Below are 123,874 nucleotides of genomic sequence, written 5' to 3' on the forward strand. Positions count from 1 at the left end.
TTGCTTTTAACAAATTATACTCCACACTTAGAAGCGAGGCATAAAATTGGAGTTAGGTATATAATAAGCATGTGATAATAATGAATAAATTATAGTTTTCCAACCAAATGTTAAATAATTATAAACCTTTAACGCAATCTATTACTATAATCCTGAAAAGTTTGGGATATTAAAAAACAACAAAAAATGTGAGATATTTGTTTAAATATTTTAGTCTAACTTTTAACTAACCTTTGTTATTTTCAAAATAAATTAGTTTTATTGAATACTTAATTCATTAAACCTCTTTTAATTCACATTCACAACCAAGCTTCTCCAGAGTGTCTGATACTTTCATCGTAGATTGGGCCATTATTAGTTGGGCCTTAGCCCTACTCTTTAGAGTTCGGGCCATTATTATCTGGGCCTTAACCTTACTCTTTAGAGGGCAATTGCTTCCTGCACCATATCACTGCACCCGATCTTAGCGGAAAAGACGAAACTGTCCTTAAAAAAAAATTTCGAAATATGTGTTCCGGATATTTTTTTCCAGAACGAAATTTTATATTACGGATTTTTTTATCTGAAATTGATTTTTTATTTTTGTTTCCGGATTTTTATTTCCGAAACACAATTATTTCTTTTCCAGATTTTTTTTTTTGGAATGTATTATTTTTCAATTCCGGATTTTTTTGTCCGAAATAGAATTTTAATTTTGGTTTCCGGATTTTTATTTCTGAAACTCAATAATTACTTCCAGATTTATTTTTCCGGAATATATTATTTTCAATTCCAGATTTTTATTTCCGGAATTAAGGGTATTTTTGGAAATTAAAAAAATATGTTGGGTGCAGGTTAAAAATGATTGGGTGCAGGGAGCATTTGCCTCTTTAGAGTTCGAGCCATCATTATTTGGGCCTTAGCCCTACTCTTTAGAGTTCGAACCATCATTATTTGGGCCTTAGCCCTACTCTTTAGAGTTCGGGTCTTTAGAGTTCGGGCCATTGTTAGTTGGGCTTTAACCTTAATTACATATATCACTTCAGACTGTTTCTTCCTGCACCTCCATATCTTCTTCTGTCACCTCCATATACAACATGAAAATATATTTTTATCCTTCTTGTGTCACCCCCATAGACTAGTCTCTGGAATATATAATCCAGAACACATTTGAAAAAAGACTTTCGGATTACATAATTCGAAAGCTAAACCAAACTTCCGGATTATATAATTCAGAAAGTAATCATGCATCTGAAAAGAGGCTTCCGGATTACATAATCCAGAAGCTAATTATAAATTTGAAAAATGAAATGTAATCCAGAATATTATAGAGGGACATTTTCAGAAATTCGAAAATATATGAAGGTGAGAGAAGAAATTATGGAGGTGCAGGAAGAAATAATCATCACTTCATCTTGTTACTTTGGCCCTCCATATCCAATATAATAAACTTTCTTATACTTTTACATTTTGAAACTTTTCATAAAAAAAGTATTTATCTTATCTCACAATAAAATTTTCAAATCAGAGATCAAATTTTCATTACCATTGAATACAAAGGGCAACAAAAATGTGTGAAAGAAATTGGCCGTAAAATTTTTACAGCTCAAAATTGCATCAAAATATGAATTTTGCTATAAAAATGCATTATTTTTTTTTTGTCTAAAATTGCAAAGAAATACAAATTTCCCCCGAAGTTATAATGGAATATATATTTTCACCCTAAGATTCAACGAGTAGTTAAATCTAAAAAGTTTAAGAAAAATAATCCCAAAATTCATCACAATTATTTTTTTAGTGAGAAAATTTCCCAATCACAAAATTCTAGCTTTTTCCTTTACTTCACAAATTTTGTGATTTGGCAAATTAATATAATTAACTATATGAATAAAAACGTATTAGGATAATTTGTAGTATGCCTCTTTGTGATTTAATTTACAACTATAAAACTTAAATTTAGTATAGCTATTATGGAAGCTTCTTGTGAAAGTAAAAAAGGCACAATCAATACGCACAAAATACTCACTCAAAACCTATAATAAATATCCAAAAAAATTTGTTAATATTGAACTTTAAGTTTTTGAATATTTTTGAAATTTCACAAATTATTAAATGTGACACAACAATGTCATGTATCTTGATGGATATGAAACCGGAAAATTCATTTTTCTTTACTTTAATTTTTTAAGATCTCACATTAACTAGACATAATATTAACTTAAAATGAGTAAGTGAAACAAATTTAACGTTACAGACTTGTGTTTATGAGAATGATTTGAATTTAAACTCACTTTCTGGTTTGGTATGGTAGCAGAGTCTATTCTACCAAAAAAATTTGTCTTCATTGAACCATCACAAATATCTAGTCTCATCAACAAAATGTTAATGTTTTGATGTAAGAAAATGTTGAAATTTCTACATTGAATAAAGATAAAATTAAATATAATATATAAATGAGAGATGACTTTTAAATTGATTATGTGAAGTCAGATTTTTTTTAAAGAAGTTTGAGAAAAGATATAAATGCATTGTAATAAGAATTTTTATTTACTTCATGATGTTTTTAAGAGAAACTTTAGTGAGATACAGATTAAATAGATCATAGATTGCCTTCATTCATCTTTTGTTTCAGTTTTGGAAATAAGAAAAATTGTATCAAAAGTTGGTGAAAATCTTGATTACTTTAATAAATTTCTATTAGCCAAAAAGGGAGAGAAGATGATCACAGACAAAAATGCATTCTAAAACAATTTAATATAGTCTTTTTATTAGATTGTTCTTTTTAAAATATATTTCCCTAAATAATTTTACGTTGCACATATAAGTGTTGTTATTAGCTAATTTAATCTTTTTAAAAAAATAGACCATCACATTAAATTATTTTAAAAAATTAAGATTACATTAAACCTTTAAAAAAACATTAAAATAATGATATCAAACTTTTTAAAATTGAAATGCAATTGTTTTTTTTTTTTAAGTTAAGCCTATTTTAAATGAAGTGTAGATAAATTATATCTTATAAACTCAATTAAAAGTTAGATAAATCGAAGCTTCAAAATGGTTGATAAATTATTTATCAACAAATTCTTCAAAACCAATTAAACACGATTTATAATAGAATGAAAAATTATTTCTGAAGTAATATTGACCATAAGATTATTAGGTTTTAGAAGACTCAATTAGTATCTAATTAATTAATAATAAAAATTCTTGAATTGTGTCCACAAAATTAGCATCTGCACTTGAATAGACTAATACCCAAACCCTAATATGATGCAAATGTCTCCCACAAACCCTAAAACCATTAATGCTTAGTTTTATTATTCACCCAAACACATGATCATTAATTCCTTTTGTTCCTCACACCACCTTGTTTGGTAGGATTTAAAAAATTATACTTATAAATATATTTATTTATTTTTTTTAAAACAAGGAATTAGGAGAATGGGACCTACACCCATGTGTCTTTTGGAAAGGAGACATGAGGGAAAAATTGGGTGTAAATTTTTCGAATTTATAAGTAGATTTTAAATTTTTTTATAAAAATAGATTATGTTTAAGAAATACAATTTTAAAATAAAAAGTGGTGTTTTTAAAATATGATTTCTATATAAAAATTATGTAACTTTTTTAATGAAGTTGTTTTACTGCACACGAGTTGGTAGCTTGGTATGAGGAGGGGTTCGAGATCTCACATTGACTAGACATTATGATGAATATTTATAGATATTTTATAGGGTTGAGTTAGACTCAAAGTCCACTTTTTAATGTGATATCAAAATCATTTTGAGCATAAACAATTGTTGATCCTACATCCTTTTATAGAGTTGAGTTAAATTCAAAGTTCAATTCTTAATATAGTATAAGAGTTATTTCAAACATATTCTAATTGATTTCACATATTCTAATTGATTTCACTAAGATTGAGTTATACTTATTTATTTGGTTGCTTCAATACACAATAACAAAAAAATTATAGAATATAAATATTATTTTGAAAATTTTGAGTTAAACTAATTTAAAGATTTCTCTATAAAATCATTTTATTTAGTATTAGTGAAATACGACGACAATAATATATATATATATATATATATATATATATACCTATTTCATTTCAATTTTAAAATTTAATATTCATTCTAATTTTATATATTAAAAAAATATGCGTCTTATATAATTAAACTAGAGTACGTTATTTTCACAATTTTTTATTACTCCTCTTTCCAAGTCTTTGTTAATTAGCACATCCATTCTTTCATAAATTTGTGCATTGATTCTTAATTTTGCTTGGTTTTGATTATTTTAGTTATTTTTTTCACATGCAGTTCTTTAAAACAATGAATTATTCTCGTGAATGGGAAATAACAAGACATTGAATGTTTTTTCATGTGCAAAATTGCATAATGACATTGGAACTAGAAGCAACAAAATAAAAAAAATTAAAATGTCAAACCCTATATAAGGGGTAGGTGTGGATAAGAGGGTTAAATGTAATTGTGTTATTAAAAGTTGAATTTTAAGCTTAATTTAATCTTAGTTTATAAAATAAAAAACTACATCTAATTATATACTATAAAATATTTTAATTTTTAATTAATGTGAAATTAAACTAGTTTGAAAAACAAAGTTGTTCTGACTTTGCTTCATACACATAATTTATCATGAAATGGACAATTCTGAGATGCTTAAACTTTCTCATGTTCTAGAACTCCCTTTTTTCCAGCCACAACTAAATACAAGAACAAATATAACTTTTCCATGGTGACAAAACCTTATAAAAAAGTTACATGGGCATGGAGAATATTTTGAAGTTAAAAGTAAAACTAAAAAATTTGAGAAAGATGAGGCACATCATTGTTTCCTGAACAAGATAAAGTTGGTCTGGACTTTGTGTTGGAATTGTTTAATTGTTTGTGTCTTTACTAAGAACATTATTATGAAGAATATTTCAATAATATAACTGGTTCAAACCACAACAATCCAAATAGCTTGGAGTACCTGCAAACTTAATAAAGCATATCACAAAAAAAGGGACCACGTATACATGCATGCCAACACAAATACCCTAATCTTTTCTCATGCTTATAGATACAATAAATATAGTCTTATATAGTTTAGAATCGATGTCAATCACATTATTCAGAAATCGACATCAATCACATTATTCAGGAATCGATGTCAATCACAATCACAGTTTATATATATTTTTCTTTTATAAGAAAATCATTAAATAGAAATCAATTTTAAAGATAAAAAATAATTAGTTGTTATATTGACTAAGTTATATACTATTTTAGAGATTAAAAAATTATTAGTGTCAAAATTAGTTTATATTATTGATATATAGTTTCTAAATTAAATAATTAGTAGTTAAAACTTTGATTGTTAATTAAATACCAATTTAAAAACTGTTTATCAATAATAGAAACTAATTTAGAAACTAATTTTTGTTACTCTCTAAAATAATATATAATTTAGTCAATATAACAACTAATTATTTTTAGTCTCTAAATTTTATTTTTATTTAATGATTTTCTAATAATGTTCGGCGTATGTAAGAATAAAATCGCGACAAAACTTCAAAACAAACAATACTTCAGATGCGATGAATGATCTAACAATATTATCTCAACAAATTTGAGATAAGAATACTTGTCTAGAGAGAAGAAAGATTAGTGAGAGATTGGAAAATGTTGAAGGGTTTGCATGATTGGTTCATTGTGTTTGCATGCAATAATGTAATGGACAAAGATCCTTGTATATTGTTTCCACAATTTGTTGCTTGAGACAGGGATTGTTCCACACTTTATCTATCTGTCTCGCTATATATATATATCGTTAATTGGATTATAACAACTTTGGTGGAAGAACAGCTCAGTGTGGTTTTGTATGTTTGTTTAATTAGATGTTTGATTATTTTCTTCAGTTTCAAAGTTTCAGCATTCGAAGTGGAAAAAAATAGAGTTGAAAACCAGACTCCTTCTGACACCACCTCAGAATTTTTGCATGGTACTTTATTGACTTTTTTCTCTTCTTTTGAAACATTATATGTAGTTTATTATAGTACACTATCAAATTTGCGTGATTCCAGGAGATTTAGAACAATTATCATTGTAATACAGAAATATAAATCTGGGCTTATTCTTCAATTAGTTATAGTTTTAAACAGTGAATCTTAGTTAGGGTGTTTTTACAAAGACTTTCATTATCAAAATCAATAAACTTTTACACATATGTACGGAGATCGAACATCAATTACAGATTTTGATGTGTGATTTCCAACAATTTTTTTATGTCCAGATGGTCCAATAACGATTTGATAAAAGATGATCTGATCAAGTCAATAAACAATTCGTTAGAATAGATTTAAAATGACTATGTTAGAGATTTCATCTTGACTAGAGATTAGAGTGTTTCATTGTATACAAGTGGGTGCAAATCTCAACCCTATGAGCCGGTCTTATGGATTGAGTTAGGCTTAAAATCCACTTTGTAACATGGTATCAGAGTCAGGTAGGTTCGAGCTTATCCTAGTGAGTATTTATTGGGTTTATTAGGCCACCACCCCTATGAGCCGATTTTATGGGGTTGAGTTAGGCTTAAAGTCCATTTTGTAACAGACTCTGATACTACATTAAAAAAAGTGAATTATAAAATTTGCACTTACTTATATTATGAAATATTTTAATCTTTAATGATGATTTTTAACAAATTAATTTAAACTTAAAATTAGAATGACTCCATAATCCTATTTTTTCTCTATACTTATTTCTAGATTTAACAAGATGTATATATAGTGATAGTATAACACAGACAAAGAAAGTATGAAATGGCCCCATATGATAAGCCAAATCAATTCATTTTGTCTAAAGTACTTAGAATTACTTTAATAATTGGGAGAGGCAAGAATACGACACAAGTTGCATCTAATCAAATCAATGTCCTCCTCATTTTCGAGGTTTGCAACTTGCTAATTAAAGAGTGTTTTTGAGAAAGATTTATCTTAGTTTTCTCATTGAGATCTTTTATAGAATAATTTATTCAATTGTAAATTAATAATGCATGAAATGGAATTGATTTGATATTATTTGTTATATATATGGGCACTATGCTATATATTTAAAGGACTGCAGAATTAATAGTTATTTCATTGTTTATTTGAAAATAAATAATATTAATATAAACATTGTTAATTGTTAAAACGTACTTTCCTACACACTTGTTAAAAATATTATAAACAAAATCTTATTAAACGAGCTTTAAGAAATTCTTATTTAATGAATTTCCACACAATCCCTGTGTTACCTAACACACAATTGAAAACTCAATAATCGTTTTTACATAATCACGTTTGTTTAAAATATTGTCGTGTTAAATTGTTAAAAATAAACGAGGAGGAGGGAATCTATTGCTTAAAGTGAGACGATTTCAAATTCGACACAATTGGTTAAAACATAATAATTTTATATAGTTCATTCATCCTATCAACTGTGATTTTTTTAATTTAATAACATTTTAAAAATATATGATAAAAAAATTAATGTAATACATAATATATATATATATATATATATATATATATATATTATATTGAAGATGCAACACGACTTAAGATTAAGAAATTTCATAATATATAAATGAATACAAACCTCACCTCATGAGTTGGTTTTATGGGGTTGAGTTAGGCTTAAAGTTCACTTCATAACATAATATCATAGTCATTTTAAGTTTATCGTAACGAGCATTTGTTGGACTTATGAGACTACCCACTATCAAACTATTATCGGACCACCATAATATGTTATCAACTATATATTTATTAATTATCTATGTGATATAAAGTATATTAGTTGTTGTGGAAAAAAACATTGAAAAAAAAAAACAAGTTTTCATAAAATATTTTAAAAAATTAAAACCACATTAAATATTAAATTTAGAAGCTTAAAAAAGTATTACTTTGTTAGATATTATTTTAAAAGAAAACTTTATTAAATTTTAAAATGAGAACTTAATATATATTAAGAACCAAAAACATAGGAGGAATTAAAAGACTTATTCCTACTCAAATACATCTTCTAGGTATAATTGTAATGTGATATTAATGGTTGGTGTTGCATGGCCTTAAGTTATAACTTGTTTGTTTATAAATGTGAATAGGAATTAAAAATATTAAGATTTTTTTTTAATATTCTTAAAAGAATCTGTTTTAGAGGGTTAGAAGTAAAAAAATGATCATTGTAATTAAAAAAAATATATTAAGAATATTTTAAATGAAAAAAAAAAGTATAGTGAATATATATAGTTAAGAAACATTTGTGTTGTGTTGATATATTATTTTCTTGAAATGGATGTTTCTGGTCCAATGTCGGAACAAACGTTAATCCCCATAACACAGAGGTGCCGCCAAACCGCACCGCACCGCTTCACAATTTGTTTGGATCCTTTTAAAATCAATATTTATTTTAAATAAAATTCAAAAATATTTTAATTAATAGAAAAAAACTAAGAAAATAACTTTTCATACTCATGTTAAGGTGAGTAATGATACTTTTTAGAATTATTTTTATTTTCTAAAAAAAATTATTAATTAAAAAGTGATTCGTGCAATTATGTTATGGCCATTCTGTTTTATATGGACACCCAAATGTACAAACTAATTCCCTCTATGTTTCTTCCATTTTCATGCTAGTGAAAAGGAAAATAATGAGTTCATTGAAGTAAAATTTGTGAGTATATTATTTTAAATTATAAATAAATATATTTTTCATCTTAAAATATCTCTTTTTACCAATTAAATGTAAGATTTATATATTAAAGATTTTTTTTTTAAAAAGTCTTAAAAGATTATAAGAAAATCTTAAACCCTGAAAAAATAAATTAGAAGTTACATGATATGTAATAGATGGGAATGAAAATTGCATATTCATCAAAAATTCTTTTTGGGAATTGTATCTTCTTCACTTTATGTTATTCTCTGCTGCACTCTGATTTTCTGAACTTTGCCAGTATTCTCCAAGCAACACATTATTTAATCATTAAATATAAATAATAACTTTTTCTCTAACATTATAATACAAAACTAAAATGTGATATAACTTTATAATGGCGATAAACATCATCAATGCATGATAAAATCTCTAGTGTGAGTAATGATTGCCTTAAAAAAATATAATCATGAGTAGATTTAAACAAATAAGTGTAAAAAATATAATATAAATGAAAATTAAACTGATTCACTATTTATTATTTATTTTTTTCGTAAAAATGTCTAACCAAAAAATAATGTATTTTTTTACGTTAAAAAAATGTATTAATGAATTAATGTTTATATAAATAATAATTAAATAACTTGTTTGAGTTGTCTTGTGTGCTGGTCATAGAATTTATCTTTATTCATAAAATCTTGATTCGATCTTCTGAGATAGTAACACATAAATGTTTTAAGTTGTTGTATTATTCTAAACATTTAAAATAAACAATATCAGTATCAAAATATTCAATGTTTAACATGTTTTGAGTTGTTGTATTTCCAAACATTTAAAAATAAATAATATCAGTATCAAAATATTCAATGGCTAACATGTAAGTTCGTGAAAATATTATCATGATTAATTATATATTTAAATTAATTAATTTTATTTTGTTTTTTAAATGACTTCTTAATGACAAAATTCATTATTATGAAGACATTTTTTAATAACACATAAATAATCAGCACAACTATATCAATGTGATATATTATGAGTTAAGAGTTTTTACGCGAAGTTGCACACGTTAAATATGATTTTTTTTATGAATATTCAAAAGTAATAACACATTCATAATTCAAGTTATTGAGATATTCAACATGTTTTTTTTTACATCAAATATAATTGGTAATGCATATATAAATAAAATAAAATTAATAATCGCAGTATTTCATTACTCATAAATTATAATTACTTTTAAAATCATTGTTTTTGATTTTTTACTATTGAATAATTTGAATATGCTGCAAGAAGGTCGTTGAAGTAGGAAGCAGCAACGGATATCTTGAAACCATGGACTAACCGTTAAAAAATAAAAAATAAAAAATAATTAAATTCCCTTATTTATTTATTATTATTATAATTATTTTATTAAAATGATTCTCACCGAGCCCACGTGGCAACTACCAAGCAACCGAACAGAACAGGCTGTGACTGAGTGGTGGTGACGGTGACTCATCCTTTGTGGGGCCCACTTTGCATTCTTCTTGGTCCTCACCCTATAACCGTTACGATTTTGCCTCTTTTTTTGAATCAAACATTAACAACAAATCTACCAATTTTTTTTAAATTTAAATAATAATTAAAATAGCTTCAACAAACAAACGCATCTTATAAATTTAAATAAATTATCACTGCGTCCAGTAAAATCTCTACAGTGACCGATTTTAAAATTCGTAAAGTTCTCTCTGTTAACATGCACGCGTGGCATAAAAAATCGAAACGAACCGTTTCGCGGCTCAAGAACATGGTGCCGTTTGTACTTTTGCATTATTGAAAAAGTTGCTAAGCCCATGCTATAGTATTGACTTCTCCACCCTTTCTTCGCACACTTTTCACTAACTTCAATTTTTTTTCTCTTTATTTATTTCACTTTGCTGCATGATTCTAAGCATTGATATTGGTGATGTTGGTTTATGTTAATTAATTTATTAATTTGGGTCAAAGCTTATAAAAATATGAAATTAATCATCATGATAAATAATAAACTACAATATTTTAAAATATAGTATTTAAAAATAAATACTTGCATTAAGAGTGGTCAAAGAAATAATAATAATACAACATGATTCTAATTAACCAAGGGATTATGATTGGTTAATTAAAGATTAGAGAAAGATTAATAGCGAAATCGATTAATTTAATAAACGAGTAGGAGGAAAACACCAAGAGAAAGAAAGACGAGAGAAGAAAGAGGTTGGAGAAGGCGAAAGGCAAAGGGGATTTTCAAGGCTCGTGAGAAATCTGAGAGGGCTTTTCATCGTTCCACTCTTTCTCCCTCTCTCTTTCTCTGTGTTCGTTCGTTCGTTTGTTTCCACTGGAACCCTAGCGAGCGTCGTTTATGTGATGACTTTCTTCTTGTCTAACACGCAATCGTTCCAGCGACACTGAACTTCCGCCGCAGAGGATGGCCGCAGAGTCGCCGCCGGATAACGTTGTGTTCAATTTAGCTAAGTTAGGGTTTCAGTTCGGAGATCTCTCGGCTTCTAAACACTCAACTAATTAATTAATTAACCGATTGTTCTTTCTGCCTTGAAACCACGTGACCGTTACCGGCTGGCGGATCCCTGATTGTTGCGGAACTGCGATGATGCCGAGGGGAGGACAGTGCTTCGAGAAGCTTCGGCGGTTCGCTCGGACGGTTTTCTTCGTGGCGGCATTGCTGGCGTCGCTACTTGTGACGTCGCTGCCTGTGCTCGTCGCGGTTGTCGACGTGCTCGTCCCTTGCGTTCTCGTTTCCAGCTTCACCTGTGTCAAGTGCTACGGCTTCACGGAGCATTTGCGTCGTTACGCTTTCAAGAGCTCCTTGACGGATATTCCTCTCGTTTCCGTCATACGATCCTTCGTCATTATCTGTATGATTCGTTATTCCTCGCCTTTTTACTTGCATCGTGTATCACGTGGATCACTCGTTGTGCTTCTGATGTATGCGGAACCATGTGTTCGTTACTTTGCTTTATTTTACCTTGATATTTCTGCTCGGTTGTTTTTTTGGAAACCATTTCTCGTACTCGATGAAACAGATATCGGATTCTGTTGAGCGCGTTGATGAGAAATATATTTTTTTGACTTAAATTATGAAGCAGAACTATATCATTTCTTGAACCGTTTGGTTGGAATTTATCACTGAATGATTTATTGTATTTTTCTCAATATGTATTCTGTCTGTAGAATCTGTATGAGGAGCACTAGTTGTGACGTCTCTTTCTGCTTGTTAACTAGCGTGGCTTTATATATTCAAAGGTTTGGTTCTCATATTGTGTCTTTTTTTTTTTGTTTAAATGAATGCAGGTGTTTATTCCATTTGTGATGGTCCGGCTCTTTCACATGGTCCTTATCTTGGAACTGTGACTCTGTCTTCCTTTATCTCAATTGTCCTCCTATCCGTCAAAGCTTGTGTTTTCTCTGTAAATTCTCAGATTGAAGCGGAAGCTACTATTTCCCCTACAAGGCAGAGACTCCATTTAAAAAAGTCATGGGGAATGCCTGTCTTATTTCTCTCGTCAGTTGTGTTTGCTCTCGGCCACACTGTGGTTGCTTACAGAACCAGCTGCAGGGCTAGGAGGAAGCTCATGTTTCATAGAGTTGACCCCGAAGCGGTAAGTTTCCAACGGTTTTCCGGCCAATGGAATAACATAGTGGTATTGTTTCTTTCATTTAACCCTTTGGAATTAGGTGGTGGCAACATATTCTTCCTTCTGCTCTAAAGAAAAGATTTCTGAAATCATGAAGCTTAAATTGATAACTTTGATGATACACTTGGTAATTTTTTTAGATTATGTCTGTCTAATTAAGCAGGTTCTTTCGTGCAAGAATGTTTTCTCTGGTTATCAGAAGGTCCCTCGATCTCCTGTTCCCTCCGAAGGGAGAACCCCAAAAAGTGACGGTGAAATGAAAAGGAAGCCTTTTGGAACGGCTCGTGATGAAGAACTGCCACTCAGATTACTTGCAGATTCAGAGAGCTTATTTATCCCCTGCCAAGGTCTTACTCTCCATTACAAGCTCAGCATGCCTGGTTCACCACCACTTAGCATGTCCTCAACATTTTGCTCCACTTCATCAGTGGCTGTGGGGTTGTCAAAGCTTAATAGGCATTTAACGTGTATATCTCCAAAAGCCCATCGGCAACTCTACCGGAGCTATAGCAATCAATTCTATGGATCATCTCTACATGCTCCTCTTTTAGATGTTCCAGTAAACTCTCCACATCTTAATGAAGAAATCCCTGTTTTGCATCTAGATGAAATTCGTGAAGATGAGAACACAATTAAATTAGAGTCTTTGTCTTTGGAACAAAATGTAGAGGACATTGGTCAAGTAGGTATTATTTTGATACATGGGTTTGGTGGAGGCGTCTTCTCTTGGCGACATGTAATGGGGCCTCTAGCCCGGCAGAGTAATTGCACAGTTGCTGCATTTGATAGGCCTGGTTGGGGATTGACTTCAAGACTGAGCCGGGAGGACTGGGAGAAAAAAGAATTGCCTAATCCTTACAAACTTGAAAGTCAGGTGAATACTATGAATTGAATCCTTAACATGAGTTGTTGGAGAAGTTATTCAGTATTTTATTTTTCTAGTTTTATGTACCAGTTCCTTTTGAAGTAGATACTGAAGCTTTCAATTTATACATGTTACGATTTAAGCACTCAAGTAGAGCCTCACCCTAAGAAACTAGTGTATTAAGCACTCGTGACTAAGTATCACTTGGTTTTTTTACCATGCCCAGTCTGGTACTTGTCATTGTCCCCTCCTTTAAAGAACTGAGGTAGCTTTAGTCTACCTGTTTGTATTCGATATATTATTATACCTTAATCTAATCCACAGGTGACCTTTTCGAGAGATCAAATTTCAATAAAAGCACCAATTGTTATTACCTTAATACATGAGAGGCCAACCCAAAAAGACTAATTCATTAGTCGGGAGAGTAACATGATTTAAGTACCTAAAGACTACTTTAGTTTGTAATCTTGATTTATCTTATAACATATCTGATTGATTTGTGTGTTTCCAGGTTGATCTCCTTTTGTCTTTCTGTTCTGAGATTGGATTTTCTTCAGTTGTTATGATTGGTCATGATGACGGAGGGTTGCTTGCTCTGTTGGCTGCACAGAGAGTTCAAACATCAATGAATTCTTTCAACGTGAGTATTTTTTCATGCTTTCTTACGTTAGTTAGTATCTTAATCAGGCTATCAGTGTAATTAGCTGCATTGTACCACTGAGCTTTTATTTAGACCGGTAAAGCAGGACTAAACGAAGTTTGTTGATGTGTATTGTAATTGCAAAAATTCCTTTAAATTTTCCAGCCAAACAGCCAGGGGGATTAAGAAAAAGTTAATAAATGTGATTTCTTTTGTAGTCAATAATTTATTTTTGACATGATGTGTCTGATCACAATATACTATAAAAATTGCATATATCACGTTACGTCTATTGTGTCTCATGTTGCTAATTATGCAATAGAACGACCAAGACAGATAAAAAACTGGATTACATTGTAAAAGGGTTTTGATAGGTAGGTTGGTCTATATTTCTTTATGTATTGGAAGGTTTGACTTTTATTTGATCATGCTACATTCCATAAAGTTGTCTGATCAAGCTAATCCGTATTGTTTAAGGCTATATTTTGTGTGGTTAATGTGCATTTGATTAAGTTGGTTAAGCTTGTTTTTGTGTGATTCAGGTTACAGTGAAAGGGGTTGTATTGTTAAATGTTAATTTATCAAGGGAAGTAGTTCCTTCCTTTGCTAAAATCCTTCTGCATACATCACTTGGAAAGAAACATTTGGTTCGTCCCCTACTAAGAACAGAAATCACCCACGTTGTGAATCGGCGTTCATGGTATGATGCTACCAAACTGACAACGGAAGTTTTGACTCTTTATAAGGTGCGTCTGTACCTTAAACTACATGTATAGGAGCTCTTCTTTCCTTTTGTAAGTTTCGAACTGCAGAAATAATTGTGTACAATGTAAAATTATCACTTGATGTCTTTTCTTAACATGCTTTTTTAACATTCTTTCGTCTGTACCTTAAACTACATGCGTAGGAGATGCTCTTCCTTTTTCAAATTTCAAACTGCTGAAATAATTAGTTTTGTAGAATGTAAAGTTATTACTTGATGTAGATAAAGGATGTATCATTGAACTCTCACGAACTTCACTTTCAAAATGGAACTTATAGTCCATGCTTTGTCTACATTTTTTAGCATATTGGATACAGTTATTGTTTTTTATTATATTGTTACTTTTACATACGTTATTACATTTTCTTCTTATGACGTGTTTGCTCATTGACTATCATTCTAGCTTACGAACCTTTTTATGTGATGATCTATTTGGCCCTCGTTGTTCCTTGTGCTTTAATTATCAACTCTGGAGAAATACTTTATTGACTTGTGTTATTCGTGACTGTTCTTAAATACGTTTAGGCTCCGCTATATGTTGAAGGATGGGATGAAGCGCTTCACGAGATTGGTAAATTGTCATCGGAAACCATCCTCTCTACAAAAAATGCAGACTTATTGCTACAAGCTGTAGAAGACATTCCAGTGTTGGTCATAGCCGGCGCTGAAGATTCACTCGTCTCAATGAAATATTGTCAAGCAATGGCCTCCAAATTTTTAAATTCTGTAAGTAGGTGTGCAATGGAAGGAGGAGAAAGATACTTTTTCTCATTTCCATAGCATTTATGATGACACATGATTAGTTGTTCGTTTTCTAAGTTGGCTAATATTTGTGTCTGATTGAACGTGCAGAGACTGGTTGCAATATCCGGATGTGGTCATCTACCCCACGAGGAGTGTCCAATGGCGTTGCTTGCGGCTATATCACCCTTCATTAATAAACTTTTCTCTGTATATAACTCGCAAAGCCAATAGGTTTGAAGTTTTTATATATAGGTTCATCTATTATTGTAGGGCGTTTTGTTGTCTTTCTCCTTGCTGTTATTTTCTTCTTTCTAAGCAAATATTACTTCCAAGGGAAAGAGTTTTTTTTCTCTTGGGTGTTTTTGATGTGTCAGCTTTAGGTGTTTTAGGTGTCGATATTTATGCTCATTTGAGTTTGCTTGTCATTTCCCCTTAAAGAAAGGGGGAACACGAGTAGTAGATATCATTTGTAAATTTAATTTATAATGTTGCTTCAATTTTTCCACCTCCTCAATACCTTCAAACCCCCCTCTATTTATCAGCCATTGATTCAAAAATATTATTATTTAAGTTTAATAGAAAAATTGTTTTTAATTAAAATTTTTGAAATCGTAAATGTTTGAATATTATTTATATTTATATTTAATAACTTTTTATATATGACAATATGTAATCATTTGTATTCTTTTAATAGGTATATTTGACTATAAAATTGTTATCATTTTTATTTTCTGTTCATATTATATATTGTACTGTATTTTATTTAATATTAGTTACATGCACATTTTATGATCAATTATGCTTTAACTTATTAAAATTTACTATATTTTTATAATTTTCACATACATCTTTTTGTAATTACTAATATTAAAATTTTATTTTTAATATATGTTATACAATTTTATTGTAATTTTTCATGTTTCAACAATTCAAATTCAATTCATAGGCCGTATTTAAAATATTATTTTAATTACATATTATTAAAATGTATAAATGTATAAATGTATAAATTAATAAATTATTCTTTTTTTAATTATTTTTAAATATAAAGACAATTTTATAATCTTATTTTTTTTATTAATTAAAAATTATTTATAATCATCACATCACTTAGTTACACACTTTTATTAACTTATATTTTTTCCACAAACCAATTCAAATTTACTCCATAACTAAAACACAAAACATTAAAGTCCATAATTAAAACACAACATTAAAGTGTAGAGAGATAAAATTTGAATGCTAAGAAAATAAGCATTTTGTAAAGGAAAGTTAGTTTAAAGAAAAAACTCTTTAGAAATAATAACTGCTTGAAGGATGTTCCCAATGACTTCATCCTATCTACAGTGAACTTCAATCACAATACATGAAAGAATATGAATGAAAAATTTAGATAGTTATTCTGCTTATAAAGTGAGTAGCCTCAATTTAAGTTGAGAATTTAATAGGTTTAAATATTTTTTAAAAATGATTTCAAAAGCTTAATAATCATCTATGTAAAATAAAATCATACTCTTGTCGAATATATATTTGTATTTTTTATAACACAAATATAAATATTCATAAATGATGATCACTGTTAACGAGAATGATGATAGTGGGTAACAGAAAAATTGCAGAGTGGGATTGAAACGAGAAAATGTGGAGAAGGAGCTTGCAAATGCAGTTATTGCCCACACCTCACTCACGCTCTCCGTGCTCACACGATTAGTCAAAGTCAACTCAACCCCTGTACTTTTAACGGTACGGAACGAAGTGCAGCGACGTCGTTTTCATTTTTCATTCTCTCCTTGCCCCCACTCTCACTCACAAACCAAACATGCAAAACCCATTTCCATTTCTTGCTTTTAACAAACTCTGAACTCTCAAACGCTTATTGTGTTGTGCATGTTTGCTTCAAGTGGAAGAAGCGCTCACTCAAGTTAAGAGCTTTTTTTTGGTATACAAAACGTCACCACTTCTTAACCGCTCTCTCTTTTTTTTCAACTTCTTTCTCAAAAATCCTTTTTTCAATCCCCAAGTTTCTCTTCTCACTATTTTCCGCGTACCCTTTTGTTAACTCTTCATCTGCCATCTTCACACTATGCTATTTTTTTTGTGTGGTTTATTGCTTTAAATAGTTTGTGATTTTATTTACTATGTCTCAGGTTTTTGCATTTGTGAACAGAAGATGTCACGGCCACCGTCATCACCGGCAAATGTTGGAGAAGTGATAGATTTTAAGTGGGGCAAGAAGAGGGGAATCGGTGTGAAGAACAGGGACACTCACTACTATGAGTCCTTTGTTTACGAGGGTGTGGAGTATTTTCTACATGATTGTGTCTACTTGTTCACTACAGGGCATGTTGAAACTTCCATTGGCAAGCTTGTCAAGATATACCAGAAACCAACTCGTGAAAAGATGATCAAAGTCATTTGGTTTTTCCGGCCCATGGAAATTCGTAACTTCCTGGGGAAGTATCAGCCCTGTTGGAATGAGTTGTTTTTGGCTTCTGGTGAGGGGAAAGGTCTTTCCAATATTAACTACCTGGTAATTTCATTAATTGGTTTCTTGAATTCCTGATACTATGGGGTGTTATTTGCTTAGTTGGTTATAGCTTAAGATTGAGTTGGTGTGAATGTTTATATTCTGGAGATGTTATTTTAGTAAAATGTGGGGTTTAAGGGGTCCAAATGTTGAGGTGATAGCATGTAATGGGGGACTTATTTGTTTGAAGTTAATGTGTATTGTTAGTTTATTTTGGTTGGTTGAAAATGGTTCTTGATCAATCTTTGGTCAATGGCTGAAATGAGCACTCTGCACCATGACTTGGTTGGTTATAATTTTTAAAAAGGCTACCAAAGTAAAAGTTTGTTATGATATGGGAAACTAGTGTACTAGAAATCAATTCTTTCATTAGAGATGGCTATTATGAAAATATAATGCTAGTTTTCAAAGGAACTTGAGAGGGGAAGAGAGGTTGAAAGCATGTACATTGGCCGACAGCCATGCTAAAGCTAGACTCCCTTTAGAAGTTTTGAAATGCTAATTGGTTTGGTTTGCTTTATTTCACTGTTATAAAATTTTAGGAAGAGCTAATATATCTTTTTCTTTTACATGGTACTTTTGCAGTATAAAACGTTTGATATAGTTGAAAATTGAGTATTTGTCATTTTACAGAAGTTTGTTGATGCATTTTCCTTCATTTAAAATTTTGTTTTTCAGGAATCAATTATTGGAAAATGCACTGTTGTTTGCACTTCAAAGGACAAGAGAAATCCCAAGCCATCAGAAATGGAGTTAAAGAAGGCAGACTACTTTTTCAATTGCACGTTTGATGTTATAAGGCGTGTAATCATTGATAAATTTACCGATGAGATTGATGGAGTTAAAGGTCATTATCCTTGTCTTGTATTTTTTTGCCTGCTATCTTCATTAAAATTAAACTGTACACAGAACATGTTGAAACTATTCAGCCTGGTGATCTGGAGCAACTACTCCCCTTAGCTCACTGTATTACTTTTCTGCAGTGGAACAGTTCTTTAACAGGAGAAGGGTTGATAAAACCAGTAACCATCTGCATGTTGGGACAAATATTAGACCCGAAATTGTGGCTAAGACTTGTATTGTCTCACATTGTCAAGTTAACAATAAAGCTGAAGGGAGAACTTCTGAGAATATTTTTCCAAAGCAATCATCAGTTTCCTATCCATATAAAAAGAGGAAGATTATGGAAGAGAAGGCAAACATTGGTCGAAGTAGCAAAACTCCTGATGAAGAGGAAATTGATGAGAAGAATGTAGAAATCAAACAAGAAGAAAAGTTAAAAACAGACCAAAATGTTATTAATGTAATTGAAAGACCTGATGCAGTAAGTCTATGAATTTCCATGTCAGGTGTCATGTACTCATATTTGAAGTTGATTAATCCTAGATGGGGGTGAAGAAATCAGATCAGCTACAACTTAATCTACTGTTTTGGTGTCTTTAGAAAATTAACTTTACAAATTTCAAACATATGAAAGGTTTATTAACACAATGATATATTTATGATTTGAAGCTTTTTTCCCCATCTATTCTTTGACTACAATGATAGGAGTCTTTAAAATGTACAATGCTGCCTCTTTCACTAGATATAAATTATTTAACTTGAGATCTTGACTTCTGAAGCAATATAATGAAATTGGGATTGAGAACCTTGGTGGTAACAAGAGCAAGTATTCATATATGTAACCTTTAGATGTGATTTCAAATATGATCTCAGTCATAGTTATAATCCTTTGTGAACCCTTGATTTCATTGTTGCAGGGAAAAAGAAGGTGGTTTAAGAACATGGTGAGTGTTTTTATTTCTTTATATTGATTGTAAATTTGTGGTTTAAGTTTTGATCATTTTCAAGGTTTGAGTTTATGTACAAAATGGGTTCTTCCTTGTTTGGGCCTATGAAGAACAGTCATGTCATGAACCTTTTAACACTGCTAATATCTGAAATTAGGACACCGGGACAATACAGGTATATGCAACATATCTAGTGATAGGGACATTTTTATGAGAGTAAGAAAATTAAATCTAGACTATACAACCTCACATGAATGGTCAAGATTCAAGTCTTGTGACTTAAAAAACTCACATGAATTAGTTGTTTTAATCTTGATCATTTATGATGATTAATATTTATTCCTCTCACTCACATAAAAAAAACACTTTGACTAAATATGCTCCCTACGAATATTCACCTATTTTTGGATAGTATGTCTGACAAAAGAATATTAAGAGGCATTATTTATGCTAACGAGTCACACAAAAAGAGGTGAGAGAGATTATTTTTTAATATCGTGTTGTTATTTAAGCTTACTTTTTCAAAAGTATGTCAATTTAAAAGTGTCACTGAAGTGTTTGAGTTACATTAAATGTCCTTAAATGTGGTAGGTGCTGTCACATTAGTTCCTGAAATTAAGAAATTTTAATATGATCACTTTAATGAATCAGACAATTCTATTTTTGAATTGTTACAAAAGAAGTTTCTTTTATAATGGAACAAATGAATGAAGTTCCTGTTTATTAATCATTGTAAAGATTCCTGTTCTTATCTGTATCGAATCATATATATATAGTACAGATATAATATTGTTATGATTAATTTGCTGTTAATATCATTTGTAGCCTTGGGATGAAAGACTGCGGAGAGCTCAAGAGTTGAATACCTTGGTTTTACTGAATAATCTGGATCCATCCTACACATCATATGAAGTGGAGGTATATGGGATCCAACTTTTCAAATTCTCTAGTTGCTTTTTAACTTTCTACTGAAGAGAGTTTGTTTCTATTTTTACTTGGCTACTCTATTTGTGCATTGAACATTTAAAGATTACAAGCTAATAAGATTATGATCCAGATGTACGGAAACTTTAACTTCAGTAGAGACATGAACAGTAGATTTGTATGCAATGTGACAAATTTTTCCTCAATTGTTCAGGATCTTATTTGGTGTGCTCTCAAAGCAAAGGTTGAGGCAAGGATGATAGAATGGATCCCGAGTTCGAGTACATACTACGGTATTTTACCTTTTAAAGTCGCCCAACAGTCCCATTTTAATTTTTGTGTGGCTCTTTCATTGGTATAATGAGACCTGACAATTCAGTGGGACATGTAAATGTTGTGATTTTTTAGATCCTCCATTTATTGTGTTTTCTCATCTACTGACAGGTAGAGCATTTGTTATTTTTAAAACAAAAGGTGAAGCTGAATCTGCAATATCCGAGTTAAACAGAAGATGCCTTAGTCTTGGAGAAGGGAGGTATTGCATCTGTTTTGTTTTTCATGTTGAATTACTCTTCTAAGTTTCATGATTAGTTTCTGTGATAATTTCTTCTATTTAAGAACTTTGATGGCATCAAGGTAATCTAACACCTCCAATCTCGTGAAAGATTATATTATGAGGTTGAATATTTAGCAAACAGGAAACTCTGCCCACTAGCTGCATTATTTTTAAGCAATCCCGGAAGGTGCTGCACATACTTGAATGTTTATTCAAATTACTGATAGTAAAGATGAAAAATCAATGTTGATATGTCATGCTAGAGTCTTAAGCTTGCAGCTGAAGGGCTTTAATATCCAGTTTGTGCAATAATCATTATTTCTATGTCAAATAATCCCAAATGCCTCTCTCCATATTAACCATCTTCATTCATTTCTCTCTCATTTTGTGTAATTGATTCCAGATGTTTAAACTGAGAAAAATGGAATATGACATCTTCCCAATTATACCTTTAAGTTCATATTCCCCAGATCTTGCTAAAATTGCAAGGCATATATTCTCTTGCTCTTAGCGAAAACCCCTTTGTTTCCAAAGTGGGTCTTCAAAGTCATTTTGTCGTGCATAATATGTACTGTTCATAGCTTTTCTACAGGATTGTCAGTGCCATGAAGGGAACTCTCTGTGAGCCTGACCATAAGAGAAAATTCAGTGGCCATTTGGTCATTGACAGACCTGCGCTTCAAAGGCAAAACCAGGAGATGGTAGCCTTACTCGCCCAATTCACTGACTACCTTTACACCCCACATATTAGAAAATATGATTTAAATTGTGTCTTTCCTTCTTTTACAGAGAAATGCAGTATCAACATCACATTGCTCTCAGCCCAATACAATAGAGTACCATATGGCTATTGAATGGTTACTGCATTATGCCAAGTTTAATGCTTGCTGGAATGCTCTACATCAGGTGGAGCATTTTGAAGAATTGTTCTTTCCTTGTTGGCAATGCATCGCTTACTATCTTATGCCTATGGCCCTGGTTGGTTTAACATAATTTGTTTGCCTTGCAGAGACAAATGAAGGAGATACAAGATGTGAAGAACAAGCTTAAAATGGATAAGAATTTTTCTGTCTAGTCATTGTCAAATCATACTCCAAAGAATTTGTTTTCCAACCTATTAGTAGCAATCTAACACAATTCTAAGGAACCTGTTTAGGTTATGTTTCCACTCCAATGCCTGTGTCAGGTTTTGCTCTTACTGAACACATTGTATTTTGAACAACTTGGTGTGAATACATGCAGAATTTCCTTTCAATCAACCCTTTATTGTTCTTGTCTGGGAAAGAGAATGGAAGGGATTGAAAATTTCCCCTTCAATACAGTATTTCACATTTCCTCAAATATATTCCCCATTATATCTAACCTAATTTCTCTTTAGCAAAACATTTACAATTCAATCTTTTTCATGCAATCGAATTAGTCAAATCATGGTTTATTTCCTTCAAATTTCTTTATCACTAAAGTGAATTGGTTGAATGAAGACAATTGTAGGAAAATGATTATCTTTACAAATTAGTTAGTATGTATTAATAATGCATGGGAATCTATATCTATCTATACATATAGATATAGATAGATATAGATTCTCATGCATTATCTTGAGGGAGCACAAACAGGTGTCACAACCTCAAATTTTTGGAAAAAAAAAACTAAAAAAAAAATTTACCCAAAGAAAAAAATAGAAGTTTTAATTGTCTGCATGCCTTATTGAAAAACATTTTTAATACATCTTTAATCTGCACCAACGTATTTCAATATATATATATATATATGATGCTTACCCATTCAAACTGTCAGGTTTTAATATTTTTATTTTTAATTTTTATGTATTTTGGTTCTATTTTATTATCATATTTCTAATTTTAAAATAACAAAAAAATCTTTTACAATTAGACAAATAATTTTATTTATTTTAAATTAGTTAGCACTTTTCAGACTATTGTTTGCATTTGTCAGACATATTATCCATTTCGTGTGTTTGTAATTAATAAAGTGTAATGAAAGAATTATAAATTGTAATTATAAAAATTATTAATAGATTATAAAATAAAATTTCAAGCAGAATATTTGATTATATATATATATATATATATATAGATATTTGACGTTTCATGACAGTATATTTATATCATAAATTTTATGGATCTAACCATGTCAATAGAAAAATCGTTCAAAATATGATTTCATATGTGACAATTTATCTCATCATTAATGACGAATTATCCCACTTATAAAGAATAATCCTCTTTGTATATAGGTACTCCAATCACTCTTTATATCATTAAACTCAAAATTAAATTATATTCTTTTATAAAATTTAAATAAAAACACATAAGATTTAATTATAAAAAACAATAAAAACCCTAGCCGGTGTGTGCTTCCGACGAAGGATGGAGGTTGTTTTGGCGTCGTCGTCTGTTGACGGCGGAATAGGGTGCTGGGACCTTCACACCGGCGCGGAGCAGCTCCGCTACAAATCTTGCTTATCCCCTTCTCACGGCCTTATCTCCGTCGGTTCTCGCTTCATCGCCTCCTCTCAGCTTCGAGAAACTTCAGCAACATCTGGTTCTGTTCTCTTCTGGTCCTGGTCCAAGGTTGTTCCCTTTTCTTCTTCTTCTTATTTAACATTTTCTTATATAATGACATTGTCACTTGCATGATGCGTGTGCAGCCTCAAGTTGAAGTGAAGAGCTTTCCCGCTGAACCTATTAAGCCCCTTGCTTCTAATCACCCGGGAACCTTCGTTGTTGGTGGAGCTTCGTCTGGTGATATTTACTTGTGGGAAGTAAGTTTTTTTTTTTTTTTTGTGAACCATTATTTTTTTCAACGGTTATGGCGTCGCCATGGCGGAAAGCGGTGGCAGATTTTCTGGTCACCGCCACACCATGACGGTGGCGATGCGGGTTTTCCATGGCGGCCGCTTTTCGCATCACGGGATGCTAACAGAGCGGCAGTGCAAGGTTCCATGAGAGTGGACAGCGGTGGCGCGCAGTTCCGATGACGGTGTGTGTGGCGCCGCGCAGTTCTGATGACGGTGTGTGCCGCGGCGCGCAGTTCCGGTGACTGTGTGTGCGGCGGCGGTGATTCTGTGTGAGTGAGGAACCCTAATAATATTTTATACTAAACACATAATAACTGCAGAAAATCCTAAATTAAAATATTTTAAGTTAACTTAATAATATTTTATACACAACACAGTAACCTAGTAATATTATGATCATATTATTATAATTAGAATGCTTCCGCCATAACCCGTTATAACTTCCGATGTAACTTGATAAAGGATTTTTACGGTCTCCGATATGATCTATTATCTGATATTATAACACTGATTGGGATTACTTTACCCTTACTTAAGAGAAATCAAATATAGTCTAAACATGTACTGAAGTGTTTGTGGTGTTAGGTTGTGGAGAATTATGAATTGAAAGTGGGGACTTGATTTATGTCTGTTTCTGTTTACTGTACCGTGCTAAGTTGCTTGCATTGATTGTAAGGTTGAAACCGGTAGATTGCTTAAGAAGTGGCGTGCACATTTTAGGGCGGTTACTTGTCTGGTTTTTTCTGAAGATGACTCGTTGTTGATATCTGGTTCTGAAGATGGAACCGTAAGAGTTTGGTCTCTCTTCATGTACTTTTCACTCCCTTTTTCTATTTTTCTTTCTGTTGCAGTAGTGATTTTTCCATTTAGGATAGTGTACAGCTTGGGTGCTAGCAGTACTAACTATTGTAGTATCTGCTGCTCTTCATTTCGTGGTTCAGGATATTCGACGAGTTCAGAGGGCAGCAGGCAAATAATCTTTATGAGTATAGTTTTTCAGGACACACCCTGCGTGTGACTGATGTTGTTATTGGTAATGGAGGGTGCAATGCAATTATTGTGTCAGCTTCAGAGGATCGAACTTGCAAGGTTTGTTTTACTGTCTTTGTGTGGTGGTGGTGTAGTAGAAAAATAGATAATCAATGAAGTACGTTCACTCAAGAATTATATTTACTATTGCCTGCTTCAATTGTCTATCTCTAGAATTTTGTAAATTCTAATAGTTTATGTTTAGCCAGACGACTCATAAATGAATAATATTTTTAATATGGGTGGAAGTCAGCTGTTAATAGTTTTTTTGTTGACAATGGCATTGTTGTTGAAATCACAAATTTGGTCATGGATCACATGGCTTGTGTTATTTTCGTGCTCCCTGTAATCTAGATACACATGAAAGATGCAATTTGGTCTGAACAGTGGGTTTGCAGAATCTTGGACATACATAGGATCTGTGTAGTTGTGCGATCCTGCCGTGCATATGAAAGACTCATTTTCTTGAAAAATAAAAACCAACCCTCACCTTAGTAATTTTGTTTATAGAGTTTGATACTTAGTCTCAATTAATCTTATATTTTGAGATAGTTTATGTATATGTTTGAAGGTTTGTAATCAACTTAATTGGATTGTAATTTGTTCTTCTGTTAGGTATGGAGCTTATCTAGGGGAACACTACTAAGAAATATAGTATTCCCTTCAGTTATTGATTCCATTGCATTGGATCCAGCTGAGCACGTCTTTTATGCTGGCAGTAGAGATGGAAAGATATATATTGCTGCACTTAACACTGAAAGCGTTGCTACTAATAATTGTGGGATGCATATCATTTCTTCTTTGTGTTTATTTTAAAAAGTATAGACTTGTTGATGATGTCTTATCACTTAATGTTAGTTTTGCAAATATGCATCAGTGTTTTGATTGTAATTATCTCTTTGAATTGCATATATATTTTGTAAGCTTGAATAATTTAGTTGCACGCATTGATTGTTTTGTGCTCCTGTATAGCTCGTCGTGTATGATAGTTGCTATTTGCCAATTGCAATAATATTGATCTTAGAGAGCAACAACTTGGGACTTGAGAGCAGTTAGTTTTTGTTTAAGAATTTATGGATAACTATAAGTGAATATCTAGTTCCCACAGAATTTTATTGTTAGCTAGCTATGATGAATTCAAAGAAACATTTATTCCCCTTACTGATTACAATAGATGATGAATTTGAGATCGTTTATGTTGAAATTCATAGTTTGTACACCCAGCTGATTCCAATTTATTAGTTCAACCCATTTCAAAAAAGGATTGATTGTTCTTCGGTGGTTATCCTTTTCTCTTACTACATGAAATTATAGCTTTTGAACAAAACATCAATCCATGTTTGATCTGAGTTTGAATAAAAAATGGTAACTATTTAGTAATTGTTTCTAGGCTTCTAGCTAGGATTGTCAATTGTGCACTATACTGCCGTTGTGGCATGTCAATGCTATTGCCTGTTCCATTGAACCCATTGCATCATGGCTTGCTATTGCACATGAAGCTGCATAAGGCACGACCCTCTATCACAGCCATTCATGGTATTAGCAGGGGCAATGTTCATTCATGATTGAATTGAAAACTCCTGTTTGTCCCCTCAACACTGGGTTATTTTAATTTTTAATTTAGACGAAAATTTTGAGACTCTGCTCTTTTATTTGAGATTAATAATTGAAATATTTTGATTACTAGAATTTATGCAGTAAAGAAGTAAATGAACCTTGCTTTATACATTCTTTATAATTTAATTTTAGTTTATTCTGTAGCATATCATATTCCTCTTTGCTAGTGGTCATGTTATCAGAATAAAAAGTTGGTTTAAGCTATGCAGTGCCATTTAACTACTTTTGTTTCTCGATGTAACAGCAAGACAGTTACTTGCTTAGCATATGGCATGAGTGAGAATTTGTTAATATCCGGGTCAGAGGATGGAATGGTTCGTGTTTGGAATGCAAGAACTCGTAACATTGTCCGCATGTTCAAACATGCTAAAGGTATTATATAAACAGTGAAATATGACCAGCTGCTTTGTAGAAAGAGTTTTGATTGCATCTATGTTTAGTAATGCATATTTGTCATGAAATTTTTTCCAATGAATTTCTGCTTTTTCAATGGTCAAACTTGTTTTCATTTGCAAAATTAGAATATAGTGAACACTGGTAATTTATTTGTGATATGGTAAAGCAACTAACATACCTCATGTATGATACCAATGTTTTCTGTATGCAGAGGAGCTTTTACTTAATTATAAGAAACACTGGTGCCCAGTTGTTTTACTTATCTAGTGGGACTTAGACAGTATTCTTATTATATATTCGACTCCTATTTATATCTGCTGCTATTGGGCCTTTATTTTTGCTTAATGCCTTTGATATGCGATGCATTGTTATTTAACTTGGATAATACGCTATTATTTTCTCTCTCAATATGGTCTGCATGATAAGCTTTTTACACACTTGGTTATTGTTCAAGGTTTTTTTCCTCAGAAGTCATATCTAATGACTAAACCACCTTCATGAGGTGGTAGTATCGATTACATGCATGTTTTCAAATTGAGTCTGCTAAAATTTAATGTTAATTATTGTGGATGCTGCAGGGCCTGTAAACAATATTCTGGTTGTTAGACGAGAAAACTCTACTAATCACATATCTTCTAATGTACAAACATCATCAAGAAAGCAAGGGGCTAATTTACCCCCTCCATTGGAAAAATATGCAAATTCAATAGATGAAGACTCTGATATGAGCATTATGGTCAGTCTTGGGGGTGGAAGCAGTTCTGTGGTTCCTTCATACATCAGTTCTAGTCTGATATCTAATTACATTAAGGAACTTCAGGTTTGTTTATATGATTACTCCTCTTATTAAAGGATGGTCATTACCTGATTTTGATTGTGATTAACGTTTGTTTTTGTTGTTAACCTATGTCTCAGCATCAAGGGTCATCTGCTGCTTCTGAAATTGAGACAGAGAAACTAAAACATGATCACCAAAGGTCAATGCAAATGACTAACCAATGGAAGAAAATGTATGAAAACTTAAATAAATTTTGTATACAAGAACTGTTGGATGGCACTCAAGCTACAACCTTAGATGAAAATCACAATTAAGACATTTTTTTCTTGTCATTCACTTTTCAATTTGTAGGTAGAATTTGCAGATCTCTAGCATCATTACATTTCCTTATGCCAGTTTTCAATCTATAACTACTTAGAAAAAAGTTTTGGCATAGATTAATGACTTTAGAACTTGGCCAATCTTTCATGACTATTGTTATTATGGTTTAATAGGTTTGTTGAGATTAAAGAAAGACATAACCTTCTAAATTAGTTTCATTATAACAAAAATAGTTTTCATTATTTGATTACATAATGGAAATTAATTTTAGTAAAGGATAATGATAAAATCATATTTTTGTGGTAGAAAGAACTAAAATGGGTTGTCAATAGTAATACCCAAATTTGTTAATATTAATATTCTTTATGAACAAAAGTATTCTCATCTACACTATAAGTTGAGATAAGAGTCTCGTAACTAAGAAAAATCTTTATAAACATTATTCACCTAACCTGAAAATCTCACGTCAATATCACGTCTCTCATCTCACTAATCATTAAAACAATGTTAACAAAAAGAACCACATTAATTCTCCTTATTAGTTTTTTTTTTTTAAATAAAAGTTTTCATTATAGTAGAGTGTATTAATAACATTTTTAATAATAAAAAAATTATTTATTTTTGTCTTTTTTAAAAAACATACTTAGCCATTAAATATGTATGGTCACGGCATGGTCTCCTAGGACTCTCCTTTATTATGGTCCTAAAATTTTTCAATAGAATCTCCATGAAGTGAAAATTAAGAACCCACAAATTGTTATATACATAAAATAGAGGTGATTATTATATACATAAAATAGCATCTTCTGTCACAATTTCTTCACCAAGTTGCATAACACAGCCAATAACACCCTTTCATGTTGTTTCATTTCATCAATTTCAGGGTTTATTGTGCCACGTTAGTTCCTCCACAACACACATTTTCAAAACCATCTTCATCACACAATCAAGAGGTCCAATCCATTCTCAATTTTGTTTATAAAACTTTCATTTATACTAATAACAAATGGTATTTGATATTTGACGAGACAGTATAACTGAGATGTCAAGTTAGTGATGTATAATATGAAATTTTTTATTTAAAAACTTGTATTAACAAAAACGAAAAATGATACTTGATATTTGAGGAGTCAGCATAAATGAGATGTATAACTGAGGTCAAGTTAGTGATATATAATATGAGAATTTTTATTTAAAAACTCATATTAACAAAAACGTAAGTAGATTATAAATAAACAATATTTTTTAATTTAATAATTTTTTTTTGTTTCAAAACAATATTTTCCAATACTCAATTTTTTTAATTCTCTTCCCACGTTCATCAACAAAAGAAATCTGAAGTTTGGGAATATTCTTTGTCAACCTCGTGTGGTTGATTATTTATTTGGACTATGGAAAAGTGACAAAGGTTTGGTGAGTGGTAAACCTTGAACTACGATGATTTTCTATTTGTTTGTATTTTGAAATTAGTGAAGAAAATTGAAGTGTTCTGGAGAAATAATAGCCCTGTAAACTCTGATTTTGATAGATACAGAGTTCTCAGCCAATTAAAACTGTTCTATGTCTGTGCCATTCATCCACCAACACTTTCTTTAAATTAAATTAGATTGAAAATTCACTTATTAATAGATTGAACATTAATATAATAAATATAAACATTTTAATAATATATAATTGTATACAAATTTTATTTTAAAAACACTACAAGAAAATCATGAAATTAAAACAATTTTTAGAGACTAAAATAATTAGTTACAATAGAAACTAAAATAAATCCATTTTAGAAACTAAAAAAAAAAAATAGTTTCTATTATTTTATATTATGGTTAAATACTTTCTAAATTGGTATCTAATTAACAACTAAGGTTTTAACTACCAATTATTTAGTTTCTAAATTTGGTAGCAAAAACATTGGTGGTTAATTAGATACCAATTTAAAAACTATTTAACAATAATAGAAAATAATAGAAACTAATTTAGAAATCAATTTTTTTTTTAATTTTTAAAATAGTCTTTAATTTAGTTACTACTCCAATTAATTATTTTAGTTTTTACAAATTGGTTTATATTTCTAGTGAAACTAATCTTTTAACATTGAATTTAGTTTAAAAATCACTTATTCTGAACATTGATATAATAAATATAAACATTTTAATAGATGTATTTTGTATTCTTGTTTGCTTCTTCAGTTTTATTTATTAAGTGTTATTATATGTTGTCTTATTTAAAATTTGTTGATTACTACTTTCATGTGCTCATACTCAAAATAAATTTGACAGTTACATACAAATGTTTTTATATTTCATTCTATCTATGATTGTGATCTTTTTGTCATTTTTGTCGATTTCATGGCTATTATTTCCTGTTATCATTTTCACATCTAAATTTTACTTTATCTAACTATTTTCATTTCTTATTAAGACCTTTCGTAATGACAGATGTGATTTTAAATAAAAAAAAGTTTTAATTCATTTTTTAATATTTTATTTATTATTTTCATATATATAAATGGCTTGCCCCTTGAAATGGAGTTGTTTGTGATTGTGGACAAAGAAAATTGGTTTGTTTTTGAAAGGAAAAAGTGAGATTTTGAATGATATGCTTAATAAAGTAGAGACACATTTTATAAAATTGCATACACCACTTTGTCTTACCCTTTAAATTGTACAACTAATTAAGGGATGATAACTTATTTACCAAACAATGATGTCATAAAGTTCTTCACACCATCCTAATGTTAGGTTCATTCTTACTTCCTTATACGCATTCTAAACTTTTTCTTTTTTATTTTTTTTTCACTTTTTACAAAATTCCACCTGGTGAAACAAAAATTAAAATTGATTTAATATCATTTTTAATTTGTAATTCTTGAGAAGTGAAATTTATAAACTTTAAGCCTAATTCAACCTAATAAAATTGGTCCAAAATGTAAGGTTCACACTCATTGCCAACTCGTGTGTGAGACTATATATTTATAGATAGTGTCTAATAACAGGTGGTCAGACCAACAAACTCTCGCTATAGGTCCTAAATCCTAAACTTTAACTCAATCTTATAAATTTAACTAGTACGATAAGATTTGCACTCACTTATTTACTATAAAATGTTTCACATTAACACTGACTTCACACTTTTAAACATTTTGTTTTTGCCGACAATGTTTCATCGTGTGGAAAACGACATTTCATGTTTTAGAGGCATGTCTTGTTGAAGTTATTAGAAGTGATATTTGTTAATAAAATAGTAATGCACTTAAATTAATTATTTTAGTTTTTTCACTCAAGTATTTATTTGTTAATTTTTAACAATAAATAGAAAAACAAATAGATATATAAGCAGAAAACAAGATAATTTAGGCAAGGTAAATAATAGATAAAATAATATTATAAAAATATGATATAATCACTTCATCTCTATTATTAGTATGTTTATTAAACTTTATTAGCAGACAAAACAAGTTAATTATTTGTTAAACTTATGTTTGGATAAATTCAGTAAACATAAAAAAAATGATGTGAACCCATTAATTAAACTTTCTAATTAAGAAACGACAGAATAAGTTTCAATAAACAGTAATTTAAAAATAATAAACAGTGATTTCCTAATATGATAATTTGTATAAGATTGTGATTTTGATTTTGTTTGTGACTGTATGTTATTAAATAGCACTGTATTTGAGTGATTCAAAGTATCTGAGAAAAATATCTCAATAGCACTTTTTTTTTATCTTGCCTTATAATGGTAGTTTTAGTATATAGAATTAACAAATATACTTATCTTAATTTTTTTCAAAGTGATATTCCTAATCATAAATTGGTGGTAAGATATTCGGTGGTATTACTGAGATCGATTTAATTGGTATTTTCTTTTATGGTTCGTATTTTGGATTGGACTCATATATGTAGTCATCGTATTCTAATTGAGTTTTTGAAATAAAAGCGTAAGAACTCAATGGGGATCCACGCTTTCTTTGACGAATGCAAGTGGATTCTTTGAGTTCTTAAAAAATCATTTTTTTTTCATATAAACGACTACTTATTGTTATAATAATTAATAAAGATATATTGTTTTGATAAGTTCAATATATTAAAGAAAGATATTTTATATATATTTTTCTCTCGTAACCTATTGAGACGTTTTTAAGAATAAAATTGTGACGGAGTTCGAACTTCAAAGTATGAAATATCTCGAATATCGTGATTGAATCTAATAATATTATTTTTAAGGATAAAAAGGTACCATGTTATTTCAATAGATTTGAGATCAAAATAATATTTAAATTATCTTCTATTTATTTAATAAAAGTAAAATTAATTATTATTTTTTATCCGGTCTAGAATAGTTCATATAATTTTTTATACTTTATATTTTATTTTTTAATGTATGTATCTAAAAATATTAACATGGATAGTATTTTTTTCAAGGAAATTAACATGTGTATAGTGTTACCGGAGATTTTACAGTAGATTTTAAAAACATATAAATGTAATAAATTCAATTCAATCAAATTACTAAAATAAAATAAAAATTAAAAATATTTTCTATAAATTTTTCTCACTTTTTGTTATATAAATAAATCATATTAAACTTTGGTAAGTTTAAACTTATCATTTGTTAAAAATAAAGTTGAAGTTTGTTATATTTAATTGTTGTATGCCTTTTTATAAGTATATATATGATTTGACATGAATTTTTTTTTAGTGCAAATTTATTTAAATAATATATCTTATTATGAGACATTTACCAGTGAACTAATTGTAATATTGATCTAAATAGGTTTATAATTTTCTTATATGGGTATATAAATTATGTATTGTGTATAAATATAAATATTATTTGCAATATATTCAAAAACTTCTAAGCATATTAGTTGAAGAAATAAAATAATATTTTTTATTAATTTGACTAATGAAATTCAATTTTTCAAGAAATATATCTTTTCTACTTGTGGAAATAAGTAAAAAATATATTTACAAATCAATGGGGAATTAAAAAAAATATCTAAAGGAGCAATTATTCATGGACATTTGAATAAAAAGTATAAGCTACTAACTTGAACTTGAGTAAATATCTCCAAAAAGTTGTTTACAAATTTGGTAATAAATAATTTCTTTTAATATAAATATACAAAAAGTCTTGTAAGTAATTATGAAGATATTTTTAGTGTTTTCAAAGTTTAATGTCATTTTAGATGTTTGAAGACGTTTTAAAAAAATTAAATAATATTAAACTTCGAAAATACTAAAAATATGTTTAATGAAAATTACTGAATAGTTATTTATAAATAAAAATATTATTCTATTTAATAAAAATATTATTTTACGTATACTTTTTTAAGATGCTTATAATCAAATTTATTTGCATGAATTTTAATTGAATTAGATTTAAAAAGATTATCTTTTACTATTTATTTTTTCAGTGATAGTAATGGAAATTAAAATCAAACTTCACTTTACTTTTGATAAGTTAAAATATTTAATTTTGAATTTAATGAAGTATTAATGAGTCCTTGATATTTTGTTTAAAACGTAAATGAATTTAATAACTTTGTGGCTTTTAATAATAACTAGTATTTTAAATGTTAAAGAAAATGTGATTTAAATTGATGTGAGTGAAGTGGTGATTTTCAATACCACTAAGCTTGGTGGCCACTAAGGTCCCAGTTTTAAATGGATTATAAAAAATATATAGTTTATATAAATGATTAACTTAAAATTATAAAAAGTTATTTTAAAATAAAAATAGATTATTATAAGGTTTTATGTGTAATTACTAGTATCTCATTATGATTATTATATAAAAAATCTTAAAAAAAAAACTACAAAAGAATGTACATTCTACTACTCGCAACCAATATAAATTGTGAGAACCTCAATTATTATAAATAATCAAATATTTAAACCCAATTTTACACTTCGATAAAATTTACATAAATTTAACGAGTAATATAAATATCCAAACTAACTCATGTAAAAAAATTCAATACAATAATAAATAACCAAAAAAAATATGTGAATTAATTTTTTATTATTAAAATTAGAGAGTTAAATGTAAAGAAAAACATGTTAATTTCAAAACGTAGACGAACTTAAATAAAATAATGTAGAAATATGAAGAATACAGGTGTGTATGAAATCAAAACTAATATATTTTTCTTAAATTAAAATATTAGGATTAGAAAAAAAATTTAACTATACTTATCAATTAAAAATTAAAATATTTTTAATATATAAACGGATAAAATTTTTATTTTATAAATTATTTTTATAAAATCGATTAGGTCTAAAATCAAATCATTATTATTAATTTATTTTATATTATATAAATAAGTGTAAATTTTAACTTATAATAATTTTTTTTACAAGATAGGTTTAAATGGTAAATTACTTAAATTTGTAAATATCTAAATAACAGAATTTAATGAAAAATGAATCCCGTTGAATATTCCAACTTCGTGGGAATAAGCCGTTAGTTATGCCGGAACACATGTACATAAGACAAATGCTTAAAACGTGGGAAACGAAGTTAAACAGTGAGAACGTTAACAATATGGGACTAGTTTTAAGGAAAATTTTAAGATTCCATGCACTTTGGGTAGAGCCAAACAAGTATAAATTTCAGTATATTTTTTTTTCTATTTAGTATTGGTACTGACAAAAATACCGTATAATTTTTAAAATATAATTATATAAATTAATAATAAAGATTTATGTGTATAAGTATATTTTAATTTGTTTTTTATTTTGTAATCATAATAAAAAATTACACAATAAATTTAAATTTTTAAAATTTAATGTATTTTTTACTTATAAAATTGTATTAGAATTATGTTAAAATTGTCAGAAGAAATTAGACACTTTAAAAATATCCGAAGGAACTGATTTGAAATTATTGGGTTGAGAATTTTTTGCTTATTGGGTTGAGAATTTTTTGAAATTGATTTTTTCGTAATTAAAGGTTGAGATTCATTTAAAGACTATGAAGAGGTTAAATGAATTTGATTCTTTATCAATTGAAAAATATTATTAAATGATTTCTTCATGAATTTAAAAATCAACAAAAAAAAAATAATTTAGAAGGAAACTAGGATGGTCCAAGACACAAGGTCAACAAGGCCTTAATCCGAGGAATTTTTTTCTTATCTTTTTATTAAATTATTAATGATACATTTTATGTGATATATATTTATTAGTACGACACTATAGTTTTAAGAAATTAATATACGTCTCATTATAAATAATTTAAATGTAATAAGATTAATAAATTATTTTGCATCTACTTTTCATAAACCAGACTATTTATATTAGTATAAAATTTAAATTTAACAAATGAATTTAAGATTCATATGTAAAAAATAATATTTTTTATAAAAGTGTTGACAATAAAACCATAAAATTTTAAATAAAAATCACTTTTGTGATGATCATTTTGTATACCTGAATGATAAATTAATTTACATTTTTATCTGAAAGTAGTAGTATCACAGGTTGAGAACAAACTGAAATAATATTATATTAATCTCAATTATAGTAAATAAAATATTTTACGGAGTTTGTGAAAAAAATAATGGTTATAATTACATGTAACACTCCACATCATAAATAAATACGTATGTTTAGTATTAAATATATTTAAATATTATAAACTCCAAAATAAATATATATAAATATGTAAATACTTCTGATTTTCTCTACCTCTATTACTTTGTAAATTCATGTTTATTGTTTTACTGAAATATGATAATAACATAGATTTGAAAAAACAATGAAGGAAAAAGTAAGTTAATATTTTAATTAAACATATAATATAATTTATATATAAAGATTTTTAAAGTAATAATTATCTGTATTACTATTCTTTCTTTAACCTGTTTTATTATTGTTCATTTTGTATTTACATCAAGAAATTAATTATGATTTTTTTAATATATTGTAATAGTTATGTATTTTTTTTAAATTGTTGTGCTAATAAGATCTTATTTGACCATATTACTATTAGATCATAATTAATATATGTACAAAGATTAACATTAATATTATCTATTTTTTTATATAATTTATTTTACTTTAGTATATATTATCTTAATTTATTCTTTTCATAAGAAAATGATCAATATCTAATACCAAAAAAATCTTCTGTTGGACCTTTATTGATATAGAATATAGGTTACTTTTAATATCTTTTAGCCATAGTGAATTAAGACACATAAATATAACCATTAATTACTTTAATTACTCTTCCAAAATTATGGCAGAAACTTTAATTACTTTTACTGTGCAAGAGGTGGCACAAATGCAAAACCCTATTAAATTTGGTTTGTGTGATTCATTGCCAACCCACAATGAATTTTAATATTCTCAAATGTTCAAAGAATCACAACACACAAACCTTAAAATCAAAAGTTTGTTTATTAATATTTAATATTAAATAATTATTTATTATAATATCAAATTTATTATTTAGAGTACAAAATCAATTCATTTTTTCTTTTAAATTGATAATGGAAATACATAGTGCAAAACCTGTCTCCTTTCTTTACAATCTTTCATAATTTTATTTCCAAACAAATTACTTTTGGAGATATACATTTATTAAATATAAATAAATTTTATATTATAGAATTAGATGGGAATATTAATTTTATATAATAATTTTATAAGATGGAATTAGATTTGAAAATTAATTTTAAATAAAATTATTATTTTTTCACTATTTTTCTTGATAAATTTAATTCCTTCACTATTATTTCTTTCACTTTTATATATATACTAAAAGTAACAGTAAGAAAAAGTTGAAAAGGAGACAGTGATTTGAGCCAACAACATGCTTCATCAAATAGCACTAACAACTCTTCTTTCTGTATAAATAATACAACAAAAGTTGATAATGGAGTGTAATTATGTACAGAGTGAAAGCTTTTTACCTTAGAAAAAGATTTGTAACAATGAAAAAATTGTACTAAAAGATTCTTTTTCAAAAAGTTCGTATATAAAACTATAATACCTTTCAATTAGAATATGATTATATTTGCAAAATTTAAAACTACAAAACTTAAATAAGATTTTAAATCTTTTTAAAAAACTTTTATTTAAAAAAATATATTTTTATCAGTAACTAAATAGAATATTAATTATAATATACGTGCACAACTCACACAAAAATTAAATAAAATATCACATAATAAAATTGTATCTAAATGCTTAATAAATAAAAGTGTCTTATTTATGACAACAAATGTGGTGGCACCATGACAATCCTTTAAATATGTTTAATAATTATATATATATATATATATATATTATTACTCATCTTGTAATAAATAAGTTTTAGTATATTGTTATATTATTATGAAGAAATATTTGTCCTTTAACATATATCCATTTTTTTCTTGCTTAAATCTAGTGCACTTTTTTTTTCTTCTAAATTTCATATAAAATATTATTATACGTTATATTTAATCATAGTAATTATGGTGGGACTCAAAAGACTATATTGTAATTAAAATAACTAATTAAATCATTAAATACTAAATAGATATACAGTAATCAATTTATCATGTTTTATAAAATATTTTTTTAACTATTCTATATTTTGTTTGCTACTGTGATTTTATAATAGTTTGGACTAAATTATAATCATAATTAATTTTTCAATTTTGATGTCATCAATTTGATTCCTTAACTTTTTAAAAAAATATTAAGGTTATTCCTTTAACCTTTTAAAATAGTTTAAAATGTTCTCTTTTTTGTGGATAATTAACTAATTTTTTTTGGGGAAGTTTAAAACACCTAAACTTTATTTAATTCCTCACGTAACATTATTTACGTTTTTTATTTTTTCAATATCATCCTTTTACTTTTATTTCTTACACCTTTGTTTGTTTTTATTATTTTATTTATTATTATTTCAAAAGTAAAAAAATAAAAAAATTAATAAATTAAAAAAATTGATAATTTTAATTTTAAATACACTAAAAATAAATATTTTTAATGAATGAGTAAAAAAATAAATTTTTTATAAATTAAAAATGTTTAATTTAAAATGTGTGTTAGATAAAAAAGTAAAAACAAAAGGGTAGAAAAAATAAAAGTGTAAATATTACTACATAAAGAATTAAGATAAGATGAATAAATCATTAAAAGTAAAAAATAAATATAAATGAGAAATATGAAACAATACATCAATACACCTTAATTTTTGCTCTTTCCAATCTTAATTTTTTTCTATAATTAACAGTACACATTTTTATACTTTTAAATATCTCCTCAGTAAAGCATAAAATTTTAAATATATTGATAAATTATTAATATATGTATTTATAAATTTTGTATTCAACATAAAAGAATAATAAAAGATCATAAAAATGTAACATTTCAATTCATTATTAAAAAGTTAATACAATTTTCATAATAATAGCTTAAATCAATGACATAACAAATTAAGAGTGATGATTCCTTAAACAAAAAAAACCTACCCTACACAACTGTAAGAATTTTTCACATAAAGCATTAAAGAAAAAAGTTATTAATTTTGTCATTCCATATAGTAATAACTGTATCTTTTTCAGAAAGAAAAACACAGACATTTATAGTGAACACATCTTCCAACAAAATTTAGAAAATTGTATTTAGAAAAATGATACATTAACAACTTGCTCCATTATACAATCATCTTTTGTATGAAATAATAACAATACTCTTTTTTATATCATCAGATTGTATAGTGGAGCATACCCTTTTTTATATCATCAGATTGTATAGTGGAGCAGTGTGTCAATATATCATTATTCTTTCTAATTGATGATATAAAAAAAGTATTGTTGTTCCAGTAAAATATGGATAAAAGAATAATGATATATTAACACACTGCTCCACTATACAACCTGATGATATGAAAAAGGGTATTGTTGTTATTTCATAAAAAAAATATTAGAACAAGCTTTCAATGTATCATTTTTCAATTAGAAATTGTATAGTGAATATTTGTGAATATATATCATTGATAATTTCAAGATTTTATATAATCACATTACAATTTTTAATATTATTATTTTTAATATTTTTTTAATATTATTTAATTATAATTTTTTTTTATTATATATTTATTTTTTAATTCATGGTAGAGTTGTATAAAACTCTAAAAAATATTAAAGTATCATTTTCTCTTGGAGAAACTACCTTCTTCTCTCTTCTTCTTCAACCTAACACTTCCTCACTCTTCATGATACAAAGTTCAACTTCACCATCTCAAAAAACTTCGATGCACTTTTTGAGTGTGAAATGCTTTCAGATTTGTAAAACAGTAGTTTTTTTTGTGACAGTGGGGACCAGTTAGGATTCTCCTTCTCAACAACGTGGACTTTGCTTCTCTCTCGTCTCATTACTCTTCTGCCGTAATAAAAGCACCAAAACTCAAACGCAAAACCAATTCCAACACTTGCTTCGCTCTTCTCCTCGTGGCCACGTCAACAACTCCCGCTACGTACAGTTTCATCTCTCTTTTTCTTCTTCTTCTTCGTTCTTATCGTTTTTGCATTGAGTATTAACTATGCATCATTCGTATATATGCATTCGTTTTTCAATCTGCATGTGCCTTTTTGTTGTTCAAACGGCGTCAGTTGGTTTGTGTATGAATTCTGCATGTACTTGTAAATGTGATGAGTTTGGCTTCTTTTTTGTGTAGGAATTCTGATTTCTTGTTTAACTGTTTTTTTTTTTCTTGTCTTGAACACGAGTATCGTGTTATTTATACCACTTTCGGTTATGTTTTGTTATTGATCGAACAGAACTTCCAGAAACTGAAAACGAATGTTAAATTGGAGTCATACATTTCCGTGTTTTTCAGTATTTTTTTTTTTAATTTCTTTTGACTGTTCCAGTGATGGTCATGTGCCCTGTTTCCAGTCAAATTGGTTGGTGAAAGAAGCCTAAACCAATAGAGAGAACCTTAAGTGATTGTATTTGTATTGTTTTTGACTTTCACGTTTTTTCTATGCCTTTGGATGCTTGAGAATTTTTAATGGTTTTGACTCATATCAGAGTGTGGATGCAGAGATGGAAAGCTTAAAAGCACCTTTCAAGGGTGTTAAAAACGACCTTCGAGGAAGAGCTCTGCACTATAAAGATGATTGGACAACTGGTCTCTACTCAGGAGCAGGGTAAGTTTGTTCTATATCAGTTCATCATTAAGCAGACTTTTAAGAAAAATGGTACTCTTTAATGAAAACTCTCTTTTTGTTGACAGAATATTAGCCCCAACTACCTATATTTTCTTTGCTTCTGCTCTTCCAGTTATTGCCTTTGGCGAGCAGCTAAGCAGAGACACAGGTTTTTTTTTTATCTTCTTCTCTTATCTGGTGTTTGTCTTAACATATATGTGTATACAAAAGATGTTTTCCAACGTAACACACTTCGTTTATAGAAGGATTAACTTGCCAGATACTTCTTTCTTTTCGGATTAGTTATCTCCACCAACTTGCTTTTTAAAAGAAGTGTTTTACTATAAGAAAATAAAAATTCTACATTAATAAATCTCATGATTTTATTTAGAAGTATTTTAGCGAAGTACATCTTTCGTATTTCATAAGAAAGTTGAATGAAATGCTTCTTCTATACTACGAATGAGTGTGTTTCATACATTCAGCACAAGCTTTTTGTACCCCTCACGCATTCACTATATATGAGTGAGCATGAGAAGGAATGGTTTCAAGTTAAATGTATGAATGAAAAATTAGAGATTAGTTCTTCTGTCTCATTCGAACTATCTTTATTAGTGAAAAACTTGACAGTGAGATTGAACAAGTTGTTATTTGTCTATAGATGGAAGCTTGAGTACGGTAGAAACGCTGGCTTCTACAGCTATTTGTGGAATTATACACTCAATTTTGGGTGGCCAGCCTCTCTTAATAGTAGGAGTTGCTGAACCCACTATCATTATGTACACCTATTTGTACAACTTTGCCAAAGATAAGGATTCCTTGGGACGAGAACTCTTTCTAGCTTGGGCAGGATGGTAAGAAAAACACTTTCTATAAGACCCAAGTTTGTTGTGAAATCAATGTCTAATTGATATAATTAACATCCCAGGGTTTGTGTATGGACTGCTCTCTTGCTGTTTCTTCTAGCAATATTCAATGCTGGAAATATCATCAATAAATTTACAAGGATCGCTGGTGAGCTTTTTGGCATGTTGATCACAGTCTTGTTCCTTCAAGAGGCTATAAAGGTCAGTTTGTGGTATATTAGTCTAGGTATCAACTATCAAATTAAACATGATTTGGCATAATACATGGGAAAAGGACTTTGATACAAGTTTTTGCAAGTTCAGGGAATTGTAAGTGAGTTCAAAGTTCCTAAAGAGGGAGACCCAATATCGGAAAAGTACCATTTTCATTGGCTGTATGCAAATGGATTGCTGGGCATTATTTTCACCTTTGGCCTTCTCTATACGTCTTTAAAGAGCAGAAAAGCAAGGTCATGGTTATATGGCACAGGTTTGTTAAGTGAACTTCAAGTGATTTGAGCCATAGCATGGTTGAAGTGGGGAATCTGACATTGTTTGTTTATTGAACAGGGTGGTTTAGAAGTTTCGTTGCAGACTATGGGGTGCCTTTAATGGTGGTGGTGTGGACAGCACTATCATTCATAGTACCGAGTAAAGTGCCTTCTGGAGTTCCCAGAAGGCTCACCTCTCCTCTTGTTTGGGACTCTACATCTTTACATCACTGGACAGTAATCAATGTAATCAGTAATATTGCATATAGTCACAGCACTTCTTACTTTAGTAGTTTTGGAGATTACTTATACAGCATTTTCTGCAGGATATGGGGAAGGTTTCTCCTTCTTATATTTTTGCTGCTTTTATTCCCGCCTTAATGATAGCGGGGCTTTACTTCTTTGACCATAGTGTTGCTTCCCAGTTGGCACAACAGAAGGAATTCAATCTCAAGAAACCTTCTGCATACCACTATGACATATTGTTGCTAGGACTAACGGTATATCTCTCTCTTGTACTTGTCTGTTTAATGGTCATTTACACCAGTGATCCGAGTGGAATTGATGATTTTCCTTGGATAAATAATTTCAGACTTTGCTTTGTGGATTAATTGGCTTACCACCTTCAAATGGAGTTCTTCCTCAATCTCCTATGCACACCAAGAGCCTGGCTGTTCTCAAGAAACAGGTGGAAAGGATAAATGAGTATTAGTAGTGACTATCTTGATTGAATGGCTTACTTGATATGGTGTTTTTTTATTTATTTCAATGGCAGTTGATCCGAAGAAAGATGGTTAAAAGTGCCAAGGAAAGCATAAATCAGAAAGCTAGCAATTCTGAAATCTATGGGAAGATGCAAGCAGTGTTCATAGAAATGGATAACTGTCCAGATGTAAGCATATACTCCCTTAATCCTCTTGCCCCTGTCCAATTAAGTGAATTGATACATAGCTTACTTTTCTTTTGGTCGTGAATTTGACTGCTTGCAGAATCATTCAGTCGTCAAAGAACTAGAGGATTTGAAAGAGGTTGTCTTAAACGGTGAAGACAAAGGAGTTGACAACAAGAGTAACTTTGATCCTGAGAAACACATTGATGCATATTTGCCTGTCAGAGTAAAGGAGCAGAGAGTGAGCAATCTTTTACAATCAATCCTTATAGGAGCATCCATCTTTGGCATGCCTGTCATAAAACAGATACCAACTTCAGTTCTGTGGGGATATTTTGCTTACATGGCCATTGATAGTCTTCCAGGAAATCAATTCTGGGAAAGGTTGCTACTCCTTTTTGTAAGACCTAGTAGGTGGTACAAGTAAGTAAAAGTTACTATTCTTTCACCATTTTTACCAAAGCATGAAATTTCCACTGTCAATATTCTCATTCAATTAATTCTATTTCCAACACCAACCTATATATAATTTTTGGCAGGTTGTTGGAGGGGGATCATGCTTCCTTTGTTGAGTCAGTACCTCACAAATACATAGTAGCCTTCACAATCTTCCAATTTGTGTATTTCTTGGTTTGCTTTGGAGTGACATGGATTCCCATAGCTGGAATACTGTTCCCCTTGCCTTTCTTTTTCCTGATCACACTGAGGCAGCATATACTCCCCAAGCTGTTCAAGCCTCACCATCTTAGGGAACTAGACGCAGCTGAATATGAAGAAATAGTTGCTGCTCCAGGACTAACTTTCAATAGGTCCTTCAGGGTAATGATGCCATACTCAATATTATCACCATTTCTTCTTAATTCTCCTTTACATTGCACTGTGGGATACGAAAGAGCTTGTTTACTCTTAACAGGAGATGGAATCACCAGGAGTTGGATCAGTAGAAATAGTTAATGCTGAAATATTAGATGAGTTAACTACAAATAGAGGGGAGTTGAAGGTCAGAACTGTCAGCTTCACTGAGGAAAGAAATCACCAGGTGACAGCAATTCCACTGTTACTGATTCTAATTCAACTGTTAGTTTCCCTTTTTATGTTCTTTCTCTCATGTGAGTATTTTTTTTGATGGTTTGAATGCTGAGGATTTACAGATACACCCTGATGAAAATGGATCCCAGGCACAGATTGTTAGTGATGGAAGGTGATGAATCGATAGTATAATGGTAAATGCATAATCCCTGAAGAAGGGATCTGATCTGACATTGATGCACCTCTACTCTAGAAGAAAAACAGATGGTGATAGCAATATATAGATTAAGATAGAGTATTAGAATCTAGAAATTTTCAAGCTGCATCTATTAGGAGGCTAAGCTTTCATGGCTCTGGAACTTGTAAGAAAAAGGTGCTGATACATTGATACCATTTGGGATGTTTTTTTGCTATTAGCACTGTCAAAAGAAACTTTATGCTAGAAAAATTACCCAATTACTTTGGCACTTAAATTTTTGGAAAAGTTTACTTTTCCACCCAAAATTAATATTAAAATTAAAAAATAAATTAAATATAATTAAAATATTAATTTATTGGGTGTGCTGTTAAGTAAATGTTTTTCTTTGTTAAAACTATATTTTTAGTCTTTCTGGTATGGTTGCTGTCTATATAATTTGGACATCATAAAAACTCTAAGTACTGAAATAATTGTGACTGCAAAACAAAATGCGATAATATATTAAATATTAATTTAGAACATGATAGCTTTACACCTTCCTATTTTATACCATGCTTTGATAAATTATATATAATATTTTTATTTCAATTTTTTTTATGTTTATTATCATATAAATAAAACATTTTATTATTAAAGCAAATTATCAAAAAATTGATAGCTGTCAAAGGGTTATTTTTCTGTTAATTCATGTCAAAGTTATTATATATATATATATATATATATATATAATCAATAAAACACTAGATAATTAATTTTTAAGTAAAATAAAGTCTACCACCAGCAAGACGTAAAATAATTAAATAAGATGTGAAATAAAAATATTTAAATAATATAAAATAATTAAATAAGAATATGTTATAAAATAGTTATAAAATAAACAATTGAAGTAGGGAGAAAATAATTCAGTTCATCTTGGTTTCATTCTTTTTTTTGGAGTGATTTTGAAAACATGTGAGGTTTGGTGCGAAATTGAAAACGAAATCGAAATTGGAATTGGAGAAACGCTTCATATTCAATTGCCAACGATGCCGGAGTTTCAGTGGAACGGTGTTGACTGGCAAACGCTTTCGCGATTTTCGGCGAACAGAAAACAGCAAACGATGAACAGCGGTGAGGTTTGTTCATCTTTAAACGTGTAAACACGAAGCTGATCGGAACAGTTTCGGAGACGAGATTAATCGGTGTTGTTTCGTTGTTCTTCGTTGAAGCATTGAAGCAATTTTGAGGGAGGCAGAATTATTTCATTCAGTGCAATTTTCTCGGCGTAATTATTCATTGGAGAAACGGTGCGGTGTTGAATTGCGAACGGAAGTGGCATTCTCCGGCAAATTTCTGGCGAAGCATTGGAGAAGATGACCGGAATAGATCTTGAATTCGAAATCGTTCAACAGTGATGTTGATCGGGTTTAATTTGATGAAGCAAAGCAGTGGCGAATGTGAATCGCGATTTGAAAGGCGCTGAAGAATTGTTTATGCGTGATTGATAGGTGCAATTCATACATGTGAAGAATCAGATGAATTCGACATTACACTGTGAGTCCGTAAGTTTAATTCATTTGGTGTTGTTGATGTTGTTTGGGAAAAAATTCTGATTAGAATCAATTATTGTATTTTCTGGAAATTAAAATTTCTTTTGAAGCTTTTTAACAAACAACTTATATGCTTTTGTTTGGTATATTCTGTGTGCATAGCAATTGAAGTTGTATTGCACTTAATCTATTTGACGGTGCAGCTTAATATCAGTAAAAGAGTGAAATCCAGTGAAGTATTTTTTCTTTTCATCGAACAGTTTCAGTGCATTAATTTGAATCAAGCAGCTCAGGGAAATTTAAACAGAACTCGGTCAAGGTGCAGAATTCATTGCAAATTCTGGAATTGCTATAATTAATTTGCGTGTGAAAATTGAGAAATTAGTTTTTCAAGAAGATAACGTGGTGATTGATTAGTGAAACTTGGTGAATACGTGATTTGACTATTTGATGCAGTGATTCAATTTCTCAACAATTTTAGTGGAAAAGGTTGAGCGTGAGAATTGGTGTACTCAAGCATGAAAAAGTGATATGAGAGAGATATACTTGATTGGTGAGAATTGGAGTGCAGAGAAGTTCATTGAAAAATCTACTAAATTTCATTCCTATAAATTCTACTAGTGGGACCCACACCATTTACATTTCTTTGGTTTTAGTTTGTTGGAGCTGCCACGGTGCTGTGCAAACGATGGGTGCAAATTAGCTTTAATTTCTAAAGGAATTTCTGGTAACTGTCGTGAATTGGTAAAAAGAAATTCAATTAGCAAATTGATAGTTCTAGTGGGGTCCAACAGATTATGGCTATTCATTGTATGTATGAATTGGTAATGATTTTTGGTTCTAAGTGCAGAAATTGCATCATTTGGTTAAAGAAAATCATTTTTTAGTTTCTGTTTTTTTAATTCAATTCAATTTAGTGTCATTTTCTAGGTAATTCTTTTCAAGTGATTATTTTCTTTATAATTTTTAGTTTCTTGTTTTAATTTTTGGATAATTTTTGAGTTTGTTTCATTTCTAATATATTGAATTTAGGTTTCTTAATTTTTGATTTTTTATTTATTTTAAGTATTATTGACCTTTTGAGATGAAAATTATTTTTTTAGTGTAATATTTGAAAAATGTTGACTAACATTATTAGGTAGCATCTTGGAAAAGAAAAATATAAAGTTAAGGATGACTACTCTCTAGATAACAAACAAGTAGAGGTTCAAAAGGAGGAGTGATAGACAATTGAGAGGGAGATTTGACAAGCTACAGAGATCAAACATCAAATTTTTTGTTTTTCATATTATCATGAAACCTTTGTTTGTGTTAAAAATTTAACTCTTGTTTATTTTATTTTTGTTTGGGAAAATGCTTTCAAAGCAATCTCATTAAGAACTTTGTGATAGCAAGTGATTAGTCCTGTGAAAATGTGTCAAGAGACTCAAAGTGTCAGTTGCATTTTCACTTAGAAATTTCATTTAGATTTTCTTGTTTTACTTTACTTTCTTCTTGCTAATTTATTGTTTTTCTTTTATTAGGTCTTCGTGATATCTAGGGTGTATCTCTCAATTTTTGTAGTTAATATATTTTTTATCCTAAGGAAGCCTTGCACACACACAACTTGGAAAAATTGTTGAGTTTCTTTTAAGGGTGATTGATTAAGTCTATTTGAGAAATCTTTGGTTAGGAAAGACATTGATACTGAAGTGATCCAAGTGACTCCCCCGCCTTTCCTCTAAGTGAACTAACTTAGAGAAACCATGACTCTTTAACCTTGATAGGAACTTCCAAATTAAAAAAAACTATTTGTGAAATTTATTTATAACTCTTATTGAATAAATTTTTGTGTGAAAATAATTTCTTTTTAGTTTAAAATGAGTGATCATATGTATTCATCAAGGTGTTCAAGGTAGTAATAAGGAACCACTGGTAGAGTGTGGTTGGAGAGAGAAACTTAGGTTTTTGAAATAAAATTTAGACAAATGATACCAAAAGATACATAGAAAATTGGATGATTTTAGAAATGAAATTAAAAAAGATATGAAGGACATGTTGATCCAAATGGTTATCAACCTAAATAAGGGCAATGGATAAGAAGAAGAAGAAGAACCTAGGCGTCGTAAAAGAAATCCTAACTTTGATGAGCACTCTAAGAGTAAGTTTTTGTATCAGTTCCACAAACTTCAACTAAGAGATAGAACTCTAAAAAAACACAAGAATAAATGGAGTTACTTATGTTGAGTGCATGAATAAGGAAATGAGTTAGAAAAAACATGAATAAGAGAATGATCTAGAAATATGGGATAGGGTTAAATTTTTACCTTTTGATAACTTGAATGATTTGGTTTGTTTATGTGTTAGGATAAAACAACAACTAAAGAATAAAATAGTTTATAATTAACATTTTTTTACCATATATACTTTAAAATAAGAAATACTGTTAACATAGAAATATCACGTTAAAGAAAACTTAATCAATCAAACAAAATATTTTCTTCTTAATACATTGTTGAAAATTATAATTTTTATAAGAGTGTCAGACTCGATATTAAATGTTAGAAAGTTGTAGGGACTATTTTAAATTTAAAGAAACAGGAGTGTGAAAGGAAGAGTAAATGGTACAAATAGCAATTCCTAAATAAATCTATTGGACTCATTAGTAGTCATACAAAATTAATCAAAGACAAATTCTTTCTACACCTTCACAGTTTCTTCTTACACCCCATATTTCAAAAAATATTCCATTCCAAATTTTACAATTTAAAATACAAATTTATATTTTAAATTCAACAATCTAAAATATATAAATTCTGGTTTGTATTTCAAATTAATAAATTTAATAGATTATGAATTCTACAAATTTGAATACAAGATTTATATTTTGAATTCTAAAGTTCAGAATATATTATATTCAAAATTTCAATATATTCTGGATTTTAGAATTCGAAATATAAATTTTGTATTCAATTCATATTACATTAAATTCATTAATATGTAAAATTCGAAATATAATTTTTTTCAGCTTAAACAATGAAAGTGAGAGGTTGTTGCAACTGTGGTACGGTGGTGGTAGTAGAAGTGGCGAGTTACTATGACAATGAAAGTTCAATGAGAATAAAATTATCATATATTCTTGTATTATTAGTCTTATATTATTTCCTAAAAAAAATCAATTAAGTTTTAAAACTAAGTGAAATAATTTATGTAGATTTTATATTTTGTTATAATAATTAGTGTATTGGTTAAAACAAATAGTTAAACATAAAAATATTAAAAGAGTAATAAAAAATTAACTAAATCTTGCATTGTCAATTTTTAAATTATAATATTGATCAAATTAACGAAATAATTATTATAATTAATACAATAATTAAAATAAACGGTATAATATAAAAAAAAGAGAACGACAAAGAACAAATTTATTTAAAACGAGTTACTTGAAAAGTTAATAAATATTTAAAATTTTAAAATATAAAAAATAAATAAAAAATTATGATAACAACATGTTTATGTTGTCATTTGTTGAAACTTTAAACTTCTTCGATAAGTTACAGAATTTCTATAAATAAACCTCCACTTAGATTTCAAATTCCTTGCAATAATTCAAACCAAACTATTACATGCATTAAATATAAAAACAATCATCTTCAAGTTAAATATGTAATTAACTCAAATTAAAAAAGTACATATACCATTTCAATCCAATTAATTATAGGTAGATTAGATAATAAATTTTATAAAAACATTTTTATTTTGATTTCAAATTTATTTAACATCATCACATTTAATATATTCTCTTAAATGTGAATCACTTCAGGACGGTCCAACTCTTATACAAACATAAAATACATAAGATACTTTATCTCAATACTTACATATCTATTATAGATTTTCTTCATAGTTTTATTTTTTAAAAATATTTTAGTGAATTGGAGAAAAAAGAAAGAATATATAATCAGATATTTACTTTAATTTTTAAACAATATGAAATTATATTAAACATAAAGGATATTTTCGATCGATGATGTTTGGTCGTAACCAATATACATTATATTCTAATTTCAAATTTCAAATTTATTGAAATAGTAGTATTATAATTAATCATGACTTTAAGATATTATTATAGATATTTTTGGATTTGAATATCTTTAACTAACTAAGTTGCATTTGTTGAGTCGAAACAAGATAGATGCGATCATAAGTTAAAACACATGCAAGCATGTTAATTGTTGCCTCGCATTTGAACAGAGAAGCAATTATTCTCTAACCTGTTCCTTAATCACTTTCATTATCTTCTTCATTATGATTCTACTCAAAGAACAAAAAAGAAATAACATTTTTGAAGGGTGCAGATTCAAATTAAAAATGTTACTCTCACATGGGTTGCCCAAGATAGGATCTGATGCAGATTTTAAACTAAGTGCCATTGCTCTGCAACTCTGAATAATTGAGACAGATCTTGGACCCAATCCACCTTCCTAGAACCAACAACATCGACACAAAACATTATCAAATTCAAACCCATGTGCTACAACCATGTTTAAATGGACATCCACTTTTCATTTTCTTTGTTTTTTTCTCCATTTTCTCTTCAAATTCTTCGTGCTTTTCAAAAAAGATAATCACCAATCAAATTAACAGACACTGCACTTCGCATTAAGGACAAAATTCTATGAATTCTGATAAGGCGGTGAAACAAACAAACAAATCCACACAGAGATCACCAAAACAAACCTAAGGAACAAAAATTATTATTACTGTGTTATAACACGAAATTCGGAGTCAGAATGATCGGTGGATGACTTAACTGTCTTTCGATAAAAATCAACATCCATGTCATATTGCGAGATAAAGACGTTAATTCTAATTAAAAGATAATACAACGGGATTAATAGTTATTGGGTCTGGTTTAACCACTATAACAGAATAAGACCTATCAAAATAGTATAAACAAAAGGAGATTCTCATAGTGAAAGGTAATGTTATTCTGAATCTTGAACTGAATCACTGAAATTGACTGTAGCTGACTTGAACGTTAAAGTGTCTTTGCAGTACCTCCTCACTCAAATATCCTAAAAGAATGTGATGGGAAAAAACACAAGTGGAAGCAACACACATAATTACGAATCAACTACGGAAAATAAACAACACAGGATTTAACGTAGTTCGGTCGCCAACTGCAACCTACATCACACGGACAACTATTAGATTTTCATTCTGTCTCGTTGCACACTAGTTACAAGTACAATAATTAAACTAACTCACTAAATATGATGTCTAGTCAGTCTAACCCAATTGATTATAACTTCATATCTAACGGAATTATCGGAATTGAAAAGAATACAGAAGAAATTCTATAGAAAATATTCAATTTTGGATAATTTTATTTATACGTATATTGATTTTTTTTTATTTATACAATTACGACAATTTTCACTTCAACTAATTTTATTTAAGCAGAAAAATCTTATTGTGAAAAGTTATTAAAGTAATATGAGTATAAGATTTTAAAAATAGGTAATGATTTAGAGTCACCGACAGTATATGTTCTGGATTGAAAGAGCATGTGGTTTTTAATTGCTTTGTCTCACCTTCTGCCTAGAACTGCTGCATAAATGTTCTACTTCTCTAAAACAATTCCTTGCAACTGTAAAACCATGTCTTTCCAAATGACACGTGTCCACATTATCAAACTTCCCTTCATAATATTCCTTTCTTTGGATTGTGGAAACGTTGCTGCCTCTGATAATTGTTGCTTCTGAATTATGTAAATGAACTGCATGTGCAGCTACAAGTGTTGTGTTAATCTTATTTCTGAAACCTGGTGAAAAAACCTTATCTTCTCTTCTTTGAATTAGCTTTTTCCTTTTATTTCATTATGCATGCAATTGTATATGAGTGATAATATATATAGAGAAATAATTTTTATTAAAATAGATTATATTGAACTATTTTAAAATCTATTTTAATAAAAGTTTGATGGATTTATGTTGAAAATTTCATCGACTAGATTTCATAGTATATAAGGGAATACAAACCTCACCTCATAAGTCGATTTTATGAAATTGAGTTAGATTTAAAGTTCATTTCTTAAAATGGTATCAGAGTCATCTTCGAGTCTATTTTAATGGTTGTTTGTTGGATGTATCAAGTTACCCGTTTTCAAGTCATTATCGAATCACCCATAATATATTGTCCCACGCTCAATGTGAGGGAATGTGTTGGAGATTCACATCGACTATATTTCATAATATATAAGTGAGTGCAAATCTCACGTCATAAATCTATTTTATGAAGTTGAATTAGATTTAAAATCCATTCTTAATAATTTATCAAATTATCTATTATCGAATAATTTATTATATAATTTTATTTACGAATTAACAGATCTTGACATAATACTATTTAAAATCTCACATAATATATAATAGATGCAAACTTAATATTATAAATTAATTTTATAAAATTGAAATCCACTTCTATTCTAAATATAGTGAAGTTAATTCTAACTAAGAATGCTATCAGCTTTTCAATTGTAACTAGAATAAACCATGTGGTTTGTATTGAACAAAAGTGCATTAAATGAGGTTTAATATAAAAAGATTACTAATGACCATTTTTTTACTCTTGACACGTGTGAGATTTGTTTAGCAATATTGGCATGTCTTCTTGGAGACAAAGCTATCTGTCTTGGAAAAATGAAATCCTAAAAGGTTTTGGTTGAACAATAGGATAGTTCCAGTGGCATTAATGTAGTTCCATCTCAACTCAGTGGCTTTTTCCTGCAATCATTCGAATAAAACCGAGTGCTCCCTCTCGGATCTCAACCTCAAACCACTTTCTTCTCTCTCTCTCTGTTTTCTCATATTTCAAGAAAATGCAGAACCTCAAACTGCAACTACTCTTGCTCCTCTCAGTTTCAACCTTTCAGGCTGTTTTCTCCTTCACAAATGGTTAGTTCTTATTATCTTCACTTTAATTTCTTTCTTCATTCTTACATCAATGTTACAACTTTGAACCAACCACCATTTACTAATGTAGCATGATAAGATCCAACCATTCAATGCAACTTCTATAGTCATATTCTCCAATGCTCACTGTCATTCAGATTTGTAACTTAAGTTATTGTTGGAGATTTTACATATTATGACATTTTATAGAATATAAATAAGTGCAAACTTGATTTTTATAAACTGATTTTATAAAGTTGAGTTAAACAAATCTCATATTATAAACTGATTTGATTTAATGAGGTTGAAATATGTTAAATTTAACTTTTTTGACGGTTATGAAATAAGTTACACTAGTTTCTTCACTGAACACAGTGCATCAATAATTTGTATGCTGTTGTTTATATGTTTTGAACTAAGAAACCTTCAAGTTTTTTTAAATGATACAAGTTTTTGGTCATATCTTAAGCCCTTCTGTTATCATACTATTAGCATGCAGCAGAATTAACCTTCAAATTTTCGTTCTTCTAAAACAATTTCCTGTTCCTAGCTAGTTAACAAAGTATCAGTTCAGTCCTATCACACTTTTCAATTTTTATATATAAATTAATTTATATATAGATCTAATTTTTCACGCTACACTCATAAATGGTTACTTTTTGTTTAAGAAACTCTACAGAACTCATCTACCTGATGAATTCTCTAATTTTAATGCAGTCGTTTGAATATTCAGAAAATTTATAAAAGAAAAAGTATAAATACATATAGTTTGTCACACTTATTTATCTCTAGCCAAACCAACAAGTCTTATGGGTTTCGTAATTAATTCAATATTTTAATTACTCATTTTTTTCTATATTGATAGAATAATTTTTACCTCTGCACCGTTAACCGACTTCTAAAAAACATGTTTTTTTTTGCATTAAAAAATTGTATAAGGAAAAGTTCTTACTAAATGGACCATCAATTTTATGCATCTTTATTTACATAATCTTACTAAGATAATTAATATATATATATATATATATATATATATATATATAATTGATGTGGCGATAAAGATCTGATAATAAAAATACCGACAAATTGTAAGGATTTACGAAAGCCTGAAAATCTTTTCACATGGCTTAGTCATGTTTTCACGTGGTCACCTGCACTTGTTTCTTGCACATGGAACACGACAAAAAGTGGTTTTGAAAACAAAAAAATTGTTTGATTTGTTTTTAGAGTGACACACCAAGTGTTTGTGAAATTTCAGGGTTGTTGCCAAATGGGAACTTCGAGAGGGGCCCAAAGGCATCAGAAATGAAGGGTTCGGTGGTGATTGGGCAGAATGCGATTCCCAACTGGACGATAACGGGGTTGGTTGAATACATAAAATCAGGACAGAAACAGGGTGACATGTTGCTGGTTGTGCCTGAGGGTGACTATGCAGTGAGACTTGGCAATGAAGCTTCCATCAAGCAGAAGGTGAAGCTGAATGAGGGGTTTTTCTACGCCATCACGTTCGGTGCTGCTAGAACCTGTGCACAAGAGGAGAAACTTAATGTCTCTGTGGTTCCAACCACTGAGAAGAGGGACTGGGGAATCATCCCCATTCAGACCATGTATGGCAGCAATGGTTGGGAGTCTTTCACTTGTGGCTTCAGAGCAGATTTCCCAGAAGCTGAAATTGTCATCCATAACCCTGGCAAAGAAGAGGACCCTGCTTGTGGTCCACTCATCGATTCAGTTGCCCTCAAGGTTTTGGACCCACCCAAAAGAACCAGAGGTAAATACCAATACTCCATGACTTACCACCATAGTCTATATATTACTGATATAGCACAGACACTCAAATACTGACACGAACACTAATATAGAGATATGTATAATCTCAAACACTACACTGACACTACTATTGATATAGCACAAACACAAATGATACTGATACGACATGAACACTAATATAAAGATACGTATAATCTCAAACAGTGACACTGACACTAATACGACACGGACACTAACACAAAAATACCTATAATCTTTATAATATAGGATACTTTATCGATATGTGTCATACTAGTGTCGTATAAGTGTGAGTGTCTGACACGTATATTAAACACGAACACACACAATGTAAGAGGTGTGTCTGAGCTTCTTACTTTTCCCTAATACCACCATAGTCTTTGTAGTACAGATACTTACTGATATAGCACAGACACTCAAATGGATACTGACACGAGACGAACATTAATAGAGATATGTATAATCTTAAACACTGACACTGACACTAATACGACACGGATACTGATACAAATATACGTATAATCTCTATAATATAGGACACTTCACCGATATGTGTCATACTAGTGTCGTATAAGTGTCGGTGTCCGATACGTATATCCGACACAAACACACGCGTTTATGAGCTTCATGATTTTTCCTAACTTTATTTGTGTGCATTTTGTATTATGCAACAAGTTTTAAAAAGTGGGTGTTGAACATGGTGCAGCTAATTTGCTGAAAAATGGAAACTTCGAAGAAGGGCCATATCTGTTCCCAAACTCGTCTTGGGGGGCATTGATCCCACCCCACATTGAGGATGCTCACAGTCCCTTACCAGGGTGGATAGTGGAGTCTCTCAAGGCTGTGAAGTACATTGATTCAGATCACTTTGCAGTGCCTGAGGGAAAAAGAGCCATTGAACTTGTTGCAGGGAAAGAGAGTGCCCTTGCACAGGTCGTGATCACCACAATTGGAAGGGTCTATGACCTCACTTTCGCTGTGGGTGATGCCAACAATGCATGTGAAGGTTCCATGATCGTGGAAGCATTTGCAGGCGCAGAAACTGTCCAAATTCCATATCAATCTAAGGGCAAAGGAGGTTCTGTGAGAGGGAAACTTCGGTTCAAGGCTGTTGCAACACGAACACGTCTCAGGTTCCTAAGCACATTTTACACCATGAAGAGTGATAACTCTGGTTCTCTGTGTGGACCTGTGATAGATGATGTAAAATTGCTGAGTGTTCGTTATCCCAGACGTGCTTGATCATGAGATTCCACAGCAAATACAATGAAAACAGGTGCTTGATTGTTGCAGTTGAGCATATATAGTAGATGATTCTGGTAATAATATATAGAAGAGTGAGCATTGATGAGTGAGTGAGTGAGTTTACCATGTATCTATTTTTCCATCAAAATCAAATGCACTGCTGAGTCAGAGAGAGTTCTTCCATTAATGCAACTCAAATTCAACATCACTCTTCCCTATACTAATTTAAAGGAATCAATTTTTACAACAAAATATTGATTTTTTTTTTGTATGATTAGTTCCTTTTATTGTAACATTTTTTACAAGAGAGTTAACTGGTTTAAAATAAAATAAAAAATTAATATTTAAATATGACATGTTTTAATATTTACACTAAAAAATCATTAAAAATAAAAAATAAGAGGATCGAACCATTTTTTCGGACTCTTTTTTAAATTTGAAAAATGTTGGTTGATCGTGTATTTCATTCTAGTTCGATAATTCAGAGTATCATTTTTCTAGTTGATACCTTTCAATTCCATATTCGAAGTTGCAATTGAATCGATTCAATACATTTTTAAATGTAAACATTGGTATTATATTTTTAAAAAATAATTAGTCACTATATTGATTAAATTATATATTAATTTAAAAATTATAAAATTATTTATATATAAAATAATTTATATTATTAATAAAAATTTATAAAATAAATTTAAATTGTTATCTAAATTAGTTACTTAAATTTTTAGTTATTAATTTAGAATTAGTTTTTAAAACACTGATAGAGACTAATTTAAAATATAAGATAGTGACTAAAATCTTAATAACTAATAATTAAATAATAATTTAAAAATTGTTTTATATTTAAATTATTTTAAAGATTAAAAATTTAATTGATAAAATAGTTTTTAGTATAGTCAAATAATAATTAATTATTTTATTTCTAAAATCAATTTTTATTTAATAATTTTTTTAATATACACACAAATATCAATATATAAAGTTTGCTGAAAAGAAATTATACATATTTTTTTAATAACACATTCTTACAATTTATTTTCTCTATTTCCCTGTTCCATTCTAGTCATATTACGGTTTAGGCATTAAAATGGTTTTGTTTATCATAATAAATGAAAAATATATATATTTACAAATTTGGATAAGTTGTGGATTGTTAACATGGCTTCATTTGATACGATTTCATACTTAATACATCAATTGTTTATTTCATATATTGTTACACACAAATTTTAATAATACTTAGTTTAATTTATTAGAATTAAGACTACATCATTTTCTTATTTCATATACTGTTATACATAAATTTTAAATAAATTGTTGCTTAATTTAACTTATTAAATTTATACATTCATCTTTAATAAACTCAAATATTATCGTAAAATAAATTAACCACAATTTAATTAAATCCTAATTAAAATCATGTTTAGTCAACATGATTTTTTTGTGAAAATTTTAAATTAAAGTCAACTTATTATGATACGACTTTAATATTTTACTCTATTGAAGTTAAAGTTGATGTTATATTGTATTAGTACGACATCTTCTAAACAAAATCATACTAATAAGGCAACTTATCTAAACTCTCTGAATAAATTTTATTCTGTCCATTAAAATATATTATTAAAAATATTAAAAAAATCTAAAAAGTTATTGCATAATTGCATAAAATATATTAAAGTGTATGACTTAAGATAACATAACTTTTTTTAATTAATTTCCATGTCGTGAAACTAATTTGATAAACATATGACAATCTTTAAAATTTGATGCTTTAGTGATCAAATAAAAAACAAAACACTTTCAAGAACCTAAAATGATATATATCTTTTTTTTAATCACTTTTAATTTTACACTAAAAAAATTATTAAATAAAAACTAATTTTAAAAATCAAAATAGTTATTTACTATTTGATTAAATTAAACATCATTTTATAAATTAAAAAATTTATTGGTATTTAAAATAATCTCTATTATTAAAAAAAAATTATAAAATGATTTCTAAATTAGTATTTAACAATTAACTATCAAAATTTTAACGACTAATATTTTAAATTTTAAATTAATTTCTATTAATTTTTTAGGCACAATTTAAAATCTAGAATATTATTCATTAAAACACTTAAGTTACAAATACTAATTTAGAAACCATTTTATAAATTTTTTTAATAATAAAAATCACTTTAAACCTGAATAATTTTTTAATCTTTAAATTAGTATATAATTTAATTAATATAGTGACTAATTATTTTTTATTTCTAAATTTAATGTTTTTTTTACTGTGATAATTGATTTTTTTTATATAGACTAGGATAAATCTTGTGTATATTTGTTACCACCTACAAATATTCTACTAGACTTGGACATGGTTATTAAATAAAGAAATGGATTTTGTAATTTTCATATTTACCTTTTTTCCATACTAAAATAAAAAAAAAGAATTAATTTGGTAAGAATAGTTGTGAGAGAAAGCCAAAATTAAGAAGGTTTGATTAGAGATTTGTTTGACTGGCACGTGCGATGGGGGTGGCTCACGTGGCAATGTTGGCCTCTTCTTGAGGTTTGGAAGAGCATTGGTGCGATTCACATTGAAAGTGTGAAGGAGCATTTCTGCAGTAGCTGTTGTGAACGAGAACGACGTTTTCTATAGCCACCATTTCCTCAGATCGATAACCCTAATCATGTTCCGGAGATTCCTCTCTTCTTCCAACCTCAAATCCCTGCACACGGCGCTCTCTTCTCCCCGTCTCCGATTCGCCGCCCCTCCCCTCACCCGCCACCTCACCGCTCAATCAGGTATTCGCTCTCTCCCTTTATTTTCCCGATTCAATTGCACGCTTCTGTTTTTCTTCAATTCAATTTCATTTCGCTTGTTCTTATTCCAATCAGGCGCTTCTTCCGTCAGAAAGCGCGTCGAAGATGTCGTGCCAATTGCCACCGGCCACGACCGAGAGGAGATTCAGGCCGATCTCGAGGTATTTTGGATTTTTCCCTTGCAATCGACGATATCAATCGAATCTGTTCATATAACATGTCAGAAGAAGATTTGGATTGATTGTGCCTGTTTGAAGAGATTTCTTTATTGAATATCCTGATTTTTTTTTTTCAATTTTAGTCTGCTTTTTTACATTTCAATGGATTTATTTTTTGTTTATTTTTTGTTTAGGGGAGGGATATTCTTAAAATCAACCATCCTGAAGGTCCTTTCGGCACAAAGGTTAGTGTTATTGCCTTAAAAATATGCGTGCGTTTAATGTTTTGTATTGAGTTATTTAACTTTCTATCGGATGTGTAATGTGCAGTCTAATTACTTAAGAGCGCATTATAAGTACCCTATCGCTGTCTTGTTGTCCTTTTGTTTCATAGACCAGAATTATATTTTAATCTAACATTATTGTTTAAAACAAAATATTTTGATTGGCTTAATCTGTACAGAATAAAGTCATTAGCACAGTTTTGGATTATATAATCAAATTGTAAAAATATGTAGAACGCTGAAGTGATAAAATGACTGTTGGGCTTGGGAGCGTTACTAATTACTATAATGTATACTGAATTTAATGTAGAAGCAATTCTCTAAAGCTGTTGCTCTGACAGGATTTGTGAAGGGCAAAATATGTATACACGCATACTGAGTTTAGTGTAGGAGCTATCATCTGTACTTGGTTTTAAGATAAAGATTAAAGAATAAGCATGATGCTAGAAAATCGAGGGGATCTATAGCTTGTTGAGCTTTTACCCAACCACAATTTGAGAGTTTCCTGACATTAAACAAAACAGACTTAAACTACAGGTATAGTTGTCGCTATGCAACTTGAATTTGAACTGAGGAAATCCTCTTCATTATCTCGTATCAAGGGATCTGATGTCCTAGCCATTTCTTTTTTCCCTTCTTCCTTCTTCCCTTTTGTAAGTGGAAATATTGATTTGTGTGTGTCCTTTTAATAAGTTCCGTTGATTCATGTTGCCCGATATATAACTGTTTTGAAGTGTGTTTGATATATGACTTCTCTGTTGTTTGTTTTGGTAGGAAGCACCTGCTATTGTTAAATCTTACTATGACAGAAGGATAGTTGGATGCCCAGGAGATGAAGGTGGTAAGTGTTCGTTGTCTTTCTCTATGAATCTGTGTGCATGCCTTTTCATAATCTGATGAAAAAAATACTAGATCTTGGTATCATTGTGAGGTGAAAATTCCCCCTTTTCTGCAGAAGATGAGCATGATGTGGTATGGTTTTGGCTGGAGAAAGGCAAGCCTTATGAATGTCCAGTGTGCACACAGTATTTTGAGGTAAGTTGGGAATCACATTTAGAATTTGTTGATACCATTGTGACTTACCATGGTATATTTTGAGTTAGATGTCAAGATATGTGATTATGTAGATTGAAAATATTCGAATTGTTTGGATGCTCCCATTAGATCTGTGTGTCATCACACACTATGGGTCCCTTTCATTTGTTACCCAATATTATGAATTTCCCTGACAGACTAAACTAAGATTATCTGACAATTATTTGCTTGGTTTTTGCAGTTATAGCATGCTATACTGTCTTGTGTGTATGTGTGATTCCTATTTTAGCAAAAAAGGACATTTTAAATTGATGGGGAATCTAACACGTTTAAATTTCACAATTTATTGCGTATGAGTGTCAATCCGGTTTAACCTAAAAAAAGTGAAAAGTCAGAAGAACAAGCCTTTTGGCTCCAGAAGCAATGAAGTAGGGCGTACTTAATTTAGGTTAAAATTAAAATTTTATTCATGTTGGATGGGAAATTTTACAGGAACTGATTTGTTATTTCCTGTTAGTGTCACCACTCATCAAGGCTTCATTTAGCTGGTATTATGTTTGATTTAGAGAAACTGTATGTTGTTTGCCTACATCATAACTACATGCATAGAAGATGCTCTACGAACTATAATTTCTCTTCTGGTTGGATTTATCGTCACTGCTTCTGGATATGGTTATGAAGTTGGTGCAGTCCAGCATGCTTACAGTTTTTTGGTTTATGAACTACAACTTGAGAATTCCAGTAAACTGGACACTGAATAATCTTAAATTGTACTCGTGTCACAAACCTAAAATTCTAGTTGGATTACAACATGTTTGTTACTTTGATGGTTGCATTACTGCCCATTAAAACTAATTATTTGTTTTTTCTTCACAGCTCCAAGTGGTCGGACCTGGTGGTGATCCTTATGGACATGGCGATCATCATTGATTTCATCTTACAATTTTCTTACAGAAATAAAATTTGCAAAGAGAAGGGAGAAAATTTCATCTCTCAAAATTACGAGGCCTTGTTTTGATTGGTCTATACCTTGCAGTTTTGCGACTTTAGAATAGAAGTTTTGTCAGTATTTACTAGACTCATGCTGGTCATTTCATTGAGCTATCAAATCCTGCAAGGATTTTTTTGACTCTGCCAAATAATTGATAGCAACACTGATTCTTTGGCGATTCTTGAATGTGTAGAGCCTTCAACTATTTTTTGCACCCCTAAACCACTAAAGGGAGTAAGGGACTACCAATTTGATCCAATTGAGTCATTTTTTTTGTTCCTTTTTTGTTAAATTATGCCTAACCCCCTGTGCTGTGTGTTTTACTTAACATTTTAAGTTATATTTCCATAAGAGTAATACTTAAATGGCGATTATTTTTTTTGTTAATCACCAAGATCCTTTCTGAAGAAAATAAAGCATGGTGTATTATAGATGATACTTTTGTTTCTTAATCAAAGGGTTAAGAGTACAAAAGTAATATTTGTTGTTAGAAATTAGTTGTTGGTTTTCAGTCAGGGAAATCATCATTTTCAAAATGTATCGTTTTTTGACTTAATGTGTGTATATAAATAGTAAACCTGGTCATATAATGCAGTCAGTTTTTTAAGAAGAAAGTAATTAATTTTATGAAAACTGTTTTAATTAAATAGTTTTGAAGTATAATTAGATTGTCGATTCTTTTCACCTTGTTATTTTAAGAAGCTGCAACAAAAACATACGATTATTTTAAGAAATAAGGTATTATTTGGTGTAAAAAGCATAAAGGATCCAGCATGTGCATATAAAAATATTAGTATGACATAGCATGTTATTAGTATAACATTGGTAGATAAAAAGTTGTAAAATATATTAGTGTAGATAAAAGGGAGCTGCTTTCTTAGGAATATTTACCAGAGTCATGGGATGATAGAAAGTTTAAAGAGGTAAAATATTTTGTCCATTTGAAATATTGTAGTAAAAAAAAAAGGTTTTTGGTTATTGAAATAATTCAGTTTTAAGTAACTATGTTATTAATGTAAAATATATACTATTTTTTTAAACTGAAAATGATGATTAGTTGAAACATGTAAATTATTAATTTAAAGTATTTGATAAAATTAAGTGCTGAGTTAATTGCTAAAAATGTAAAAAAATATATTATAAGTCATTAATGTATTCCTAGTTTTAGATAAAAATTTATTTTAAATAGTTATAAGTTTAATACTTTTAGTTAATGGTTATAAAAAGGTGTCTTAGTTATTCTTTAACTCTTATTTTGTTTGGTTAAAAGATAAAATATTTTATTGAAAATAAAAAGAGTTAAACATCTTAAAAATTAAAATAAACCATTAGATATAAAAAAAAAAAGACAGTGAAAAACTATAAATTCAAACACTGCTTCAAATATTATGTAAGAAAAATGTCACAAGATAATGGGATAAACCCATTACTAAATGTCTTACTCTAGTAAAATTAGTAAAAATAAACTATAAACTAACTAAAACGAGTTTATAAGTGTAATTACAATAATAGGTTTTATTATTTCATCATCACAACATAAGATAATCCAACATGGTTTAGTTAAATTTAAATTAGTAACCATTTACTTAAGATAATCCAAAAGCATAACATTTAATGATTATGAGAGGACAAAACATGAAGTGCAATATATCAAAATGGCTTATCATTTGTATTTGACTTTTAATGATGAACTCAAACTTCCTTTTTAACTTTTAAACAAGTTTTGTCTTTTAATTATATTGGTCCACACTAACATCAAACCATATCTTGAAATCTGCATAGCAATCTAAATCTACTTTTTTAGCCAAACTAATAATGACATATTTACACTTTCAAGGAAAAGGATTTATTCACAGAACAATTTAAGAAATACTCTAATCCCTATATAAAAAAAAGTTTTTAAATTCAGTAAGATGAGAAAAATTTCGCAATATCTAATATTAAAAATCATCCATGAGAAAAAAAAAACTTAACAAATATAACAAATTCATTTTTTACTGGATAAATATATCATAATACCAACAATTGATTTTATAGACCTTAATTATTTTTTTTTACTTTTTTTCTAATGTATACTCTACTTGTTCATGTCCATTAAATAAGCATGCATATATAAATAATATTAAATAATTATGTTTATAATTAATTATAATATATTTTGTTATAGTTTAGAATAGAAATATGGTTGAGGTCTAATAGTGTAATTATTATTTTATATAAGAGTTGAAGCACTCTTAAATGTTTATGTTTTTTTTTAATTTATAATTTTTTAATGATTAAAAAATATCATCATTTAATATTCACACAATTTTTCTTAATTGTATGTAAAAAATTGTTACCTAATGCAATTTCTTTTCACACTTACAATATAATTTTGTTATCTAAGAATAATATAATTAAGATAATATCACCTTTATTATTCAATACACTCTAAGAAAATCATTAAATAGAAACTAATTCTAAAAGTAAAAAATAATTAATTGGTATAGTGATTAGAGTAACAAAATTATTGATTTCTAAATTAGTTTATTATTGATAAATAGTTTCTAAATTGATATCTAATTAGTTACCAAAGTTTTTAAATAGATACTAATTTAAAAACTATTTATAATAATAAAAACAAATCTAGAAACCAATAATTTTTTTAGTCTTTAAAATAGTTTTTAATTTAATCACTATAGCATCTAATTATTTTTGTCTCTAAAATTAATTTCTATTTAGTGATTTTCTTATAATTTGAGATTAAATATGAATATATATTAGAGTAATCTCAGTTTTAAAGGCAGAAAATTAAAGGTGTTGTGTTTCTATAATTTTTGAAACAATCTTTTGCTACATGTTTGAGATTTCACACCAAGATATGCCAAAAGTAATATGAATAGGAAAGGCTGCAAGGCGTGGTGCAGGTTGTGCTTTTCCATATAATTTTTTTATAAATGTTTAGAATGTTGAAGTCATTAAGTCAATCATATATAAAGGTAAGTTCTTTCTCACATATCATTCTATATTACAATAAAGTTAACAAGACAATAATAAATAAATAAATTTCCATATTAAAATGAGTATAGGAAAAAGTAGCATCTTTTCCCACCAAGTTAAGCATGGTTTCAATATATAAAATCCTCCATTGTTGTTCTAATACATGAAAATGTTTGGTTTATTCTCATCCAAAAACTTTTGAATGACAAAAAGTGAAGCTAGAATCTAGCATGCCTAGTCAATAGGCCATAGATAAGGCCTTCCCCTCTTGGTTTAGATCATGATCTTTGTTTTCATAAGTCAAAATAAATAAATAAATATAAGTATTTTAAAAATATTTCAACCTTATTATAAAAAAAATAAGTCATAAAGAATCCTCATAACATTTTAATATATTGACTTTTTATATTGGTACTCCTAAAAATCCAAATGATAATGATAAAGCTAATTAGTAATACAAAAGGGATGTTTAAATTAAAAAACTAACATTAAAATCTTTATAAGGTGAAATTATATATTTGTGGTTGGTTTGATAGTGATCTGATAGCAAGTGGTTTGTCCAACAAATTTTAATTAAGATAGATTTTAAATAACTATGATATCATATTAAAACATAGATGTTAAGTCTAATTTAACCTTATAAAATCGACATATAAAATGATGTTTATAATTTTATATTGTGAAATATGATTGTTTCTAGCCGAAATCCAATACTTATGAAAGTTTTGAAAATGGTTAAGTTTTTTTTTTTTTTTTAAGGTGAATGCAGAATTTGGCATTGAATCTCACTTAAATTAACTTATACTCTCTTGAGAAGACATTGGTGTGTGTAGAATTTGTGGTTTGGGTTAAATTTTTTATAAAAAAAAATCATGTTTTTGTTGATGAAGCAAAGAATTTTGGTATGTGCATGCCAGCTTGTAGCAAATGAGATCTGGAAAAAATAGAGTAAAGATTTAAGATTTAGAAGTTTTTCAATTGTGTACTCAATTATGTTCCCTTTACTGAAAAGCTTTACCTATTTTGAGCCTCCCAATCTTAAAGATGAGAGTACTTTAATCTCCAATAACAAGCTAGTGCCAACACCATCTCTTGTCTCCTCATAACACAAACGCTCCTCCTTCTACTATTCTTTTTTTAATGCATTTTCAACTCTTTCTCTTTTTCACAAAAAAAAAAAATTCACTCTTATATATTTTTATTTCGAGGTTAATTTCAATTTAACAAGAAGGAAAACTTCATCACAAAACAAGACTAATACCTTAAATTTTAATAATCATCCGTCATCACTTGAACAGTGGAATAAGACTTTAAGTATAACAAAATTCTCCCTTTGAGAATTTAACTATGCTAAGTCAAACTCAAAGTTATTTCGGTTTAATTGGAATAATTTCATGTCAATTGATTCACACGAGATTCACACGAGTGGTGGTAAATTAATGAAATTTTCCTTATCCGTCTCTAATTTATTTATATAAAATGTATAATTTAAAAAAAAAATAGTAATGCATATTTGTTTTTGACAAGGAAGTGAGCCTTTTTTTATTATATTATTTAGATTTTCAATCAAGAGGTGCAAAAGCAAAATAGTTTTCGTGGAATTCCTAAAGAAATATCTTTATTACTAAAGCACACAAGTTTAAAGCCACAGCAGTTAAAAGAAACAAAAAAAAGTGCTAAACATTTTTATTGTTGGATCGTGTGTTAGGACAAAAGTAGTGAATGAATGAGAACTATAAACATTCATTCACTTTTTTAAGTCCAAACTTGCCTATGTTATAAAGGATAACTCACGTGTTATAGTTCTAACTATTAATTTATGATGAAAATCTCACATCGACTAGAGATTAGAATATTTATAGTATATACGTGGGTGCAAACCTCAGTTTAAAAGTCGATTTTATAAGATTAAGTTAGACTTAGTTTACTTCTTAATATGGTATCAGAGTCATTTTGAGTTTATCTTAACGAATGTTTGTTGATCTTATCAGGTCACCCGACTGTTATTTCATATATATATATATATGCAAATCTCACTTAAAAGTCAATTTTATAAGATTGAATTAGACTTCTTAATAAGTTATGTAGTGTTTTGATTACTAGACTAACAATCTTCATCATATATCATGAAAGTTTTGACACTAGGTAAAAGAATTTGGTCCATGACTCACGAGTTTTCCATAGCTTGATGACATCTCCCATCTTGAACTTTTCAGGTTAGTTCAAAGTCTCCATCAATGCAAGCAATGAATGGTGGTAAAAGTAGATAGTGGACAGAAGGAAGATTTCCAAGTAAGCTTGCATAAAAGTTGAATTTTATAGGGGGACACACATAGTGGTGCACAATGAATGTACTCATTATAACCTATGCATGGTCATCTACCTCAGTAAACCTCAAGTTTATCTTCTTCAGCCTCTGATGTATGTTAGGTGCACCTTTCACTTTGCAATTAATATCATATTACTGTTGTTTTGAGAATCAAAGCTGCAAATATTTGCACAACTTATAGAGATGGAGAAACGAGAAAGTCATATCATATACCAATAAAATAAGATGATGAGTGAGATGTAATTGGAGTCCACTAAGACCCTAGCTAACTGACAAAACAAAACATATGCAAAAGTAAAAATTATGCTTATAGTTCATCACATTGAGACTTAATAAACAATGGGCTTACCTCTGTTATGTTTCCTAAGATTCCTTTTGGGGAAGATCATGACTTTAACTTCTGTATTTTGATATTTTAAATGTCTGCTAAACAGATGAAGTTTTTGTTAAGAGTGAACTTTAAGCCTAACTCAACTTCATAAAATCGACTTATAAGATGAGGTTATAAGGTGATGTAGGATCTTACACCGGCTACTAACTCGTCATGTGTGGAAATATATGTTATGCATGATCTGATAACGATCCGATAGTGATTGACAAGATAAATCCAATAAGCTCTCGCTACGATAGACTTTAAATGGTTCTGATACCATGTTAAGGAGTGGACAACCTAACTCAACTCCATAAAACAAGCTTATAAGGTGAGGTTTGCATTCACTTATAAGGTGATGTGGGATTCCAACAGTTTTAGAAGGTTATTTTTCACCTAAATGGGTAAAAGAGAAGCTTTGTTACCATTATTATTTATCATTATGCTTTAGACCAGGTTTATAGCCTTTAGACTTGTTTTTTTTCATGTGTATAGATAAATAAAACTCTTCTTTGGGTGGGGTTAGAACAACTTTGATTAGTGGCAAGCAAGAAAACAACAAAAAAAAAGGAAGGTTAGAACGAAAAGCTTACTTACTTTTTGTTGTCAATTCTAATTTGAAATCCCTGCTAAGTTCCATAGATTAATTATCATATCCCGGGTACAAGAAAGAAGAGGCAAATACCAATAAACTTCAGTTCCTTTTACAAGTGCAGTTCTTGGTGATTTCCATTTTTTTTCTTGAGTTCCTTCTAGTGGGAAAAAATTGAAAGAACTTTAATTTGAGGTTAATGGTTATCCATCAATCATGCAGAAAATCATAAACAAATGAATGTGAAAAGATTTGTTTTTACAAACTAAGGTTATTCTTCATTGTTTCAGTGATATTTCTTTTGTGGTTATTTTTTGGCCATTTCTCACTCTATGTGAGAGTGAAGAGCTCTCTCTTGTAGTTGTGCAGCTTAGAAATGGATGATTGTGTTATTCTATGCTTTGATTCTCTGTGCTCATAAAGGTTTCCTTCTTTTGTCCTTGTCTTTGTCTCTCACCTTTTCATGGATACCCTTCTAGACTGTTGCAGCATCACTATATATACATTGCAATGCATATTCACACGTTTCATTCCAACTCTACCATACCCTTTTGGGTGTAAAGGGGCATCACCATCCTACATTTTCTTCATATTCATTGCAGTTGTAGTAGCTGGGGTGCTTCTGCTTCACCAATTTCTTCAAACAGTAAAATGAGTCATGCAATGGGCTCTGGTTTGTTCTTTTTCTCCACTTCATAGTCCTTTATCCTTCCTTGCATCTACTATGAATTAGTCTTTACATTTCTATCACTTGATTATAGGAATTTCTCTGTTCTGTTTTTATCTGTTATGTAAACCATTTGGTATACCATTTTCCTCTGGTTTCCTGCATTACTCACTATCTCCAAACTGAATATGCCATTGACTACTATGTTTTCTTTCTTGAAATTGCAGGCAGTAGAACCACTCTAAGAACTTTTGAGTTTGGAAAGACATATGTAGTGAGACCCAAAGGAAAACACCAAGCCACTATAATTTGGTTGCATGGTCTTGGTGACAATGGTTTGAGGTATGGATGCCATCATAGGCCATTCTAATGTTGTCACAACAATTACTTGTTCATTGTCCTATATTTGCTTTTCTTCCTGGTGGATCCTTTCACTTCTCTTTTCCTTTCTACCTCTCATTATAATCTTTAATGTTATCTGATGAGTGTTAATATGTTGACAACCTTGTACCAGATTACAATTCACACAACTGTACCAGATTAAAGCTGTCAAAAGAAACTATTTTTGTTGAAATGCAGCAATTTTGTATTGACATTTGGACTCTGGTGTAGGATTATTGACATATGAGCACTCTTTTTAATATTATACCTTTTTCTTCACCCAACCTCTCTTTTTCCTTTTCTCTTTCACTATTCTCTCTAGTGGCACATGTGAATGAATTATTTCATGTTGAATTTTCACACAATTCAACACGTGAAATGTTTTTGCCTATTTCTATATATAGACTCTAAATATGTGGGTCATGAATCATAATTAATATTGGTTGACATCATGAGTACTAAGATAGACACAAATTTTTCACATGACCATGTCTCATGAAAATGCAACATTAGAATATTCATTGCTGAATCCCCACTCCCATCCTCCACCTTCACAATCTCAACTTCCATCAAGCTCTCAAGGAGTTTAAAGGCTGGATCCAGCTTTCACTTCTTTCCAATCTAAAACCTTTGTACTATTCTTTTTCTTTTTTGACAAGATAATGTATTACATGAATCAAAACTGGTACATTCTAGTAATGCTCCTTACAGTGTTTACTATGTTCACTCAAAACACCATTGAGTTTGAACATTTCAAAACAGTGTCATGCTAAAGTGGGGGAAGTTTTAAACTTCCTGTGTTACACATTCCTTTTCCATACATGGTTGAGTGCTTTATTCTAATAATGTTATCAAGGAAACCATTGGCTCCTAATGGATGTGTTATATTTACTTTCTTATATAAAACTTTCATATCACTAAACTTTCATATTCGACATCATTATGCAACGCAGCATCACTAAACTTTCTTATTCGACATCACTTTTCATATTCGACATTATTATGCAACGATGCATCACTAAACTTTCATATTCGACATCACTATGCAACGCGACATCACTAAACTTTTGTATCCGGCGTCACTATGCAACAATTGTGTTATATTTACTTATCAGTGACATTCTTATCTGATCTTAAGCTTTGTTTATTGTAGCTCATCTCAGCTTTTGGAATCCCTTCCACTCCCAAATGTAAGAATTTTATACATTGAACCAGTTTGAGATTAACTTGATTCAATTAGTTTGTTTTTGTGCCAATATTTCCAAATCCAATTGACATGTGCAGATAAAATGGATTTGTCCAACTGCCCCCACCCGTCCTGTGGCCATACTTGGTGGTTTTCCATGCACAGCATGTATGACATACATAAACTTTTCTGTTGCTACCCTTTTTGAATCAAATCATCACTATGTAATCTGAGACTTTTGAAGTCATGAAAAAGAACTGTAATTTGCTTAGTGGCTCATTAATCAGGGTTTGATGTGGGAGAACTTTCAGAAGATGGCCCAGATGATTGGGAGGGTTTGGATGCCTCAGCAACACACATTGCTAACTTGTTGTCAACAGAGCCCGCTGATGGTAAACTCTCAAGACCATATAACATCAATTTAGACATCAATCTTTTTGCAATTTTACAATGTCCCACAACATCATTTCAGTTTTATGATTAGTTAGAAAATTGATTAATCTCTGTTTTAATAATAACGTCCATTTGGAATGATTTCTTTTTTCTTTAAACATATCTAGAGTTCCTAGATAGAGATTAGATCATTTTATAACATCTAATGCAAATCTCATTTTACAAGTCGGTTTTTAGATCATTTTATAACATCTAATGCAAATCTCATTTTACAAGTCGGTTTTTTATAAAATCTAATGCAAATCTCATTTTACAAGTCGATTTTTGTTAAATCTTACAAGTCGGTTTTATAAGATTGAATTAGTCTTAAAATTCACTTTTCGATTTTTTATAAATCTTACAAGTCGGTTTTATAAGATTGAATTAGTCTTAAATTATGCATGACATTCACGAGTTTGTTAGACTTATCAAATCACTTATTATTGAGTTTGTTAGACTTATCCATAAATATATAGTCTTAGCATAAATATATAGTCTTAGTTTACACACGAATTAGATTGCAAAACTTTATAAAAAAAGGTTGAGATATGTTTGAAGATTTATTTTGATAAACAATGAATAATTATGTGATAGTGAAAGTTGCTATTGGAGGCTTCAGCATGGGTGCAGCAATAGCCCTATACTCTGCAACTTGTTTTGCCATAGGAAGGTATGGAAATGACATTCCCTACCCTGTCAATCTCAGAACAGTGGTTGGACTAAGTGGTTGGCTTCCCGGATCAAGGTATGCTCTAAAACTATTTCTTTCACTCATTTCACAGTTTCCTAACAATTCCACAACACTCCACACACTAATTCACATCCTACTTCTAGGACCTTAAGGAACAAGATAGAAGTATCACATGAAGCAACACGAAGAGCAACTTCATTGCCCATTTTGCTGTGCCATGGAATCAGTATGCATCATTAAACCAACAAGTTCAGTCATTTTTCTTGCTGGATTCCAATGTTCTTGCTTTGTACCATTTGCAGGTGATGATGTAATCCTTTACAAATATGGAGAAAAATCAGCTCAATCTTTATGCTCTGCAGGATTTCGATATGTTGCATTCAAATCCTATGAAGGGTAATGAAATCACCCCTCTAATTGCTCTAATTGGTGATGAATTAGTTGAAGAATGTGTTCATCTTTTGTGTCTGTGATGTGTGCAGGCTTGGTCATTACACAATTCCCAGAGAGATGGATGAGGTTTGCACTTGGCTTAGTTCAAGGTTGGGCCTTGAAGGCTCCTCATAAGTTACTTAGTAAATACTATTTGTCACATTTTATTTTCTCAGCCCTTTTTGTAATGTTCCTCAACAATATAATATATGTATTTCCCACATTATATTTCTACTTTTGTTTATTATTCTATTCAAGAGATTTTGAGATTATAACAATAACAAGTTTTATTTATATAAACATAGGATATAGTTAATATTGTAAATTTAAGGCGAATTGAACATAGTTGAAGGATAATAGCAGCTTATTTAAAAAGTGATGCTGCAAAAAGTGATGTGGTGTAGATAGTAACTAATTTCTGTGATTGGCTTCATCGTTCTGGCCCAGCCCAAGAGTTTGCTTCACGGCCTCTGTTGCACCTTGGGCCGCGCCCTTCACCTTCTCCCCTGTCTGCTGCAGGAAGCCTTGGGTGTTGTCCTTCCCTGATTGGGCCGATTCCTTCGTTGACTGGCCCATCTGTGAGGCCTTCCCTTGAGCAGCATCTTTGTTCTGTTGGGTCTTCTCCTTTGCCGCTTGGGAAGTGTCGGAAGTCTTGTCCTTCGCAGCTTGGGCCGTTTGTTGGGTCTTGTCCTTCGCAGCTTGGGCCGTTTGTTGGGCCTTGTCCTTCGCAGATTGGGCCATATCCTGGGCCTTTTCCTTTGCAGCCTGGGCCTTATCCCCAATATTGCCCACAGTCTGCTTGGTCTTTTCCTAAATCACCAAAAAAAAATACAGATTATATAAAAAAAAAAATACAGACCCAGTTTAAAATATGACTGTTTCTTCCTGCACCTCCATGTTCTTCTGACACCTCCTTCTTGTGTCACCCCAATCCAAAAGTTAATTACAAATATTTCTACCAATCCGAAAGTTTCTCCTTGTGTCACCCCAACCCCAATCCGGAAGTTAATTACGAATTTGAAAAAGATTTCCAAAATTCTAAAAGGCGGGAGAAGAATATAAGGAGGTGCAGGAAGAAACAGCCTTAAAATATTAATTATGAATTAAAAAGGCCTAAAACAAGATTAAATATACATGAATGGTAGAGAAAAAAAGATGAAAAATGGTTGATACCTCAGTTCGGCCCTTGGTTTCACCAGCACCGTAGCTTTGGTTATGGGATGCCATATTTTCTTCAATCTCTGACTTTTTCTTCTTTTTTTTTCAACTCACTTTTGACTGTGTTTGAGTTCCTTTCTTTTCTGTCTATTTATAGCGCTTCGTGCCTTTTGTAGTACTGACACGTGTCCATCTTCGTGACACGTCTAAGGCACGTGCCACTCTTAAAATCGAGTGCCTTTTACTACCTTTCCATGCAGGGAATGAGCCTGTGGATTCTCGCCACGTGCTACAATCTCAAAGAAGACAGATAAGGAACAGAAAGAATAGAGACAAAAATGTTTTATTTTAAATAAGTCACATCTTATCATATTTGAAAACTCCTATTAAATGACTCTTATCATATTTGAAAACTCCTATTAAATGACGTGTTTATGGGACACCGATATTCCTAAATATTCCTAAATACAACGTATTTGGAATTGTTCAATTCAAAAAGTATTTTTTAGATTTATGACAATTGTATACAGTTCTAACACAACGTAAAAAAAAATGCATTAATTTTTAAAAATTCAAATTTTATTATATAAATTGTTATTATGATTATAAAAATAAGAAACAAATCTTTATGAATTAATTATGAAAACATTTTTTTCTCCAAAAAATAATCTGAAGCATACTTGTGCATATAAATCCTTATTGTCAATTTATATAATTCATAATTATATAATATATAGATTTGTGTCTCGTATCCTACATTTTAGAGATTTTACGTATCTTGTGTTTGTGTCGTATCAATGTTTGTGTTTGTATTACAAAGGTCATGTCTCATATCAATTACAGATATTTTATATATATAAGAAAGTAAAAATTCATCTAATTTTATAAGATTGAATTAATTTAAAATTTACTTTTTAATATGATATTATAAATTAGAATTTGTTGATATTATGAGATCATTCATTATCAGATCGTTATCGAACTACTTATAAATATATAGTTTTACGTATGAGTTTGAGACTCTCGACATAAGGAGTATATTAGAAATCCTACATTGATTAATTAGGGATAAAAATATTTTATATCACCTTATAAATTAATTTTACGTATTGAATTAGGATTAAAGTTCTCTTCTTAATACCTCTATACATATATCTTAGTATCTCTATACATATATCTTAGTATGAAAATGTGATAACCACTAAATTATACTTTAATAATAATATATAGAAATTTATTTGAAATAAATAAATATAAAATATGATACTTTCTATTTATTTATTAACAATTATTATCTTGTAAATATATACACATTTATAATTCGGTCAAAGAAAAATACCACAGATAAATGGTAGAAAATGAATTAATCAAACTGCTCTTTTGCTTGAGTTAATGAGTCTGATATGAATAAATTTCGTGCTTATCTTTAATTGTGCAACTAAGCTTAAAATGTTGGAATTTAACTTAAAGCTTAGTTAAATTTTAAGTTCACAATAAATTTAGATACTTTTAATCACATTCTTTTAAAAATATTATTCTATTGAATATTTAAATTTTGTATAGTTAGTTGAATTTGTTGTGCATCGTTATTAATTACATTTCTATATGTAAAAAGTAAAAAATAGTTTAATTAAATTTTAACTTCTTTCATAAATGTAAGTATTTTTAATTAAGTTATTGTGAAAAAATGTGTTCTATTATATTGAATGCTCAAAATTTTAATATTCAATTAAATCTTTACCTTCAATTGGTTAATATAACCATTTGATTTTAGAGTTTCGAATAAAATACCATAAATTTGAACAACAAGACAAATAAAATTCAGAACCCTAATTATTTATATAAAAATAATATAACTTGATTTTATAAATTAAATAATAAAACAAAAATCAAATCAAGACATAAAATAAAAACAATGAGGATTTTGGATTTTTTTTTTCAGTATTTTACCAGAGATTATAAAATTAAACTATTCATCTCCAATTAATGATAGAAATGTTATTATTAGTAAAATAGTTCTTAATATTTATACAAAAAGAAAATTATTGCATTTTTCATAAAAGTATATAATTTTATGACAAAAAGTATATTCAAATTATAATTGTCTGTATAAATTTTTATTGACGACATTAAAATTAATTTCAAAAGTAAATATATAATTAAATACATAACATGCTGTTTGATATTCTCATTTAAAAAAATCAATATTTTTTTTTCAAAACATGTCCATTAAAGGTATCCTAAGGAAAAAAAATGTATTTCTTCATTCTAATGAAGCAACCTACTCTTTCAATAAACAATGGCTTTGGAATTGAAAAATAATTAATTCAATAACAAGTTAGACAGAAAACAGGGAATTTGATAAGGTTAGATAATCTGTATTAGTTTATGATTCAGAATTTGTTTGTGTTCTACATCATTTATTAAATAATCTGGGATGATTTGTATTATGAGAAATACTTGTCTTTGATATGGAAAAATTAGGTAAAATTATGTATTATTTTGAAAAAAATCATGTGGTGTTGATAAACTTGTTAACTTATCTATATTCATAAAACGTACTTTTATAGAATTATTTATTAATAGATATAAATTAATTATATATATTTTTGTTGATATATGTATTTTTGTCTAATTCTCTATTTTATTGTATTTTTTTAAAAAATTTTCATGAAGTTGCAGATGATTGTTAATTAATGTGTGAGTTTAGCTGAGTGTAAAGTTTCGAAATAAATGAGAGTAATATTTTTTTTTCATGTGATGGCGGAAGATTGTTAATTGATGTCTGAGTCTAGTTGAGATATAAGTTTTATAATAAATGAAAGCTTTTAAAAAAAATTGTAAAAAGTATAAGATGATTACATAACTAAACTTGATTTTTAACTGATCAGTGTAAAAAATTGTGTTGCTGTGATAATTTATTTTCACAAATGAAACATTTATTAAATTTGCATTTACCGATTTACAGTAACATTAGGGTATTGCTGCGTGATGAAAAAAAGAATTATGAATTAGGAAGTAAGAAGAAGAAGAAGAAGAGAAGGTGAAGTGTTTGTTTGTGTTGCAGTGGTTTTCGAGTGAGGGTCAGAGAAGAAAGATAAAGAAAGAAGAGAGAGGAAATCGGAATCGGTGGGTCTAAGAGTATTGAAGAGAAGAACAAAGAATCAATTGAATCGAAAATGTCTCTAACCAGCGTCAAAATGTCGGAAGAAGTGTGGTTGAGTTGCGTCACTCATGCATTGTCCACTGAGACCGAAGAGATTATGGGTCTTCTTCTTGGGGACGTTCAGGTAATTTAACCTAACATCGCTTTTTTCTGTTATCAAGTCAATTGAAGATAAACGCAGCACGAAGTTTGATTCATTATTGTGATGGATTGATTCAGCATTCGAAAAACGGGAACGTGACGGCATTGATTTGGGGAGCGTCGCCGCAGACGAGGTCTGATCGGCGGAAGGATCGAGTGGAAACCAACCCTGAGCAGTTGGCGGCGGCTTCTGCCATGGCTGACAGAATGACCACCGCCACTGGAACTACCACAAGGGTAATTGGTTGGTACCATTCGCACCCGCACATTACAGTTCTCCCTTCCCATGTTGATGTACGCACCCAGGCAATGTATCAGCTTCTTGACTCGGGATTTATTGGCTTGATTTTTTCCTGTTACAGTGAAGATGTAAACAAGGTTTGTCTTCAATGCATGGCCAAAACATTCTTCAATTCTAGATTTTCGTTAAGTTTATCGTCGTGTACCTTTGGACTGTGTTCAGGTAGGCAGAATTCAAGTAATTGCTTTCCAGTCATCTGATGGGAAGCAGAATCACATACCGAGACCTATACCTTTGTCTCCTATAAATAGAAGCCCTGTTATTGATATTGATTCATCGCCAAGTTCCTCAGAGAATTTATCAATACGACCTGGTTACTTCAAGGCAGAGAACTCTGTGCAGGACACCGGTGATTCAACAGGTGTTGGTGCTAGTAAGGTATAATTTTTCATATCTCAACATGATTTAAACTTTGGTATGCTGTGCTGGTGGTTGGTCGTAGAATAGATGGTGGTATTTAGAATGCTTATTATGCTTGAATGTAAAATTAAAAAAATGATGCAGCTTACAGACATTGTAATTTCTTTATTTGTTTTCTGCTTTTCAGTCCCAAGTTTAAACCAATCTCTAGATGATTTGAAAAGGCTAAAATACCAACATGACCGAATGGTTTTCAGTGTCCACCTCCATTGGTGTTTTTGTGGTGTATTCATTCATATCATGACAAAGTTTTCGATGCAAGATACTTGAACCAACAAGCTTTAGAATCCCATTTTCTTTTCAGAATATGAAATGAAGCTATTGGATTCAGTGTTTGGAACTGGGACTAAATGGGTAGTAGGATCCATTGATGGATTGGAGTCAGTTAGTATTAGGAATATACGTAGTAGTAATTCTGCATTGGTTCTGTATTAGAAACTGCATGATTGCAGTTATTCATAGAAAATATTAGATTTAAGTGGGTTAGGAAGGATCTACTGATGGGTTGGAGGCAGATGGTATTAGGTGTATGTATACATGGGATATAAAATAACTTATGTTGTATTAGTAATTCTGCATTAGTTCTGTATGGGAAACTGTTTAGTGGCTGGTATCATAGAAATTAGCAGTTGTCAGTTACGTATTAAAATTATATCTAGTAATAGTGGGTGTGTATTAAGAAAGTGTACTGTTATTTGCAGCTTGTGAGCAGGGAGCACTCTCTATTAGAGACTTTTGTCTCTGGGACAACAAGAAAACTGTTGTATTGTGTATGATTAAGCCACTCGATATTGTATTTTATCATTTTGTGTTTTATCATAGAACCACCCTTGGCATGAGTCCAATCTGCATTTCTTTTCTGAAAATTGTTTTACTTGAAGTTTCCTATTATGACTGGTTCTTGTGTATACCTTTTGTTGATATGGCAGATTATGATAAAACATGAACTCTCGGTCCTATCAATAAAACTAGTTTTTTTTTTCTGTACTGGATAAAATTACTGCAGTGTGTTTTCTTTTTTTTAGGACTTATACAATTATATATTTTTGCTAGGACGGGGGGAGATCAGACTTGGGGAATTTCTTTGCTAATGCTGATGCCAACTACCATCCCAAAAATTCAGACGCTAATATAGTTGATGTTGATCCCATGGATATGTCAGAAAGTATGCAAGAGGCCATGCATCGTTCAAATTTGGAAATGAGGTACAGAATATTGACAAGTGTGAAATGCACCACTAATATTTTTTTCATTTATAAACGTATAGTTTAGGCTTATTTTTGGTATTTGGATTCTGTGGTGTCCTCTTGATACATAAGGGAACACGGGGCTGCTGTTTCATATTTAAAGCCTCAAATCTCAGGTGATTTGATAAGATTAAAGATATCTGCTAGGTATTTGCCAATAAAGACAAACACAAAGAAGAAGGGAAGACCTCAGTATCCATTTATGTTCTGAACAATAGTTGGTTTCCTTTGGCACATAAATTATAGCTTGTCTTCAAAACATTTCCTCTAATTCTTTTCAGGGATGATTCCCGTTTTGTTGTCTAGGCTTTCCTTAACTTGCTACACTATAAATTATCTATTAATAAAACACAGGAGATGGAGATAGACATTCATCATGTGGATGATTGTCAATCTCGGTGTTGGTTGAATGATAAATGGAAGCTATAACTGTAGAACAACTCTTTAGTTTAAAACAATAGCACCCTTTTCTGCATTCTTTGTATTATTATTGGTCAGGTCAACCTTGCTTAATCATTTGAGATTGACAAGATAGTTTCTCAGTCTTGGGTTTTAAAAAATATCGTTTATTGGTTTCAGTGGTGCAGCGTTTGTAAGAAGAGAGATTCCCCTTTATGTTGTGCCAGCCTCGTCTTTAACCAACCTTGATTCGCCGTTATCATCATACGCAGATCTGCAACATGTACTATTTGAAGAGGAACGAAATGCATATAATCAAGCCATCTTACAAAATATGAGGTGATAATTTGGTAAACTATATTCTCATTCTTGATACTTCAACGAACTGTCTTTAATTTTCTTGTTTACTTGCTTTAATTATATATCATCCTTTTTGTAGTGTCTTTAATTTCTGATGTACCTTTTGTTTGTACTCTGCAGGGATGGGAAAGTTCATCCTCTGACTTTTATACACCACACTTCTACTTATCAGGCTTCCTTGTGCAAGTTGATTGAATACTGGTCAGAGCAAAATGTCCATTTTCGAGTTCCTCCTTATTTTCTTTTACTTCTCCAATAACAATTTACTACTTTCTGACTTTACAGTTTAAGTCCTGCAATAAGTGCACTTCAAGATCGACTGAGAGATAATGAAATTCGGGTATTTATCAAAATTAAAGTTGCATCATGATAGTTATCAGTTCTAAACATTTATTGCACCTATATGTTGTATATGACAGTTATCAGTTCTGAATGAAGAAGCCAAAAGTCTGGAGGCTGAGGCATATAACAGAGGGAACGAAGCAAGTACAGGATCTCCTCGTCAAGTTGCATCTCCTGCAAATCGAGGAGGTTCCTCTCCTGGTCTGAGAAATTTGCAAGGTTCACCTGAATCATCCGGTTCTAGGAAAGTAGCAAGTCCTGGTAGCCGGAGCAGAAAAGGATATTGAAGAAAAACTCTATTTGAAAGTAAGGCTTCAACCAATATAATCGATGATGATTTACGATGGTTTTCCTAATATGGGATGTTTAATAGGTAGAATGTACATGGAAATGGTACTGCCTCAAGTTGAAATGATGCTAGGTGATGTATTCTGCTAGTAATAGAGTAAAAATGGCGTTTTGGTGATTTCTTTCATTTGGAAGAACACATTGAAATTATCTAATGGTGTCCATGGTTGGATTATAAGATCCTTTTGATAACCAAGATAATTGAGAATTGCCACTATTCCAAAAGTAAAAGATTTTCATGAAAAAGTTATTATTTGTGTATACGCTTTACATGAAAAAGTGTTGCAATAATAATAATAATAATAAACGATTAATAGTTTATACATATATAATAGGTAAGTGTTTTAGTGATCTGCTACACTTGTCAACATAGTTCTTAATTTGGTAATAGATTAGCCAATTTCATTACTATATTTAGTTATTTAATTTATAAGATAACGCATTGAATTGATTAATGCTTATGTTCAAGAATTGAATTTAAGTAATCAATTTAAAAAGAAATCATAGCTCTTAATACACATGTTTATTCTATGTTTTTTATGTTAAGATTTAATGTAAAAAAACATAAGTGTTTCTATGTTTCAAATTGAGGATAAGATATTCTTTTGTGAAAAAATAAACTATTAATAAAAATATTAAAAATGAGTAAAAATAATAAAATGTGTCTTTAAAATTATTTGATTTAATGAAATTAAGGTTTGTGTTTCTTATAATAAAGGATATGATATAAGAAAAAAAAATAGTAAATTTATGAATATTCACCAAGTTGAATAATAGTTGAAAAAGAAAATAAAAAATTGTATGACGAAATAAAGTAATAAATATTTTTCAAATGAAATAAATCTAAGGACAAGTGAGAGAATAATATAGATAATTTTTTGTAAAATACTTAATAAACTGTGAAAGTTATAACAATTTAAAATTATGACAAAGATAAGTACAAAGATCCATATAAGATGAACGAAATAAATATATATACTATACATTTTCATCATCGTAACTAATATAAAAAATCAAAATATTATCCATGTGAAACATTTCTTATCAAAATTGGAGGAGTTCAAACAATACCATTATGTGTTTATATGTCATCCCTAATTATATATTTATTTTTTCTTTCTATCTCTATATCATATGTGCTAAAAAAAATAAAAAAAGATATAAACATTATAAAACTTGTGGACGAGACTTTGTTATAGATATTCATTATAATTTTCAAATGTATAAATATAATTATAATCTTAAGTATAGATTTTTTTTTAAATGTATAATTGTTGCTGATACTTGTTATAGATTTTTCAACACTTAATGGCTGTAAATTATTTCTTTAATATACTTGAATAAATTTTTTCCTAATTTTTTTCTTTTTACAGTATTTCTATAACATAAAAGTGCGTTTAAGTAAGCAATTTAATAAAGTGTGAATTCCTCTAAAGTTGAATGCAAACTTCCAAAAAAGTCAAAAAATGAGTTAAAGCCACAAATTCCAAGATTTGGAAATTTGGATTCCCTTGCCATGTTGGTTGAAATTAAAGTGCTCCTTCAAAAATGCCTTTAACTTTAAGCATCCTTGGCTTGGAGAAAAGATTGATAAGGAGAAAGAGGATCTCTATTCCACTTTCTCTTTGTGATACAAAAAAATCCATTTTTTTCACTCCTATAATATACTTTATTTTAATGCATGAAATCTTGAAACAAAATGAATTGTAAACACACTCCAAAATATTTTCTCCAAAAATAAAGTATATCTATTAAAAAGTAAATTTTAATACTTAATTTTATAAAATTAATATAAGATGAAATGTACACCTATTTATATATTACAAAAAGTTATTATTTCTAATCAAAGTATAATCTCTAAATTTTTTTTTTTTTTATAAAAGTTCTTATATTAGACATTACTATAAAACTTGACATCTTAGTTAGAATGACACTTCAAGTAACAATCATCTTTCATCACATGGAAAAATATTACTAAAAAAAGGAAATAAAAAAAATAGAGAAATTAAATCAAAATCCATGTATTAACAAAAATGGTACATAGGTAATTTATACCTACTAATAAAGAACTGTAAAAATAATGGATGAAAGTCTATTATACCAATGAAAAAATTAATTTTTTTTGGAAGGAAAACGATAGTTTGACAACTCTTAGAGTTGTATACAACTTTTGATGTGATGAGTTTAAAAATAAATATATATAATAAAAAATATATTTAAAATTAAATGATATAAAAAGAATATTAAAGGAATAATACTAGGAGTTGTAACGAGTTGTTGTATAAAAAAATGTGGATTTTCACTTAAATTACACTTTTTGGAATTCAAGCATGCATGGTTTTCTTTTCCTTTTGTTCTTCCTCTTTTAGAATTTATCAAAAAATACTGCGCACACTCCATTCATTCTCTTTTTCTGTGGCCTCTCGTATTATATAAACCATCTTCCTCATCACCACTTCATCTTCTTCATCAGCTTCTGCTTCTTATAGATTGAAGAAACGATGAACAGAGTGGGAGACTGGAAGTGCAGGTGGTGCCAGCACCTGAACTTTGAGAGGCGCGAGTGTTGCCAACGTTGTGGCGGTTTTAAAGGCGGAGAGGGGAAGGATTACGGTGGTTTTGCTGAGTCACATGTTCGACCAGGTGACTGGTACTGTGATGTGTCTAACTGTGCTTCACACAACTTTGCTAGCCGTTTAACCTGCTTCAAGTGTGGTGCTTTCAAGAACACTGCTGCTCACACTTCATCCTCAACACCCTCTTCCAGACCTGGATGGAAGTCTGGTGATTGGATATGCAACAGGTGATCAAGAATAATTGTTTTTACTCTCGTATTGTAGTTGTATCGTCTGAGTGTGAAACGTATGAATCGCGAAACGGTTCCGTATCGTTGTTTGGATTTATGTGTGAATTGGGTCGGATTACTTGAATTCGTTTTATAAAAATCCTATGATATTAATCTAATCTGGTTAGTAATATAACCACTCTTAAAAAGATGGTTGTGATTATTAATTATATTTTTACTTGTTTATATGTTTTATATTATATTTTTTAAATATTTATGAATCTACGAAACTATTCATTATCCAAAATATGAACTCTTTGATTTACGATTCAAATACTATAGGTAGATCTCACATCGATTAGAGATAATGAATTTTATGGTATATAAATAAGTACAAATCTCATCTTATAAATTGGTTTTACAAAGTTAAATTTGTCTTAAGGTTAACTTCTTAATATGATATTAGAACCATGTCTATCCTAACAAGAATTTGTTGGTCTTATCAGACAATTATCGAATCACTTATAATATATAGTCTTACACATGATATCATGAGTCTAGATGTCTCAAGATTAGTTTTATTCTTATGATTTAAGTTTATGGAAAAACTCATTTGCAAGAAAGCGGTGTTGGCATTACACACGTGCAATATGATCTTTGTTGAGTTATACTTTCCTATACTTTTTATAGAGATAATGATACGTTCACAACTCACATCTTTTATACAATCCCATTACAACTCTCAATATTATTATTTTAATATTTTTTTTATATCATTTAATTTCAAATTTATCTTTTATTATATATATTTATTTATAAACTCATCACATCAAGAATCATATTCAATTCTTTAAAAAATTATGAAAGTATCATTTTCTTGTTTTTTTTTTTTATGACAACACATGATTTTATTTTTTTGTTTTTCACTGTGCAGATCAGGATGCAATGAACACAACTTCGCTAGCAGAGTGGAATGTTTTAAATGCTTAGCTCCAAAGGACTTGCACTAGAAATCTGACTATCCCCTTATGTGATTTAACACATGAACTAAACCATTGTTGTTTTGTAGTTTAAATTTATTTTGCATTTGGATTTGAGAATTCTATTGGACATTTTGCTTTTGAATAGAAATAAAGTTAATTTATAACATATATATATATATATATATATATATATATATATATATATATATATAGCTGAAAAGAAAACAATAAATGAGGAGGTGGAGCTGAAATTATGCTTATTTAATAGTTATTTCAATTTTTTAAAATTTTGAATTTCAAATAATTAATGCATATCACTCTTAGCAAGTTAAATTTTCTCATATTAATGTTATGGTTCATATTACTCCTACTCTACTAATATAAAATAGATTTTAACAAAATACACTGTAAAAAAATCATAATAAATAATTTTTGAAAAAGCAATTACAAATATTATTTTAATTATAATTCAAAAAAGCATTTTACTTTAGAATGAAAATACATGATTTTCACACATGTATTCACATTTTTACTACATTAAAATATATAATTTTATTATTTTGAATAATAATTAATTAAAAATATATATATATAATTTTGTAAAAATAATATTAAAAAATTATATAACTAATTTTTTTTTAAAAAAATAAAGAAAAACTATTTAATTTATTTAATAAATAAATAAAATTTTATTTTTTAAATGATAAAATTGTTCAATTAAAAGATAAACCAACCATATAATGTATTTTGTCTATATAATGATATAGATAATTATTAAAATAAAAAATAATTAATAAATTATAAAATAGTAAATAATTACTCAAAAATAAAATAGTAAAAATCCAGCTGTAACTGTCTTCATTGTATTGCCATTGTTGTTGATGTTGTTCTTGTTGAGGTTGTTGATCTTCCCGTCTCTCTCTTCTTCTTCTTATTCCTCTTTAGTCTTCTTTGCCTTCACTCTTTCAACTTTCAATTGAAACCATCACCACACTCTTCTCTCCTCTTTCACCTTCCTCACTTCCCAACCCTTTTCCCCTTTTCCTCCAGCTTCCAATGGCTTCATGTGAGTCTTCCTTCTCTCGATTTTATCGATCCATCATTCCATTGCAAATTACAATTGATACTTCAAAGAGGAACCTTTTTCCATTATTTTAGGTTTTGCATGTGCTTTGCTTTGCAATATCGCTTCTGGGGTTGGGATATGAAGGGGAAATGTGATTTTATATTTGAGATTAAGTTTTCGGTAACATGGTCGTTGCTGGTTTAGTGATATTGTGTTTGTTTTGTATTGAGTACTGACATTCTACTATGTTTTTAATCTGATGGGTGAAGCACTCGGTGATCTATTTTACTAATCCCTTCGGACTTTCCAATGCTATAGGTATCAGATTGTTGATAAATTCGTAAATGGCTGCAGCCTTCAGTATGATGGCTTTTCAATTATTTTGTACAATGTAACTATTTCAACAAACCGGATCTTGAGTTGTAATTTTGTAATGATTTTTTGAACCAGATATTGATCCTACTGGTTAAGTGTTCTTCCTTCAAGTAGGATTATGTATGGGCTTGCTGTTCTAAGCCTCAAGAATAGGCTACTAGTGGAATAAATTGACATTACTATGAATGATTTCTGAGAAACAAACACTGGTCACAATGAGTGTGAACGAAAAGAATACATGTCTCCCCCTTTAGCAGCTTTGTGTGTAAAATATAATCATGATGAGTGTTGAAAATGGTACTTTTTCAGCACCAAGATCATGTCTACTACTCTCTGTTCATTGTACTCTTTGCCGAAGTTCCATTATATTGTCTAGGAATCTATTAGAAATTTCTATTATTTTGTTTCTTCTTTAGTATTTTTCTCTTTGATTTCATCAAACTATTTTTATCATCATTTACATGTGCATTTGACAATTTTTCTAACATTTCAAAGAAACTTTTTCTTTATTCTTCAATCAATCTCTGTTGTCTTAACATGTTGGATACTTAGTATGCAAATTATGAAAGTGTTTGGTGTTTCTTTTAAGACTACTGAATTGTCATGTACCCCCAAAAAATAGTGGTTATCATGTCATAAATTCTATCACAGGTTGCTTAGGTACCCCAAAAATTAAAGTATTGAACTTGCGCTTTAGTGGAAAAAATGTTGGCCTTTCACAACAAGTTGGTACAAGAAGCTGGAGAAGGCAGTCTTTGCAGTACACTAGTTTGGTTATGTCACGGCAGACAGATAGGTTTTTGGCATCAGCCAATGCCCCATCGTCAGAGACCCAGAGTAAGTTCTTCTATTCTTTGATTCTATAGTACTGTACTGAGGTTAATACTTTTTTATGATGAATCCGTGGAACTTCTACTGTAAAATGCATATACTAGTTTGTAATTTGCGCTGATATAATGATAGGAACTTAGGCTATGAAGTGTCCATGTTCCACACTGGGTAGTTTAGGATGCTCGATGGAGTATTTAAGTATTTGGTTCTCCCCCTCTTTATAGTTAGGTTTTGAGGGTGAGTTCCCCAAGTCCTTGGGTACTTATCATATAATTACAATCGTGAGGCTATCTAATTATAGATGGTCTGATCATCCCGATAGCGGGTAACACAATAGATACAAATTCTCGTTAGGATAAATGACTCTGATGCCATCTTAAGAACACTGGGTCAAAGACGCTATTAACTTGATATTTGTACTATTGTCTGGCTTCAATAACATACTTTAAATGATTACATCACAGTTATTACAAGGTCTGAAGAAGGTTCTGAAGGGACAAAATCTTCAGTTTTGACAAGTCAGCTTATTCCCAATTTTAATGAGGTTAGTACTTGGAAAATCTCATTGTTTATTCATCATCTATTTCTTTTTTCATTTTTTCAGGGGAAGACATCTATAAAACAGATCCAAATTCGTGATGACTTTATTGTGCTGCTTTCATCTATTACCTTATTTGTTTGTTAGTCCAAATTTGATGAAGTTGTTCCATATTTATAAAATCATTTTATGTATATAACCTTTGTGTGCTCTGGTATATTTTATAGCATATGTTGCCAGTATATTTTGGTCCAAAATTGGCCAATGCTTATCTTGAAATATTGCTCTACATTAGGTTCTGGACCTTAAGCTCCTTCTGATTAAACTTACAAAGCACAGGCCAATAGAAAAGTACAGTTTGTGTCCAAGCTTATGAACCTATCAGATGTTTAGCATATAGCTCCTGAGGCTTGACCTACATCCCACCTTTCATTTGATATAACCCCCTGCTCGAAGAAAAAAATTTGTGTGGATACTTCTGTGATTTTATTTACTTGCCTGTGTTAAATAATCATTTTAATCCTTTGGTTCTGAAGTTTTCCCAGCTAGAAATACTTTTCTTTTATGACACTTGAAAAGAGATTTGTCACATTGTAATGCACAAGTGTATTTTCTACATTTATTCTTCATGAATGGAAAATTTGAAGTCATGTATCTCTATGTACTGTCATTCTTTGTAGGTGGAATTCCTCGTCACAAAATTATGTGACTCGAGTTCAATTGGGGAGATAGATTTAAAAGTAAGTACAATGAAGTTGAATTTTGATGTCTTCATTAGCACAATGTTATTCGAATTCTCATAATGGCATTAGATATATCATCTTAGACTTGCTTCTTATTGTTGTTTCCTCTCTTCATTGTCATATGCCCAACCTCCTAATGATATCAGCTTGCTGGGTTTCACCTGCATATAGTGAGGGATTTGACGGAACAAAACGAAACTCTACCTCCTCCTACTCCTATTCCTGCTTCTGTAAGTGTAAATGATGTCGTAGAAACGCCTAAAACAAATGGATCAGTTTCTACAACTTCATTGGCCATCTCGAATCCTTTAGGCCAGGTGTATTTTCCAGGATCTATCCAGAGATTCCTAGACAAAGCTAAGGATGAAGGCTTGGTGATAATTCCATGTCCAAAGGTAAGAATCTGAAACTTGTACTTTACATTTTACAAACCTTATATAATGCACTCTAAAACCATAAGCAGGTGGGGTACTTTAGGAGATCACGAACAATAAAGGGGAAGCGTGCTCCACCATCATGCAAAGAGGTACAGTTGTTGACGGCTTTTCTCTTCTCCTTTTGTTTTTGGCTTTTTATGTTTTTCATGAAGTTGTGTCCCAATTGACAGAAACAAATTGTTGAGGAGGGGCAAGTGATTTGTTACATTGAAATGCTGGGTGTTGAGGTGGCAATTGAGGTTTGCGTCTCTTCCAAGTTATTGTGTGACTCTGATGTTTATCTAATTTAGTTACTATAGTGACTAATTATTTTTTGTTTCTAAATTTGGTTACTATTTAATGATTTTCTTATAGGGGGGCAAATGATCATAATATGATGACTACTAATCATTGCTATGATTCTCATGTTTGCAGGCTGATGTGTCCGGAGAGATCATCAAGATACTACGAAAGGATGGAGGTTAGTTTCCTAATCATTTCTGTCCAAAGACCAGACTGGTATTGTTTGGTGTGTGACTCTTATTTTTGGTTTTTCACAGAACCTGTTGCATATGGTGATGCGCTTATTGCAATATTGCCATCATTTCCAGGAATAAAGAAGCTTCAATAAGTTTTAATTTTTCAAAAAAAGACATTCTTGCCAACCAATAAGCTTTTTTATTTGTATTACTAGTTTTGCATAGCAGAGACAGAGCTAAACTCAGACAACTTTGTTTTCTCCTACTTTCCTGTGTTCTGTTAGTGGATTTGTCCTTGGAAATGATCCAGGCCATAACTTTGTGTAAGGAAAATTTTGAAACTTGAATCTTTTGATGTATTTGTATCTTGAAAATTTAAAATATTTTGAAACAACTAACATTTATAAATAAATAAATAAAATGATTGGAGAAAAAGAAAAGTCAAATCGATGTGATTTTTCAATCTTTTAATAACCAATTTTCTCATACTTTCCTGTTTCTGTTGGTGACTTTGTCATCACAGTTATAAGTTTTTATGCATTACCATATTCTTGGTCTTGAGTTAGAATAATAGGGGTTTTAAATTGTAATTTTATGCCATATTATATTATTAAGCTATAGTAAGTTCAAATTTTTAAAAGTTATTTAATAACGATTATATTTTTTTATTTATAAGGTTAAAAATTGAGTTACATATAAATTTGGGCTTATTAATTTATTTAGAGACATGTTATGTAACTTATTTAAAAGGGTTTGCGATAAATTAAGCTTTCAAACAATATTATTTTTTTCAATTAGGTTAGGATTCACAGTATTTAAACTGATAACAGGATTTTGAAAAGGAAAAAAGGTTAATTAAGTAAATTTATAGAAAAGGAGAAGGGAAATGTAGATAACAAGATCAATATTTTTATTTTGAATAAGAAACTGACATTGAAGCCCAAAGCCCATATATATTGGGGCGGCTTCTTCCTGCATCTCCATATGTGCTTGTGGCACCCTCATAATTTTTAAAATTCCAAAACTGCCCTTCTCTAATTAAGTTAAAATGTTTGAAGTTACGGTTATGGAGGTGTGTGGAAGTGTTGGTGTGTGAAGAAATTGGTGAAGGAGCTGGTGGTTATTCTATTGCTATTGAGTTGCGTTTTCGATGGTTCATGGTGGTGCATGGTGGTCGGAGGTAATTGCATACGGTGAATTTTTCGTTTATGTGTTGTTTACATAAAACCAAAAGTTTATATTGGATTTAAAAAATAACTTTGTATTCACTTAATTTAGAATATATTTTTTCAAAATAACATGTTCAAGATTATATAAATTATAAACTATTTTCAGATTTCGTATTATCTTTCTGTGTATGTAATCCATATATTTTTCTTTAAGAAAATTATTATGGATTACATAAATTAATACTAAATCTGAATTGTCCAAATTCGATGAATAATTTTGGATTACAAAATGGCTTCCAACTTTTGTAATCAAAATGTTTATAAAATATGAAAAACAAAATAGCAACAAACATAATGACAAATCAAAAGAGACGAAAATAGAAAAATACAACTAAACAACTAACATTTTCCACCACAAATTCCAAAAATTACATAAAAAATCACCAATAAAACCTTAAGTGAGCTCAACGGGTACTCAGTGCTTGGAGTGGCGCGCTCAGAAAAATAGAAACAAAGGAAGAAGGTGTAAAACTGTGTGGGTTTTATTTTTTCACTAAAGGGTAGAAAAGTATTTTCATATTTATTATGGGGTGCACAAGCACATATGGAGGTGCAGAAAGAAGAAGCCCATACGGATGGTGAGGCTATTTTGGTATTTGGGCTCGAATTCCGTGTCGGGATTTGAGTGTCAAAACAGGTCAATATAAATTCAGTACATGCATATATTATATATTATACACAGTACAACGCAGAATCAACTCTTATCATTCTTTGATTTCATTCATTGCAGTGCGCTTTGACCGTTTCGGATTCAGAGCGGTGCATTTGGCGTGAAGTGAAGTGAAGATGGAGGCACAAGCAGCAGCAGCACAGACACACCATTTCCGAAACTCAACAGAATCAGAAAAGCATAACAGTAATAACAATCACCACAATAATCATAACAATAATCGTAACTTGATGGTGAAGACTGAGTTGTGCAGGAGATTCAGGAGAGGCGTGTGCGGTCATGGAATCAAATGCGATTACGCTCACAGCGTCGGGGAGCTCCGTCGCCAACCGAAGCTGTGCAGATTGTTCCTTCAAAACAAACACTGCCCCTACGGACGCACCTGTCGCTACCTGCATTCCGCCGCAACAGCGCTACCACCGCCGCCGTCAACTTTTCCGATTCCAAATCCACAATCTCAACCAGGTTCTCTCTTCTCTTTGTTCTATTAACGTAAATAGATCTATTAATTGCTTAATTACGCGTTGCGATTCCACGGCGACGCTGACGATTCCACGGCGACGCTTACGATTCCATGATTAAACAATGCAGGTCTCGTATATACACTACAGCTTCTTAACATCCTCAAAATCGTATTTCTACTACTCTACCTCTCTAGTAATAGTATATTCTGTGCAAGTAGTTAATTTATTATTTGATTGAATAATGTAGTTAATTATGATACCGATAAATCTTCTCTCGTCATGATACGCGCGTAATTGAATTTTATTTTATTAATCTGAAATAAAAATCTCTGTCATATATTGTTTGAAATTTTTTTGACTCTACGACGTGATAATATCCAATCATTTAATATATTTTTTTTCCATTTGAAAGGTGCTGAAGATCAGATCGGTTCAATTCGTGATAAAATTATTTAAAGTAAACATTAACATTGAAAAAATGTTTTATCGTGTTAACATTGTTGTTAATTTCATAATTGAAAAGTAAATTATAGGAAATAAATTGATTATTGAAGAACTTTTGAAAATGACATTTACATAATCCCAAATAATTAAAGTGAAATTCCTCATTTGTTGTTATCTTGGATAGGATTACTTCCCACGAAGAGGACACATGAAAAAAAAAATCATACTCGGTATAACCAAAATGTTCATCATAAATGAAATCCCACACTATCATTATCTAACATGTTAATATAAGTATATTAGAACTACGTTGTTCAGTTTTATCTAATATTGTAAAAAAAATAAAATTGAACTAAATCACAACAACAAAATATGTTCTTCTTTTCTTGTTTCTGGATTGGTTTGATAGTATTTCAATTTATTTATTTGAATTAATTTGATGATAATTGGTTTAGTTTAATTTTGAACACCACTAGTCAATAGCCAATCCATTCAATAGCACTGAAATAGGTCTTTGCTAGCCGAGCCAGCAAGCTTGGTCAGGTATGGATGGATCTGTGGGAAGAAAAATAATTTGGTCCAACGAAAAACAAATTCTGTTTTCCTTTTGGAAAGAATAGAGACAGACACTCTTTTTTTGCCATTTTGATGAACAAAATTGTTGGGTTTGATTTGACGCTATATTTGAAAATATTTGCATAGCATTTTATGGTTCAATAGAACATGGAACTATATCCACGTTAATAAAGTCTGACCCCTGTTTTTGTGATGCAGAAGTAGGGCAACTTGATCGCTCCTCTTCTGCCGAATACAAGAGAATGCAAACTTATGCTGCTGTTCCAAGTGATAGCTACCCTTATGCAGAAAATAGTACAATGCATACTGCTATTGCTGCTACTGCAAATGCCTCAACTAGCACTCTGGCAGCTGGCTCTTCCCATAACAATGAACCATATGCTGTGAAGTTCGTGTTCAAGAAAAACGAACTAAAAAAGATCAATCGCATCTATGCTGATTGGATTTCAGATTTTTCCCGCTGAGAAACTGGCTGGACAAGTTAGTGGATAACTATATTAAAAACTAAGCAATTTCTACTAATGGGTAAAAACTCAAAAATCAGTCTGATCGAGTTTGTTTTGAGGAATATGGTTTGGTTTGATATTTTGCCCTTTTTTTGCAGAGTATATGCTTAAGTATTGCTTCAGATATTAGAATACACTGAACTTCTTAAGCCTACCAAATTTATGGTGAAATGAGAAACAAAACATAGAGCACGCCGGAAAGAACATCAAGGTGATGTCTTCCAAGTAATATTAAGAATTATTTATTCTTCCAACTATGTCTAGACATAGCATCATCAGTAACGATCTATTTGAGCCAAAACAAAACTCTTCTATTCATACATAAAGCTAAATGACACCTAATTAAAAACAGGGCTTATATAGGTTTTATATTACTGGGCTTAATAACTTGTATTGTCGTACTTTTGGTTAAACACGTGCCTATATTGGGTTTATTTACTTTCTGGCTTTATGTTTGCCACCAGTACTTAACACCAAATTATAGATAATGTACTCAGAAAGCCGAAAAATCTTTGGACAAAAACAGGATATCTCTCATTTACTTGAAAATGGAAGAGGATGTGCCTGCAAAATGTATAGTATTAGTAATGAATAATAAATGTCATTGAATGTTATCCCAAACCTGTAAAATGTCAACCCATTTATAGAGTTATAATGGGTTTTAGATATCCATATAATTATTTCTATCCACTTAATCCTAATAATCGTTGTTTCAGATAACCGAGAGGTATCCGGTTCTTTTGTCTGAAGACTTGGTTTATAAATAAGATATAAAAAAACCACGACATAGATTAACACGGTTGACTGAATAATAGAGTTTGCATTAATGAAATGAAGGATATCAATGAAATCAGAAGAATATTGATACAAAAAGAAATAGAGTAGTTACTATCTTTTGTTATTCATGTATTACGCCCAGAGGATTTTATCCATTTCAAAGTTGACCTGACTAATGCGTCCATTGGATCAACACATTTCTTGAGAAGAGGGTCATCTGGGGGCAAGAGGTCCCGCATATCATCAGAAGCAAGAATAACAGAATTTGCTGCTCTCACCAAAAGAACTTGAAGTGCGATTCTCAATAGATTGCATGCCCCTTCCATGTCCTTTCTGTTCAAAGCTTCAATTGCAGGTATCACTGTATGCTCCATTGTTGCTCTATCAGGCAGTACAACCTCAAAACCCTGAATATCATTAAATGAGAGTAAGAAATATCCAAATCTCTATAGCTTGTCAAGTGTCACCCCAATACATTGTCCTTTTTTACCATTGCAGAAAAAGTGAAAAACAACTAGTGCATTATATGTAAGTACATACTTGACAATCAACTCCTTGTTCATAAATAAGAAAACGATAAAATTGCAAAAACCAACAAAGTGTTGCATGTGCAGGCGCAGAAATACAAAATTCATTATGAACATATTGACAGATACCATTCAGGTTTTTAGCAGCAGTGGTAAGCGGTGGTAACTCTGCAGTGCACAGACATAATAGTCTAACAGAGCTGCAGTAGAATAAAGACGTAGCCAGGTAGAATTCTTTCAATGTTCATAATATTAATCATGAGGTCTAATTATTCTATGTATGCACGAACAGAGATTATTCTTCACATACGAAAATGTGCTAATGAAACTAAACCAGAAGAGAAGCAATAAACACATGAAGTAGCGTACACATTAAGGCCATGTAAAACATTTATGAAGTGTATGTTGTAATAAAGCAAAAGCTCCTGATAGTACATGCTCTGCATTACCAAGAAAATATTAAGATCTTGTTCTCTATGAGAGAAATATGGGATCAAAATTCCCTCTGCCTTAGGTTTTTGTGTTCCAGCTGCCATTATACCAAACCAATACTAAAGTACTGATTCATTTGAACCAACAACTAGAGACTAAATATCGTGTTGACTAAGGTTTAATGATCTATAAGTACTTTTTGACACAGGAAATAGATAATGGATTTTACTAAGGAAACTGGATCTTCATGAATCATGGGAAAGAAACCATGCAGCAGTGCTTTTGTTTTAGCATATTAGAAATGTTGTCGGCACTTGTTGAATAAAGTTAAGAAACAAGTAAACGATACAAACAAATTATCTACTCATTGTAAACATACTCTTCTATTGAACAGAAACAAAGCTTCCAGCAATGCACATGGATATATGGCTTGCGCAAGAAAAAAAGAAGGACATGGATATGAAATTGAGAGGTCAGGAACTGCCCCTAATAGAAACTGGCTCACAAGAAGAAAACAACAAATTTCGAAAGAATTTGTTCCAGGTCTGTATCATATAGTGGGTTCTGAAAGTTATACTATGAAAAGCAAAACTGTAATGGACATTCCTCAGAGCAACTACATTGGCCTGAGTTATTAATTTCTCTAAGCCTAGGGTGCAGTAATAAGATTTGCTTGATAGTTAAGATATCAGGTTATTGAAAACAAGATAGGGAAATTACTTCATTTTGAAGCTTCTCTTTATAAAAACCAGCAGCCAGAGTTGCATTTGTGGCTAGCACTCCAATCGGCAAAGGACTACTGGCTTCAAGAGGCTTTATCTTAGCTTCCTTGAGCTCCTTGGCAACACACTCGGCCATGTGAAGAACAGGAACAGAACATCCCTCGCACACTTGTTCATACCAAGAATGTGACACATTACAAGGCATGACTATGCAACTGGCCCCAGAATTCTCAAGAAAAACCCTCTTGTTTCTAAGACTCTGCACAATCGAAGAAGAATCGAGCTTCAAATTTTCCGCTCTACTTGTGCTAGAAACAAAATAACTCCTTTCAAAGGACAGAAGCTCCTTACTAAAGAAAGGATCAGAACACAGTAGAAAAGGAATAGAATTTCCTCCATCTTCTGAACTCAACTGCACAAGTTTTCTCAAAAATTTGAGAGTGGCATCCACAGACACCCCTCCAATTATACCCACAGTACTTCCCTGAGTGACAAAAGGAGCACCCCTTCCTGAAGCAAGGTTTGTGGCATGAATCTTCTCAGAAAATTTCCCACTTTCATCTGCATTCAAAATAACTGAAGATGGGGGTGTGGCCTGAACATGGCACCACCTTGTCCTGCCAAAGTATCTGGGAGTAGGAGCAGTTACACAACCTAGTAATAATGTTTGGAACGGATAACTCAAAGACATCACATCCAACATCTCCAATGTCTAAGAAATTTGAGAGTTGGAGTTCACTCTAGCCTTGTGTTTGTTCTTCTGTTGTGTGTTAAATCTACAACCCCATTTGAGTTGCAGAGTGAGAGTCTGAATGAAGAAGAAGCACCCTGTAGAAAAGCCCTTCTGCGGACATGTGGCTTCACAATTTCTCACCAACCCTTCTGAATTCTCACCTCAAGGTAAAACCCACCACACAATGCTTCTCTCTCCGTTTACTCTTTTTTATTAAAAAAAAATACACATTCTCATAATTATTACATTAGTAAATGTAATCGGTCAATTATATTAATTTAAAATTTGATTCCCGTGACTTAATAGATAATATTAAAATACATTTAAAAATAATAATAGCAAGAGATTACGATTAGATATTTAACATTTAAGAAAATTATTTAGTTTTTAATACTTTTAAGGATAGAAAGGCAATTTACTCAGTCGGTGTATACAAAATTTCACTAGGTTTTCCTTATTAAATATTTTCTAGGGAAGCTCCCAAATTAATTAAATTTTGTATACGTGACATTTGGAAGAAATTACAAATTATCATTAGTACAATTTTTAAATAGTTACTACAAAAATAAATGTATTATGTTTTAAGGATGGAAAACGTGTTAAAATCCTCGAATGTTGGGATCTAAGTCAGCCATCTCCATCTTTTTCAGATTATTCCTTTTAATATCTGTTTATTTCTCACTTTTTATCATTGTTTTTAGTTTGTATTTATTGTATTTCTTATTAATTAAATTTCTTTAATATCATTATTAGTATTAAAAAAATTTAATTATTATATCTCACTCTTACAAGTAGCTCAATTATCTATAAATATTATTCAAGTAGGTATTACTCCTAACTCTACTCATATAAAATAGATTTTAATAAAATACACTGTAAAAAAATCCTAACAAATAATTATTTGAATAGGCAATTAAAAATATTATTTTATTTTAATTCACAAAAGCATTTTATTTTAGGATGAAAATACATGATTTTCCCATGTGTATTCACATTTTTATCACATTAAAATATATAATTTATTATTTTTAATAATAATTAATTAAAAAAGTGAAAATAATACAATTAAAATATATATATATATAATTTTGTAAAAGTACTATTAAAAAATTATATAAATATTTTTTTAAATAAAGGAAAATTATTCAATTATTTATTTTATTAAATAAATAAATAAAATTTCATTTATTAAATGAATAAATAAAATTTCATTTATTAAATGATAAAATATTCAATTAAAATTTAAAACCAATCAAATAATGTATTTTCTCTATATAATAATTTATATATAGATAATGATTAAAATAAATAAAAAATATTATTAAATCTAAAAAAATAATCATAAAGTAATTATAAAATATATAAAAATAACTTTTATATTTTTAAGTAACTTTTTATTTATTTTGTAGGTATATTATAGATAATTATTTTAGTTTAGAAAAATAATTACTCAAAAGATAAAATAGTAAAATTTATTAAAAAAATCTCTAAATTAATATCTTAGATTTAAAAAATGGTTAAAAAAAATTATAATTAACTACAAGTTAAGTTAAAAATTTAAAATGTAGGTGTTATAAGATCTTAAATGACATAAAATAAAAAAAATTATAAAGTAACTTTTCTTTCATAAAACTTAAAAAAAAACAATTAAAGTGAGGTCTCATAAAATGTTGGATTGAAAAAAAGTTACCTTGAACTTTTAAAAATTAATGTGGAACAAGAAAAGTTAAATTAAAAATCATAATCAATTAATAATTAATAAAATATTTAATATCACATTAAAAGTGGAGATAGAATAGTGAATAAAGCATGGAGTTTTGACTGAAAAATGGGGATAGAAAGGGAAACAGAAATAGTAATCCTAAAAAATCCAGCTGTAACGGTCATTCATTGTATTGACATTGTTGATGTTGCTCTTGTTGAGGTTGTTGATCTTGCTGTCTCTCTCCTCTTCTTATTCCTCTGTAGTCTTCTTTGCCTTCACTCTTTCAAATTGCAATTGACGTCACCACCACACTCTTCAATCCTCTTTGACCTTCCTCACTTCCCAACCCTTTTTCCCTTTTCCCAGACATTTTCTGCCCCACCTTCCAATGCCTTCATGTGAGTCTTCCTTCTCTCTAATTTATCGATCCATCATTCCATTACAAATTATAATTGAAACTTCAAAGAGGAGTATTTTCCATAATTTTAGGTTTTGCATGTGCTTTGCTTTGCAATATGGTGACTGGGGTTGAGATATGAAGGTGGAATGTGATTTTATATTTGAAATTAAGTTTTCGGTATCATGGTCGTTGCTGGTTTAGTAATATTATGTTTGCTTTGTATATCTACTATGTTTTTAATCTGATGGGTGAAGCGTGATCTACTTTACTAATCCCATCGGACTTTTCAATGCTATAGGTATCAGATTGTTGATAAATTCGTAAATGGCTGCAGCCTTCACTATGATGGCTTTTCAATTATTTTGTACAATGTAACTATTTCAACAAACAGCATCTTGAGTTGTAATTTTGTAATGATTTTTTGAACCAGATATTGTATTTGTCTCTGAAACCATGTTTATGGGTTCTTGTTTTTTGAGTTTGTTAGGTTCATGCCCGTTGTGAGATATATATTACCTCCGGTTTCAATCAAGTGTAAGCCAAAAAAACACTAATTCACATCAATTAAGAAATGATGTTAGTAGTGTTTAATTGTTCTAGTTTCATTTAAGAAAGTAATATTTGTCGTAATCTAAATTTTTCAAAACTTGATATCAAGAATAAAAGAGTTATTATTCTCAATTAAATATAGGCATCTTAGAAATAGTCTCATTAAATGATGTAAAATTAGTTGAGGTTTGCTTATATTTGGGACTGGAGAGGATATTTTGAAAAATAGTGGGAGTAAGTTAGCCCTGACAACAAAACTCTGTTTTTTTAGTATCCTCGGAATAGGAAAAAGATGCCTTGATTTACACAATTTATATAGTGTGTGAGGGCTTGTGAGACAGCTTGGCGTTTTAATTTCATGACTGAACCTTAGGTATTTTCCTGAGCTGCTGACATTGCAATAGTCCAACTCTATTCTTTTTACAGATTGTGGCAGCTATTTCTTCTTGTCCTTTAATTTGTGATCCTAATGGTTAAGTGTTCTTCCTTCAAGTAGGATTATGTATGGTCTTGCTGTTCTAAGCCTAAAAGATGGGCTACTAGTGGAATAAATTGACATAACTATGAATGATTTCTGAGAAACAAACACTGGTCACAATGAGTGTGAACGAAAAGAATACATGTCTCCCCCTCTAGCAGCTTTGTGTGTAAAATATAATCATGATGAGTGTTGAAAATGGTACTTTTTTCAGCACCAAGTTCTTGTCTACTACACTCTGTTCATTGTACTGTTTGCCGAAGTTCCATTATATTGTCTAGGAATCTATTAGAAATTTCTATTATTTTGTTTCTTCTTTAGTATTTTTCTCTTTGATTTCATCAAACTATTTTTATCATCATTTACATGCGCATTTGACAAATTTTGTAACATTTCAAAGAAACTTTTTTTTATTCTTCAATCAATCTCTGTTGTCTTAACATGTTGGATACTTAGTATGCAAATTATGAAAGAGTTTGGTGTTTCTTGTAAGACTACTGAATTGTCATGTACCCCCAAAAAATAGTGGTTATCATGTCATAAATTCTATCACAGGTTGCTTAGGTACCCCAAATATTAGAGTATTGAACTTGCGCTTTAGTGGAAAAGATGTTGGCCTTTCACAACAAGTTGGTACAAGAAGCTGGAGAAGGCAGTCTTTGCAGTACACTAGTTTGGTTATGTCACGGCAGACAGATGGGTTTTTGGCATCAGCCAATGCCCCATCGTCAGAGACCCAGAGTAAGTTCTTCTATTCTTTGATTCTATAGTACTGAGGTTAAGACTTTTTTATGATGAATCCGTGGAACTTCTACTGTAAAATGCATATACTAGTTTGTAATTTGCGCTGATATAATGATAGGAACTTAGGCTATGAGGTGTCCAAGTTCCAAACTGGGTAGTTTAGGATGCTCGGTGGAGTATTTAAGTATTTGGTTCTCCCCCTCTTTATAGTTAGGTTTTGAGGGTGAGTTCCCCAAGTCCTTGGGTACTTATCATATAATTACAATGCGTGAGGCTATGTAATTATAGGTGGTTTGATCATCCCGATAGCGGGTAACACAATAGATACAAATTCTCGTTAGGATAAGCTTTAAATGACTTTGATGTCATCTTAACACTGGGTCAAAGACACTATTAACTTGATATTTGTACTATTGTCTGACTTCAATAACATTCTTTAAATGATTACATCACAGTTATTACAAGGTCTGAAGAAGGTTCTGAAGGGACTAAATCTTCAGTTTTGACAAGTCAGCTTATTCCCAATTTTAATGAGGTTAGTACTTGGAAAATCTCATTGTTTATTCATCTATTTCTTTTTTCATTTTTTAGGGGAAGATATAAAACGGATCCAAATTCGTGATGACTTTATTGTGCTGCTTTCATCTATTACCTTATTTGTTTGTTAGTCCAAATTTGATCAAGTTGTTCCATATTTATAGCATATAGCTCCTGAGGTTTGACCTACATCCCACCTTTCATTTGATATAATAACCCCTGCCCGAAGAAAAAAGTAACTATTTATTACAGAAATTTGTGTGGATACTTATGTGATTTTATTTACTTGGCTGTGTTAAATAATCATTTTAATCCTATAGTTCTGAAGTTTTCCCAGCTAGAAAAACTTCTCTTTTATGACACTTGAAAAGAGACTTGTCACATTGTAATGCACAAGTATATTTTCTATATTTATTCTTCATGAATGGAAAATTTGAAGTCATGTATCTCTATGTATTGCCATTGTTTGTAGGTGGAATTCCTCGTCACAAAATTATGTGACTCGAGTTCAATTGGGGAGCTAGATTTAAAAGTAAGTACAATGAAGTTGAATTTTGATGTCTTCATTAGCACAATGTTATTCGAATTCTCATAATGGCATTAGATATATCATCTTAGACTTTCTTCTTATTGTTGTTTCCTCTCTTCATTGTCATATGCCCAACCTCCTAATGATATCAGCTTGCTGGGTTTCACCTGCATATAGTGAGGGATTTGACGGAACAAAACGAAACTCTACCTCCTCCTACTCCTATTCCTGCTTCTGTAAGTGTAAATGATGTCGTAGAAACGCCTAAAACAAATGGATCAGTTTCTACAACTTCATTGGCCATCTCGAATCCTTTAGGCCAGGTGTATTTTCCAGGATCTATCCAGAGATTCCTAGACAAAGCTAAGGATGAAGGCTTGGTGATAATTCCATGTCCAAAGGTAAGAATCTGAAACTTGTACTTTACATTTTACAAACCTTATATAATGCACTCTAAAACCATAAGCAGGTGGGGTACTTTAGGAGATCACGAACAATAAAGGGGAAGCGTGCTCCACCATCATGCAAAGAGGTACAGTTGTTGACGGCTTTGCTCTTCTCCTTTTGTTTTTGGCTTTTGATGTTTTTCATGAAGTTGTGTCCCAATTGACAGAAACAAATTGTTGAGGAGGGGCAAGTGATTTGTTACATTGAAATGCTGGGTGTTGATGTGGCAATTGAGGTTTGCGTCTCTTCCAAGTTATTGTGTGGCTCTGATGTTTATCTAATTTAGTTACTATAGTGACTAATTATTTTTTGTTTTTAAATTTGGTTACTATTTAATGATTTTCTTATAGTGGATGATGAGAAGGGGGCAAATGATCATAATATGATGACTACTAATCATTGCTATGATTCTCATGTTTGCAGGCTGATGTGTCCGGAGAGATCATCAAGATACTACGAAAGGATGGAGGTTAGTTTCCTAATCATTTCTGTCCAAAGACCAGACTGGTATTGTTTGGTGTGTGACTCTTATTTTTGGTTTTTCACAGAACCTGTTGCATATGGTGATGCGCTTATTGCAATATTGCCATCATTTCCAGGAGTAAAGATGCTTGAATAAGTTTTAATTTTTCAAAAAAAGACATTCTTGCCAACCAATAAGCTTTTTTATTTGTATTACTAGTTTTGCATAGCAGAGACAGAGCTAAACTCAGACAACTTTGTTTTCTCCTACTTTCCTGTGTTCTGTTACTGGATTTGTCCTTAGAAATGATCCAGGCCATAACGTTGTGCTAGGAAAAACCATTTCCAATGAACTGTACGGTGTATCTTGAATTGAATTTTTAAAGATTATGACAAAAATCATTGATTTTTCTAAAACTATATTCAAATGTTGAGATTTATCATTTTTTTTGTAAGACTTTTATGACTAAAATTTTGAAACTTTAATCTTTTGATGTATTTATATATCGAAAATTTAAAATATTTGAAACAACTAACATTTATAAATAAATAAAATGATTGGATAAAAAGAGAAGTCAAATCTATGTGATTTTTCAATCTAAAGAGGAACTACGTTCTTAACATCACGAACAACTAATTTTAAGTATTGTCTCACCGATCTTTTTAATGGATGAAATAATATTTTAAACACTTATATGGTCAATTTTAAAAGTTCATTCAGAATTTCCTTTTCGTATTATAAACTCTTAATATTTATAAACAAGTATTCAAAATTCGTTTTCGACAACGTTAAGAAACAGAAAAGTTAGATGGAACGAATAAAATATGAGTACATGTTCTTTGAGCAAAGCAAAGGTTGTACATTCACAGTGACATGTATGGCTTAAAACTAAACACCACTTATGTGTTATTTATTTAATGAAAAGAGCAAGTGAGTTCATTATTCTCTTTTTCCTGAAGCACAAAACAATGAATGCTCTTAATTGGACTATAATCCTTGCAATTTGCATCATCTTTGCCTTCTCATCACATGCAACACCAAATGTTACTCAGAGTGAAGCCATGAGATCTTCCAAGCTCAACCAAACCCAACACCAAGTAAGAAGAGCTTTTCATTATACAGTATTCCATTCACATACAAGGTTTAATTAGTCACTATACATGAACTAATGGTATTATTGATTGAATGAACATATATTATATATAAAGGTATAGTTAGAGATAAAAGGGGTGCTCAAATTTCAACTGATAGCATTTCCAGATCTTCTTGCAGATGAATGAGTGCAGCTACGTTGTTAACATAGAGACAAGCTGCAGTTCTAGTTTCTATGCTAGAGGAAAAATCGATGTTCTATTTGGGGACGCTATTGGCAATGAGGTCCCTTCCTTACTATCAATATTCAACCAAAATCACATATATTTTTCTCCTTTCACTAAAAAAAAAAAATCATTAAATAAAAATTAATTTTAGAGATTAAAAGAATTAGTCATTACATTCACTAAATTAAAGATCATTTTATAAATTAAAACATTATTAATAATATCTAAAATAGTTTCTATTATTAATAAAAATTTATAAATAATTTTTAAATTGGTATCTAACTATTACTTATCAAGGTTTTAACTACTAACAACTTATAAGAATCTAAAATATTAGTAGTTAAAACTTTGTTAACTAATTTAAATATCAATTTAGAAACTATTTTATAATATTTTATTAATAATAAAAACTACATTAAATATCAATAATTTTATAGTCTTCAAATTAATTTTTAATTTAGTCATATAATATAATGATTAATTATTTTTTATCTAGTCATTATCTTGTATCCTTTTTTTCCCTCTTATTTTCCGTATTATAAACATCAAAATCTATCTGGTTTGTGAGTGGTTGATGATTAATAGGTGTATGTTCCACAACTGCATGGTCCTTTTGAGGATTGCACTATGAATATATATGACATATATGGAGCATTATGTTCAACCCAAATCTGCCGTCTACACATATACTGGAGTGGAGATGGTGGTTTGATACTGGAGAAAGTGAGCATACATAGCAACTACTACGATCCTGTTACATTTTACTACCACACTTATATTCCTGAGGGTGGTTTCTATGGTTTTGATTATTGTCATTATTATTAGTACAACATTATTTCTTCAAATAAACTATGGAACTTCACTTCTTTTTTTTCAACTATTTTTGCATAGTATATGGCATATTTTTATTGGCATATATTATTTATGACTACATTTGTTAGTATAATAATAAAAATGATTGTAGTTTGCCATCTAATTAAAGTAAGTTAATAAATATTAGGTACTCTCATTGGTACTACTAGTTACTAGTTTTAATGAGCTTATTAATGTCTACAAATTTATTATATAGATGATGAAAGGGGACAAAGTTACCATATGAAAATTAAAAATTAAAGAGTACAAAAAATTGTTAATACTAAATATTAGAGCATTTTATTCACAATCATAATTTGAATTTAGTTTTACGACTAATTCATGCTTTAAACTTATTTCTTTTTTGGAGTTTACATCACCCACGAATAGTAGAAAAATTTGGAATTTAATTTGTTTTATTACATGATTATTTCAAACTTTGAGAAAGTAAAATTGAAAGGGTGAGTACAATAACTTTCCTAGCACTAAAGATAAGAAGTGTTTTGATTCAATTATCAAAATATTGTACAGATCTAAATTTAAAAAAATGAAGACACTTACTAAAAATTTTGAATTTTCACTCGTAATAAATTTTTGGTTAAGTATACATATAGATATGTATTAATTAAGAGATAATATTTATTATTTATTTAATTAGAAAAATAAATTTATTGACCTGTTCTCTAAAAAAAATAGCTATTAAAAAGATCTAAAAAGGTTAAAATAGAAATTGATAATTCATATTATATATTTTAATAAAAACTGTTTTAGCCCCCAAAATTTCCATACACGGTACTTGTTGACGTGAAAGCTTTAACAATCTATAGTCATTAAACCCAGAAGCATTTTAAATCCATTATACAGAAAAAAGTATGGCAAAAGAATGTGATACTAATGAAGTTCACAACATGAGAACAAGCTAGTTTTTTTTAAAAAGAATAAAAACTCATGTTATATATCTGTAAAACTTAACATCTCAATTAGACTAAAATCTAAACTAACAACAATTATCTACCATCATATGAAAAAAATATTAAAAAAACAAAAAATACAATTAAATATGGAAAAATTAGACTAAAATTCATATATTAATAAAATCGATTCAAGTAGCATATACCTATAAAGTCTAGGAAAAAACGAGATGAAATCATTCACATGGAATTTTTTACTCATAATATAGGCTAACTGCTTGAAGACAAGCAGAAAAGATACAAGATTGGACAAAAATAAAAAATTGGCAAGACTATTTCCCCAATAACTTTAATCGACAAGACTTAGAATTTCTTTTAAAGTTAAAACAAACTAATCCAGACAAATTTTCATTTCTTTTTTTAGTGGATTTTTTTATAATGTGCAGGAGTTGATGTTACTCCCACCAAAATAACGAAAAAGACGCAAACAAGAACATCGTGATATTTGGTATTGGTGTTCTTATTAATACAAATTGAACAGTGTATTACCATTAGTTAAATCAAAAAAAAGTAAAGACTGTGAGAACATTCATAAACAGTGTGTTTCCTTTTGTAGTTCCTCCCACTATAACCCCAGGAGGTACAGCAGGAAGGTAATTGAGACTATTTTACATGTGTTATACTACTGAAAACCTTTAACCAAACATATTATGTTGCCTTTCAAGAACTCAAAGGTAAATACAATTACCATCGCATAAGCAACTTTCACAACCTCTGGGCAACTCTCTCATACAAATCACGAGGCCAATTCCTCTTTAAATTATTTGCAATAAAACTCGCAATCTGCAAAAAAAAAAAATAGCCATCAAGAAACAAGAACACATATTAGTAAAGTAAATACTAAATAGCACTGTAATCGTCCCATCAGACACCAAATGTAACTGGATACTATAACCTACAAATGCTTGACATAATCAGCTGAAAGTTCTAATTTAGAACGGATGATAATTAAAAAGGCTTTACCGCTGACGAGGAAGCTTAACTAAATCCTAAATCCTAAACCATCATTTACCCTCCTCCGTTCAATAGTGGGTAAACGAATATTTTCGTAACAACGTAAATTAAAATCTACCAACCAATGGATTGCTTTAATTTTATTCCCACGTCATTATTTCCTTTTCTTCTCGTATTGACAATAGATTTTATACAAAATCAACCCAATTGTTCCTTTGTCTTTCTTTCGTTTCCACACACAAAATCAGAAAAGAGAACAAATGAATATTAACTACAACAAAAGTGATTAAGGGAAGAGTAGAAATTATTATCAAACACAGATTCATATCAACAGATTAATACTGATTCTTAGGAAAGCTTCAAGATATGGGTTAGTAGATTTTACCATACAATATGGAAGGCATATGCTTATTATAGATCTGCAACTTCTCCCAACACATCATTTTTTAAAAATAATAATAAGAATAATGGTATTTCAAAAAAAGTGAAAAAAGCATGGAAATAGCCCAACCAACCAATGGTATCCACAAGATAATACCTTAGCCCTTAAGGCACGAAGTGATCCATCAGAGTCAGTCACATTGTCCAGACAACTAAGGGCAACTTTCAAAAGATCTGGAACACAAGCTTGGACATGCGAAGATAAATTTTCAAACGCATCAACAGCACTATCGGAGCCTCGAGGGTCTAGAGGAAGAAATGGAAGTTTAGCAACCTCCCTTAATGCATCGACATAATGCCCCAGTCTTGCTAATTTGTGAATTGACAATATTGACTCAAGTTGTCGTAACACGGTTTGCTGCTGAAAAACGTGTTCTCTCTCTTGATGACTGAAAAAAAGAATACAATCAATCATTTTACTGAAAGACGGAATGCTGCCATGTCACATATAAAGAATAACAATAATTTTATATAGTTAAAAGCATTCATTATAGAATTCTGATTGAAGTGCGAAAATGAGCACTGTTAGGATCACCAATTCATTAAAATGTGCATCTTCAACTTCCGAAATCCTTCTGATTTGCAGTAACTCAAGCAATAGTCAGGCATCTTGGAATTTCTAAGTCCTACTTTAAGAATAGCAAACACCTAATAGAAATTACACCCATGGAAGCAGCAAATCCTATAGGTAGTAAATCTCAATTCACTCCAGTTATGCAAAAAGCAGACATTTGGTCTGCTTCCCCCCATGATAATAGATGTGTTTAAAGAGCAAAACATATTCAGGGTGAAATCATGTCAGAATAAGTTCCAAACGTGCCTCTAGGGTTCATATATTTCAAAGAATGAGCAGAAATGTAACAGTATCAATATCCCAGAGCAGAGCACAGCTATATATGAAATGAGGTACAAGATTCAATATGACCTGACATCTGGATAATACGCATATGTCTCCAAAATCTCATTGCCAGAATGGATAAAGCCAGCAGTCCGGCTTTCACCATCTAATCTTCCACGGAAAAGGGCAATAATAGCTTCAGAAAGGCACTTGTTGATGGTATCCAGCGCCATTGAGAAGGAACCTACTCTCTTCTGAATTTCTATAGACTAAACCAAAAGCAATATTAAGGTTAGATGAAAACCTAGTATTCCACAAGCAAAAAAGGAGGGATAAAGAATAAATGGATGATGGAAACGAAGTATGGATAAGATTATTGCTAAAATAAATCTGGGAGTAAAGACACAAAACAACAAAACTAAAATGTGAAAATTAATTAAAATTTATATGAAATCACATTTATTAAACATTGAAAATGAATGAGTGAACAATATCCCGGAATGCATTAAAATAATGATTTAGGTCTGCACCAGAAAAATGAAGTCTATGAGAGGACAAATCAAAATGAGCTCTCAAATTATAATGAAGTGTTTTTCCATTCCAGCTACCTATGAAACCTGATTATTATGATGTGAGATAATTCTTATCAGCCAGGTCATGTTATAATTTGGTATTGGCAGGCAGACATTAAGGTGATGGTGGACAAAGACTGCCTTCTTTTCCTATTTTCCTTCTAATAAACGAAAACAGTAAGATAAGAAAGAAAGAAATTACTTTGTCATACATCCCAGCCTCCTGACACTGCAATGCAGCTTCAATTAGAAATTGTTCCCTTGCTTTTGGATCAGTCACAAAACGTCCCAATTCACCTTCTTCTCCGGAACCTCTTGCACCAAGTAAAAGATATATGCCTCCATCCCTTAATAATAGTTCCGTGAGAAGCTGCTTCAGCATCAGATTTCTCTGCCTTTGTTGATCAACATTACCTCTACCAGTCCACGACAACTGCCCACCGCCCACTGCTGCAGCAGCTTGTGCATAAAATTCTAGGGCCATTTGGAGATCACCAATACGTAGATACATAGATCCATATTGCCTGATAATGGTGGATACTTCTGCATAAGCATCCATCACTCCCAACTTTTGCCCAGAACCAGCACCTTCAGAAAGGACCCCATGATCAGCTAGCACAATTGATAGGTGTACAGCATCAATGTTATACCCTTCATCTCCTGCTTCCTTAGACAAGTATAATACAGCTGGAAGCAATTGAATGCTTAAAAGCAAAATATAGGGATATACCAGAGGATCTTTTCCATTTTTTGTATAGTATGAGGGCTCAAATTTATTCAGGTAACTTTGCAAATCGTCCAGGCTGTACGGATTCAGACTATCGCTTAGAACAATGGATGAAGGTCCACTAGGACAATCCCGCACAGCTGACAATTTGAACCACAAGAAATCTTCTATGGTACTAAAGAGAGTTGGCTGATCTCTGAGCAGGCGATCAATATGTCTTCGGGAACCTGATATGATGGCATACAAAAGTAACTTTTTCTTGTCATATGCAGTTCGACCAACCCTATCACCAGTTCTCAGCATTCTTTCACATTCCTCTGATGCAGCAGCTGCAATCTCTTCTGGGACCATCCCTCCAGTATTAATCCACTCTGTGAGCTGTCAGAAACAAGTAAATTATTGAGATATATTATATCATCAATTAGTAAGTGGTGACCATAGTATGTACCAAAGGAGCAAATTGATGTGAAGCACGTGAAGATAGGGCAATATTTCTTGCGTCATCGTAATAACCAGACCTCAGGCAAAAATATATCTGTCACCAAATAAATAAATGAAATATTACAAGCTTGGCTCATCAACAATATTAATTTCAAGAAACAAAAAAGAAATTATAGATATCAACAAACTAAGTCAAACCAAGGAAAAATAAATTCAAGAAAAAATATAATTTAGTATAGCCAATTGTATAGTCAGATTAAGTATCTGAGACCTGCTGCCATGTTGTATCAACAGGAGGCTGCCGCCGAGCATCACCAGTATCAAAATCCAGTACTCCATAATCCCTCAACCGAATCTACACATAAAAACAAAAATCAGCAACCGTTTGAAAAACTAAATGCATGACATTATTTGTAAGACATTATTCAAATTGAGACAAACCCGAAGAAAGGCACGGATTCTGTGCAAATTCCCAACACCACCACCAAGTGCAGCCTACCATTAGATAGAAAAGCCAACAGAAATTAAGTGCTATAACAAAAACAAATTTATGCATGCTCTCCATCATATATGAATAAAGAATACCAGAGATAAAAAACATTGAGAGAAGCTTGAAAAATACTTCACAGTTTCTAGAAGCATATCCCTCAAAATCATGTGAGAAGTATCAACAGTAATAAATAAACAAGTTCAACAGTTTTTGAAAGATAAACATTGGCACAAATAATGCAAAGAGTGTGCTTTGTTTATATTAATAAAGAACTAGTGGGAAGCAAAATTATTCTGAAAGTGTGACAAAGTTTTCCTCAAAAAGAAAAGCTCCCTCAAAAGCATAGCCTGCAAGGGCAGGGAGTCAGCCGTGAAGAAAGGCAGAATTAACGGTCTACAAAAATAAGTAAGAAAGTACTAGAAAAATTATTTGCAGACATTAGTACTACTAGTATGGAATTCCTGATAACAAATTACTTGTGCAGGATGGCTTTGTATGGTGTCCATTATGTATTTTTCATGTCCCCATTCAAGGTGGCGTCTTGCGCCAATAATCAATGACATCCGTTTTGAAACACGTTGCGGGGCTGAGTCCTCACCCATCAGCATCTGCTTCAATGAGTTTTATAGAGGATAAATAAAATATTTACTGTGACAAGTAGAAGCAATAAAGTTGCAGGCACACATTATTTCTGTTTTGTCTATTAACATTATAACGGTATCAACTACAAGAACAACCTGAACAAGGTGCCATATCTTTCGCATCGTTACTGATTTTCCACCACTAGCATCAATGCCCAAATTTTCATATGCACCCTTGAAAGCTGCTGCAGGCTAAGAACCATAAAAATTACCGATTATTAACACACAAAGTTAAATGCATGTAAACACAATAAGGTAAATATAGCTAAGATCTTTTGGGAAGGTGGTACAGAAAACACATCAAAACATATAATGTGCTATTGTATATTCGAAAATGAAGAATGGACATGATATTGGATTAAAATTCCAAAAACACTATTTTCACGGAAATAAATATTTTGATCACCAAAAGACATGACTTTTAAACAGGCAACACAACACAGTTTAATCAAATATAGAAATCTCATTATAAATTTAAGAGATGCAAAAAGTAGGGGACATACTTTAAATGGTAACCCAGATTCCCTTGCTTTATTCAGATTCTTCACTACCTCAGCATAGACAGATGCCTTCTTCTCCACAATAGGTCTGCCAGTCAGGGGAACAATCTCCATACTAGAACTACCAGATGAGACTTGTGGAGTAGAAGACACAGACGCAATCTGACCTGGGAGGGTACCCACACTGCTGTTAGCAGCAATGTTTGTCCTAGGTAATGTTGAAATTCGACTTAAACTCTGAAGGAAATCACGCTTTTCTTTTTGCCAATCCTCCTGTCATAAAAGTAAATTCTACTGCACAGTAAGGAAGCTGAACCACAAAATTAAAAAACAAATAAACCCTATCATAAAATAACAAATGGAATAGAATACTCATCCCAATTTAAAAATTGCAAATGTGACACAAAATCATTTACTCGCTTCATTATGCTACCTCATTTCATATGTGAAGTTCCATGGATTAACCTAAGCAAATTCAATTAGAAAAGCAATCATCTAAAAGGAATGTTTTTATGAAAGTTAAGCAGGTTAGCAGACCTAATTGTCATTATTAAGTTAAGACTGCTAAAAGCTATTAAGTTGCATGACTTGGACCGAAATATTTTTTCCTTGTCCTTTGGTTTTGTCTTCATCTTTATTTTTTAAGAGAAATGGAAATTTTACAGAGTACATATCGATTACTAAGAAGGTTAACTCCCCCAAAAAGGAAGATCTCCTCATTAACAACACCAAAATAAAACATGGAAAAATAAACAACCCTGTTAATATAATAAATATATTCAGTCCCTTCGTAATAAATTTGTTGCAAATCTCACATCTATATAGTTCTATATAATTTAGTACAAATCTTACATTGCAAGTCAATTTTATGAGGCTAAATTAAGTTTAAAAGTCTACTTTTGAAGATGGTATTGAAATTTATCTTAACAAGGTTTCTTAGGCCTACCATGTCGCCCACAAATATCTAGTCTCACACGTTCGACATGTATAACCCACAGTATAAAGGGATGTGTTAGAGATCCCACATTAATTACAAATATAGTTAAATTATAATATATATATATATATATATATATATAAGTAAGTGCAAATCTCACTTTGCAAACCGATTTTGTGAGATTAAGTTTAGGCTTCCCATCTACTTTGTACGAACATTTATAGTCAAGTCCTAAAGGCCATAAAAAATCTAAAGGCATTTTGAAACAACTTAACAAATAAAAGAAAAGGAAGATATAACAATATAGGACAGATTTAATATTTTCAGCAATGTAAGGAATATATAAGAAAGTGCACAAAAAAATGGTTTACCAATACTATGCCAAAGATTCATTTTTTGATAGTTTTATGAATATAACTTAGACAATTGAAAACTTAATGAAGTATCATATCATAAAAGACATTATTACACTAACCTCTAAAACTTTCATCATGTAATCATTGAAACTTCTGAGATTATCCTTTTGAGCTTCCTGAACGGCAGAGACCATTGCCATTTCATGAACCTGAGAGTAAAATATGGTACACAAATTGTCTCAATTCCATTTAAAAAGGAGTAGATGTTCAGACTACAAAGTAAGAAGATTTTCTTCGTTTTCCATAACAAACAACAGAACTCCACATATAAACTGAATCACATTGATAAAATTGATCCATCCAACTAGAATCATTCTAATGTCCAAATTAAATGTTATAATAAATCCGAAATTACTAGAAATCAATCTGAAAGTGTAAAGTACCTGCTGCAGATACTCTTCAACACTTGTTGCCTCAACAGGAAAAACATCCTCAAAAGTTGTCTATAAAGGGGGGGAAAGATAAAAGGTATGGCATCAGCAAGATAGTAGCCATGTGAATTAAGTAATAGAGAGAACCACTGCAAAACAACTTGACATGAACTTTCAAGGGAAAATTACTTTTGCTAACTGACAAGTTATATCAGAAAAAGTGGAAAACAAGTGTGTGAACAAAACTAGGGCTCACAGAAATTTATGAAACCTATAATGGAATGCATAAACTATCTACCTAACAGGCAAAAAATATAATACTTAATAAGTCAAGCAAAGAGAAAATTTCAGTGTATAAAATATTACAAGGTTGGTTAAGTAGTACCTTCAGTTCAAATGACTTCAGATCCCTTGCAAGCTGCTCTGCATTTATCCCCTCACGAGCAAGAAGCCTGTTCGTGCAACAGAAATAAGAAGAGTGATAATAATAATCGACTATGTGTTATCCTTTGACCACACACACTCTGCTTTAAAAAAATATGGAAACCCATATATTTAGGGATGTAAGAAGACAATCTCCACATGCCCTATGAACAAAAATATGATGTTAAATGGATGGCCCTTTAAAAAGGAATAGAGGAAGACCAAAAGAAACCTAGTAGTGGAAACTCGAAAATGGGATATAAGATTTTAGTTAACCATTGGCTTCATGAATGAATGATACAAGATTGAGTTTGAATGAAACGGAAATCTGGAACCCAAGTTGCCAACACCTTTTGGAGGCAATAAGGCTTGGCCAAGAACTAAAAATCTTTCTAACAACTCAAAGAACTCCAACTAGCCATAATACAGTCTAAGATTTTTATAATTTCTAAATTCTTCAAGATTGACTACTTCAGACATAACAAAAAACTTGCAGCAATCAAAATTTATAGACAAAGAGTACCTTGTTGCAGCAATAGATTGAGACGGTGCCTCAGTCCTTACGGTTTTGGATTTAAGCTTCTTGGATAATGATTCCAGTTGATCTAAGTTCCTCTGAATAACGTACGAAAGTGGATTCAGAACCAGAGATAAAAAAAAAAAAAAAAAAACACTCTACATTTAATCATCAGTAGTGACTAGTGACAATTCTAACTGACAGCAAGCAATGCTTCTCCATTATCTTGAACAAATTGAAGCTATACTTGGTTCACAATCGAAATACACACTCCGCTCCAAATTGATTCGGCAACATTGGTATGAAACTCACAAATGAGCTATGAAAATGAAATAGTGAAGCGAGTTAGTTTGGAGAGAAACCTGAAGTGGAGGGAACTGAGCAGAAGGTGCAGCTTGTTCTAGAAGCTTCGTCGAAGAATGTAGCAGATCAGTCCAACTACTGAAGTCTTCGTTCGCCATGGCTCTCTCGCTGAAGCTTCGCGCACGGAGAGAGGAAGAAGGAGAGTTTCACAGTAAAACGCTCTTAAGCCCTAAAATTTGAAAAGTAAGGTTCGGTTCTGCACCACGACGCACCCAACCCAACGGGTTTTTCGAACCGGATTCGAATCACCAAATATACTCATTTATATTTATAACTATTTCATAAAAAAGCTACACTATTAATCAATTATAAATTACTATAAATATAATTTTTTAAGTAACTATTTCAAAATTAATAATTTTATTGCATGTAATAATCTTAAAAAAATAATTACACTATTAATATATTCCATTATATTACAAATAAATAAATGGTAAAAATAAAGTTTACTTTATATGAGAAATTCCACATTTAATTTTATTATGAAAAATATTTATTTCCAAATAATTGTAAGTTTATTTTAATAAAAAATTATAAGTATTTCTATAAAACTAATTAAAATTATGTTTTCGATAAGCTATTCAAGCGTAATTTTTGTATAAAAATTATAATATTGTAATTTCTACGAGTAATGTATTGTTTCTTTATTTTAATATTTATATGAGTGCCAGGAATTAACTTCGTAATTTTTTTATATGTGTAAACTAAATATAAATTTATTTTATGTAAAAATATATATGAAAGGTAAATTCTAAAACTAATATAATATGGATGTGAATAGCAATGATTTAGGTATAAGTTGGTCAAGACTATAAAATTTTCAATAACAAATAAAACATAAGTGTCTACAACATATGAATTTTGGTTGATGTATATTTGGAAAGAAAAAATATTACACCTTAGTCTATAAATTTTTTTGGTATTTATTTTTCTATTTCTGTATCGGTCGGACGACCGAAGACATTAATTAATAGTATAATTTAATAAACATGTGACAAGAAAGCAGTTACAATTAACGTTGAATTAGTTAATGACACTTCGAAACACACTTCCGTAATATCAGGAAGTCACTACACACAACTTGATGACCACTACACATGTCTTGACAAACTGGTTATCTGGTCCACGTGAGTGAAAACCCAAGTCAACCTATAAAAGAGATTTCTGAAGGGGGAAAATATATTTTTTTAATCCTAAGAAAACAGACTAATCGCAGGTACCCCAACTTGAGCGTCGGAGTGCAATCGTAAGTACCCGCTAACTTGCCAAGCACGCGCGTAGGAGAGGAAGAACTTTAAAAAATTCAGAAACTACCAATATGACATTAAATTGTGTATCAAGGATTAAAATTACTTAGGCACCGAAATTCACACAAGTACAACTTTTTTAGATTATTTGTAATGTGAATTAAACTAGCTATAACCACAATGCTTTTTTTTAGTTTATGGTGGTTGTGGCTCGACCAAATTACAACAATGGTATTTAAGTTACTAAAAAAAGGTTAAAGTAATTGTATAACACGTTTGATAAACATTTTAAATTTGTGTTTGGACAATAAATGTTATAACTTATAAGAAACTTAAATTACTTTAATTTTAATTTTAAATATTTGTTTTTAATAAAATAATTCAAATTTATTAAATTATAGTTTTTTTAGATAAATTATTTCAATCACATTTAAATGAAAACATATAAAATAATACTAGTAACATGAGTAGAGCAATATACATGCAAATGTCACTAAAAATAACAATTTTTTGTTGGAATAATACTGATTTTGCAATAAGTTATTTAAGTGAAATGGACTACTATGCATTTTATTTCTCAAACTATAATATTTGAATTCATAAGTGAGAATTTGAACTTTTATTTTTTATTTATTGTGGTGAAGAAGATATCACCAAGTATGATTTCTAGAAACAAAACAAAGAGGAAGAAAACAATACTTTAAGTACCATATGTATTAGCTGATGTGTTGATCTTTTGATTATTTATTTTTGGTAAAATTATATTTTCTATTTTTTTAACACAATAATTGGCTATATTAAGTTTATAATCAATATACAATTTATTATCTCAATTAATAGTCTATTATCCTGGTCAAAATTGATTTTTGTGAGTTTCAGAAAAAAAATATCATTATAATAAATAATCAGTTATATTATGCAATATAAAAATTACATTAGCTTAAAACATTTTGAGTTAAATAAAGAACATAATAATTAGATATGTTTAGTTATAATTATTATCTCAATCAATAACAATAGAAAATGTTTTCAAACTTCTCTACAAAAGAACATTTCATTGTTCTCATAATTAGCTACTATTTTCAAATACTTTTGAAAGTTTTTAAGTGGTTTTCTGGAGTTTTTTATAAGAATTATCTTTTACATTTGAAGAAATATCATTGATCAGGATCATCAATCAATATTGAAAGTGATGTAGGGTTTTTTTTATTTATTGTAAGTTTTTGAGAAATATTTGTCACTTTAGGTTATAATTTTTGTTGTTGTTTATGTAAAAATTATAGTGGAAAAATCTAGTTAAGATTTTTCAATTAAATTGAATGTAAATCAAACCAATATAAAAATGGGTGTGCATAATTTGTTCATCTTTATTATATTATTTTGATTTTGTTTCATTATAATATTGTCATTACTTAACCTTACCCTCTTCATAAAAGTTGAGGATGAATTGTTTAATTTGAAGAGGTATTTTATTCAACCAATTCATCCCATTTTACACTAAAAGACCATTAAAATGTTATTAAGAGTATCATTAGACAAATGAAAGTAATATTAAGTGTTACATTATGTTTTGGTGATCAAAATTATGTTAATTTGGATTTTGTAAGTAATATTGATAAATGAATATTTACTACTAATTATGTGTTTATACTTGCAATAGTCAATAAGTCAACTATCCAATGATATGTTATAACTTTCTCCAAACAGGTACAGTAAAAAACAACTTTAATTAAAAAGAATTATCCACAATAGACATTAATATAAAATAACATGAGTAAAATAATAAACAATATCAAATTAACCATACTTTGTCTTTGACCAACAAACGATTAAAATTAAAAATAACAATAGGCTAATTGAAGTTAGACATAGGAAAATATAGAAATAAGTAACCTAAAATTAAAAGATATAAGGTATAATGAATTTATAATTTTTAATCAAATTATTCTTATAAATTTTTAAAATGTCCATTTCTTTTATTCTGTATACGCATTTAAGAATATTTTGGTATATGTATTTAAGTTCAGTGGAAGTGTGACATGTATAGCACGAGTAAGGCCACTGCATTTGCACATAAAAGTGAGTTCAGATTTTAACTGAGCAAAGATTCCTCAAACTTTAATCAAATCCTTATCCCATCTTTTAATGTACTTTCTTCCTTTAATATCTTTATCATCTATGCACAAAGTTTCCATGTGAATTCTGAAACACAACTCTTTTTTTTCAATGATATATTGAAAATTATTCTGTGTCGGTATTGTGAATATAGTTTCACATTATTCAGGTGAGGTTTTATATAATTCTTCATTTTTTAATTTATGAAGACAAAATCGTGATAAAACATTGATATTTAAAATGAACAATATATTAGATAGGGTGATTTGTTATTTATCGAACTTAAAATCGGAATAATGCACACAATTTTCACTTGAGTTACACTCTCTGAATTCATTTTCAGTAAAAACACTTGGGACTGATACCACGAAAAAAATATATTTTAATCATTTTATGTAAAAAGGTAATTATAGACATAAAAATAGAGTTATAGATTGATACAATTTGTCAATATATATTTTTTTTTATTGGGTATTAAGGGATGCAGTGAAATTTATGTTGTTGTAAATTATATTTATAAACATATTATAGAGCTTTTAGTTTCTTTGAATAATTTTGTGTCTTATTCTGCTTTTAGTACCCCAACTTTGCTATTTAGTGCTTTGCACATGTCTTTTAACACATCTATTTAATTCTATAATAGATATTATCCCATTAATTTTATTTTTCTTATTCCATTCATATGACATACACATGACAGTTAATTTTGGATTTTCTGAAATTTAGTTTTGTTCACTTTTCTTTAATTTATTGTATAGGTTTTTTAATACTCTGACTTCATTCAAGGGCAGTAATCCAAATCAAATCTTTAAGTATATATAATTAAGCTAAGTTTAAAGTATAAAAAAGTTAGTTAATAGTTAAAATCACATTTAAATAATTTTAATTACGGAAGTATTCATTTGTTGCAATTATACAGTTTAAACAAATTCACTCAAATTATTGTATAAAATATTATACTTTTGCTAACATTGATTAAAAAATTAAAAATAATTAAATTAAGATAAAATACATTAATAATTTATATAAATATTTATTGTAAAAAATTTCGTTAGCGAAATTGGAAATGTTTTATATAAAAATATTTGTCATGCATAATGCATAATTAAAAGTTGAGTTAAAAATAATTTGTATTTTTATATAATAATAATATTTTTTTAAATACTACTATTTTTGTCATGTTGTATATTTTAAAAAATATTAATATTAAAATTAAAGTTTACATAGATAAATAAATTTTTGCATATCTCAGACAACGAAAAAAAAAATCCAAGAACTAGCGCCTTTTTTTTATGCATGAACACACATTGAGAAGTATAAAGCACCGCAAAGCACACCATTTGCGTGACTCACTCTTTCTCTGTCTCTTCCTCTTCTTCTCTTCCATGGACGATTTTCTGCATCGAGTTTGCCCTAATTCTCCATTCGTACGCATCTCTTCCTCTTTCCAATGTTTTTCTTTTCTCTCTTTTCTGCAAGAAACCAACACTTGTCTCCGGCAGCCATACATTTCCGAAGTTTAATCAACCTCCACCATTTTATTTGTCATTCTGTTTTAGATTCCAATGTTTTACTATTGCATGTTTCTACCTGTGTTCGTTTCTTACTCTGTTCAAAGAAACTGCAATTCTCTACTGCATGAAGACTCTTAATATGCATTTATCGCGTTTGTTACTAAATTCTTGTTCTGTGGTTTTGAGATCATGTGATTGAACAATCATATGAATCTTTTTCTTCGTTTCAGTTGACTTCAAAATTAACTATACTTCCGTGTCACTGCCATCTGAGTGACTAACATTTCTTGAGATTGATGAATGACTCAAAATGAAAGGAATATCATAGTGTGCCTTAATGTTTATACATTAAAGATCATGAAAATTCATTGGACTCTCATCCTGACTTGCACTTTTTTTCCTGGTTTACAGATTTGGGATGGAGAGAGGTTTTCTGACTGCTTTGAAGACATATATCCTCATTCTTTTTGATATTTTAGTTTCAGCTCATTCACTGATTATATATATATATATACACACACACGCACATATGAATTGATTTTCCTTAATATCTCCTACTGTTTTAGGTTTTGCAGTTAACATAGTGACGGTTGTTATGGTCGTTGTGCCTGGATTTAGTCAGAAGATTGGTCGAGGAGTTCGAAGGTCAGATGGCCAGGTACTACCTGATCTTAGAGGTTTTTGAGAAGGCACTAGAAAACTACTAAAAAAATTATGTTAAAAATCTATAAACTGGTCTCTGTATTCTGTTTACACAACACTTACTTGCGAGCCTTCTAATCCTGTAGTGTTTCTTTGTAAGGTATTCTCTACAACTCGTGATTGTCCATAATTGTCAAACTTTGTTGAATTAAAATTGTCTGGTTCACCTGGAAAAGCTATCATTACCCCCACATATAGTTTCTGTATTCTACAGTAGTATGTACCTGAGACAAATAATGATATTCATATATTTGATGCTTTACATTGAATAAACAGATGACCTTTCAAGAAAAATTTGTCCTGGATTTTATACCAGCTGTTGGAGCATGTCTTTCAATTGTAGACATATTTTTTCAGTGGAAGAAAGAGCATAGTAGTCACTTTGTTGGATATCATAAATGGTTCTATAGCTGTTCTGAGTTGATGGTGTGGGTAAGTTTCCTGACTTTTAGATGTCAGCTACTGTGTTATGTAGAGTTTAATGCATTTGATAGCTTGTGGTGTAATTATTCAGTCGTATCTATGTGTAGATAAATATTATTTTCTTCACAAAGTGTGCCAGCAGTCATCACATTGTCTTCAATCGTGTCTTATGTTTCTGGTGGATTCCGAAAGCAATATTGGCAGTTTTATATTTGATGACAAAGATTTCATCATTGAAGGTGCTATTATTTCCTGGCTTAGTTTTTTTTAATTGGGCATGACAAGTTTACCTTTATTACTAACAATTTTTTTCGTTTTCAAATAGTTTGTAAATCAGTTAGTTACATGTGAAAGATTGACACAATTTTAATTGTAGGTTTCAATATGCATCATCGAAAGTTTAGTTGTTCTCTTGAATATCTCATTTGGCATAGCCATCAATGTGATTAGGATAAAGAGACCATCTTACAAAAGCAGGTACATACTGGCATGTGTTTCTTACATGGTCACTTTCTTTTTTCCATAAAATTAGTGATAAGGATTAGATAAAATTTTAAAAGCATATAGTAAAATTAATAATCTTTCTCTCTTGATTTGATTGTAGTAGCAGGCATAGTGCATTCATTTGATAGTATATGTGATTTAGTATAGAGATATGAAAATTACATTTTGTTTCTAGAGCACATTTAAATCTCGACTGATTCTGCTGTCACAATTTTAGTGTTTTGGAAGATCCACTTCTTTCAAATGGCGTGGACCTTGAGGAAGGTGGTTATGAAGACCTTGTAAGTTTAAGTAGTCACCAAACATAATTCTCTTCATAGACTCCTTTGCTTACTCTCAAAATAATTAGTCTCCATTTTGTATGGGATGAAGTGTAGAGTATAATTTTTGAATTTAAATACAATTTAGTTCTTGTGTGCTTTTTGAGTAGTTGGTTGGTGGAAAAGTTAAAGGGAAATGTATAACTTCTTTTTTAAGTATGGGGCTTTTGATAATTACAGAGATTCCATAATTATTTTGGAGATAATTACATGTTTGGCTTATATTTTAAAGAAAATATACTCTTTTCATGTTGTTTTATTATGTTATTTTTATTTCCAATTTGTAAGAGTGATATGTTTTTACTATTTACTTTTATTAATATTCTTTCTATGTAGGGAAATGATGGAAACTTTTGGGATTTGATGACTTTCAACTTCATAACTCCAGTAATGAATCATGGTGTGGTAAAACAATTAGACTATGATGACCTATTGCCACTACCTACTGATATGGGTCCTTCTTCCTGTCATGATGTGATTTTATCCTGCTGGCAAGCTCAACTGAGTAACAATGGTTCTAACGCATCTTTATTTAGAGCACTATGTAGTGCATATGGATGGCCATATCTCCGCCTGGGTTTATTAAAGGTATTTTTCAATAGGAAATCATGTTTTCCTCCTGCACACTGGATAAATCTATGTTGATGGAAACCAAAGCTTGTGCATTACTCTTTAGTCTTTATACGCAATATTTACACCATATGTTTAGGCTGCTATGGACTTCTGGAATCTAATTCGTCCAACCATGTAATACCCTTCTTCAACATTTTGAATTTTCATTTCCAACATGGGATTCTGACTTTTTCCGTGGAGATGGAAGTTCTAGCATTTTTTTTATCTTGAGATGAAAGGAAATTTAATCCCTGTTCTGTAGCTCAGAAGTTTATGTCTACAGAAGATGCCTTTTGTTTTGTACTATACATTGAATTCAGTAACAACCAATGGTTCAAGGGCTATCATCAAAATAGTGATAGGTTCCTAACTATTGTTGTGATAGATAACTGATTGTTTATGTGCCTAGAAATTTCGGTTGGTGCCACTGGAAAATATATTGATAGTATGACAGCTTGGATGTCATAACATGTTTTACTTGTACCTAGACATCTTTATTAGAAGAATACGATCCTTATCAATTTCTAAATAAGTAGAGAATGTTTCATAGTTTGTATATAGCATCCCATGGCCAAAGGTAATTGATACCTTTACATGACTCTGAATTGTTTATCATGTCAATTTAAAAATAAGATCACTTAAGTAGGATTACCTGGATTATTACATAATTTTAATGGGATTGACACCTGACACTTGGCATATATACTTATTAGTTACAAGGGACAAAACAGGATGTTTCCATATGATAATGAGTCTTTATCATGTCCTTCTATTTTGTATTTGGTGTCTTTTATTTCATAAATAAACCAAAATTTAATCTGACTATGCTTTATTTTATCTTGTTTCAATTTATTTATGCATCTACAACTTCCAGGTGATTAATGATTGTATTGGTTTTGCGGGACCATTGCTTCTCAATAAGCTGATCCAGTTTCTTCAACAAGGTATTACAAGGAGTAATAGTTTGTGTTTCTCCACTATTGATTATTAAAATTTTGACTTGTACCGAAGCTTTAGTTATCCTCTTATTTGATAAGCTTCTTCATTACTTTATTCCTTTTATGCACTATACTTTTATTTCACATTCCTTGATGCATAACTTTATACATCAGTTGAAAACATTGCAAACATTTACATGTCAAATATATTAACATAAACATGGTTATGGTGATGGTTATGTCATTCCTTTTTTTTTCCTTAAATAATTTTCTTCTATCTGCATATCCATCAACTGCAACAAGAAAACTTCATAAAAATTTGGTTCCATTTTGTTATTTCTTCCAGGTTCAGCGAATTTGGATGGGTATTTACTTGCATTATCCTTGGGGCTCACCTCTATAATTAAGTAAGTTTAACTCTTGTAGTTATATAGTTTATTATATTATAATTCACCCATATGTTTTTCCTGTATAATAAGTTTAAGGTTCAGGTGATGATTGTCCAAACTTAATAAGCTCGATTTAAGCCATTCTTCTTTTCTTATTGTGTGTTATTGTTAGAAAGTTATCTTGATTGTGGTCATCCCTAACATGCCTTAGTCTTGCCCCTTTGGATGTTTTCTTATTTGTAGCCTTAAGATGGTGTTTAATCTCATATCAACTAGGGATATGACTTAATTAAAACTTACAAAGCTTAGGCAATCCTCATCTTACACAATATGAAATGAAACTGTATAGAATAACTCCTCGCCATTATTCAACCATAGTTGATTAGATAAAATGGCAATTCAATTGTGTAAATAAGATTAAATTCACAAAGTTAGAATTGAGAACCCAATAGAAAAAAAATCATTATCTTCTTTTTCAACAGAAAAAGAAATTGTATCAATGTGTTCGAGATATAAAACCATCCACAGGCCTCCACATAAACAACTTAAGCTTCTAGAGTAGTGTAGGTAAGAGAAGAATGCAACTTGAGGGAGGGGAAAAGTTAACCTTCTAACATATAAAAAAAGAAACAAAAAGTCAATGTTTCTAAAATTGAAACAATTCTGTCCAATCTGTCTGCAAATCAGAAATTGTAATCCTCTTAAAGCAACTATGTGCAGAACGGCAAAGAGAAAGGTTTCTCTCAGTGAACCTTTAGTCATGTCTTTATTGCATTTTCTTTGTATCCAGCAACATTTTTATGTTGCATTCTGTTGGACTTTGAGCAATGAATATTTAAATGTATGGGTTAGCATAACTTTGATGTTTTTTGGCTTTATTTACCAGTAACTAACAATTAGTGAGAAGTGTCCTTCTGGTCTAGATCCTTTTTAGATACACAATATACTTTTCATCTTTCCAAACTGAAGCTGAAGCCGCGATCTAGTATCATGACTCTAATCTATGAGAAGGTATGCAATTCTTTTATTTTATTTGTTTGTGAATGCTGAAATTATAGTTTTTCGTAATAATAAAATGCACATACTCTTTTTATATACTCTCCTAGTGTTGTTACTGATGCATGCATGGCTTTTGACAGTGTGGCTCATGATTATGCTTTGGTACTAAAATATAGACATTGTTTCATGTGTTTGAAGTGTCTACGTTTGAACTTAGCAGAGCGTTCAAAATTTACAAATGGAGAAATTCAGACATTTATGTCAGTAGATGCTGACCGAACTGTGAACTTGTGTAATAATTTCCATGATATGTGGAGGTATTCCCTTTTTAATTTAAACTTCTTAATGCTAATACATTTTACCAATATTGTTTTTCTGTTCTCTTTAAATATCTGTACCCAACAGACTTATCAATTGTAAAAGATACTTATTTTGTCTTACTATGAATGAAATTCACAGGTATTCAATGAAGTTGCCGTGAGTTATTTATTCTATGGGTTAAAGATATGATATGTGTATAAGCTACTTTAGTGTTTCACTGAACCTGCTGAGGTTTAGCTGTATGGGATAATATTGGGTTTTACATCAGATATATTTGATAGAATTTATGCTAACCTGAAAACATCTTCTGTAGCTTACATTTGATATGAAGTCATTCCTGTTAATAATTAATGATGTAATTTGTGTAGATCTTAAGCATTTTTGTTTTGTTTCAGCCTGCCTCTACAAATTGGAGTGGCTCTGTATCTTTTGTATACTCAAGTCAAATTTGCATTTGTATCTGGATTAGCAATAACTATTTTATTGATACCAGGTAGAAATATCACTTAGAATTTTGTGTGTGACAATAAGCCGCACTTGTTACATTACAACCCATGTTTAATCCTCTTTCACCTGCTTGAGTTCATCATGGCGAATATCAGTTGGAATGAATTTGCATATAAGTTTGTATCTATAAATAGATTTGTTTCTTAAATCCAAACAGTAATTTTTTCTTAAATATTATCAATAACTGAATTTAGAGAGAAGTTTTTATTTTATACTGTATCAATAACATTTGATTTAAGTTGTACTCTCAGGGATGTTTGTCTGCTATCTGTTTTGATTTAACTTGTATCTTAGGGCATATCTCATACGAGTTTTAAGGTATAAAAATATTGTTTTTATTTTGAATAAACTGTTTCTTTTATACGAAACAAGTCTTAAGGTGAAGAAATTGGTTGTGCTACGCATATTATCTCCAATGGGGGATTTCTTGAAGAAATAGTTTCTTCATCCTAAGAATTTTGAACAAAAAGCCTGTTGGAGACCCTCTTAGAAGTCAGATGCTTTTTATTTTGGATCATTTTTAAGAAATATTTACTTGACCTTGAAGTTCATTAATCTATTTAAAAAATTAATATTTGTTTTATTACTCAATTTTAATCTTCAGTGAATAAATGGATAGCGCAATTGATTGCAAGGGCTACTGAGCAGATGATGAAGGAGAAAGATGAAAGGTAACCATAAATAAATTGATTAATTTGGTAGAAAGTTTCCAAAGATAAGTCATACTTTGACTTTCATATTTCCATTAATTCATTTGGTCAGCTCCCTCCTCAAAAATTGCAAGTTGTGTTATTACAATTTGTGTTGCTTTTCCAATTATATTATACATGTCAATATAATTTTTCCATCAACGATATTCTTACAGAGGACACACAGCGCATTGCATGTTGCTTAAAATTCTCTTAACTCCTGAAGTTGTGACACAATGTTAAAAGAGTAATTTAAGTTACAGTCACATGTCTCTGATGGACATGTAATGTAATAATTTGCAACACATACGCTGCTATGCATAAATACTAACATTTGTGCAATCATTTCTTTTGCTTTGGAGTTTGAAGAGGTTATCTAGTTATCAGTGAATGGTCGGAGTTCCTAGAAAGTAAAGTCTTGGCTTGGCTGAGAAGCAATTTTTACTCTTAAGAATATAATTCATTTTTCTTCCAGCAGTTACTTATCTTGAGAATTCCCGTTCTCATCTTCTGCCCCTTAAGATTAACAGCTTATTATTCTTTGCCTGATTTTCTCATTTTACTGAAACGATGGATGAATATGAATGAAATCTGTTCATGCATATTTGCAATACTAAAATTTATGATTTTCTTATAGGATTCGTAAGACAGGAGAACTTTTGACGTATATTCGCACTTTGAAGATGTATGGATGGGAACTTCTTTTTTCTAGTTGGTTGATGAATACAAGATCTTTGGAAGTCAAACACTTAGCTGTAAGAATTTATATTCTGATTTTATCTATTTATGGATAAAACGGTAAAAAATTTCCTGAAATCCACTAAGGTAGTATTGAAGAATGGCAAAAGGAAATTGTTTGCCTTCTGTCTTATTTAATTTTTATCATCATGTCTCATCCATTTTTTATAGACTCGAAAGTACCTGGATGCATGGTGTGTTTTCTTTTGGGCTTCAACACCAACGCTCTTTTCTCTTTTCACATTTGGACTTTATGCATTGATGGGACATCAACTTGATGCTGCAATGGTATATTCAAATTTATTTCACCTAATCTTACTGACAAGTTTTTCTTCTTTATTTTGCATTTAATTATTTTCTGTCATTGTTAAGAAATCTAATGCAGTAGAAAACCTCTATTGCAGGTTTTCACTTGTCTTGCTTTGTTCAACACCCTTATTTCTCCACTAAATTCATTCCCTTGGGTAATT

General features: G+C 30.2%; 16 protein-coding genes across 34 annotated transcripts in view; 13 read left to right on the plus strand and 3 right to left on the minus strand.

The window, feature by feature from the left end:
• Nucleotides 1-10,501: 10,501 nt before the first annotated feature.
• Nucleotides 10,502-15,881, plus strand: LOC137835996 (uncharacterized). The gene is made up of 7 exons (XM_068644787.2): nucleotides 10,502-11,584; nucleotides 12,021-12,328; nucleotides 12,528-13,238; nucleotides 13,741-13,869; nucleotides 14,412-14,615; nucleotides 15,158-15,358; nucleotides 15,485-15,881. The coding sequence occupies exons 1-7, from the start codon at nucleotides 11,317-11,319 to the stop codon at nucleotides 15,605-15,607; spliced, it is 1,944 nt and encodes a 647-aa protein (XP_068500888.2). The 5' UTR covers nucleotides 10,502-11,316; the 3' UTR covers nucleotides 15,608-15,881.
• A 1,079-nt stretch (nucleotides 15,882-16,960) lies between these two features.
• On the plus strand, nucleotides 16,961-22,432 carry LOC137835998 (protein ANTI-SILENCING 1). The gene is made up of 11 exons (XM_068644789.2): nucleotides 16,961-17,119; nucleotides 17,524-17,906; nucleotides 18,582-18,750; nucleotides 18,887-19,227; nucleotides 19,664-19,690; nucleotides 20,519-20,611; nucleotides 20,832-20,910; nucleotides 21,062-21,152; nucleotides 21,766-21,874; nucleotides 21,963-22,079; nucleotides 22,183-22,432. The coding sequence occupies exons 2-11, from the start codon at nucleotides 17,547-17,549 to the stop codon at nucleotides 22,246-22,248; spliced, it is 1,452 nt and encodes a 483-aa protein (XP_068500890.2). The 5' UTR covers nucleotides 16,961-17,119; nucleotides 17,524-17,546; the 3' UTR covers nucleotides 22,249-22,432.
• Nucleotides 22,433-23,345: 913 nt separating this feature from the next.
• LOC137835999 (protein ROOT INITIATION DEFECTIVE 3) lies at nucleotides 23,346-28,146 on the plus strand. Of its 3 annotated transcripts, none has more exons than XR_016521036.1 (8): nucleotides 23,346-23,767; nucleotides 23,845-23,958; nucleotides 24,671-24,804; nucleotides 24,936-25,083; nucleotides 25,639-25,842; nucleotides 26,885-27,012; nucleotides 27,615-27,856; nucleotides 27,952-28,146. XR_016521036.1 is itself a non-coding variant. In XM_090302503.1 (8 exons), the coding sequence occupies exons 1-8, from the start codon at nucleotides 23,564-23,566 to the stop codon at nucleotides 28,126-28,128; spliced, it is 1,335 nt and encodes a 444-aa protein (XP_090158629.1). In that variant the 5' UTR covers nucleotides 23,346-23,563; the 3' UTR covers nucleotides 28,129-28,146. The 3 variants fall into 3 exon arrangements, 1 of the variants encoding a protein (XP_090158629.1); XM_090302503.1 differs by having other exon boundaries at nucleotides 25,639-25,826; XR_016521037.1 differs by having other exon boundaries at nucleotides 23,478-23,767; nucleotides 25,639-25,801.
• Nucleotides 28,147-39,291: 11,145 nt separating this feature from the next.
• Nucleotides 39,292-44,002, plus strand: LOC137836000 (boron transporter 4). Its single transcript, XM_068644792.2, has 14 exons — nucleotides 39,292-39,616; nucleotides 40,187-40,292; nucleotides 40,379-40,461; nucleotides 40,954-41,146; nucleotides 41,221-41,359; nucleotides 41,462-41,627; nucleotides 41,708-41,874; nucleotides 41,955-42,128; nucleotides 42,221-42,316; nucleotides 42,404-42,520; nucleotides 42,618-42,940; nucleotides 43,057-43,336; nucleotides 43,431-43,556; nucleotides 43,669-44,002. The coding sequence occupies exons 2-14, from the start codon at nucleotides 40,189-40,191 to the stop codon at nucleotides 43,720-43,722; spliced, it is 2,022 nt and encodes a 673-aa protein (XP_068500893.2). The 5' UTR covers nucleotides 39,292-39,616; nucleotides 40,187-40,188; the 3' UTR covers nucleotides 43,723-44,002.
• A 7,926-nt stretch (nucleotides 44,003-51,928) lies between these two features.
• On the plus strand, nucleotides 51,929-55,429 carry LOC137836001 (BIIDXI-like protein At5g11420). The gene is made up of 3 exons (XM_068644793.2): nucleotides 51,929-52,212; nucleotides 53,468-53,980; nucleotides 54,704-55,429. The coding sequence occupies exons 1-3, from the start codon at nucleotides 52,137-52,139 to the stop codon at nucleotides 55,237-55,239; spliced, it is 1,125 nt and encodes a 374-aa protein (XP_068500894.2). The 5' UTR covers nucleotides 51,929-52,136; the 3' UTR covers nucleotides 55,240-55,429.
• Nucleotides 55,430-57,758: 2,329 nt separating this feature from the next.
• Nucleotides 57,759-60,783, plus strand: LOC137836002 (cytochrome c oxidase subunit 5b-2, mitochondrial). 2 transcript variants are annotated; one of them, XM_068644795.2, is made up of 6 exons: nucleotides 57,759-58,038; nucleotides 58,132-58,217; nucleotides 58,409-58,459; nucleotides 59,273-59,339; nucleotides 59,454-59,533; nucleotides 60,410-60,783. In XM_068644795.2, the coding sequence occupies exons 1-6, from the start codon at nucleotides 57,924-57,926 to the stop codon at nucleotides 60,461-60,463; spliced, it is 453 nt and encodes a 150-aa protein (XP_068500896.2). In that variant the 5' UTR covers nucleotides 57,759-57,923; the 3' UTR covers nucleotides 60,464-60,783. The 2 variants fall into 2 exon arrangements, with proteins under 2 accessions (XP_068500896.2, XP_068500895.2); XM_068644794.2 differs by having other exon boundaries at nucleotides 57,814-58,217.
• Nucleotides 60,784-66,724: 5,941 nt separating this feature from the next.
• LOC137836003 (uncharacterized) lies at nucleotides 66,725-70,817 on the plus strand. 8 transcript variants are annotated; one of them, XM_068644796.2, is made up of 11 exons: nucleotides 66,877-67,064; nucleotides 67,156-67,217; nucleotides 67,397-67,467; nucleotides 67,689-67,803; nucleotides 68,996-69,032; nucleotides 69,127-69,196; nucleotides 69,316-69,420; nucleotides 70,055-70,205; nucleotides 70,295-70,377; nucleotides 70,454-70,547; nucleotides 70,634-70,817. In XM_068644796.2, exons 3-11 carry the CDS (start codon nucleotides 67,446-67,448, stop codon nucleotides 70,716-70,718), a joined length of 762 nt encoding a protein of 253 aa, XP_068500897.1. In that variant the 5' UTR covers nucleotides 66,877-67,064; nucleotides 67,156-67,217; nucleotides 67,397-67,445; the 3' UTR covers nucleotides 70,719-70,817. The 8 variants fall into 8 exon arrangements, 5 of the variants coding, with proteins under 5 accessions (XP_068500900.1, XP_068500898.1, XP_068500899.1 ...); XM_068644799.2 differs by lacking the exons at nucleotides 66,877-67,064; nucleotides 67,156-67,217 and adding an exon at nucleotides 66,725-66,776; XM_068644797.2 differs by lacking the exon at nucleotides 67,156-67,217 and having other exon boundaries at nucleotides 66,846-66,924.
• Nucleotides 70,818-70,852: 35 nt separating this feature from the next.
• LOC137836004 (uncharacterized) lies at nucleotides 70,853-71,869 on the minus strand. The gene is made up of 2 exons (XM_068644800.2): nucleotides 71,757-71,869; nucleotides 70,853-71,393 (listed from the first exon to the last, which is right to left on the minus strand). Exons 1-2 carry the CDS (start codon nucleotides 71,808-71,810, stop codon nucleotides 70,995-70,997), a joined length of 453 nt encoding a protein of 150 aa, XP_068500901.2. The 5' UTR covers nucleotides 71,811-71,869; the 3' UTR covers nucleotides 70,853-70,994.
• Nucleotides 71,870-74,504: 2,635 nt separating this feature from the next.
• Nucleotides 74,505-78,711, plus strand: LOC137836012 (uncharacterized). Its single transcript, XM_068644814.2, has 8 exons — nucleotides 74,505-75,031; nucleotides 75,127-75,426; nucleotides 75,512-75,727; nucleotides 76,823-76,974; nucleotides 77,596-77,754; nucleotides 77,896-77,976; nucleotides 78,061-78,115; nucleotides 78,195-78,711. Exons 1-8 carry the CDS (start codon nucleotides 74,921-74,923, stop codon nucleotides 78,402-78,404), a joined length of 1,284 nt encoding a protein of 427 aa, XP_068500915.1. The 5' UTR covers nucleotides 74,505-74,920; the 3' UTR covers nucleotides 78,405-78,711.
• Nucleotides 78,712-80,946: 2,235 nt separating this feature from the next.
• Nucleotides 80,947-82,285, plus strand: LOC137834550 (RNA-binding protein csdA). The gene is made up of 2 exons (XM_068642575.2): nucleotides 80,947-81,268; nucleotides 82,185-82,285. The coding sequence occupies exons 1-2, from the start codon at nucleotides 80,967-80,969 to the stop codon at nucleotides 82,258-82,260; spliced, it is 378 nt and encodes a 125-aa protein (XP_068498676.1). The 5' UTR covers nucleotides 80,947-80,966; the 3' UTR covers nucleotides 82,261-82,285.
• A 798-nt stretch (nucleotides 82,286-83,083) lies between these two features.
• Nucleotides 83,084-87,028, plus strand: LOC137836013 (Single hybrid motif superfamily protein). The gene is made up of 9 exons (XM_068644815.2): nucleotides 83,084-83,299; nucleotides 84,326-84,511; nucleotides 84,970-85,049; nucleotides 85,724-85,783; nucleotides 85,933-86,181; nucleotides 86,250-86,312; nucleotides 86,394-86,462; nucleotides 86,638-86,683; nucleotides 86,763-87,028. Exons 1-9 carry the CDS (start codon nucleotides 83,290-83,292, stop codon nucleotides 86,831-86,833), a joined length of 834 nt encoding a protein of 277 aa, XP_068500916.1. The 5' UTR covers nucleotides 83,084-83,289; the 3' UTR covers nucleotides 86,834-87,028.
• A 1,550-nt stretch (nucleotides 87,029-88,578) lies between these two features.
• LOC137834436 (uncharacterized) lies at nucleotides 88,579-92,100 on the plus strand. Of its 3 annotated transcripts, XR_016520927.1 has the most exons (4): nucleotides 88,579-89,045; nucleotides 90,263-90,589; nucleotides 90,669-91,875; nucleotides 91,962-92,100. XR_016520927.1 is itself a non-coding variant. In XM_068642491.2 (2 exons), the coding sequence occupies exons 1-2, from the start codon at nucleotides 88,697-88,699 to the stop codon at nucleotides 90,526-90,528; spliced, it is 615 nt and encodes a 204-aa protein (XP_068498592.2). In that variant the 5' UTR covers nucleotides 88,579-88,696; the 3' UTR covers nucleotides 90,529-90,698. The 3 variants fall into 3 exon arrangements, 1 of the variants encoding a protein (XP_068498592.2); XR_016520926.1 differs by having other exon boundaries at nucleotides 90,669-92,100; XM_068642491.2 differs by lacking the exon at nucleotides 91,962-92,100 and having other exon boundaries at nucleotides 90,263-90,698.
• On the minus strand, nucleotides 91,371-93,947 carry LOC137836015 (uncharacterized). Its single transcript, XM_068644818.2, has 2 exons — nucleotides 93,027-93,947; nucleotides 91,371-91,754 (listed from the first exon to the last, which is right to left on the minus strand). Exons 1-2 carry the CDS (start codon nucleotides 93,729-93,731, stop codon nucleotides 91,473-91,475), a joined length of 987 nt encoding a protein of 328 aa, XP_068500919.2. The 5' UTR covers nucleotides 93,732-93,947; the 3' UTR covers nucleotides 91,371-91,472.
• A 1,716-nt stretch (nucleotides 93,948-95,663) lies between these two features.
• On the plus strand, nucleotides 95,664-100,029 carry LOC137836014 (uncharacterized). Its single transcript, XM_068644817.2, has 9 exons — nucleotides 95,664-95,864; nucleotides 97,449-97,634; nucleotides 98,093-98,172; nucleotides 98,647-98,706; nucleotides 98,856-99,104; nucleotides 99,173-99,235; nucleotides 99,317-99,385; nucleotides 99,574-99,619; nucleotides 99,699-100,029. The coding sequence occupies exons 1-9, from the start codon at nucleotides 95,855-95,857 to the stop codon at nucleotides 99,767-99,769; spliced, it is 834 nt and encodes a 277-aa protein (XP_068500918.1). The 5' UTR covers nucleotides 95,664-95,854; the 3' UTR covers nucleotides 99,770-100,029.
• A 3,168-nt stretch (nucleotides 100,030-103,197) lies between these two features.
• On the minus strand, nucleotides 103,198-111,628 carry LOC137836005 (nuclear pore complex protein NUP93A). 2 transcript variants are annotated; one of them, XM_068644801.2, is made up of 15 exons: nucleotides 111,386-111,628; nucleotides 111,030-111,121; nucleotides 110,469-110,535; nucleotides 110,096-110,155; nucleotides 109,772-109,861; nucleotides 108,363-108,632; nucleotides 107,956-108,051; nucleotides 107,695-107,826; nucleotides 107,170-107,223; nucleotides 107,000-107,083; nucleotides 106,736-106,822; nucleotides 105,763-106,665; nucleotides 105,076-105,257; nucleotides 104,248-104,539; nucleotides 103,198-103,538 (listed from the first exon to the last, which is right to left on the minus strand). In XM_068644801.2, the coding sequence occupies exons 1-15, from the start codon at nucleotides 111,482-111,484 to the stop codon at nucleotides 103,461-103,463; spliced, it is 2,586 nt and encodes an 861-aa protein (XP_068500902.2). In that variant the 5' UTR covers nucleotides 111,485-111,628; the 3' UTR covers nucleotides 103,198-103,460. The 2 variants fall into 2 exon arrangements, with proteins under 2 accessions (XP_068500902.2, XP_090158308.1); XM_090302182.1 differs by lacking the exon at nucleotides 109,772-109,861 and having other exon boundaries at nucleotides 111,386-111,587.
• Nucleotides 111,629-116,005: 4,377 nt separating this feature from the next.
• Nucleotides 116,006-123,874, plus strand: part of ABCC13 (multidrug resistance-associated protein 11) — a 16,546-nt gene continuing 8,677 nt past the window's right edge. For 3 of the 6 annotated variants that reach the window (XR_016520994.1, XM_068644806.2, XM_068644805.2), the window contains exons 1-17: nucleotides 116,039-116,175; nucleotides 116,674-116,714; nucleotides 116,821-116,920; nucleotides 117,241-117,396; nucleotides 117,495-117,626; nucleotides 117,764-117,864; nucleotides 118,109-118,172; nucleotides 118,548-118,799; nucleotides 119,698-119,767; nucleotides 120,108-120,168; nucleotides 121,074-121,161; nucleotides 121,348-121,466; nucleotides 121,866-121,963; nucleotides 122,582-122,648; nucleotides 123,304-123,421; nucleotides 123,576-123,692; nucleotides 123,809-123,874. The exon at nucleotides 123,809-123,874 is cut by the window's right edge and continues 15 nt beyond it. Coding sequence is in view for 5 of the 6 variants with exons in the window: in XM_068644806.2 (XP_068500907.2) it covers nucleotides 116,041-116,175; nucleotides 116,674-116,714; nucleotides 116,821-116,920; nucleotides 117,241-117,396; nucleotides 117,495-117,626; nucleotides 117,764-117,864; nucleotides 118,109-118,172; nucleotides 118,548-118,799; nucleotides 119,698-119,767; nucleotides 120,108-120,168; nucleotides 121,074-121,161; nucleotides 121,348-121,466; nucleotides 121,866-121,963; nucleotides 122,582-122,648; nucleotides 123,304-123,421; nucleotides 123,576-123,692; nucleotides 123,809-123,874 (1,785 nt within the window). In the remaining variant the exon portion in view is untranslated. Of the gene's footprint in view, nucleotides 116,176-116,673; nucleotides 116,715-116,820; nucleotides 116,921-117,240; nucleotides 117,397-117,494; nucleotides 117,627-117,763; nucleotides 117,865-118,108; nucleotides 118,173-118,547; nucleotides 118,800-119,697; nucleotides 119,768-120,107; nucleotides 120,169-121,073; nucleotides 121,162-121,347; nucleotides 121,467-121,865; nucleotides 121,964-122,581; nucleotides 122,649-123,303; nucleotides 123,422-123,575; nucleotides 123,693-123,808 lie in introns of all 6 variants that reach the window. The other 3 variants (XM_068644803.2, XM_090302381.1, XM_090302382.1) reach the window with 3 other exon arrangements.

Source organism: Phaseolus vulgaris, chromosome 5 (assembly GCF_051622355.1).
Source record: "Phaseolus vulgaris cultivar YP4 chromosome 5, ASM5162235v1, whole genome shotgun sequence".
Taxonomy (NCBI): Eukaryota; Viridiplantae; Streptophyta; class Magnoliopsida; order Fabales; family Fabaceae; genus Phaseolus; species Phaseolus vulgaris.

Bases quoted from the DNA above. Each gene is read 5' to 3' on its own strand.
- LOC137835996 (XM_068644787.2), top strand. From the start codon at position 11,317: ATGATGCCGAGGGGAGGACAGTGCTTCGAGAAGCTTCGGCGGTTCGCT. The intron at 12,329-12,527 runs GTAAGTTTCCAA...CTAATTAAGCAG, and splicing joins ATAGAGTTGACCCCGAAGCG to GTTCTTTCGTGCAAGAATGT. The intron at 15,359-15,484 runs GTAAGTAGGTGT...TTGAACGTGCAG, and splicing joins CCTCCAAATTTTTAAATTCT to AGACTGGTTGCAATATCCGG.
- LOC137835998 (XM_068644789.2), top strand. From the start codon at position 17,547: ATGTCACGGCCACCGTCATCACCGGCAAATGTTGGAGAAGTGATAGAT. The intron at 19,691-20,518 runs GTGAGTGTTTTT...TATCATTTGTAG, and splicing joins GAAGGTGGTTTAAGAACATG to CCTTGGGATGAAAGACTGCG. The intron at 21,153-21,765 runs GTATTGCATCTG...GCTTTTCTACAG, and splicing joins CTTAGTCTTGGAGAAGGGAG to GATTGTCAGTGCCATGAAGG.
- LOC137835999 (XM_090302503.1), top strand. From the start codon at position 23,564: ATGGAGGTTGTTTTGGCGTCGTCGTCTGTTGACGGCGGAATAGGGTGC. The intron at 23,959-24,670 runs GTAAGTTTTTTT...ATTGATTGTAAG, and splicing joins GTGATATTTACTTGTGGGAA to GTTGAAACCGGTAGATTGCT. The intron at 24,805-24,935 runs GTACTTTTCACT...TTCGTGGTTCAG, and splicing joins AGAGTTTGGTCTCTCTTCAT to GATATTCGACGAGTTCAGAG.
- LOC137836000 (XM_068644792.2), top strand. From the start codon at position 40,189: ATGGAAAGCTTAAAAGCACCTTTCAAGGGTGTTAAAAACGACCTTCGA. The intron at 41,360-41,461 runs GTCAGTTTGTGG...TTGCAAGTTCAG, and splicing joins TCCTTCAAGAGGCTATAAAG to GGAATTGTAAGTGAGTTCAA. The intron at 42,129-42,220 runs GTATATCTCTCT...AAATAATTTCAG, and splicing joins TATTGTTGCTAGGACTAACG to ACTTTGCTTTGTGGATTAAT.
- LOC137836001 (XM_068644793.2), top strand. From the start codon at position 52,137: ATGCAGAACCTCAAACTGCAACTACTCTTGCTCCTCTCAGTTTCAACC. The intron at 52,213-53,467 runs GTTAGTTCTTAT...GTGAAATTTCAG, and splicing joins TGTTTTCTCCTTCACAAATG to GGTTGTTGCCAAATGGGAAC. The intron at 53,981-54,703 runs GTAAATACCAAT...AACATGGTGCAG, and splicing joins CCCACCCAAAAGAACCAGAG to CTAATTTGCTGAAAAATGGA.
- LOC137836002 (XM_068644794.2), top strand. From the start codon at position 57,924: ATGTTCCGGAGATTCCTCTCTTCTTCCAACCTCAAATCCCTGCACACG. The intron at 58,218-58,408 runs GTATTTTGGATT...TTTTTTGTTTAG, and splicing joins AGATTCAGGCCGATCTCGAG to GGGAGGGATATTCTTAAAAT. The intron at 59,534-60,409 runs GTAAGTTGGGAA...TTTTCTTCACAG, and splicing joins TGTGCACACAGTATTTTGAG to CTCCAAGTGGTCGGACCTGG.
- LOC137836003 (XM_068644799.2), top strand. From the start codon at position 67,446: ATGAGTCATGCAATGGGCTCTG. The intron at 67,468-67,688 runs GTTTGTTCTTTT...TTGAAATTGCAG, and splicing joins GAGTCATGCAATGGGCTCTG to GCAGTAGAACCACTCTAAGA. The intron at 70,206-70,294 runs GTATGCTCTAAA...TCCTACTTCTAG, and splicing joins GGTTGGCTTCCCGGATCAAG to GACCTTAAGGAACAAGATAG.
- LOC137836004 (XM_068644800.2), bottom strand. From the start codon at position 71,810: ATGGCATCCCATAACCAAAGCTACGGTGCTGGTGAAACCAAGGGCCGA. The intron at 71,394-71,756 runs GTATCAACCATT...TTGGTGATTTAG, and splicing joins AAACCAAGGGCCGAACTGAG to GAAAAGACCAAGCAGACTGT.
- LOC137836012 (XM_068644814.2), top strand. From the start codon at position 74,921: ATGTCTCTAACCAGCGTCAAAATGTCGGAAGAAGTGTGGTTGAGTTGC. The intron at 77,977-78,060 runs GTCAGAGCAAAA...CTGACTTTACAG, and splicing joins TGCAAGTTGATTGAATACTG to TTTAAGTCCTGCAATAAGTG. The intron at 78,116-78,194 runs GTATTTATCAAA...TGTATATGACAG, and splicing joins TGAGAGATAATGAAATTCGG to TTATCAGTTCTGAATGAAGA.
- LOC137834550 (XM_068642575.2), top strand. From the start codon at position 80,967: ATGAACAGAGTGGGAGACTGGAAGTGCAGGTGGTGCCAGCACCTGAAC. The intron at 81,269-82,184 runs GTGATCAAGAAT...TTCACTGTGCAG, and splicing joins GGTGATTGGATATGCAACAG to ATCAGGATGCAATGAACACA.
- LOC137836013 (XM_068644815.2), top strand. The intron at 86,313-86,393 runs GTACAGTTGTTG...CCCAATTGACAG, and splicing joins CTCCACCATCATGCAAAGAG to AAACAAATTGTTGAGGAGGG. The intron at 86,463-86,637 runs GTTTGCGTCTCT...TCATGTTTGCAG, and splicing joins GTGTTGAGGTGGCAATTGAG to GCTGATGTGTCCGGAGAGAT.
- LOC137834436 (XM_068642491.2), top strand. From the start codon at position 88,697: ATGGAGGCACAAGCAGCAGCAGCACAGACACACCATTTCCGAAACTCA. The intron at 89,046-90,262 runs GTTCTCTCTTCT...TTTGTGATGCAG, and splicing joins AAATCCACAATCTCAACCAG to AAGTAGGGCAACTTGATCGC.
- LOC137836015 (XM_068644818.2), bottom strand. From the start codon at position 93,731: ATGTTGGATGTGATGTCTTTGAGTTATCCGTTCCAAACATTATTACTA. The intron at 91,755-93,026 runs GTAATTTCCCTA...AATGATATTCAG, and splicing joins AAGAGAAGCTTCAAAATGAA to GGTTTTGAGGTTGTACTGCC.
- LOC137836014 (XM_068644817.2), top strand. The intron at 99,105-99,172 runs GTAAGAATCTGA...AACCATAAGCAG, and splicing joins TGATAATTCCATGTCCAAAG to GTGGGGTACTTTAGGAGATC. The intron at 99,386-99,573 runs GTTTGCGTCTCT...TCATGTTTGCAG, and splicing joins GTGTTGATGTGGCAATTGAG to GCTGATGTGTCCGGAGAGAT.
- LOC137836005 (XM_068644801.2), bottom strand. From the start codon at position 111,484: ATGGCGAACGAAGACTTCAGTAGTTGGACTGATCTGCTACATTCTTCG. The intron at 110,156-110,468 runs GTACTACTTAAC...CCCCCTTTATAG, and splicing joins TGAAGTCATTTGAACTGAAG to ACAACTTTTGAGGATGTTTT. The intron at 109,862-110,095 runs GTACTTTACACT...TTTTACTCTCAG, and splicing joins TTGAAGAGTATCTGCAGCAG to GTTCATGAAATGGCAATGGT.